This window comes from Caretta caretta, chromosome 1 (assembly GCF_965140235.1).
Source record: "Caretta caretta isolate rCarCar2 chromosome 1, rCarCar1.hap1, whole genome shotgun sequence".
NCBI lineage: Eukaryota > Metazoa > Chordata > Testudines > Cheloniidae > Caretta > Caretta caretta.
The window spans coordinates 125,045,856-125,190,034 of record NC_134206.1 but is presented as its reverse complement, the minus strand read 5'-3'; the positions used below and the strand labels follow the sequence as shown (position 1 = coordinate 125,190,034).

The 144,179-nt window shown below is 42.5% G+C and overlaps 1 protein-coding gene and 1 long non-coding RNA gene across 3 annotated transcripts; one reads left to right on the top strand and one right to left on the bottom strand.

Moving 5' to 3' along the window:
* Positions 1 to 62,030: 62,030 nt before the first annotated feature.
* Positions 62,031 to 75,465, bottom strand: SHOX (SHOX homeobox). 2 transcript variants are annotated; one of them, XM_048859578.2, is made up of 5 exons: positions 74,990 to 75,465; positions 71,420 to 71,628; positions 67,052 to 67,109; positions 66,829 to 66,920; positions 62,031 to 64,229 (listed from the first exon to the last, which is right to left on the bottom strand). In XM_048859578.2, the coding sequence occupies exons 1-5, from the start codon at positions 75,261 to 75,263 to the stop codon at positions 63,984 to 63,986; spliced, it is 879 nt and encodes a 292-aa protein (XP_048715535.1). In that variant the 5' UTR covers positions 75,264 to 75,465; the 3' UTR covers positions 62,031 to 63,983. The 2 variants fall into 2 exon arrangements, with proteins under 2 accessions (XP_048715535.1, XP_048715541.1); XM_048859584.2 differs by having other exon boundaries at positions 66,832 to 66,920.
* Positions 75,466 to 75,531: 66 nt separating this feature from the next.
* LOC125640707 (uncharacterized) lies at positions 75,532 to 137,979 on the top strand. The gene is made up of 4 exons (XR_007357865.2): positions 75,532 to 75,839; positions 128,979 to 129,160; positions 130,780 to 130,875; positions 133,067 to 137,979. It is a non-coding gene; the product is annotated as an uncharacterized LOC125640707 (long non-coding RNA).
* Positions 137,980 to 144,179: the final 6,200 nt, after the last annotated feature.

The following is a 144,179-nucleotide window of genomic DNA, read 5'->3' as shown; positions in this document are numbered from 1 at the left end:
AAGGTGCTTATATTGGTATCTCTTCAGTATATTCACAAAGTCAGGCGATCTGGGTTCTAGTCCAAGCCCTGACACAAATTTGTTGTGTGATGTCGGACAATCTACTTAACAGATCTGTGTCTCAGTTTCCCAGTCTGTACTAAGGGGAGGAGAATATAATATGTACCTAAAAGCAAGGGGTATCAAGGAGCTAAATTAGTTGGTGTCTAGATTGAGACTGATGCAGATTTTGTAAATGAGGTTCCTGTAGTTCTCCAGCACCAAAACGATGTGCAGTTCAGTGTTAAAAGCCTAGGGCCTGATTATTTCTTCACACTGATGTAAATCAGGAGTAGTTCCAGTGAAGCCAATAAAGCTATACCAATGTAAAACAGTGTGAGAAATGAATCAGGCCTCCAGCTTTGTGAACTTTTTGACAATTTGGGATGAAGAGAGAGAGGTTCTTGTGGAATCACAGGTTTGTAAGGCTTCAGGGTACATTTTCTCAGGCAGGCTTTTAGCTGAACTTTTAGACATTCCAGTGAAATGTTTTTTCATAGCTACTTAGCAACAAAGTGGCAAGACTGGGCTGCCCTGTTTTTTATTTAAAATGGGTGGTTTACATTGTGAGAAACAGTTAAATGCCACGTGCCTATTACAGCTAATAAAAAAACTTATATCACAAATATTTTTGACAGGACATGACCTCTTTATTTTTTTTCCCCCAAAATGAACATTTTAATTTCTTTTAAAAAATTTGTTTTTCAACAAAAAAAAAAAAATGAAAAAATGAATACCAATTTTTTTCAGCTGCCAAAAATCAAAATAATTTTGGTTTTTCAGTCATCCCCCCCTTTTTCCTTTTTCTATTTTTAAAAATCAGACATTTTTAATTTAAAAAAATTAAAAGAAATTGTTTTTAAATTACAAGTTTTTAAATTGCCTCATAGAAAATGGGCAGTTTCAACCTGCTTTTGTGTCTATTTAGAAATAACTTAATCAGCGTTCCCTTAGGGCTCAGTCCTGCAAGTTACTAAGCATGCTCTCTTAGGTCCTCAGTACCCTCAACTCCCAATGAAGAGTCTTTCAGACCAACTCTCACGATTTTGTCATGAGTCTCATGATAAATATTGTTTTCCTTAAAGCCCAAGCTCTGGAATCAAGTGGATTTGTGATGATTTCAGCCTTCATTCTTAAAGAAAAAGTACATTTCTACCCCTCATGGCTGTGGAGAAAGCTTCAAAATGTGACCCCAGTGCACCCTATAGGCTCAAAAAGCAGATGACAAGTAAAAACAAGTCCATTATTTTTACATAATCTCATGATTTTAAAGCCAATATCAGGATTTTTGGTGAGCCTGGCTCATGATTTTTGAACATTTGGGATTGGCAATACTGGTGTCTGCTCAGCTAACAAACATATTCCACCTATGAAAGTTATAGGTGAATCCCCAGCCCCACCCAACTGTCTCTTAAATTGGGCTATACCTCTGGTTCTACACTGAAAAATTCCTGGAGATGATGCTTTTCTTCTGTGAGCAGTATAACAATGTGTTATGATTTTATTAATGATACGTGTCCTTACTCCTTGTTGCTATGTATACTGGAGTTCATTATAAATGTTTTGGATTCAGTGCTGTATGTCATTGCATGTAAGAACTTGTTCTGGGAATTATACATCCATGATGTGCAAAATATTTAGAGATAATTCAACTTTTCTGAAGTCCATATTTCATGAGGTGTTCGAAGGAAAAGCATTCCTTCTTCCACAGCTAACCCATCGAACACAAAGAGAAGGACAGACTGGGAAAGCAAGCGAGCCTCAACTACGTCAGACGGCAGCATGCTCAGCCAGTGGACACAACACAAAGAAGTGTTGGGAGTGAGCACTTACTCAGCTGAGCAATAAAGTGAGGCGCTAGCAGAGATGTGACATTTTGGGGTTCACGCAGGCCAGTAAGGGGGTTGGTCACAGTCTGCTTTGTAACCCTGGGTGTCCTGTGGCTGTGCAGCCTGAGTCCAGACCTCTGACCCCACTGACCTACCAGCCACCCATGAGCCTTATCTTGGCTTTGCCCAACATGGTTACTGCTTGCAGGCTGAGCTTAGTACCCTTCCAGCCGCACATTCACCCCCAAAGCATCCTGCTGCAGAGACCAGTCCCTCTCACTGAACCCTCACCGAGAAAATGTTAGGTTAGCTGCCTTTACTGAGACAGTAAAACACTCTGACCTGTCAGCCTTCTAGAAGCACACACTTGACTGAACTTAGGCAGCACTTACAATGAGAGAAAACAGGTTTATTAACAAAAGAACATGGATTAAGTGATGCCAGTAGAAGGGATAAAGATAGAAATTGTTACAAGCAAAGAAATGTGAAAACACAAACCTAAAAGACTAAAACTTAAGCTAGTTTCTCTCACCCACACTCTCCTTTCCAGCTCTTTACTGGCCAGCCGGGAGATCAAACCACTTGGTTCCTTTGTCCCCTAAGGTGAAGGATCAAGACAGAGTCTCTCTCCGTTCCTTATATCCCTTTGGATGTCTTCGTCTTACAAGTCAGGGAGGCCTCCTGGGCATTCAGTCTCCTGTGTCTCTCTTGGTGAAGGAGCCATGTTAATTCTCTATCTCGAGTTCAGGCTCATGCTAACCTCCACCAAGGATACCCCCCACCAGTTTAGCTCAATGGCTTTTTCACTGCTAATATTAAGTTAAGGTAAGCCCACATTCCTTGTCTAGGGCAGACTGTTTGATCACCTTTACCTAAGCTAGGCTGTCTGGATGTAAATGTGTTCTATTAACTTCATACAAAGGGAATTCATAACTTCACATACACCATTAAAACATGCATTTTACAATTATATTAATAACCAGTGTGTTGTTAGCTTTCATACAATCCCTCACAAAGCATATTTTGTACAAATATTAGTGCAGTAGTGTGTAGGGTGAGAATACAGTGGCTAGGATCACAAGGGGCACTTTGTTTAGACTGTAACATCTTTGGGACAGGAACTGTCTTTTGACTGTATGTTCATACAGCACCTTGTACAATGTGTCCCTGTTGGGAGTCTCTTGGCAGTGCATAACAACAGATAAAGAATGAGAGAGGAGACAGAGGCCAGGAGGCAAAGGAGAGAGAAGGAAAGAGAACTTCCTGGAAGTAATATGACAGTGCAATCACAGTTTAGTAAGTACTAAGGGACAGACTTTCAAAGTGCTGGGCAGGGCATTCACTGTGAAGATCTCATTGATATTCATTAAAGTTTCAGAGCTGAATCTGAAGAAAATGAAGGGATACATTATATCGTAGTAATTCTCTATAAATATCTCTATAAAGGAAGAGCAAGAGCCTGGCAGAAAAAGGACTTTTCGGTCTCCTTTGGTCCCACAGAGGCTATTATATCTGCCTGACCCACTGTGTTAAGCAGCATTATAACATTTTTAACTTAAAAAATAAAATCAGCCAAATGATACTGAGCCAGATCCTCAACTGGGGTAAATCAGTTCTATTGAATTAAGTGGAGCTTCACTGATTTATACCATCTGAGGATCTGGCTCATTGTATGAAAGAAAAACACTTTGAAGTGACCAGAATTACAGCCTAGCAACATCACTGTGGTTGAATATAAATCTCAGGAATACTTACAGGATACTGATCTCCCACATCAGTTGAAAATAGGCCCATCAGAGCAGTGATGTATTATGTCTCACTTTTGTTCTCTTGGGGGAAAAAGTCTGTTTCTCCAAATTGCCAGCACAACATGACTGTAGGTGTCAGGTTACTGCAGGTTCATTCTGTCTCAGCCTGCCCAGATGAAGGTCATGTCTCTATCACTTGGCACTAGCGGGTCATTTATATTTGTTTGCAATTGTTTTTTTAAGTGTGCATGTGTTCTGAGGGGTAGATGGCTTGGGGAACTGCTAATAGGATATCCGAGCTCCCCATTTCTAGGTGGCACACGCGAACCCTGAGCAGCTATGATTGGCCAAAATGTTTTACCTTTCTGATAGCTACACAGTGTCTTAGAGAAAAGGAGTTGGTGATTTCAGTCCAGATCCTACCGGATGGGGTCTATCCCACAAAACTACTCTGCTGCTACAACTGTCAGTAAAAGGGCACCCTGGCTGGTATTGTCAGCAGAAAGGTCAAGGACTTTGTGAGCGTGGAGATTAATCTGCAATCTCACCCCAAACAGGGATCAATCCAGAACAGTTATGTGAGGAGTGTGGGGAAGGTTACAATGATGCTGCCCTTGCTGTCCCTGTTGTGAGGGCTAAAGCATGCTCTCAATATCCAGGGATGTTCATCTGACACCTCTCACAAGCATTAAAAGAGCTTGAATGCAAGCCTTAAGCACTGTACTAAATACACATGCAGAGAAAGCTAGAACAGGCCTCAAAAAGGCACTTGGAAACTCAGTGCCTCCATACACCTAACTTTCACTGACAATACCAGCAGGTGCCTAGCAGCAGAATTACTGATTTTTAAAAAACAAAAAACAAAACATGTAGAACTGTGTACTACTTTTGCTCTTCACAAAATCTCTCTCTCTCAAGTAGTAAATAATAAATGTTTCAGGTCAGTTTATGGCTGATGCTGCTTAGGCACAGTGTAGGGAGCAGGGGACATAAGTAGCTACTCAATCAGCAAGCACTCCCACCCCGGACAAAGCCGTAATTTGGCTGGCTGCACTAAGGGAGGCAGTCTCATGCTGCATGGGACACTAGCAACCAGGACAGTGTTTAGTTGGGATGTTGATGCTAGGGCCCCACCCCCCACCTACCAGACAGCACTAGCAGAAGACTAAGTGCATGATAGAACTTTTCAAAAGTGTAGCAAACGCCACTTTTCACTGTGCTCCTGCCCCATGTCCCAACAGGGATTATGTTTTAATCCCGATCTTCTCCAGTGGCCAGCAGACCGACCACTCCCTATGCAGCTCTGCTTCTTAGAGGCATAATTTAACTGTACAGGAAGGTTTAAACTACAATCCCAGATCTGAAGTCACCTCAAGCTTCAGAGAAATTTGGGCACGGTTCAGAGTTCCAGATCTCAGGACCATATCTAGTAAATACTCATCTCAGAAGATCTCCTGCAACCAAAAATATTATCATTCTCATGTGCAAAACTGACACTCTAAACACAACTGCATCTTGGGTTTCAGAGCAAGTGGAAAGGACTAAAAATGTCTTTCTTGCTTGCTGCCTTTGGATATTTCTCTTTCTTCATTCTTCACAGGTGGTTTTTCCACCTGCACAGGATCAAACACTTTAAACATACTGAAAACACAGAGAGCTGAATATATGTATTTTAGCTGTGCATATGGCACTGTTACTAGCTGATAACTAGCAACTGGAAGGAGCCACTTAATGTCTCACTTTCCTAAGACTGCAACTAAAAACACTTCCCCATTTCCAGAGTATAGGAGAATACAGACTTACAGACAGTAACTAGAATGAACTAAGAATCACTTTTTGGAGCAAATCAGCTATGTCATAATCTGCTAACACCAGTGGGAAAGCCCAGTGCTCTGTATCAGCACCATCAACAATTGTCCAGTTTATTAGATAAGCAACCTCCAGTCAAATAAGAATGTAGGGTGGGTAGGACAAGACACTATTATGTTCAGCTGAATTTCCCAAACCTAACTTTTCTCCATTTACGATACTGGTTCCTTCTTCCCCTGCTTGCTGGTACATATTTAAGATGATAAGGCCTCGGCTGGAGTACTGTGTCCAGTTCTGGGTGCCACATTTCAGGAAAGCTGTTAACAAATTGGAGAAAGTCCAGAGAAGAGCAACGAAGAGCAACAAAAATGATTAAATGACCATGAGGGAAGAATGAAAAAACTGGATTTGTTTTGTTTGGAGGAAAAAAGATTTTGGGGGGACATAATAACAATTTTCAAGTACATAAAAGGTTGTTACAAGGAGGAGGGAGAAAAAATGTTCTCCCTAAACTCTGAGGATAGGACAAGCAATGGGCTTAAATTGCAGCAAGGGCAGCTTAGGTTGGACATTAAGAAAATCTTCCTAACTGTCAGGGTGGTTAAGCACTGGAATAAATTGCCTATGGATGCTGTGGAATCTCTGTCATTTAAGGCTTTTAAGAATGTGTTAGACAAACACCTGTCAGGAATGGTCTAGTTATTATGTAGTCCTGTCTTGAGAGTAGGGGACTGGACTAGATGACTATTGAGGTCCCTTCCAGTCCTACACATCTATGATTCTATGATTTACTATATGGTCACCTTACAGTGGTTACTGTCACCTAACTAAAGGATTATTTTTAATGTGATTTCCTCCACACATTGCATTTCCTGATTGCCAGCTGAACAGCTTCCCAAAAGTTTTTGTGGAAAGATTTATTATTATTTGTATTATAGTAGCACCTAGATGCCCCAATTGTACAAACACATAGTGAGACAAAGTCCCTTCTCCAAAAAGATCACAATCTAAAGAGGCAAGAGGGCCAGAAAGGAAACTGAGGCACAGGGAGGTGAAGTGACATGCCCAAGGTCCTGCAGCTGGTCAGTGGCAGAGCCAGAAATAGCCTCTAGATCTCCTGAGTCCTCAACCAGCTCCCTAATCATTGGACAACGTTGCCTTTCCTACATGTATTAAAGCAACTAGTGAGTCCTATTGTCACTGAACCAAACTATTCAATTTTATTTTATTTCTTTAATCTGCAGCTAATATAATTTTTTTCAGCACCTGTGAACAGGGCTTGACTGAAGTTTCAACAAAGAGAAACTCCCCCTCTGTTCTTCCTACTCGTGTTAAAATAATTGCTTTAGCAAGGAGAACTGCATTTTCCCCTCTAGCCTTGGCTCAGACTCAGTTTGAACTGTGGCCACCAACACTAAAAAGCATTCAGGATTTCACTACCACATAATCTCCTGATTGGAAATATAGCATGCAAATGACCATTTTATCTCCCATTGTCTAAAACCCATTTTGCAATTACCAGCTCTCTCGAGACAGCTGTTATTGACTTGGGGTTGAGGTTTAGAAATGAACATAGTACAGCAATTCTTCTGCAGATTTGCTGGGCAGCACTCCATTCAGAAATCATCTGCTGGGCGACACTCTTGGGTACAGTGTTTTGTAAATCGTATGCAAAGGTGCATTGCTATTTATCTACGATGTGAACATGGGCAACCTCCAGTTAAATACAAGTGCATGTGTCTGTCTGTCATAGGCAATGAGGCTGCTTTTGTACCTGTCTATCTTGCGAGACATGAAACCCTTGGTGCCTGCATGCACACTAAACCCTTGAGCTTGTGAGCACATACTTGCTTCATTAGGGAGCAAGAAACATCAACTGGAAACAATGACATGCCTGTTAGTCAGTAATTGGTAAGTTAGAAACCTGTGCAGCAAAACCCTCTCCTCTCTAATTCAGACTGACAGTTGTATAGTTTTTCCTCCATTGTCTACTACACAACCTATCAAAAGGGAGAGTGTGACAAATGTTTAAAGTAGCTGAATGGTGGATTGATCATGTTTGACTGCTGGTTCTGTAACCAGACATTTGGTTTATGGTTTAAAAGAGTAGACATGGGTTAAGGCACTGGCCTTTCACCTCTGGAGATGTGAGCTGAACTTTTGCTTTGCTTGCCAAGTGAAAATGAGCTTGGTGGTCTCTCCCCTTGGAGATGCTTCCCAATATTCCCCAAACCCAGCACAAGCTGGGAGATTGCTATGCCACTTTAAAAAACAATCAGAAAGGAATGAGACAAAGTATCTCAGGTCAGGACTGCAGTGTGAAAAGGAAGCTAACAAAACACCTGCATGCAATCTGCCTGGTAGGAGCTCCTGCTACAGTACAAATCATTGCCTGTCAGAAGTATCTGGGGCCAGATATCCAAATTAGTTGGGTACCCACAATTGGGTCCAGATTTTCAAGAGGATATAGCTCCACTTGGGCACCAAACTAAGCGGTCAGATTTTCAAAGAACTCACCATATTGGACGCTGAGCTTGTTTGCACTGAAATATAGAAACAGTTACTGTGCTGGCTGGATTTGTGTGTGTGGCACATCCACAGACAGCCGCTAACAGCTTCTCCCAGGGAGGAGGGACCCTGCCTCAGGAAGCAACTCTGGGAGGATGCGGAGGGGTGTGTGCTTTCTGCCTTGGGGAGAGAGGGAAATAGTCTGTGCCAGCAGCAGGAGGAGAGCTGGGTCTGTACCATCTTACAGTAATAAGTACATGTTGTTCTGTCGTTAAACTGAGATCATGACAGTGTCATTATTCCAGGGACTCTGCACGGCTGTGCTAACCCACCGAGATCATGTAACAGTGTATTGCAGAAGACAGACACAGTGTGAAAGTGTAAAGTGGCCTTGGATGAGTTAAGCTACTTCCGTTATATTTAGTTGGAAACTAATAGACTGCTGAACAGGCATATCGGCATCTTCGCCTCTCCTAGCTGCAGCATTTTAAAAACGTATTTACTGGTATTAGTCACCATATTCTGCAAAACTGCTCATTGATACATGCCACGTTGCTGCCCCACCATAATCCTTGAGTGGAGCAGCTGTAGTACCCTCTTTCTGGGTACGTCAGCCCATCCATCCATTTGCTTAGCCCAGTGCCTCCATATACTGCTGCCGTATTCACTGACTCTTATCCAGGGAAAATTGCCCTCCGAGTACCAAATCAAAGCTGAATGATGAGTGAGAGCAGGAGAGTAGCATTTACGGGAATGTCACAATAGAGAACACCAGCACTCATTTTGGTATGGTTGAAATAACAATGGAGGTTAAATGAGCGATTTAAACATGGCAACCTCAGACTATGGCTAGTGAACTGACCCTTTCTGCCTTGCTGTGTTTGAAAGGGTACATAATAGAAATGAATTTATAAATTGACTGAGCTGTAGATAATATATATCTCTCTTTGTATTTCCGCATCAGCTTGTTAACTATTACATTAAAATTATACACTGTTTTTAATGAATGAAACCTTTCCCCCATGCCTACAGTCACTAGCCCTGTTATTCAGTGTATTATCATCACTGCAGCTGTTTTTGTTGATATCCTGATGATAGTTTAACAAAAGGTAGTATGAAGAATTAAATCCTAGGGGTTTTTATCTGTCCACTTTTATATTGTGGGAAATCCCTAGAAACTAATCACTGATTGGTATCACTGAGAATACACTATACTACGTTAGAGCAGAATTAGGGAAACAATTAACATCAATAATATAATACTATGGGCCTTTGTACAGGGTCTCAAACTTTTGTAAAAAGAGATTAGCTAATACAAATGTTCATAATATATTAACAAATTCAATAGAGACACAGTTCCTTTCCTTTAATGGACTGAGAGCCCCTAACAGGGCTAATAGAACCGGTTCAGATAAAAGAAGAACTAACCCAAACTTTCTTCCAAATATTTGGTAAACTTTTCCTTTACAAAATAATCATTGAGCCTTTGCACTTTCTTAATCTAGCCTGGACCAGTAGAGGCAATGAAATACCTACTGCCAGACTTCTGCAGGACTTATAACTTGGCCAAAACCAGAAAAGGACAGCTATTTTAGGCCAATTTCTAGGCCAGATGGTTTTAGGTAAGCTTCAGATCTATGGTGAAATCATTGAATGTTCATCCAAAGCAAACCAAACTGAATCTGCAAACTGATGAGAACCACTTATCAATCATACCCAAAACTATTTTTCCCACACAATGATACACTGCACTTTTCAATGGGGTTAACAGCAGGAAACAAAAATATAATGTGGCCTATGAGTCCAATTAAAACTAAGTAACCAAATTTGAAAGTTGAAGACAAATCTGGGAAACAGTTCATTTTCCGTGTCAGCCCCAAGCAAATCCATAGAGAAATGCTTGTGGCAATTAATGTTGACCACGTCTGTATTGTGCAGCTTCCCACTCCTTGCCTTCAAATCCACACAGAGGTTTGAAGTAGGTAAAGAGAAGAATAGACGGCTCCTCAAAGAGCCATACAGGTGGTCTGGGGAATGTACAGAGTGTGTGACCCTCCACATGAACTCCCTGGCCATCTACAGCTGTCCAAAGATCCAGAGATTTTTGTCATGGAACTCAGAATAGCTGTAAGGTTGGAAAATCACACACACTGCCACTTCCATGGGCTTCTATACCTGTCTCAGTGTGGGGGCTGCAAAAGAAGCCTCAAAGCCATGGAGTTTTCTTTAAAAAGAAAAGGAGTACTTGTGGCACCTTAGAGACTAACCAATTTATTTGAGCATGAGCTTTCGTGAGCTACAGCTCACTTCATCGGATGCATACCGTGGAAACTGCAGCAGACTTTATATATACACAGAGAATATGAAACAATACCTCCTCCTTTGGCTCTCCTGCTGCTTTTGTCATGAAAGGGCATGATATAGCCCAGTGTTATCAAAACTATGTTCCCTGTGAAAACATACAATGGAAAAATCAGTGACACCTTCCTTGCACAAAGAAGAAGCCTTTCATCTGTGACTACAGGTCTGACTACAGTGCAATGTAAGCCCAGGCTCAGACTCAGGCTCAAGCCTAACCTATCACCCTTCCGTCTACAAATCATGCTAACCCAGCATCCCAGGACCCTGAGGACCTGCAGGGTCTATGCCGTGACCCAGAGTTAGAGCCCCATTGCTTTGTAGTGTAGATGCAGGCCCCACAAAAGCAGGTCCTGGGAGTCCTCCAAAAGTATCCCACAATCCCATGGGCCAACTTCCTTTGTCCTCTCTATCCCAAGAATCTCCAATTGACTCAGTTGAAAATGGAAGCCATGCTCCTGGGCATACAGCAGCAGCTCAATAAAGCAGCATTAACCCTTCCATTGTCTTCTGATCACTGAGCTGCAGACACACCATCTGTGTTTGCCATGGTGACCAACCAGAAGAAGCCTTTTTGCAAAGAACGCTGCCTCATGGTCATGGGAGCATAGCCAGTTTTTGGTAAACAAAACTGTGGACTTCAGTGAGAGTAGCAAGAATGACCACACATACCAGTAAATAGCGAAGAAGCTGGCAGCTTTGCAAATACACCGGACCAGTGACCAGTGCAGTGAGTGGATTAAGCAGTTCAAGAGTAAGTACTGGAAAACCAGGGACCTGCACTGGGGGCAACTCACCGACATCATGTCCATTCTATGAGAAGTTTGACCCATGCTTTGCACAGAGCCCAGCATGAAGCCAACGGTGATGCATGATGACCGGCTCAGCCCGGATGGTGCCCTGCTGGCCCCTGAACCCAGCATGGGGACACATGGGAGCCAGCAGTAAGGACCATGTTGTTGAAATCACTCCCAAAGCAGCCTTTGGAACAGGAGCAGCAGCACATTCTGGGTCCATGCTCAGAGGAACTGATTGATGCCCCCCATGGAACAACCCACTGCAGAGCCTACAGAAGGGACAGAAGCCTCTCCTGGGCCCAGTAAGTTTCTGGCTCCATTTTAATATGTATTAATACAGTAATGGGAACTCTATGAACCAGTGCAAAAGTTCTGGACCCACTGCTGGTCATCCCAGGTCTGCATGATGATGTGATCCCTCCATTCTGTGCTTGTGGTCCTGCGCCAGATGCGTCAGTCTACATGGGGGCTTCAGTGGCTATACCAAATGTAATGAGCAACATCTGACAGTTTGAGTGTGCCAGGCCTGGTACTCTGCCTCCTCCTCCTCTATTCTAAGCTCTGTCAGGTGCCTTAGGTGGGTCAGAAAATGCCACCAAAATGTCCATTGCTTATGGAACCTCTGCCTATTTCCTGACACAGGAGCAAAAGAGCAAGCAAGAGAAGGTCTTGAAAAGGGGTCTCCTCCATGTTGCTGGCTCTGTTAACTGGGAGCGCACAGACCAAAATGACTCCTCTGCAGGCTATGTTGGCGGGCTGTTCAAACTTCCTGTAATGAGCATGGTGGGCAGTCAGGTTTTCCCACAGTGCAATATGGTCAAAGGTCTAGAGCAGTCACATTTCAGGAGGGTGCTAGGGATTCTGGGATATGGTTGGTTTGACTTGGGCCTGCGTGCTGCACTGTAGACACCAGTGCCCCAGGTTTGAGCCCAGGTTAGAAAATTCTTAATGTAGGGTTAACAATCAGTGTAGACACTCAGGCCCTGGGTTCTGTAACCCGGGTTCAGCTGACTCGAGTCCCCTAACCCTGGGCTTGCATTGCAGTGTAGATATACCCTAAGAGGCTTGCATGAAATGGCATTTTCCACAACTGAAACAAAAAAGAATTGGCTCTGCATCTGGCAGCATTAACATCAAAACAAGAAAACCTGTTTGAACATGGGTCCGTACACTTTATTACCAATATTATTATTTGCATCACATACGAGTATAGACGACTTAGTCAGAAATCAGGCCCCACATTGTGCTAGGTCCTGTATAAACATGTAGTAAAAAACAGTTCCTGCCTCTCCTATGGCTTTAAACGAATTATGTGAAAAGCCAAATTAACTTTTCAATTTTAAAACCCATACTATAATGTTTCACTATAATACTCTAAAAAAACTGTAGTAAAACTATTGTAAAGTGTTGAGATGGCAACCTTTACTGGAAAATACTGTAGCTATAAGGGAATCACAATCAGATGTACAGCATTGTGGAAGTCCATCAGTTCCCCGTTCTCCAAATTCAGCTGGTGATGCCTACAATATTTGTTTTGTCCTCGGGTGAGTTATGATTCCATTAGCAGCTTGAACTTGGAACTCTGCTCAGAGTGCAGCAATAACAAGACAGATAGGCCTTTATGAAATCTACGCTATTAACTCTATTTGTTTTGCCATGAGTTGACAACTTTAGTAAATTGTTCATAATTGGCTATCAAGGAAAAAGCACAGGCCTGCTTGCCATTATTGTGGTATTGATTCTCAATAATTTCTTTGTGTGTGTGTGTGCATGCGGGCGCGTGCATTGCTTTTGTGTTGCTGGCATGACAGCCTACAAAGAAACCAGCTGAGTGGGGTCTGCTGTACATCTGGGAGCTCCATATGGAAAGAAACACATAAAATGCACACCAGGAAGAGCTGAAGTACAGGGTTGTGTGGGGTTTTTTTGGTGTTTTTTGGATTAAAAGAAGAGAATGGAATTAGCGTGTAGCTAAACACAATGGTAGCCCTGTAGGATATTCATGTTAGTCAAAGGCTGAAATACATTAACATTAAAAAACTCCATAGGGTTATTTTAAATATTCATTAGGAAATTTACAAGCTTTGGTGTAATGGCAGAGGACTCCAGTGTTTTTATAATTGGGAGCCAGACCAGTGGAAACTTTCTCAGCCATGGGAAAACACTGTGGCCCAGTTTCTGTTCGTCTATTAGAGACTCTTGATTATAATCTCTAAATATTAATCCCCCTGCTTTCACGCAGGCACACACGCAAACACACACCTGATACAGTATTGTTCTGTAGCATCTTTCGTTATCTGCTGTTCTGCCTGATATTTTTTAACATATGCAGTCATGCCCCTGGTCCAGAATACAGCATTCTCCTGTTCTTTGTTCAGATGAAAGGGACAACATTACTGGGAAGAAAGTAAAGAGTGTCTAGTGTCTCTCAACAGGTAGACAATTCAGATAATTTGCTGACAAGCATTGCACTTACATATACCCAGAGAGACTGTCAGGGAGCCTATTTACTGATGACTCACTCAAAATTCAATTAACACATGATTACAAACTGATCAGGGGAAAGAAACGGTATCGCTGGCCTTTTCTTTTTTCTTTCTCTCTCCCTCTCTCGCTCGCTCTCTCTTTTAAAGCTATAAAACTCACCAAAAGTCAGCATTTGGTTGGTTTCCTGACCCACCATTTCTCAGGACACAGGAGAACTGTTTGAATTCTCTCCTCATCACTTTCTTGCTCTATAGATGTCAAATGATTGCCATGAAACACTAGAAAAGTAGAGTTCTGAAGATTTACCCCTCCCAGGAGATCTTTGCCCAGATTTTCTATAAAACTCAGTGCAATCTTTGATCTTCCAGCAACTTGTACTCTTCTCTGTTACTTGAAACCCAGCGTTATTATTAAGCTTAAGTAGATTGCTTTAAACTTCTACAATATTTACTCTCCTGCCTCCCAACGGGATGTTAACAATAAAAATAGCAAAGGCTTCTACATTTGTTTTTACTTTACATAAATGAATTAAGCAGTTTCTATTATACTCATTTATACTCTCAATAATGTAAACTAAGCAACATAAAAGAGTTTCCACACCCATATTTACAGAATAAAAATCACGAGACTTTGGAGAGAGAGAGGTACCTAACTCATTGTACCTTCTTAAGTGTGAGCAAATCTACAGGCCTCTCAGCTCATAAAAGAAACGTGTGACACTAACAGCTGAATTGTTTGCTTTAGTATTTAAAAAAAAAACAAGTTCAAAGGGACTCACTTGATTGTATGCCTTCCCAACCCCCAGCCTCATCCTTCATAACCATTGTTTAATGAATTTTTATTAGAAAAGCATGGCTGCACTTATGAAAAAAAAATCTGTCTTTGAAACCAGGAGGAGAGTGTGTTTTCCCTGGCATTAGCCTGTTAGTTTTTAATATCAGGTTTGCACTGGGGTTGACTCCTGGTGCATTTTGGAATCATAAACCAACAAAGTGAAGCCAATGGGAAAGGAAATAATGCAGGAGAAAAGAGCCCCTTTTGAAGAGGGGGGCAGGAAATCTGTGCAACTTTCCTCCTCCTCCTTCTCTTTCCCCCACCATGCCTTCCAACCCTCACAAAGCAAAGTGTGTTTCTTGCTGATTTTTGCTTACAGGACAGAATCAAGTAAGAACATAAATTTAATCTCCATTTCTCCATTTGCAAAACCTCTGGAAAAAAGATACCCACTGATATAAAAAAGAGCAAATAAAAAATAATAATAGATGAATATGCTGTGGATGAAATCCTGTCTCCATTGCCGTCAATGGCAAAACTCCCACTGACTTCAGTAAAGTCGGGATTTCACCCTGTATATCTGGGTGTAATTAAGAATGTTTCCTTATATCAAGTTATCCGAAATAGTCCTCATACAGTACTCCTCTGAGAACGAGAAATGTCTATTGTACCTTCTAGCTCAACAGATTATATTGCTGCAGGTTGTATTGGTACCCAAAGAGGAACACATGGCAGTAAGCTTAAAATTACAATGAGAAAAATTCCAGAAAAGATTCACTGCCAGCTACTTTTGTGACACCCTGGTGACACAAAGCAGCCGGAAGGTACTCGTGGATCTTGCCCTACATTTTATTCATTACCTTATTCTCTTAGGGTCACTATCACAAGATTTTATTTGCTTTGTACAACCTTTTAAGTGTGCCAGAATTTCATTGGCTGGCCCCTTTTTCCTTGAGGAAAAGGATAGGAAGGATGTGGTTAACACACTAGCCTGTGACATGGGTTCAACTCCTTGCTCTGCAACAGGCTTCCTGTGTGACCTTGGGCAAATCACTTAGTCTCTCTGTGGCTCAGTTCCCCATCTATAAAATGGGGGAAATAGTGTCTCACAAGGGTATTGTGAAGATAAATACATTGACAATTGTGAGGTGATGATATACGGGGGATATAAGTACCATAGATAAATAGGTTTCAGAGTAGCAGCCGTGTTGGTCTGTATTCGCAAAAAGAAAAGGAGGACTTGTGGCACCTTAGAGACTAACCAATTTATTTGAGCATAAGCTTTCGTGAGCTACACCTCACTTCACTGGATGCATTCAGTGGAAAATACAGTGGGGAGATTTATATACATAGAGAACATGAAACAATGGGTGTTACCATACACACTGTAACCAGAGTGATCAGGTAAGGTGAGCTATTACCAGCAGGAGAGCGGGGGGGGGAAGGGGGGAAACGTTTTGTAGTGATAATCAAGGTGGGCCATTTCCAGCAGTTGTCAAGAACGTCTGAGGAACAATGGGGGTGGGGAGGGAATAAATATGGGGAAATAGTTTTACTTTGTGTAATGACCCATCCACTCCCAGTCTTTATTCAAGCCTAAGTTAACTGTATTCAGTTTGCAAATTAACTCCAATTCAGCAGTCTCTCGTTGGAGTCTGGTTTTGAAGTTTTTTTGTTGAAGAATTGCAACTTTTAGGTCTGTAACTGAGTGACCAAAGAGATTGAAGTGTTCTCCGACTGGTTTTTGAATGTTATAATTCTTGACGTCTGATTTGTGTCCATTTATTCTTTTATTTAGAGACTGTCCAGTTTGACCAATGTACATGGCAGAGGGGCATTGCTGGCACATGATGACATATATCACATTGGTAGATGCGCAGGTGAATTAGCTTCTGATAGCGTGGCCGATGTGATTAGGTCCTATGATGGTGTCCCCTGAATAGATATGTGGACACAGTTGGCAACGGGCTTTGTTGCAAGGATAGGTTCCTGGGTTAGTGGTTCTGTTGTGTGGTGTATGGTTGCTGGTGAGTATTTGCTTCAGGTTGGGGGGCTGTCTGTAAGCAAGGACTGACCTGTCTCCCAAGATCTGTGAGAGTGATGGGTCATCCTTCAGGATAGGTTGTAGATCCTTGATGATGCGTTGGAGAGGTTTTAGTTGGGGGCTGAAGGTGATGGCTAGTGGCGTTCTGTTATTTTCTTTGTTGGGCCTGTCCTGTAGTAGGTGACTTCTGGGTACTCTTCTGGCTCTGTCAATCTGTTTCTTCATTTCAGCAGGTGGGTATTGTAGTTGTAAGAATGCTTGATAGAGATCTTGTAGGTGTGTGTCTCTGTCTGAGGGGTTGGAGCAAATGCGGTTGTATCGTAGAGCTTGGCTGTAGACAATGGATTGTGTGGCGTGGTCTGGATGAAAGCTGGAGGCATGTAGGTAGGAATAGCGGTCAGTAGGTTTCCAGTAAATAGATATTTTAAAGGGGGTGTAATAGAAAGCCAATAAAATAAAGCAAGCCAAAAAAATTACAGATTATAAAGGCCAACTATCGGAAGCACTGAAATTCTGTTGTCTCCTTTCCTTGATCATTCAGAGACTTTAATGATGGAAAATGTCATTACAAGAACCATTGAAATAGCTGACAGGGAAATGGTATAAATGTGACCTCTCTGGGTGGTGTGATCTTCCTCAAATGTTTCTGGGTAAAGAACAGGATGGGCATCCTTTAAGTTAATCATTCTCTGTCCCTAAAGCATGGGCTGGCGATGCACAGAATGCTTGTGGCTCATAGGCTGCTGATTCCCCCCCACACACCCCGCTTTCTTAAAGCTGCTTCTCGCAGGCATCCAGGCTCTTTGCTGTAATCAGCCTATCTGAATCCAATGGGAACAGAAGCAATAGGTTAAACTCCTTAGAATGTCACAGCTCCTGTTTCTCCCAGAACTGATTCCTCCTTAGAAGTAAGAACGTGGCCTGGTGTATTAAGCTACGTAAATGTGCTTCTCTTCTACAATGGGCAGTAGGAGCCCAATCAACCCAACAGTGTGGACAATTCCCATTGCAGTCCCCAGTCCTATTTCTCGTTCACTGTGTTTGCTGATCTACAACACAGGTCAATAGAATGAAGCTTAATTAATAGAGAAATGCACTTGTTGAAATGTCCCTCAGGTCCATGCCAGAGGCCTGACAGGTTATAACCAGGATCTAACTGTGCTCTTCCCAATGAAGGCTGGTCATGTCCATACATGCTGCAATTAGTATATGTCAGTGACCATGGTGAATGGTGATGGATCACAGAAAACTGAAGACCAATTGTGACGGGGTCCCTGGGGTGCAACCTGGAGTGTGGGACCACCGAGCCCTCTCCCACCAACCTGGAGTATCCTTCTCACACTGTGATGCTGTGAAAAGCTACAAACCTCTGGCAGGTTCTGCACTTACACGGCTATCCACAGGCAGGGACAACCCCAACTGAGTTACAGGAATGATCTCCCAGCCACTCATGAACCAACAATAGAGAGGCTCTGGCCAGTTCCCCCCAGCTCCCAGCCTTACACCTCTGGAATACACCATCCTGCACTGGTCAGAAGCCTGACCAGTGTAAGTTTATTACCTAGTCTGCCCCTCCCTGTAACCTGAGCTGAGATTCCCCAAGCACTTCAACCAAAACACACTGTTTTAGGTAAAATATAAACAGATTTATTAACTACAGAAAGAGAGATTTTAAGTGATTATAAGTCACAAGCACAGAGATCAAAGTTCTTATCTAAGAAATAAAATAAATTCACAATCTGAGTTCTATAAACTAAACAGGATTTGAATCAAGCCGTGTCTCACTCTGAGAGATGATACAAACAGGTTACAGATCTTCAGTACACAGGCTGGGACTCTCTTCCAGTCCAGGGACACCCAGTTCAAAATCTTTGTCCTCCAGACATGTTTCCAGGTGTTGAGTTGTGGGGGGAGTGAGGCCAGCCCATAATGTCACTTCCTCTCTTTTATAGTTTCTTCCAGCTTGCTGAAAGATCTATGCTTGTGATGTGCGGCTCCACCCCCATTGGGCAATCAGTCTCCATTGTCTGCATGTTCTCTCTGAGAAGTCTTCTGGGGTGGCCCTTTGGAGAGTGGATTCCCTTTAATAGGCCATCAACACATCTGGCTCCTCCATTGTTGCTCCTGAAAGGCTGGTTGTGGGTGTTTCCAACCTCACAACATATTTCAGTAACACACACATAGCAAAACTTCATTACTTCCCATACAATGATAGGACATAAAATCCAACAGGTTATTAATGTTCAACAGATCAAGACTTTCAAAATGATACCTCACAAGGCATACTTTGTACAAAACATATCATAATTACATGACAGTGGTGAATATGGGGCCTCCAGAGTGTTGCTTTGAGGTACAGAGTGCCAAACCAATACATTCAAAAATACCCTTAGTGTGTAGCCCATGAAATGTGGTATACTTCCCACTGCTTCACAACAACATAGCACCATGGGACTGTGTAGCATCCACATTCCTGGCCAAAGCCATGACATGGAATCTGTTATGGGGACCTGACCATCACCTTCTTAATTAAGGCTGCACATGGACATCCGCACCAGAATTACTAACTTGCTGGTGACAATGACTGTCTTGGAAGGTCATAGCTGACAGAAAACTGGAGAGCAATTGTCATAAATATAAAGGGAAGGGTAAACCCCTTTGAAATCCCTCCTGACCAGGGGAAAGCTCCTCTCACCTGTAAAGGGTTAAGAAGCTAAAGGTAACCTCGCTGGCACCTGACCAAAATGACCAATGAGGAGACAAGATACTTTCAAAAGCTGGGAGGAGGGAGAGAAACAAAGGGTCTGTGTGTCTGTCTATATGCTGGTTTCTGCCAGGGATAGACCAGGAATGGAGTCTTAGAACTTTTAGTAAGTAATCTAGCTAGGTATGTGTTAGATTATGATTTCTTTAAATGGCTGAGAAAAGAATTGTGCTGAATAGAATAACTATTTCTGTCTGTGTATCTTTTTTGTAACTTAAGGTTTTGCCTAGAGGGGTTCTCTATGTTTTTGAATCTAATTACCCTGTAAGATATCTACCATCCTGATTTTACAGGGGGGATTTCTTTATTTCTATTTACTGCTATTTTTATTAAAAGTCTTCTTGTAAGAAAACTGAATGCTTTTTCATTGTTCTCAGATCCAAGGGTTTGGGTCTGTGGTCACCTATGCAAATTGGTGAGGCTTTTTATCCAACATTTCCCAGGAAAGGGGGGGTGCAAGTGTTGGGAGGATTGTTCATTGTTCTTAAGATCCAAGGGTCTGGGTCTGTAGTCACCTAGGCAAATTGGTGAGACTTTTTACCAAACCTTGTCCAGGAAGTGGGGTGCAAGGTTTTGGGAAGTATTTTGGGGGGAAAGACGCATCCAAACAGCTCTTCCCCAGTAACCAGTATTAGTTTGGTGGTGGTAGCGGCCAATCCAAGGACAACGGGTGGAATATTTTGTACCTTGGGGAAGTTTTGACCTAAGCTGGTAAAGATAAGCTTAGGAGGTTTTTCATGCAGGTCCCCACATCTGTACCCTAGAGTTCAGAGTGGGGGAGGAACCTTGACAGCAATAAATCCAATGAATATACACTTACAAGTTATGTGAAATGTTGTGTGTATAGGACTGGAAACAGGACTTTAAAACAATGCAACAATAAGGAGACTGTGTTTCCAAAGCCCCATGCCACAGTCCTGGCACTAAGACAATTCTACCAAGCTGGACTAGGGTATCTGACTGCAACCTTCATTGCTAGGGAGGTAAGACCATACAAAACCCCTAGATAGAGCTCTAGCAAAGAGCAGATTGACTGAGTTGGATAGACATCTGGCTGTCCCCATTATGGTTGATACTATACATGCATAGAACACACACATTTCTCTGAATGTGGTGAGAGAAAATGAATTATAAAAGTGATCTCAAAAGATAATATATACTATATATCCGAATTTTTCCATCACTGATACCTCAGCTGAGTCAAAGCCTGACTCAAGTGAACTGGAAAGGAAAAAGTTTCAAGTATCTTAAATATTCCCAAATCCTACCAACCTAGCAAACTCCACAAACTGCTCCTAACTTCTCCCTGGGAGAACCAAAGGCCTGGGTCATACTCTTTGGAAATTGCATTGTCACTTATGCCGCAAGTGCAATCTCAGATGGTCTCCTGACTGCTCCAAATCAAGGTATCATCTAAGTCAACAATTATTTTTTACTCCTCTACTACCTCTAAGGAGTGGAACTCCAAAAAAATTTGAAGCTCTTCTTCTAGAGCCAGGGAGATGTCTCTATCCTCATGTATTTGTGAAGGGACAAGCCCTTGCCTTGGATTGAAGGTGATTGTACAGTATTAGCACCTCTGTTGCAGATGCACAGTGAAGGGTTTGACTTTTCGCAGGTTTGCGCACCCACTAGTGACCAGTTTGGCCGGGGCAGACCCAGCAGTTCTGCTAGTGTCTACACAGAAGCTGCTTTAAAAGGGCTGAGAGGCTTTCAGTCTTTTAGGGCACTGTTGTGAGTAGGCTTAGGCTGGGGTGTGGAGGCGGGGCTGTGGGGTATATTTAAGGAGCTGGGACACCTATTGCTCCAAAAAGGGTAGGGAAGAGGAGAAGCCATGATTGCAAAGGATGATACAGTCTGCACAGTCTCCCTGTGCACTGGGAAACTCGGGAAATCACTGTACCCGTTCCTCCCCAAGCTCTCCCTGGGATGGGGCAAGTCTCCACGGCCCGAAGTGTGGGACTGTGCCTTAAGAGCACAATCTGGCCCATAGCTGTAAAGCAACCTGCCTTCTCTGCCACCACTAGGCAGCAGGGGAGATGCAGTGTCTCATGACACAGGAGGACTGATGGTATTGAACAGCCTCTAGGGTGCTAGGAACTGCAGCCTTTGGTCTCTTTTGGGGGTTATTTGAAGATGACCATCCCTGCCATTCACTTGCTGAGGTCGTGCCTCAGTGTAGCATTGTAGCATCGTGCCTCAGTGTAGCAACCAGGGGGGCTGAGTTTGAGAAGTTAGAAAAAGCAAACGTTTTATGCAGCACTTTGTCCACACTAGCTGGCCATACCACATGGCTGGCCCAGTGATGTAACAGTGATCAGTACAGCCAAGAACACTAGCATCTTTGCACACTCACAGCTTGATCTAAACAATGCCCATTGAAGACACTGAAAAAACTCCAATTGGCTAAAAAGGGCTTTGGATCAGGCCTTTAGCAAAGGAAAGAACTCTGCCCCTGATTTGGGCTTCTGTCAAACACTCCTACTTGCCTGTTTTCTGGTCTAGAGACAGACAGTCCAGCATTCTGATCAGAGACAAAGACAGAATGTGCCAGCTATTCTGCAGGTGCACAGCACAGGCACTGAAGACAACTTCCTTCAAAAGAGTAACCAACCCACTCCAGACTCTTGGCTGAAAGCTTGGACCACATGTCTGACCCACGCTCTGGAGTGTAGGCTGTATTCACACCCACTTTTTAAGGGTCTGTGTGGAGGTTAACTTTTAGGGTAGAGGCCCTAAGCAAAAGGAGTTCAACCCTGTGTGGGTATGATGGCATAACAGATCTGGAGAACTGAACAAGGAATAATGCATTGACATCCCAGGAGGCAGAGTCCTTGGGTCTGGAGACCTCTGTACCTTGCACTAGAAAGTCTTCTTGCAAAGAGGATGTGTAGTCAGAAGTGCCCACAGTGCCCTTGCATAGAATTAGGAGTTTAAATTCATGATGACTGGGAGGACAAATGGATCCAGCATAGTGGGTGCGATCTCAGCTTCCGGGAGGGTCTGGGAAGTCATCCATTGCCAAACTACACTAGAACTCAGGGGATCTGAGTTAAGTTCCTGGCCCTGCTGCAGACATCCAGAGTTCCTGAGCAACCTTACCTTACCTCACTTAACCTCTCTGTGCTTCAGCTCCCCTTCTGCGGGCAATAATCCTGTCCTACCTCACAGGGATGCTGTAGGGGGCCATCAATTAATGTTTGTGAGGAACCCAGATGCTATCGTGTTGGGGGCCATACACTGGCGGATTAAAGATTTTGCCACCCTGAGGCCCTGAAATAATTGCCGTCCTCCCGCCCCAGCTCACCTCTGCTCCACCTCCGCCTCCTCCCCTGAGCACGCCACCGGGTCCTGCTTCTCCCCACTCCCTGCCAGTGCTTGTGCGTGAAACAGCGTCGCGAAGGAGGGAGAAGAGGGGGGAACGCAGCGCGCTCAGGAGAGGAGGTGGGGATTTGGGGAAGGGGACCAATGGGGCAGGGAGGAGGTGGGGAAGGGGTGGAGTTGGGGTGGGGCCGGGGGTGGAGGACACGAACCGGCGCCAGCGGAAGCAGCCTCTGGCTGCTATTATAAATTTGTCGCCCCTGCAAATTTGCCGCTCTAGGCCTAGGCCTTGTCGGCCTAGGCGTTAATACGCTGCTGGGGCCCTATAAGTTCCTAGACAGATAGTGTTGTTTGAGAGATGGAAGTGAGGTTAAGTATTAAGTAGTCTGGGAAGGAAGGCTGCTCCTCCATCTGCTTCAGAAGGTCAGCCATACAGGTGGAACCAGTAGGGGACATCAAACTAGAAGCCATTCCTGAATGGTGAGCAACATAGCCATCTTGGCTGGCATCAGGAGAAAACAATGGTTACTGAGGTGAGGCAAACCCCATTCATAGGGTGAGGGGCGCACTCCAAGTTTTTTGCCACACAATGGCCTGCAAAAGCCCTCATCAGATGTCATTTAAAAGGTTCCGAACATAAAGCAAAATGTGAAAAATAATGTGGCTTTATTCCCCAAGGAATGGAAGCTAATACAAATACTTTGGAGAAGAACAAAACAAAACATCTAAATATATGAAAGTTCATGAAAAACTAGATGATGTGAAAAACACTTTAAATCAAAGCAGCAGGTAAAGCTGGAAATAAGGTTATCTTCAGTAAGGATTTCTCTGTACCACATTGACGTTAATGCTTCATTTCCTGTAGACTATAAGTAAATCAAAGCCTAGCTTGTGTTTCCATATCTGTCTAAGATCTCATCTCCAAGAATTTATTATTTTGGCATTTCCCACATTGGAATTACTTCTGGCCCAAATTTGGGTAATAGAGTATGATAACATATTAACAAGTAATAAGCATGAATTTTTTATCCATTTTAAAATATATTCCTGAGGAAGAAAACAAACACATAAAAAAGTGAAGGTTTCAAAAGTAATAGGCAATAGAATGGAGAAAACAAGACTTAGGTCAAAAGTGGAAAATGAAAAGGGAGGAAAGTTTAGTTAATTGGTGGCACTTTTGCAGAGAAAGAATGTAAGAAAAACTGCAAACCTATTCAGGAAAAGTAAAACAGATGTGTGAAGTGTCTGACTGAGCTATTGTTTTAGCTGTGTAATCTAAAATAGCTGACTAGATTTCGTTTTAACAAGGGATTAGTTTAGCAGACAGTTTGGATTAACAGCAACATATATAAATAAACATGCTACTCCTAAAACTTTAATGCCGAGCTTACAAGACGCAGGACAACAAGAACTAGAAGAATGCTGGTCTTGGACTTTTAAATTATAGAGCCAGAGCATGTGCCCATTCCACAGAGACAAGGCATTAGCAAGAGCATTCAAATTCAACAATGTAATACAAGAAATATTCACAATTATGATTTCATTGTGAAGTAATTCAAGCACTACTTAATGGCAGATGACCACAAAGCACTTTAAACATAAGCTCTTTTAAGTAAAAGTAGGCTAAAATAATACTTGTATAAATAGACAGCACACTTCATGTGCAAAGGATCCCAAGACGCTTTAGAAATAATGGGCCAAATATGCTGTAAGCAAAGTTCCACACTGCTACTGCCAACAGCAGAGAGAAAAGCCTACCTATAGCCAGCATTATGGCTCTCACACAGTATGCTAACCTCACTAAACCCAAAATCTCTATTAGCAGTTCTGATTGTGGGAAGACTGTGGACTGGCTGTGGGTTAGGTCGGTGTAACTATATTGCTCAGGGGTGTGGATTTTTCACACCCCTGAGCAATGTAGTTATACAGATATAATAAGTTTGTAGTTTAGACCTGGCCTTAGACAGAGAGGCTTGTATCTCTGAGAGCTCTGGGAGCTTTCTCTAGAAAGTTGTAAGAGAAAAATAGTAAGTATATTAGTATGAAAGGATAATGTTCAATTACTAAAACACAGGGTACAATAACTAGGCAAAGCCAACCAGACTCATGAAATGAGGATGGAATTTAATAAAACTTCTAGGTTCTCAGCATGCCTATGATCTAACCGTGTAGACTTGTATTGGCCACCTGTGTATCTACTCCACATGTACTGGAAGAATGCAGACAACTGGCTCAACGTCAAGACCTTGTTGGGTGCTCACTCCTCAGCCAGACCTAAATTACACCCTCAGAGATTTAAACCATCAGTTTCTATTTCCACACAAAAATTTAGATAACTCAGCTACTGAAGTGCAGCCCCTATTGACTCAGTCACTAAAAATTAAGGGAATCATTAACTAAGCCACCATTAACATCCCACCCAACCTGAGCGCACATGCCTTAGCATCAAAATATCACATCACCCAAACACACTCACAGACTCTTCACCTCTACAACCAGCTCCCTTTCCATGCCAGCATAAAACTACCCATACTACACAAAGCCAGTTCTTCCAAATCACACACAACCTTTACCCTGACCTCAGTAAGATGAAGATACATTGGCACGCAGGGGCGACCTAGGGACTCACTTCTTTTTCCTTCTGGAGCCTCAACTCCCTCTATCTCTTTCTCACCAGACACATAAGGGCTAGTAGCCTCATGCACTCTCTCTCTTGCCTCACCTCACATGGAGGCTAAATGAGGCCCTTAATTCTCCCTTTTTCCTCCCTCAGTGGAGTGGCTAGCTGGGGACCTCCACATCTTGTTTTCCCCCCACACCCAAAAGAGCTTATTGGGACCTTCCAGTGGTCCCCTCTCTCCACCCGCAGTATAAGGAAACTTACTAGGGGAGTGTCCATTCCTTTGTCCACTTACCATGCCTATCGGAGCTTGCTAGGGACTTTCATCCCCCTTCTTTCCCCCCATGAGGGCTTGCAGGGACCTCCATCACTCTCTGCTCCTCCTTTCCCACACACATATAGGGCTTCCTAGAAATTGAAAAACCTCCATCTTCCAAACGCACACAGAATGGGGTCTCCTCAGGGCCCCCTATATCCAGTTTTCTTAGAGCATTCATTCCCCTCTTTCTTCTTCCCACATATGAGGACTTTCTGGGAGCCAGCTCATCTCACTCTGCTGAAAGCAGGGCCAGGAGCTCCATTCCTCCCCTGGTGACAGACCCTTTAGCTGCTTCCGCCTCTTGAACGAACCTCTCCTCCAAAAAGGGGAGAGTGTCTGTTTTGTTGTTCTAACTGCTGAAAGCGGAAGACCTGCTAGCAAAAGAGAGAGATCTGTTGCCAGCATCATCATGGGTCCTCCCAGCCATTTAACAGCATCCCCTATGGGGAGAGAGGAGATTAGTAAGGCGCAAACTACAGCCAAAGAAGGAGGAGGCTGACACTGAGGCAGGCAGGGAGGCACCTCAGAGATGAAAGGACTGGAGCGTATCCTGAGAGCACTAACTCTGTGCTTAAATTAACAGCAGAGTGGCAGAGCCAGCATTCGCTGACTAGGTCACCCTTTACAGCAGCGGTTCTCAAACTTTTGTACTGGTGACCCCGTTCACATAGCTAGTCTATGAGTGTGACCCCCCCTTATAAATTAAAAACACTTTTTCATATATTTAATACCATTATAAATGCTGGAGGCAAAGCGGGGTTTGGGGTGGAGGCTGACAGCTTGTGACCCCCCATGTAATAACCTCAAGACCCCCTGAAGGGTCGCGACCCCTAGTTTGAGAACCCCTGCTTTACAGACTCCCCTGGCCTGTACTCAGGCCAAAATCCCATTAAGTAGGAGTTTATCTGGATGTGGCTGCTTTTCTGTTTTCTCCATCTTTGTGTTTTCTCTCAATAAGGCCCAGGTTTTTAGATGATTTCTCAGGCCTGCCTTGCCCTCTGGGGCTGCAGCCTTAGATGGCACAACTTTGAAAGTGCCGTTGAAGAGAACAGCAGGGGAATAAGACAGTCTGTGTATTTTGCTGCCTATCTATTAACTGTAAGCCCACAGTCTTGCCATCATTCCTAAAAGTAGAAGTCAAGGACAGATGACTTCACTGGGACTTTTGCCTGAGGCCTGGTCTGCACTTAAAAGTTAAGTCAACCTAGCTACATTGCTCAGGGCTGTGAAGAATTTAATGCCATAAGTGACATAGTTGTTTGACCTAGCCCCCACTGTAGATGCAGCTAGAGCAATGGACACATTCTTCCATCAACCTAATCACCAACTCTAAAAGGGGTGGGTTCACTGCTGCAATGGAAAACCCCTTCCATTGAAGCGTCTAAACAATAGCAGCATAGCTACAGTACTGCAGCTGTAGCGTGAATAGTGTAGACATATCCCGAGTAAAGACTATGACGTGTCTTAACAGTATTTTGGTTAAAACACAATACCAATATGAGTGGAATCTGCCACCTTCTAAACTCAGCAACTTTATATAGCAGGCTACACGGCGTCTTTGGTAGAGATAAAAAATTAATGTATTAAATAATTTAGGCATCCGAGAGAGTCCCGTGACCATAATATAAACATATTGATGTTGGCAAGGAAAGTTAATTATTAATTTTACTTGAGAGCTACAAAGTTCCAGGTGCATTCCCTTAATTTAGAGGCATTTCATGAAAATTAGAACTAATTTGCCCTTTTTTCTACTTTGATCAAAAGAATAGCGATGTGGAAGGAGGACACGAATTTTCCAACAATTTGGCTATTTATTTGTTCAGAACAAGCACGCTTATCACAATTAAGTGTCTACAAAAACACAAAAATCATAGGCTTTCAGTGTTTGGAATTGTCATGACAATGCACTAGATTTCTATCAAGTACTGTCCTGAATAAATAATGATTATAATGCTCTTTTTCCTCATTTGGCTTCCTTAGCTAGAATTAATGACCATGTCCATAGAATATATGGATTGAAAGAGAGAAAGAAAGAGAGAAACTAAAGTTAGACAAGTTAATATTCTATCAAGTATTAATTGCTGGAGTTAGAAGCAGATGCTGAAATTATGCACTAGGCAAATTTTCAAAATGCTAAACTGGTTTCAAGGGTTTTGTGCATTCAGACAGATCCAGATTCGCAGGATGAATAAAAGAGTGTCAAACTAACAACTTGCAAGAAACACTGTAGTTTATTTTTTCTTTTTGTTAACCTATCACCTGGCAAAGGGTCAAACATGAGTTTTATTCATTGTAATATGTAACTTCAAGGGGATGTTGATTTTCTTGTACGGCACCTTTAAATGCAGAACACTTTCCTTGCCTGCTCCACTTAAATTCAAATACAAAATATGACAGTGGTCACTCTGTTCTCTCTCATGAAGATTTAGGCCCAAATTTTGAGACTTAGGCCTGGCCTACGCTATGGATTAGGTCGAATTTAGCCGCGTTCGGTCGATTTAAAAAGGACTGCGTCCACACAACCAACCCCATTCCGCCGACTTAAAGGGCTCTTAAAATCAACTTCTGTACTCCTCCCCGGCAAGGGGAGTAGTGCTAAAATCGACCTTGCTGGGTCAAATTTGGGGTAGTGCGGATACAAATGAACAGTATTGGCCTTCAGGAGCTATCCCAGAGTGCTCCATTCTGACTGCTCTGGACAGCGCTTTGAACTCTGATGCACTAACCAGGTACACAGGAAAAGCCCCGGGAACTTTTGAATTTCATTTTCTGTTTGGTCAGCATGGTGAGCTCAGCAGCACAGATGACCATGCCGTCCGCCCAGAATCGCAAACGAGCTCCAGCTTGGACCGAAAGGGAGACACTGGAGCTGATTGCTGTATGGGGAGAAGCATCTGTGCAGGCAGCACTCCGATCAAAAAGAAGAAATTCAAATATATTTGCCAAATTCTCACAGGGCATGTTGGAGAGAGGCTACAACAGGGACACACAGCAGTGCCACGTGAAAGTTAAGGAGCTAAGGCAAGTCTGCCAAAAGACAAAGGAGGCAAACGGTTGCTTTGGGTCAGAGCCCCATACATGCCGATTCTATGATCAGCTGCATGGCATTCTAGGAGGGGAACCTACCACTAGCTCACCACTGTCCGTGGACACCTGCAAGGGGTGAGTCTCACGCAACAGGGAGGAGGATTTTGTGGATGAGGAAGAGGAGAAAGAGGAGGAGAATGCGCAGCAGGCAAGCAGTGAATCCATTCTCCCCGGCAGCCAGGACCTTTTCATCACCCTGGAGCCAAAACCCTCCCAAGGCGGGACCCCCAACCCTGAAGGCAGAGAAGGCACCTCTGGTGAGTTCACATTTGTAACTACAGTGCAGGGTTTAAAAGCAAGAGTGTTTAATGTTTGATTTGCCCTGAAGAATTGGGATACATTTGCGGCCCGTACAGCTGCTGGAAAAGTCTGTTCACATGTCTGGGGATGGAGCAGGAATCCTCCAGGGACATCTCCATGAAGCTCTCCTAGAGGTACTCTGAAAGTATTCTGGAATCATTGCAGCACAAAGCATGGCAGTGATTGGTCCCGGGTTTTGGTCGCATTCAAGCAACATTCGGTCTATATCTTTCTGTGTTAGTCTCAGGAGAGTGATATCATTCATGGTCACCTGGTTGAAATAGGGGAATTTTTGTAAGGGAACAGTAAAAGGACCCTGTTCATGCTGAGTTGTTTGCGGAGAATAGCCACGCGGTGGGGTGGGAGGAGGTGTGTGCTGCACATCCACCCGAAAACTGCAGCCCCTCCTTTTAAATGTGAAACCCAACCCATTGCTTGCTGTGGGAAAGGATGGCGCTGCAGTTTGAAACCATTCCCACATGTTATGCATAAGAAGCCAATCCCGCATACCCTTTGCCTTACTATGGCTGCATGGAAACCAAATTCTGTTGCCCAGCCGTGTCTGATGTGTCACCATACCAGCAGGCACTCAATATAAAAGGCAAAATGTGACCTTGTACCTAAAGCACATGCGCTGTCTGCTGTGAATTGCTTGAATGACTGTGAAAGAGTCTCCCTTTTGTTCTCAGAAATGTATCATCTTAAATTTTACTCTCCCTTTTTATCTCCCACCAGGTGCAAATGTTTCTAGGCTCCCCCATCATCTCCATCCCTGAGGTTATCGCAGATTAGAAGACGAAAAAAATGCACTCACGATGACATGTTTTCCAAGCTTATGCAGTCCTCCCGCACTGATAGGGCACAGCTTAATGCATGGAGGCATTCAGTGTTAGAGGCTAGGAAAGCATTAAGTGAGCATGAAGGGCAGAAGCAGGAGCGCGAAGAGCAGACACAGGAGTGCGAAGAGCGGAGGCAGGAGGCAATGCTAAGGCTAATGGGGGAAGCAAACAGACACGATGAAGCGTCTGGTGCACCTGCAGGAAAGCCAACAAGAGCACAGACCCCCGCTGCATCCAGTGTGCAACCAGCTGCCCTCCTCCCCAAGTTCCATATCCTCCTCACCCAGCCACCTAAGAACGTCGGGGGGGGTGGGGGGACAGGCTCTGGGCACCCAGCCACTCCACTCCAGAGGATGGCCCAACCAACAGAAGGCTGTCATTCAAACAGTTTGATTTGTAGTGTGGCTACAATAAGCAATGTGGCCTTGTCCTTCCCTCCTCCCCCACCCCACCCTACCCGGGCTACCTTGTCAGTTATCTCCCTTTTTTTTTAATTAATAAAGAAAGAATGCATGGTTTCAAAACAAGAGGTACTTTATTTCGAAGGGGGGAGGGTGGTTGGCTTACAGGGAATTAAAATCAACAAAGGGGGCGGGTTTGCATCAAGGAGAAATACACACAATTGTCACACCGAAGCCTGACCAGTCATGGAGCCAGTTTTCAAAGTCTCTCTGATGCGCAGCGCACATTGCTGTGCTCTTCTAATTGCCCTGGTGTCTGGCTGCTCAAAATTGGACACCAGGTGATTTGCATTAACCTCCCACCCCGCCATAAAAATCTCCCCCTTACTCTCACAGATATTGTGGAGCACACAGCAAGCAGCAATAACAATGGGAATGTTGGTTGCGCTGAGGTCTAACCTAGTCAGCAAACGGCGCCAGCAAGCTTTTAAACATCCAAAGGCACATTCTACCACCATTCTGCACTTGCTCAGCCTATAGTTGAACTGCTCCTTACTACTGTCCAGGCTGCCTGTGTACAGCTTCATGAGCCATGGGAGCAAGGGGTAGGCTGGGTCCCCTAGGATAACTATTGGCATTTCAACATCCCCAACGGTAATTTTCTGGTCTGGGAAGTAAGTCCCTTCTTGCAGCTGCTCGAACAGCCCAGAGTTCCTAAAGATGCGAGCGTCATGCACCTTTCCTGGCCATCCCACGTTGATGTCAGTGAAATGTCTCTTGTGATTGACCAGTGCTTGCAGCACCTTTGAGAAGTACCCCTTGCAGTTTTTGTACTTGTTGGCAAGGTGGTCCAGTGCAAAGATAGGGATATGCGTTCTGTCTATTGCCCCAGCATAGTTAGGCCATTGCAGCAAAGCAATCCCCTATGACCTGCACATTTCCCTTAGTCACTACCCTTGATAATAGAACGTCAATGATTGCATTGGCTACTTGGATCACAACAGCCCCCACAGTAGATTTGCCCACTCCAAATTGATTCCCGACTGACCGGTAGCAGTCAGGTGTAGCAAGTTTCCACAGGGCTATCGCCACTCACTTCTCAAATGTCAGGGAAGCTCTCATCTTGGTATTCCTGTGCTTCAGGACAGGGGAAAGCAACTCACAGAGTTCCAGGAAAGTGTCCTTACGCATGTGAAAGTTTCGCAGCCCCTGTGAATCATCCCATTCCTGCAACACTATGTGGTCCCACCATTCTGTGCTTGTTTGCCGGGCCCAAAATCGGTGTTCCACTATATCAACCAGCCCCACTGCCACCATGATGTCCCAATTGCCACAGCCCGTGCTTTCAGGAATATCTGTGTCCATGTCCTCATCAAAATCGTCCTCGTGCTGGCGTCTCTTAGCCTGGTTCTGCACATACTCCAGGATAATGCGCGAGATGTTTACAATGCTCACAACAGCAGCAGTGAGCTGAGCAGGCTCCTTCTTGCCGTGGTATGGCATCTGCAGGAGAGCAGGAGAGCAGAGTTGCAGCGAAGCAGTGGATGATGACGGTTAGCAGTCATACTGCACCGTCTGCTGACAGCAGCACCAAGGACACAACAGTAGCGGTGACGGTGAGCTGAGCTGAGCGGGCTCCAGGCTTGCCGTGGTATGGCGTCTGCACGGAAAAAAGGCACAAAACAATTGTCTGACGTTGCTTTCATGGAGGGAGGGGCGACTGATGACATGTACCCAAAACCACCCACAGCAATGTTTTTGCCCCATCAGGCATTGGGAGCTTAACCCGGAATTCCAATGAGTGGCGGAGTATAAAGAGGCTAGCCGGGGCTTGACCCTCTCCGGGCAGCGGGGAGCCACACCGGCTCACTACACACAGCTGAGGATTGGGGAATTAGGTCGGCCGCGGAAGTCTTCCCTGGCGGCTCTTGTGGAGGCAGAAAATAAGTACAGTTATGCTGGGGCCCTAGGTCAGGGTGGGGTGACAATGGCTCGGGCTCTCAGGCAGGGGCTGCGCAATAATACTATCACAGTCGCAATATAAACAGTAGTAAGCCCCAGCCCTATGTCAGGGCGGGGCAACACTGAGTCAGGAGCTCAGGCCCTCAGGCAGGGCTGAGCAGTGACAGTAGGGCCAAGCCTCCAAACGGCCTGGGAGAGGGGGAGACTGCCACCCACAAGTTGGGTGGCAGGGGGGACGCAGGCCCTCCCCTTCCCCTGCGTCCCAGCCCGGGGCCCTAGCAGCAGTAGAAGACCCGCTGCTGGGTCAGTGGGGATCCTGACCGCAACACACTGACATGGGCTCTGGCAGAGTTACAGCCAGACTAGGGTCAGCTGTCCCCGAGCTACTTCCTAACTCCCCCTCTTGTGGAACCTGAGTCACAGTGGTGTCCTCCAAGGGGTCCAGCACCATGGGTTCCTCAGGGTAGCGGGCAAGCAGCAGGCCCAGCAACTGCTCTGGGCACATCCAGCAACTCCTCCAGGTAGTGGGCACAGGGCACGTCTGGCAACTCCTCCGGGTAGCGGGCACAGGGCAGGTCTGGCCAGTTCTGGCATGCACCTTGGGCCCCAGGGGCTTCCCAGTCACAGGTTAGGCTGGAGGCATCTGGCCTCCCCAGCGGCTGGCCCTTCAGTGAGCTCTGAGGGCCTGCCTTTATACTTCTGGGTCGGCGCCTGACCCTCTGAGGAGCAGGCTCAGAGCTCCCTAGCTTCACCCACCCCGGCCTCTGGATGGGCTCATCCCTCTCCGGGGTGCCGGGGAGCCACACTGCCTCACTACACGGAGATTGTGGGAACTGTGGGATAGCTACCCACAGTGCACCGCTCCGTAAGTCAATGCTAGCCATGGTAGCGAGGACACACTCCGCCGACTTAATGCGCTTAGTGTGGACATACGCAATCGACTGTAAAAAATCGATTTCTAAAAATCAACTTCTATAAAATTGACCTAATTTCATAGTGTAGACATACCCTTAGAGACCTAAATTTAGGTTCCCACCTCTCGATGTAGTCACCTAAGTAAAGACTTAGGTATCTAACCTCAGGTCCCTACATTTGAAAATTTGGGCCTTTTTATTTGCTCTTTCTTCATTCAGAGTTTTTCTTATTCAAGTAAGTTAAACTGGGAACACTGTGCAGCTCCTATCCCCCATCCTGGCAGCTTTGAAGTGTTCAGGCAAAGCAAAGTAATTGGAAAGCTGTCCTGATGCAGCAACTGGGATGTCCCTTTACGTAAGGGAATACTTAAGTGGTGTAAAGCCTATGTAGCCAGCTCCAGCATTCGGGGAGGCAGAGCCATGGCTGGAGCTCCTTAAACTCCAATGGTCCTTACAGGACTGTTACTGACAACCTAAGTAAGAGCACATCATAGCCATAGACTGCTGTAATTTACACAGGGGGCTGGGTTGGCTCCTGGCTGGTTCCAGAACCAGAGGAGCAAGAAAGCTGACTGAGCGCCACTTCCCCATTCCACACAAATCCTGCAGCAAGCACAGCTCAGCCAGACCCAGAAATCATGTCCTACATGTTTTGCAATACGTGTGCATGAAAAATACAGAGGTGCTGGAACCACTGGTTCAGGGGGTGCTGCAGTACCCCCTTTCTTGAAGTGATTTCCATTATATACAGGATAAAATATATCAGTAGCGTTTTTATATCATGAAACATGGCATGAAAAGAGAAAAGAGAAAAGAAATGCAAACAACATGAGCAGAGGAGATAGCACCATCACGGAGTAATTCAGAGTGAAATCAAAACAATTTTTTTTGGTCACTAATGTAATTAAAGACTTCCTCAACACGGATACAAAGGGAGCATTTAATGTGAACTTTTGAAAAAGATTTAAAGGTTTAATATACCTCCAGAAGAAAAGAAAGGCATTTAAAAGGTGGCTTTTTTTTCTTTTTTCTGGAAAGAAATAAAAGTCCAGAAATGGTTGGTGAAACTCCATAAAGCAGCTGGAACTTGTTAATAGACACACTCTACTGTGACCCGAGATGCAGGAATCTAACTGTGGATTTTTTACAGACATACTTTAAAACAAGTGCTGGCTGATACCACCCTGCTCTGCACAATTGAAATTTTGTGAAGACACTGTGGCACCAAGAGGAAATCAATTTTCCTTACTTTTAGGTATCAGGAAGAGCCCTTTTTATTAATCTTAAGCGGCAGCAGTGACTCAAGTCTTAAACTCCAGACAGTATTCTTTTCCCTGGTTCTAATGGTCCTAATGGTTCTCAGAGAGGCAAAAGTTAATAAATAATAATAGTAATTTCTTCCCCAACTATTGCTGACTTTAATACCATGTGAAAAAGATTAGACTAGAGAGAGCTGTTGTCTATTCAGATGAGCCCAAACAAATATACTGGAGCTGAACAGCCGTTTCAGACTCTGAGACATTGGAAATCCAGTCCTAGATCTAAATGTTGCAGGCTAAGCCCACCTTTAGTTTTAAACAATCAGGACTGGCTCTAGGCACTAGCAAAGCAAGCACGTGCTTGGGGCCACACAATCCCAGGGGCGGCATTCCGGCCATCCTTTTTTTTTTTTTTGCTTGGGGCGGCAAAAAACCTAGAGCCGGCCCTGTAAACAATTGAATGTGACATGAAGTAAGCCTGGAGTATTTACAGACTCAGAATTAGTTTGCTACCCGTGCTACTATCTATTTGCTGGGGGTGAGTTCCTATTTCTTGCCATTCAGCCTATCGCTACAAGTGTGGCAGAGTGGTCCAGTCGATGGAGCCTTAGCTGTGGATTCAGGAGACCAGCATTCTAGTACCAGCTCTTGCCACTGACTTGCTATGAGATCTTGGGCATTTTGTCTCTGTTTCCCCACCACACTTTCTCTGCCTTGTTTCTTTAGATTGTAAGTCCTTCAAAGTAGAGGCTATTTTATGATGGGTACAGGGCCTAGCACGTTGGACCCTCTAGGTGCTACTGCAATACAAATCAATAATAATACAACTCTAGGAAAGGTGGGTACTTCCATAGCTGCAGGGGTTGAAACACTCACGTGAAGACTTCATTCCCATTAACGCTGCTTGCCACGGGTGTTACTGTTGTTGTTTCCCCCCGCCCCTCTCCTGCTGGTAATAGCTCACCTTACCTGATCACTCTCGTTACAGTGTGTATGGTAACACCCATTGTTTCATGTTCTCTGTGTATATAAAATCTCCCCACTGTATTTTCTACTGCATGCATCCGATGAAGTGAGCTGTAGCTCACGAAAGCTCAAGCTCAAATAAATTTGTTAGTCTCTACGGTGCCACAAGTCCTCCTTTTCTTTTTGCGGATACAGACTAACACGGCTGCTACTCTGAAAGCTGTTAACAATGTTATTGCAGCACCCGGGATAGGCTTATGTGAAGCAAGCCTGTTGTCTTGTCAACTTCTTATTTGGACGAGTATCAGCATCACAGAAGCCACCACCACAACTGGCAGCCTTGCAGTCAGTTTCAGCAGAGAGGCAAAGAACTGAAAACCCAGCTATTGTCTGACCTCTAAGAAAGGTCATTCAAGGTTGGGGTTAAGGCACAAATCAGGGAGGTAATATGGGGAAGCTTGCACTGCAGGGGCTTTTCCTATACCTGTTCTACACAGAAGACTTCAGTCTCCAGGGCTGTCAGTTTCCTTCACAAGCACTAAATTCAGACAAACGGTTAAGAAAAAAATGTTAAACTACCAAACCATAAATAGAAAAAGGTGTTAAATTACTTGTGGCCTCATTCCTTTTCTCTCCCTGACAAGCAGAAATGTAGCAGGAGTTACAAACTAAGACATTGTTAAACTTTTCTTGAATCCATTTTTTTTTTATTTAGGTTACTTATAAAAGATTTGATGAACTGGTTAGGAATACATAATTAACTGTATGAACCACCAGGACGGGAGAGAATAATGATTCTCTCTCTCTCGCTCCCTCCACACACACATGCCCATTTAAATGAATGAGCCTATTCATATGAATGGAAGTTTTATGGGTTTATTAGGTTTGGACCCTAGTCAGAGTTAAGCTGTACATAGCAGACAAATGTCTCACCTGCAGTACCTGTCAGCCTATTCGCCTGGTCCTGAGCACCCAAAATTCCTGTTATCAATGGGCCAGATCCTGAAGTCCTTACCCAGTCCTAAAATGGGCAACATTATTTTTGCCTTAAATAAAAGGTGCTGGTGCTCAGCACCTCTTTAGGGGCCAGGTTGTGCCTTCCCACAGAAATGGACAGGGAGAGAGGGGGCGAGGAATTCCATCAGGTTCCCCCTTCATAGGTTCCTCATAATTTTTCTCTCAGGATGGGTTGGCACCCCTTCTTCCAGAAGAAGCAGAGGGTCTGGCCCCTAGCCCAAGCCCTTGCCAGCCCTAAGCAGATCCATGGGAGGCCCAGGGCCATCTGTCCCCATTCTGCCCTCTGGCCCACTGCAGCTTATACTTTAAAGGAGTGTTCCAAGGCCCAGAGGTTGCTTTGCAGCCTCAGGGAATTATACAGCCTGAAGCCATATTTCTTGAAGAAATGTCTCACTCAGATACTACAAGATACTAGTCTTGTTTTCTGTCCCAACCTCATAGAATAGGCTTCCTCAATAGGGAAGTAGCAGCTTCTTTCTCTGTGCCAGCAGATGGGTTCTCCTAAGGTAGAAGAAGCTTCTCTTCCTCTTTCTGGCTGGCCCCTAGCTCCCCAACAGGGCCACACGAAGGTGTATCACTGTTACTGAAAAATTACCTATTTTTATTTCTTGGTCTTTTTTCTGATGGTAAGGGTTTGTTTGTGCCAGACCCCATGAGGATGTACAAGGGGATGGAATGGATTCATGTTGCTCTTTAGCATGACAGGTTATTGCTAATACCAAATGCTGTCCGTATTCTTGCTGGTGTTCTTGCAAAAAGAAAGAAAGAAAGAAAGAAAGAAAGAAAGAAAGAAAGAAAGAAAGAAAGAAAGAAAGAAAGAAAGAAAAAGCAAGAGATGCTTTCCCTCCATAACTTCCACTCAAGAAAGGATTTACAGGATTGAGAGAGTTTCTAAGAATTTGTAATTAAATACAATAGATTAGGGGCCTGTGGCATTACAGCTTAATTTGGCCATCGATCAACATTTCATAACCCTTAAGCACATTATCTTGACCAGCGATGCGAAATGTGAATGAACTGGAACTCTGACAAGGTTGAGCCCCCGAGAGAGAGACAGAGAGAGAGAGAGCAAGCAAAAGAAAGAGAAGGGTGGAAAGAAAACTTGCCGAAAAGGGATCTGAAAGAAGAAATAGAATTACTCTATCTAATGTTGGTAAATAAGATAAATGGACATTGGCATTGCACGTTTTATTATCGTTAGGGTTGTAGAAACAGATTTTCTTTGAGAGGGAGAAAAAAAGCTCTATCATTGAACAGTAGCGTAGATTCAGGTCAGGGTGTGATCTGAAGGAAATCTCAGCTGAAATTTGAATGTATGACATAACAAAAAAAGGTGATAGGCCTACAGGCTGAAACACCTATTAAAAAAGGAAAGACTTGGGGCTTTATTCTGCCCTCAGGGTACTTTTTCTTGCTAGCATCATCCTCTGGGCTGCCAGCTACATGAAGGAGAGAAAAGATGGTGAGACTGAGGTTGAGGCCATAGCCTACCCTATCTCTGCACATACCGATAGGAGAGAACTGAGCAGAGCTGAGATCCTCAGGAGACATTCTACTTGAGTCAGACAGATTTTCTTCCAGAGGGGCTTTTGCTGCAGCACAATCACAACCGCATCCCCTTCACCAGGGACCAGAGCCACAATCTAGCTGTAAAGCAGATTTCAGGGCTTTGTTAGTAAACTCTTCGCCTGACCATCTGCCCTGAGAAGGGCTTCAACACCTGGAAGACTGGATCTCCATTCCCATCCAGAAATGGTCTAAGCATTTCCAATGCTGAGCCCTTGTTTTATGACATATTGAAAAACTAACGTCAGGGAAAATATGTTTAAAAGAAAAGCTATGTTGGAGTACTTGTGACAATATCAGCTGTATCACATACGTAGTAAGGAGAGATTCTTTTTTTTTAGCCTGGAGGGGTTTCTTAGACCATGATTTTGTTGCTTTAGAGCTTTTGAACTTGTGTTTTCTTTATTTTTATATTAAGTTCATTCCTACACATTTAATGACATATTTTCACCGTGGAATTTGCTTTTAAATACCAGTATTCTATCATATTTCTATTCAGGAATGCACAGGTTGCATCACTGCTAGTCTCACTGGGTAGAGGAAGGAAGGATTTCCACCTTCAGGGTATCTTATTTCTTGGTGCGAAAAGGTTTTTTTAAGTTTGTAAGTGTCTATGAAACAGACACAGGTATAGCATGGTATTTCTGCTATTTCCAGGAATAGAAATGACATTTCATTGATGGAAATGCTGATTTGTTGATCTTGAGACACTATTTCTAAAACCCCTGTCTCCTGTATGCAAAATCTTCAGACCTGAATTGTCCATACATAAGGATGGCATGTATAGATTGACACTGTCAACCACTATTTTATTAGTGGCATGTTTCAGGAATATCCATTTGTAGAGTATGGAATGACCTTGCAGTTAAGTTTCCAGCTACATCAAAGTTCATTATAACTTTTCTGTAAAAATTACTTCTGTTAGCCCCAGATTTTGAAAACCTTAAAAATGACACAATAAAAGCTATAACTTGCCCCACAAACCCCATGAACTGGGAAATGTGAGAGAGTTTAGGTTAGTGGCCTGAACACAGAACTGGGACAAGGAATACCTGTGTCCTAATCTTGGCTTTCACACAGCCTCCTTTGGAAAGCTCGCATAACCTCTGTGCCTCGGTTTCCCCATCTGTAGTAAGATAATGGATACTACAGAAAGATGTTATAATGATTAATTATGAAATGTTTGTAAAGCACTTTGAAGGTGAAAAGTTCTGAATAATGCTATTACTCTCTGTGGATGAAATTCACTCCTGTGCACAAGAACTATGTACACTTCAGCCCCGTTGTAGGAATTACACTACTAGAAAGCTCTTGTTTCAGTCCCCCAGTAGAGCTAGGTGCATACTACAAGAAAACCTTCATGAACATTGGTTCAAATGACAGCTGTGAATTCATGCTGATGATCTGTGCAAATGCTTTCATTCATTTTCTACAAACAATCAGACTAGTGATTTTTTTCACAAATATTTGCAAGAACACAACGTGTTGTGAATGCTCATGTGTGTATGAATTAGCATCCATAGTCACAGTGCAAGTGTTTGGCAGTCTTAATTAAAAGTGTCTGTGGGTTTGGAAGTCATCCACTCAGAAAGCAGAAACAGTACCACGTGACCACGTTCTATGTGAACAATAGCACATACTCTAAGGATTAGTCATAGCAAATAGCAGTGGTTTGTGATCCATAAGCTGAAATATGTTATTGTTCACATAAACCAAAGGTTCTCATACTGTGGTCCATGAAACCTTTCATGGTGGTCCAAAGAATTAAATATTTTGAGAACTAAGTAGTTGGGGTATTGGATTGTGGGAGGGAAGCAGATCCGCAGTAAGATCTGCCTCCAGTGAAGTGATCTGCAAAATGAAGAGGATGGAAAACCACTAGCATAAGCATGTTAACAATAGCTGTGAGAGGTGTGACCTGCCAGGTGTTACTAGGACTGACCCAAAAACAAGAATTTGATTACACACAAAAAATCTGAGGTTTTGGCATTTGCTTTGTTCCACATAGGAACAAGTGTTCCATTTGTGTGACTGGAGAAGAGTGCCATGAGCCTTTGGAAAGCAGATATTCCTTGGAAGTTGGACTAAGAACTTCCCCCGCCCACACACCACCACCCTTATCTCTCAGAAGGGGCAAGGTGCTCCTGCTGCTGCTTAGAAAAGTCCTAGGAGAGAAGTTGTCCATGCCACTCCTCCTGTCTCAGGGGATCCGGCCACCACTATTCCAAGAGAAGGGTAGGGGTATTGGAGTGGAGCAATGGGGGACTACAAGGATATTGAGGGAAGAACTTATTTTCAGGTGACACTGCCTCCTAGTTCTTGGTGTCAATATGTATTTGTATTATATCGACAGAGCTAATTCCGCACCCTCTACAGGCCCAGTTTGTAATACGGGAATGATTTAGGTGCCCATGGATCATTCTTTTACCATCAGTCAGTCACCTGAAGGTGGGCTAAATCAGATTTCTTGGCTGGACTGAATCACAACTCCCTCCTATAGGGAGCTCCCAGCACATGTCATGTTTCCCCTTCCTCAGGCCAGAAAGTAGCAAAAGAGAAGTAGATCTTCAGGTCCGAGACTTAGAATGACCCGCACTTTGCCAGCAATGTGTACAAACAGGGAAGTATGAGGTAATTGGCAGAGGGAAGAGATGGGTGGAAAGCATCTTTCTATCTTTGCACTCATTGGAGGTGAAGAGCCATTTTGTTCAGGAGAGTAGGAGAAACTGGGAGGGAGGGAAAGGGGGAAGAGCAGGTAAAGAAACAGAGCTCTTGCTGCAGGGAGGGAGAGGGGGATATGGATTCATGTTCCTCAGATTAGAACTTTTAGGTTCTAAAAGCTAAATAGCATGAAAATATTAAAGCAAAATTCTGACACTGATGAAAGCAATAAAAATGTAACCCTTTGCCAGTTGGTGTCAGCAGCAACAAGGGACAGGTTCAATAATCAGGGTCTTGTCTTCTCATTACAAACTGGCTTGAGCCCCCACTTAGAAATCTGAGAAAACTAAAACACCATCCCTGGATGCCTCTAAGAAGCAATACTTCCCCTTCTCTCAAGAACTGAGTCTGTGTATAACAAAATAAAGGTTGATTAATAGAAAAGGGAACACAGCATTAATTTGGTGGAAAAGTATACAAACAATAAGTATACACCTGCCTCACAGTATTCTGAGCAGTGTCCTTTGCCTCCGTTTCCCACCTTGCGATGTGAAAGTCCAAGGGGCAAATGTCCATTTGCTGCTCATCTTTTCCCTCCACTGCATCCCTCACTCACAGTTTGTTGTCCAAGCACAGGGAAGTCCCAGAATCCAGGGATGCATTCACCTCCCACCCTAGGGGGATGGTGGTCAAATGATGCTTCTGTTGCTGTCGCCTCTGCTCACCACTGCCTTTAGTTCTGAGGTTCCATTGCTGAGCCCAGTTCTTAGTGATTTCACGGGGTGGTGGGGAACCTCACTGCTACTACCTCCTTTGTGTTGTTTTCCATCATGACACTGTCCCCCTACAAGGTCTAAGGCTTAGCCCTTTAGACCAGCTTTATCAGCTCTAGTAATCACTGAGGAGAAACAAGGACTCTCCATTGAGTCTCAACAGCTCTGTCATTAAACACTAGAGGGAGAGAGTCAAATAGCATCTAAGGCCTTTTGAACAAAAGCAACAAAAATGATTAAAGGGCTAGAAACCATGACCTATGAGGGAAGATTGAAAAAATTGGGTTTGTTTAGTCTGGAGAAGAGAAGACTGAGAGGGGACATGATAACAGTTTTCAAATACATAAAAGGTTGTTACAAGGAGGAGGGAGAAAAATTGTTCTTCTTAACCTCTGAGGATAGGACAAGAAACAATGGGCTTAAATTGCAGCAAGGGCAGTTTAGGTTGGACATTAGGAAAAGCTTCTAAACTGTCAGAGTGGTTAAGCACTGGAATAAATTGCCCAGGGGGGTTGGGGAATCGCCATCATTGGGGATTTTTAAGAGCAGGTTGGACAAACACCTGTCAGGAATAGTCTAGATAATACTTAGTCCTGCCACAAGTGTAGAGGACTGGACTAGATGACCTCTCAAGGTCCCTTCCAGTACTATGATTCCATAAAAGTCCCCACCCTCTCTATCCCTCACTTGGGTTTGGCATCACTACCCCAAGCTTAGCAAGTGAGGTTCAGTTAGGGTGACCCCTTCAAATAGGGCATAATAAGTACAGTTCTGCTACCCTTTACATACAATAAAGATAACATTCCATTACCCGTGTATCCAAGACTTAAGTGAATTTTACAGCCAAAATTGATTACTTTGGTAAAATAGGTCTGATTGCTGATCACCTAGGCAAAGTAGGTGTGTCTATGCAAATACAGTCTACTCCTGAGGTCTTTTCCCACAGTTCATTAATAGATGGCAGGAGAAAGCTTATTCAGACCACTGGTTTATACAATTTTTATGGCCCATTGTAATCTATTCCTTATTCATTAAACCAGAGTCCTCTAAGGAATGTTGCAAATGCTGTATTTTGCATTTGGGTCTCTGAGATTGCTAAAGTATGTGGAAAATCACACACGGTCAGACAATTCCCAATTGACTATGCAGCTGAGGAGGCTCATGAATGCTAGTTACTCCAGGAAGTGATACAGAACAAAGAGCGCTCACTGAATTTGCCTGTCTGAGATGACATAACATGAATAATTAGGGTATTATGAAAAACCTCACACTTTTGTTACAACCATTTGGGGAGAGGGGATTACTAGCATAGATCGATTAGACCCACATATTTACCAGCCTAATACATTTCTTTGTAGGATAGCAGAAATCTCAAAAGAGCAACAATGTTGCATGTAAGCTGCTGATAGCTCCTCAGATGCATAGATTATTCAATTTTTTGATGATATGCATATGTCAGTCTTAAAGCAAAATTGAGCCCTTAGGGCAAAATTCTCCTCTCAGATCCACACATCAATGGGAGTTCCACTCATGTAGGGAGAACAGACTATTGGAGTTGAGAGCTGCTGTGTGGATCGGAATGGAGAATTTTGTACGTAATGTTTATTTTTTAAATGTTACATTTAAAATATAAATATAATTTGTTCTAGAAATAAGGATTTTAATGATATCTGGAGGTGATCTTCCAGCATCTCAGCAAAAATACCCATGCAGACAAACATAAACCAATGTTCACTTGCATTATATCTGCAAAATGTACCCTAGCAAAAGCTAAAGACCTTGAATTTCAGCCTCCCTCTGAAATGGTGGACATCTTCAGTGGGAATCTCAGTAATGAAAAGCACTTTAGGTTAACAACCCCAGTGGTGACGAGTTGTTTAAAGGATCAACTCTGAGAAATCCTTGAAAAACGACAAGTCATCACCAACAAGAACATATCCAAATTAGAACTCTTAATAATAGTAAATAGTATTAATACTTAGCTCTAATGTAGTTCCTTTCATCCATTGATCTCAAAGCACTTTACAAAAGAAGCTAAGTTTATATTTCCAACCATTTAAAATCTTTCACTTGGGAATATTCTGGTGATTTTAGGAGGGAGAATAGTTATCACGTCTATTCTAGTTTAGTCTCTATAGGTTCTTATGCCATTGTATAGCATTACTGTAGTATCTGAGCACCCTCCAATAGCACATTAAGGGACAATCTGTCACCTTTTGTTTGTTATCTCATCCTTTTACCAGAGGGAGCAGCATGTGCAGTGGAGTGTTTTGTTTTTTGGTAGCGTTTTGATTTGATTTTGTGTTTATTTATTTATTTTTTTAATTTTTATTAATATACCTGTTGCTATGTGTTTATATTACAGGTGAGGAGAAAGAAATGTGCTGTACACTTGGAGAGAAGGTGCTGAAGTTTGTGATGGTCCTTAGTTCCTGGGGAGTGCAGTCTACAGTCTCAGTCCACCCCCTGGGGAAGGTTCTCTCTCCCGAACAGAAGAGTTTTACCCTTATTGTAGAGAGTTCTATTGTGCTGGAAGGGCATATTTGTCTACTACAATCTTCACGTCAGAGCTATCAATTGTCTCTTAGGTATCTTGGGCTCAGGCTATAGGGTGCTTTGAAGATAAGGACCAAGACCTTGAACTTGATTCTAAATGCTATAGGAAGCCAGAGTGGAGAGTAGAGAACAGGTCTGAAATGAAGAGAAACCACTGCCATGAAACCAGGACAAAATTATTGTAAACCCCACTTGGACTTTGCCAACTCCTGGGACTCCAGACTGAGCCTCCAGAGGTTCAGTCCCACCCTAGGGACTACCACAACAATGGTTACCAGAACCCTGTAACACTATTACCCAGCACACTTGGAGTCAGGGTTGGGCACAGGATGGACTAGAAACTCCTGTGGAGGCCAATAGGGAGGCTTCTGCACAGGTGACCTGGACTAGCAGTTTGCTGAGACAATGATGAGATAGGGCTGCTCAGCCCTTCTGTGGGAGGGAACAGCCTGACTCAGAGACGAAGACACTAGTTTGAAGTGTTGAGTTTGGGAGCTGAAAGAGAAGCAAAATGGTTCAGGGAGTCTCTGATTAATCCCATTCTCCACACAAGGAGTCTTCAAACTGCTGTCAGATCTAGTGCATGGATCAGACAACTCCAGTCCTGCAGAGACCAGCATCCAGAGTGACAGGTATATGACCTGGTGTCGGCTACCGAGATCCAGCTGAGACCTCTACAGGAGACCAGACCAGGGAGCTGAAACCCTGGTAATAGCTAGGAGAAGACCCGGTCCCACCCATGGCTGAAGACATAGAAAGGGGACCCTTCTTGTTTAAGCCAGTCAATGTTCACAGCGCTGCAGCATTCATTTCTGGACTCATCCACAGGATACCATCTGCCTGGGAAAAGGCCATGGAGGGAGTTAGGAGCTGGTATGAGTTGTGAGGGTTGGCAGTGGTGGAGACAGATTTTGCAACAGGAGGTGGGGGGTCATATGGGTCATTAGTGGTGCCACCTTCTTCAATTATACCTATTGACTTTGCTTTTTTAAAAAAAAAACACATCCTTCCTCTTCAGAAGAATCTCCCGAGACCCCAGTACAGAAATTAATTAACCATTTTGTTTCATTTTCCAAACCAACAAGAGTTGCATAGGTTCTTCTTCTTCTATCCTCGGTCCCCTCTATACAGGGTTGGCTTTTTGAGTCCCTCTTCTCCATTCCAGTCTGCCCTGAAGATTTCCTTGGAAACTCCACAGCTAATCAAATCCTTTTGTCTGACATCCATCTAGTCTTCCAACCCTTCTCTTACCCTCCGCTTTTGAGTTTAACATACTATTTCTTATATATTGTTCTGATCTTCTTTTCAGAACCAGCTAATTCCCTCAGCTTTTCTATAATTGGTGCCACCTTCACACTTCCCCTAATGCATTCATTCTGAACATGGTCCATCCTTGTAACTCCAAGCATCCATCTTAACATTCCCCTGTATTCAAGATCTGCACCTGGTTCTTCCTCAGTGCCCAGCATTCAGAGCCATACAAAAGTGCAGGCCTACTTACCATCTTGTGGATCTTACTTTTCAATTTGATAGGTATTATTCTATGGTAGATCATTCCTCTCCCTTCTCTCCATTTAGTCCATGTCTTGCCTATGCTGCTTATAAGTTCGTAGCTGAGTTCACTGTTATCCTGTATTATTGTACTTGAATTTCTGTCTCTTTGGTAATGGGTGGCTCCCCAGAGTTACAGTTTCTTTGTCTTCCTGCAGAGTATCATTAAATCTAGAGATCATATACTCTGTTTTATTTCCACTGATTTTCATGCCCTTTCTTTCAAGTACACAACCCCATCTCTCTAAATCTTCTATGATATCCTCTTTGTTCTCCCCCACAAGAACCACTTTGCCTGCAAAAAGCATGCACCAGGTTGTCACTCTCTGGATGCTGCATTGCCACTATCCAGTTTTGCTTTCTCAGCGGTGACAGCCTAAGACTACAACTCTCACAGAAAGGGCAAATGTAGCTAGCTATTTACAAGTAAAGTGAACAGACTTGTATGCATGCAGTTAAAGTTTTAAACATGGTGTAATCAAGTGGATTCAATGGCAGATGTAGCCTCCCTATTCAATGGGTGGACTCGTCTGCCGCCATCACCTTCTCCTCTTCCTCCTCACCCTGATGAGGGGGCATCAACCACTCGCAGCAGAACCTTCCACCCCAGCACTGCAGCCCTAATCCCAGCCTGGTGCAGAGATGAGGCTGGGCGGAAGCAAGCTTGGGTCACATCTGAGTTAATGGCATTGCAACATGGCACAGTGGGTTGCAGCACCACTGGACCCTGTGTACCATGTTGCAACACCCAGATCAGGGAGCCAGGACTAGCCCTCCAGGACAGGAGCCTCCATTGCCGGGTGAGTGCAGGGTGAGCTGATTCTCCATCCTGTGGGAAAATCTGTGTCATACAGTTCCTTTTGCCAATTACATAATACTCTTCAAAAGGTGACACAGAGACCTAAAAGGCACCATTAGCTCTGCCACTGAGCATTGGCAGGTTGGGGGATAAGTTGATTTGTTAATGTTTAGCACTTATTAGTTAACCCTAAACTTTTACTTCCCCACATCCTCTTTTCCTGCTCCCAATAAAGTCTACCTTTGTTCAATTGTTATTTTTGGCATGTGTCATTTCTTTGCTTTGTTGCTGTATTTTATTGTTTCATTGTGTACTGGGCCTTATTCTCCTTACCGATCTGTAGCATTATTCATTCTCTCAAGGGACAGCACCCCTTGCGTACCAGGCACAGTGAGGAGTCACTTTGGTTGGAGGCACCAGGGGTCAGAGAAAAGAACCCAGGACCCAACCCAAGCAAGGAGAGGGGGAAAGCCACTCCGATTAGCAGGCGCCATAGAGGAGGCTTGAGCCAGGCCTCAGGGGATGGGCTATACTGTAAAAAAAGAATATCCTCTCGGTAACAAGATTCTTGCCATATAGGTAATTCCTTTGTTCAAAGTCAAGAGAAATTCTTGAAAAGAAGTTTGACACACTTCTTGTATACAGCTGTTTTTTTCTCAACCTCACCATAGTGTTTCAGATTACTAAAATAATCACCTTGAATTAATACACTCAGGACTATGTCCTACAAGGGGTTGAGCACCTCACAAGATCAAGCCCTAAGACTCACTACTAAAGTAACTATCAGCTTTCCTGAACATTTATGACTTGATCCAAAGCCTGCTGAAGTTTATAAGAGGACTTTTATTGACCTTAATGGGCTCTAGATCAGGCCCTCACAGACAGCATGGACAGCAACACAGAACTAGCTAAACTCCTCAAGGTCTATCCCACCATGCAGTGGGCCCAAAGTATAAGATAGAATTAAGTTTTCAGGGTGGGGGACAAGGCAATTACATCTGTTGTTCCAATGTTCTGGTAAAGACCCTCAGTGGAATCTTTGTAGGCCATTACCCTCTCCTCCTGTACCTGAATTTGGGTTTAATGTCCAGAAATTTGGATTTCCAAAGAAAGCAGTTGGGCAAAGCCTTAGTTTTGTTATGGTATTTAAAGTACGCACCTGAGACAGATCCATGCTCATTTTATCCCTATGGAGTAGGGCATAGCTGAGCCTCATGTCCACGTAAGACCTCAGAATAATACTTATTAGGATTTTAGTGGCACATAGGCCTTGTACTGACTCTCTGGATGGGTGTGATTTTCACCCTAAAAGCCAATACAGTAATGATGGTTCCATCTTTTTATGCTTGTAGCTTCACTTACTGTTGAAAGACTCTCTCACACTCGTGCTATTTGGTCTCTTTCAACACCTTCTTGCTTGAGAACTTCTATATTCATTTGTCACTATCAAGATCATTAGCACTCAGCCTGGATTCTCTGTAACTGCTCCATAAAGTGCCTTCTCACATTTCTTACTGCAATTTTGGAAGCACTGATACTGCAGGCGGGTGGGGAGAAAAGAGCTTCAGACACATACAGTATGAGTGTAGCAGCAGTCAGGGAAAATGCAAGGCTATAAAAAAAAAAAGCAGAAATATTTTAAATTATTAAAAGCAAAGAGCTAAAATAAGCAACACCATTAACAAGCAACCTGTAAGTACCATGCACTCCTAATACAAAGGTTTATGAATTTTTACTAAACATTTAGGTACTATTTAAATAAATATTCAGCTATATCCCTGTGAAGAGGTGATTGCCCTACACTTGCCCAGAAAGGGTTAAATCAGAGTGACCAGGTGGCTAATTAACCTAATGGGTCACAGCTGAGGGGAATCAGGTGGCCAGATAATCCCCTGAGTGAGTGAGGGAGACCAGCTGAGGAGGAATGAGCTGGGCTGGACATATAAAGATAGGAAATTTGAAGCGGAGGGGGCTGCCAGGAAAGTCTGCAGTCACTCCCTGGGAGAAGGGAGGTGCATTTGGGCTGGCAAGCCCAGAGAAGGGGGAAGATAGGATGGGGCTCAGGGAAAGGCAGTAAGGTCTAGAAGGGAACAGACCTTGACTGCAGGCTAGAGGGTCCCTGAGCCAGAACGCCCAGCAGAGGGTGGACGGGCCTGGGTTCCCCTACAAGGCAGTGAATAGGAAGACTGTCTAGGACTGCTGGCAAGGAAAGACTTTGATACCCCAGAAAGGGAAACATGCATATGATTACCTGACTGGAGGGCCAAGTCCCAAAGAGGCAGCAGCCTCTTGTGGAGAAAGAGATGGGCTGCAGACCCAGAGAGGAAGGCGGAGGACAGCATGCAACCATGGGAAGGGGTCCTGATCTCAAAAGCTATTCTCCAGAGTGACCAGGAGGTGGTGCTAGCCTAGCAGTGAGTGATCACCCCCATCACAGTTTGGTGGGGAATGCTGGCAATGATGGTTGCCCTGGATACAAGGGGAGTTTGAAAGACTGTGTGGGTGATTCCCCCAATACAAGGGGGAGTGTGAGAAATTGAGAGACTATTTAAGACAGCTGCCCCTGATATAAGGAGGATGGGAAAGGTGGTAGAAGACACTTGGGTAAAGAGAAAATGGAGCCATCATGTGCAAAGGCCTTCTTTGCAGAATGCAGGTGTACCCTCCCAAGCTCCACCACAGACTTTCTGCTCCCAGTGAAGGGGGCTGATTAACAAAGGGGGATACAACACAGGCCCTGATGAGAAAAGATTCTAGATAACCAGTGGAGACACTGGGAGGTGCAGAGATACCTCCTACTACAGTTGGTTGAAGAACTGCTATATTTGTTCGAGATCCTCCAGAAGGTGAGCAAGGGCTAGAGAGCCTGGGGCAAGAAAAAAGGCCCCAGGGTCAGGAGGCCAGAAGCCAAAGCAAGGCTTTGTTATGCCTGTGGGTGGAGGGGATGCTTTACGAGAGAGTGCCCCTATTGGGAAGATACAAACCCTAGCCTTAAGGGAAATAAGGCAGAAAAGCCCCAACATTTGACCTGTAAAGAAACCAGGAAGGGGGAATACTTGTTTCACTTGTGGGGAACCAGGACATGTGAGGAGGCAGTGTCCTCACAGACAGAACAATAGTTCAGGGAAGGGCAGAGTCCCATTGAGGGAAGTTAAAAATAGACAAGCCAAAATAAGTGTAAAGGGTCCAGAAAGAACCAAGAGGAAGTGTCAGATACCCAGAGGGGGGTGCGTTAATGTGGTGGAGAAGACTAAAGGGGCTGACAAGGAGAAGAGAAATGAAAAATTAGAGAGACAAAAGTGTCCCTCAGAGGCCAGGCTGAAGGATATGGCGACTCATACAGAGACTAACCAGGACGAGATAGGGATTCAGACCCTGGGAGAAGGGGTGCTGAGAGAGCCTACAGCACAAGGACCCAGGGTAACAGGTGAAATGCAAAGCCACTTGATGGCTTTCAAAGTGTCACCAGAAGTCAACAGACAGCAGAGTTCCAGAGTGGGAAATTCAGGCTGATGAGAATGGCAAGTTGCTCCTCATGGCTGGAGACCTAGAGCACAAGCAGGATGTCCAGTGTGCCCAGCTGTGACAGCTCCAGGGGAGAACCCAAATGTTGCAGTCTTGAGAGGGAGGATATGTGATGGGGGTGTTTACCCCACACTTTCCCAGAAAGGGTTAATGCAGAGTGACTAGGGGACTAATTAATCCAAAGACCAGAGCTGAGGGGAATCAGGTGGCCAAGTAATCCCCTGACTGAGTGAGGGAGCCCAGATGAGGAGGAATGAGCCGGGCTGGACTTATGGTGACCTGCCCGAAGAGCCAAGTCACAAAGAGGCAGCAGCTCGTGAAGCAAGAGAGGGAACGCAGATCCAGAGAGAAAGGCAGATGACAGCATACAACCATTAGAAGGGTGTTAACCTCACAAGCTATTCCCCAGAGTGACCAAGAGGTGGCATCAGCCTAGCAGTGAGTGGACCACCCCGTCACAATCCTATTTCCCCTCTGGACATTTAGTTGGAAATTTCTAGAATTTTGCTAGACTAGACTTGAAAAAGTAACACCCTATTTCCTCTTGAGAGACTTGAAACTTTGGTTTTGTTAAACTGGTCTCTGTGAGATGTGTTTTTTTGAGACATTGCTCTTTAATGATGTTTTAACAGGCTTTTTCCATAATACTATTTAATAGGAATAAAATGTTCTTTGAGTATCAGTATTAAATGTATCCCCATTGATTGGAATGACTTTACTTTTTAATTTGCTTTGCAAAATTTGAGGTATGCATAAATCAATAATTGCAGTAAGTTGTTATGAGCAGTTGCCAAGTTAGAAAATGTTTCCCATTTGAAATACAATGATTGTGTTGCCATAGTTACACTGAGTTTCTGAAATAAACTTATTTCATCATTCTTATATCCATATGTAAACAGCTGAACTCTGTCTGCTTCTTCAGTTCCGAGCACCATAGGTACAGCAAGTCAGTTTAGCTAGTTAAAACAAAATTACTGTATTTTCACAAAATGCAGATATTTAAAAGTGCAAACACTAGGATGGATAATAATCCTCTGACAATGCCAGTGATAAGTGCTAACACAATATTCCATGTATAGATAAAACTTTCATAGCAAAAAGGACCATTTGGAGCATTCCCATAAACAATCTTGGAAAATATGGTGATGATGATGATTTTAAGTTAGCAAGAAATGTTTTTTTAAAGCAGATTCTTTAAAGTTTGCTAGTTTTTCAAACCGAAAACCTCTTGTGAGCTAGCCAAGTGGGTAAGTGGTGTTTCAGAAGTCAGAACAAACAGCTGAGAAGGGAGTACATGCAATGCTACAGAGGAACATACAGTTCCTGGAACTCAGTAAGGCTCTAGTCGAGATGACAGAGGTATGATAGTCTCACTCTCCAGACTGGAAGAAAGTGCATTTTGGATATGACTCATCTTAACCTAATGGATGTAGCCAGGAACTTAAACTTCAGAGGATTCTTCCTTTTGCTGATTGTATTTTGGGCAAAATGTGAACTGCTACTCTGGGACTGATGATTATAAGCGGGATGAAAATGGCATCCCAGAGTAGAGATGGATAGAAATACACTTGAGGCCAGATCATTCCTCAGAAGCCTTGGTAAATAGATGTGTCTTGCATCATTCCTTCAGAGACAACAGACTAGAGCTATTGTGGACCAATGCAGGAAGTAAGTTCCAAACTTGAGGAAATTCCCTGCCAGTAGCTCACCTCTCTTATATACCAAGTAGAGTCCAGCTCAAGCACCAGGGTCATCTCTGAGGTAGGTAGATCCCAAGCCATTAAGGACTTTATAAGTAGAAACCAACACCTTAAACTGCACCTGGAAAAAACCAGGCAGCCAATGCAGATATCACAGAGCAGCGGGGCTATGTGCTGCCAGCAAGATATATCAGCTTCCATTTCTGAGCTGATTTAAGGTGTAGCCTCATGCAGAGCACATTGTAATACTAGCAGGCAATGCTTCATCTTCTTATGAGTGGAGGACCATTCAGCTCAAGATGGAGTCTCACATGCTGAGACCTGTAATCTCCATAGGTCATAACTCCGTGTAAAATAATAAGGAAAATAATGCCTGCACTATAACGTGATGCCCAGCTGTGGAGTTAGGTGAGTGATAGTAGCATGTGTACGGCCCTTTTAAAATAAGGCATTGGAAAGAGCAGACATTGAGAGGTGAAGCAATCTGGGTGGAGTCTGGGGTTAGTAGAATAAAAGGTTTATTGAGTAATTGACAAGGAAGAAAAGTTAAAATAATTAGATTAGGATCAAATGCCAGAGTTTGGGGGCTTGATCGTCTCTGCCCTGAAGGTACAAGTAACTTCAGTGGAATTTACTCATATCTGGCAAGGGGAGAATCAGAGCCCACACATTTAAAGATAAGAGAAACTCTGGTTTGAAGAGCTAGCCAGGACATTATCCTCCCCTGCTATCACCTTCCTCTAGTTGCTGGTTCTCATCGGCTATGTCCTCCTATCGACTAATGCAGTGGTTTTAACCCTTTTTTCATTTGCGGATCCATCAACATTTCGAATGGAGGTGCGGACCCCTTTGGAAATCTTAGACATAGTCTCCGGACCCCCATGGGTCCAAGGACCACAGGTTAAAAACCTTTGTTCTATGGTAACAACAACCTTTTGTGGACCCTTTAGACATAGTCTGCAGATCCCCAGGGGTCTGTGGACCACAGATTGAAAACCGTTGTACTAATGCAATTAACTTTGTATCTCAATTGGTGACCATTGTATTACGGTGCTAAAGGTTCAGGGATCAAATGATAGTGATATGTGATGGGGAGGAGGTTTTGCAGGTGTATGGGATAGAACTTTGTTTTGCGTTTTTCTTTTATTTGTATATATACACACACACAACTAGGAAATTACACTCACCCCAAAAAAAAACCAAAACCCTTTTGTGTTTATAGAATGCTATTATGGCTGCAAAAGCAAGCACTCAAAAGTTAAGAAATGCCAATATTAAGGTTGACTGTGCAATCTTATTTCTGCCCCTTCTCCTTATAAATTATGATACAGTCTTTAATTACATGAGTCACATACCATTTTGTCCACAGGACCACTGCCTTTTTCAGTGCTCAGTGAATAAGACAGCTGTTCTATATTTGTTTTTAGCCTCATGCTTTATTTACTGCACATCATCCAATCATTGCATTGAAGACAGAGCTATTAGTTACCTGGTGGGTTTTGATATGGTGCTCGGCAATGTAGTATCTGAGTGTATTACACACATTAATTTATGTATTGTCACAGCCACCCTGCAAAATAGGAGAGTATTGTTATACCCATTTGATAGATTGGAAAACTGAGACAAGAAGACAAAGTGACTTACTTAAGTCAAGATAGTAAATCCATCACAGAGCCAAGATAGTAAATCCATCACAGAGCCAAGATTAGACCTCAGGACTGCCTGAATCTCTGTGTTCAGACCTCCAAATCACACTGCCTTACTACTAAATGTATTGAACACCCACAACTTTGGTTGATTTCCATTTCAGTGGTGAATGCTCTGCACTTCTGAACATCAGGCCCCAGGTGTCTCAAGTCAGGCACCCAGATAATGAAGAACACATGTTTAGTGACCACATGCAAAAATTTTGGTGCCAACAGCTTGTCCAGAAGCACTTAGGAAATCTGCAGCAGAGCCCAGGATAGAACCGCCTCCTTCTGAGGGGGGAAAGAGGGGTTCTTAACTGTCTTAAGCACAAGACCAGCCTTTATTTTTTGCATTAATTTGCTACCTGCTTTATTCTCTACACATGCCTACCTTTCATTTTACAGTGAATGAGGAAGGGGTCCTTCAGAACACAGCACAAAACCTGAACACAGTCCATTCTGTGCACTGAATGAGGCAGAGGTCCTATGGAAAAAATAGTGTGTAATCAGGTAATTAAAGACTGTCATAATGCATGGGCAACCTTAATTCTATACTTAATTTCCAAACTTTTAAGTCAGGGGAGGGGTGTTGTATGTAAAAGGTACATATAGTCCCCAATCACAGCTTTCTATAACCAAAAAAGAACAGAAGATTGCATCAAGTGTCTTAGAAACCTAGCTATGCAAGTCTAATTTACCTAGAAAATGCTTATATGCTGCAGTAGTGGGTGCAATAGAAACCCAATAGATAGGTCAACAGATCTTCCTTCCATGTACCTGCATAGGAAACAGCCGTAATTTAGGTTTCAGAGTAGCAGCGGTGTTAGTCTGTATTTGCAAAAAGAAAAAGAGTACTTGTGGCACCTTAGAGACTAACAAATTTATTTGAGCATAAGCTTTCATGAGCTACAGAAAGGCCTCGACCACCGACACTAGGGTGGATCAAGAAACCGTGACCCCTTTTTTGCCATCTAAAAAACAAAAAATGACTAAAAGAGCCAAATGGCTCAGTGTGTGATCTTTTTCACGTTCTAATTTTCTTTTTAAACTGTAATGTTTTGCTTTAAATAAAACATTTCTGAATCGGTCATTGTGTTTTGTTTATTTTTTAAAAACCCCGCCAAACATCAAATTTAGTTGACTACGCTCCCAGAAGATACACTGTGGAGAACAGCCAGAGCTCAAAATGTCACTCTCAGCCCAGGAGAGTAGCCTCCGCATCAACTCCATCACTAATTTGTGTCTGCGGACCCATGCTGGAGACAACACAGTCTGTTTGCAGACGGGTGTAGTAAATTCTGCTGCTGGATATCTCATTGCCCCCTGGGTGTATGGAGGCATTATGCCTACTCCTAGCCTACACAGCCATAGTGCCTCCAGCTAACCCTACTGGAGATGTGTATCTCCTCCTTCCTCCCTAATACAACTCTGTAGTGGTCCCTGGCTCTTAAGTCGGGAGGGAGGCCACTGTGCCTCACTGAGTCAGGCAGCAGCACTCGGGTTCGAGTCCTGCTGGTGGGGCCAAGCAGTAAGCAGTCTATAATTCGTAGCCTTCTAGCAGAAGCAAACAATCATTAACTGCCTGGAGCTCTACTCCCCTCAGGTGGGGCAGAGCAGTAAGCAGTCTTTAGCCTAGAGTCTCCCAGCTACAGCTGCCACCAATCAGGAGTCTAGGGCTCTGGCCCGCTAGGCAGGGCAAAGCGTAAGCAGTCATTAGACCACAGCCTCCTGGCTGGGGCAGACAGCAATTAACAGTCTATAAGGGGAGCTCTGGCACTTTGGGTAGGGCAGAGCAGAGGGCAGGCTATTGCCTACATCTCCTGGCTAAGGCAGCCAGCAAACATATAGTCCGGGCCCACAGTCTCCTGGCTGGGGCAAGATATGAGTAAAGCATAGGCCTTCTGGCCTAGGGGTGAATAGGCCACCACCCAAGGGGTGAGGTTGGGGGCAGGGGATAGGGGGACCCAGGCCCACTCTGTTCCACAAGGTCCCATCCTAGGGCCCTAAAAGCAGCAAATGGTTCCTCCACTGGGTCAGCGGGGAGCCTACCAAAACACACTGACCCATGGTCCTGCAACAAAACCTGACTAAAGTCTGGTTTCCTAGGGCTACTTCCTACCACAGTCTGGGCAGGGGCAGGGGGATCCATAGTCCAAGAGTCCTGTCTCCTCAGCAGTACTGGCAACCCCTCTGCAGGGTCGGTTTCCTCTGGCAGGGCGCTGCACAGCGACAGCATTTGCCAGCAGGCTGGAGAAGTCTGTCTCCTTCCTGACTCCACTCAACTGAGCTGTAGGGCCCTCCCTTTATACTTCCTGTCCTGCCCTGGTACTTCTGACAAGGAGTGCAAGATGGGTATGGCTCCGCTCACCAAGGGGAATGTAGTGGTCTCTCGCTCTCAAGTCTGGAGGGAGGCCACTTCACCTCACTATAAATTCTCACCCTTAGCACACAATCCATCTAGCACTGAAATCAATAGGTTCCTTCTGTTGACCTAATGGAAGTTGGATCGGCCTTTGAAGACTATATTTTTTACAGCCAGTCAGTAAAGTTTGTAAAGCAGTTTGAGAGCTAGTTTAATGAAAGATATTATGTCAGAGCAGGATTATTCTCCTAAATGATATGGTAATGAAGTCTGGGTATTTGGTTTGGAGAATGGAAATAAGGCACATTCTTCTTTGTTTTGGTACTCACTCTATACTCTTTTGTATGTGGTACTTGAGCTTAGATGATCGATCTTTTCTAGGCTGATCCTGCATACCTTAAATACCCAGATCTCCCATTGACCTCAGTGGGAGTTTTCAATGTGCAAGGAATGCAGGATTGGGCCATATATGTGTGAGATTTTCCATGTTTCAGATGTACTATGGCCAACAGCTACCCCATCCTGTTTCTTCTCTCCTCATACGTTCATTACTATATTTTTGTACCTCAGGAAAAAAGGCTGAGAGAGAAGCTCCTCAGGAAAGAAATAAATACATTTTTACTGACAACTTTTAAGGACTTTATTTTGTTACTGTGTTTATTCTTATCCAATTCAAATTCTACAAAGAGAACTAGAGACAGTATCCAAAAATGCTAATGGCAATAGGTCAAACTATAACTTTTTGGAACTGAAAATAAATTCTCACTTAAAGCAGAAGAAAAATAAATACAAAGTCGGGCAGGAAATAACCCTCAAAATTGCCAATGATTTCAGAAAACAATCAGACAAGTAATATTTGAAGGAACGTACTTATTCTTCTCAACAAAAATGGAGAGGAAAAGGATGAAGCAGTTGAAAATAAATCACTTCCTACAGACCAAAGCTCCAAAAAAAGTGTAATTGTATTTTGACATTACTAAATTTCCTATAACCATTATTTTCTTTAGTTCTCTTTTAAATATTTTAGTTGAATATGAATAGACAGAAAAAGAGAATTAAAAACACTTATTTATAAATTGCTATGAAATTATCTTGTGCAGGAGCTGCTCTTTTAGCACAAAGTTATGTAGTTTATATTTTGCCTGATAGATCCTATAGTACACATTACTGATCACCATCCATTGTTTGAGTGCTTTCAAGGAATAGAAAGTAAAGATTTTTTTTCATGATATCCCATCTCTTCCATAGTTACTGACTTCATAATATTTTTTAGGAAAAGCGGGATATCAATGAGTAGTGTTGGCTGGGTGTGAAACAGTAATTGAGATATGTACTGACGGCATTCTAACTACATAACAAAGAGCAAATGTAGGAGCTTCAAACAGATCCAGGCACTCATAGAAAGAGCAGGATTACAAAAGCCAAATTCTTGTTCTGACTTCAATTTACATAAACTGATACAGAAAAGAAATAAAATAAATATGGCTCTAATAAAAAGGCACGCTGGCAGAAATTTGGGAGTTCCCATTATAAGGAACAACCACTCTTGTAAGGCTTATTAAGCTCAAATACAACAAGGATATCACGCACTGTGGTTCCAGAGAGATTAGAAGTATGGTTTAACTCTTGAATGATCTCTGAATTTAGGGCCAGATCAAAAGTGCATTGAAGTTAATGGAAAGACTCCCATTGACTCCAGTAGGTTTTAGACCAGGCTGATAATGAAGTTATGCAATAAGCAGTGACAAGAAGGTAAATTGGATATCCCTTTCCACATCAGGGTGCTGGCTTTACTGCAAGCAGGGGTTAAGTTATGAGAGAAAATTGCATCCAGTATACAGACAGTGAGGGACATGACCATTTTCCTTGCCCCTGGCCAAATGAGCATGACTTCAATGGGCTTTGGATCAGATCCACATAGTCCCCAAATGGCCACGCATGCATAGTCATTTGTTTAAAGGAATGATGCTAGACGAAAAATTAGCAGCCCTCAAAAAAAAGTCATAGATATAAAAGTAAAAGCCTAAAATTGTGGCATCTGTTCATCATCGCTGAGCCATATCCTGCTAACAATTTCTTTGAAAAACTTCCATTGACTTCAATGGACACAGTCTGATGGCAGGGTATAGCATATTGTATTCATTCTCTGAAAACCCTAAAGAATGAAAAATGGTAAATAAATGAAAAGCTCTGTCTATGTATGTTTAATGAAATAAATGGTCCACTATTAAATAATCACTTTGGCATCAGTTATTTTGAGTATTCTTTAACACATGATTACAAATGTTTATAAGTTTATTCATATCTCACTTTTACAAGATGTACATTCATATCATGTGATTCAACATAATACACTCCGGAACTGGAACTCTACATGTCTGGTGAATTCATGTAGGAGCATGCTGACATAACCAAAACCTAAAAAAGGTTTCTTCCACAATAACAGAAGGGTACAAACTTTAAGACCAGTTGGTTTTGGAGAGTTCTTCATTTTAGCAATCCCTGAAATGTCTGTAAACTCAGACATACTATGTATACATAACCAAAACAATACAATGGTACTGTAAACCATACTGGCTGCTCATAATTTTGCAAAAGCAACAGGTTTAAAAAATATAAAAATAAATGCAAAGCATTGTCAAATTTGCACTCAACATAATTAAAATATTACAGATTTAGAAATTTTCAAACAAAATAATAAATAAAACATCCACATACATCAATACAAAGAAACAGAGATATTTACCTGTCTTTGATGTAATTAATACATATCATAGGCCTAGATTCATGAAAGTATTGCCTTTCAATAAATATCTTCAGCTTCAAAATTTGATATTTTCTACATTCTTCAACTGATTTTAATTAAATATCAAATTTCAATAAAATGTGTATGAACTGCATCAAGTTTTAATCTTTATTGAAAATCAGCAAATTCTTAGGCTGACTTTTAATAAATTAGGCACCGGCTGATAATGCAAACCTTGTCCCATACAGACACCCAATATTCAAGGGACATTAGACATTGTACCTCTTTTGAAGAATGCCTCAAACACAGAAGTCCATGGCCTACCATTGACCTTGCTAGAGAGGCTAACTGGCAAGAAATAACTGGTATAATATAACCAGCTGGATTGTGTCCATGTGACCTGGGTCACAGCTTTGAAGGAGGGAGTAACTCAAAAGGACGCACCATTTTACCAACAGGGTAAGTCACAAAGTGAAAGATTATATTTTCTTCTTGGTACATATAACTCCCATTAACACTGACCAGTGATTCAACTGAGAGGGTATGTATTAGTACAGCATATAGGGCTTTTTTTTATGGTCTCCAAAGACTATCAGGCCCTAGTTGATTCCACCACATCCTGCTGCAACCACTGTATGTTTTTCAAGGTACTGAATCAGAGGTTCTACCAAATCTCTATATTACCACTGCCACTTGGAGTTGTGATTGCAGTGGGAATTACATGCACACTGAGGGAAGAATGCAACATAAAGGATTTACTAAGCTACTTACAGAAGAGGAGTGAGCATGTCACTGTCTGCTTTAACTGTCAACAAGGAAGATCTCCAGCCACATGGATTGTGTCACTTTACAGAGCTGAAGATCATTAGTGATTCAAGGATAGTAGATGTTATAAAAATAAGTATGTTTCTTCAGAAATGTGTGTCATTTATTTTTTCTACATTTTTGTAAAATTTCCTCAGAAAGAAAGGGGAAAGAAGGATCCTGTCACTGCCATAGTAATAATGTCTCCATAAGTTGTAACTATCTATAAAAAGAAATGAAACAATCCTTTTGCCTACCATAATTAAAAGAGTAGAATGCACATGTAATTTCTCCCACCCTCCAAAAAATCCATGTTTATCCTTATTATTGTCTCAGATTTCCACAGGACTGTGTGTACTAAAGTGTTTGAATCAATGGCCCCAATGTGTCAACTCAAAATTATGTAGCTAGGGCATTTTTTCTATTATTTCATGGGCAAATGTAGAAACAAAAAAAGGCAGAACAAGCATGCAAAAGAGTGACATCAGGGTGTTTAGTCTGTGTGAGAAATTGTTAGTAGCTGAGACTGGTAGTCAAGGTATTCTAGTGAATTGTGCATGTGATTAGGCGCTAGGAAATTCTGAGTTCTAATCACATTTCCGCCACAAACTAGAGACCTGGGATGAAATCCTGGCTCCACTGAAGTCAAAGGAAAAACTCCATTGACTGAAAGGGGCTTTAGATTGGGTGGTAGCTGGATGGTGTTAGGGAAGCAAATTAAGGCTTCATTGTCACCCATAATCATGCTGAATATTACCTTTGGAGTAAGGTAGTAGACTGTAAGCTCTCTGGTACAGGAACTCTTTTTGTTATATGATCGTATGGTGCTTAGCACAATGGAGTCCCATTCCTGATTGTGGCTTGTAGATGCTACCACAATACAAATAATAGTATTCAATATGATTATGGATGGTAGAATCTGGTCCTTAATTTCTATGCCTTAATTTCTTCCTCTGTAAAATTGGGATGATGATAATTCTTACCTACTTCATATAAAAGGCATTATATAAGTGTTAAGGATTATGATTAATAAACCAAAATATTGCCACATCTATGGCCCTATTAAGCCAAAAAATCTGATCTCATTGGTTTCTTTCTTGACTTTCCCAAGTCAATAAAAACTGAGTTATGGAGTTAGCTTCTTATTCAAGTTGATACAAATTCTTACGCATATTTTGATAGTTCAAAATAAATTTGTAGCTGAGTTTCATCTTTTGATTACAAAGGGCTGTGTGTGATTAATTGGGCCCTGTTTTGAATTTTTATATACTTGTTTCTAGGCAAAATTATTTATTTTGAGGTGGTTCAAGTTATTTTCAAAATAACATTCCAACTTTTGAGGAAGACCTTTGCTGGAAGCCAGTTCACACTAAATGAAGACCCACGCCAAGAGAATTCCATCCAATGCACATTGTTCTGATGATCAGTGGAAAGCTCTCATTTCTCAGAATGGGAGATTATGCAAAGACTAACGTGGCCACTGATGTCCAATAAATGAGGCTCATGCTATTAATTCAGTAAAGGTAATCTTTTAACTTTACTAAATATCTCAGAACCTTAATTGTCTTATCTTCAACCACTTACCTGTTGAAGAAGTTCACGATAAAAAGAAAGAGGAACAGAGCACAGTGGTTGAGACAGAAAAGAGACTGAGGTCCATATGCTCACTATGTGCAGATCAGAGCAGTCCCATTGAGGGAAAAGCTACACTGATTTACACCCACTGATGATTTGGCCCTTAAAAGTGCCAGCTGAAGCAGAAGTTCTCACAAGGCCAGGAAGAAAGAAGAGAAGGCCAAATGCATGCTCCATCCAAAGCTGGGCCCAGTGAGCCTTTTGGACCAGTTGTCACTGCGATTATCCTGCTCTTGAAATAAGAAAAGCAGAAGCAGTTTTGACAGCAGCACCTTCATTCCCATGTCAGGATTGCATCTGTCATGTGTGCTACACTGAATGAAAGGCAGGAGCAGCATGTAGATACAGTGAGGCACCCTGCCCTCTTCCCAGGATGACCTATTGTTTCTACTTCAAACCCTGCTAAACTAGTAGCTGCTGCCACTTGCCTCCGGTTCTCCAGTGCAGTTTAGATATCTCTGAGCCATCCACTGATATGATTTACCAGTCTTAAGAAACTGGTAGAGTCTTCAGTGCAAAAAAGAGTAACACCGACCCAGACAAATTTAGAGAAATCTGACTGGCATATGAAAGTTCTTATTGTGCTGGTATTCATTATAACACCAAAGGTCAACTTGTTAGTAAGCAACTGTTATCAAAATGTAACCAGATATATTTTATAAATGTAATACACTTCAGGAAGTGCAGTTAAGCAGATAACTTCATTTGTAAGATGGTTGAAGGCTCTCAGGGCCCAATTCTGCAGCCTCCCCTCACTTGAGAAGTTTCACTGAAGTCACTGGAACTATTTGAGGGTGAAATTCACTCCTGTGTAGAAGCCCAGAGCATGGCTGATGACCACTCAAAATAGGGCTTAAATGGGATGTGAGCCATGCATAAGCTGTGCTGGCCCTCTGCACAAAGATGAGTTTCTATCCAAGTGAATAAAGGCTGCAGGATTGAGCCTTTAGCCATCAATATCATACATCACAGTACCCCAAAGTATTGCGGGTAGCCAGTATAACTGCTCATCTGTTAGAGTCTAGTGCCTCCTTATGGTGAAATTCCCCATTTGTATGTTAAAAATATGGACTTGAAAATGCTGGTGGTGTTGTGGGTAAAAGTATTTATTATTTTCATTGTAAAATGTGATATAATTAACAATACTGGAACTAAGACCAAACTTTATCTAGAAGAATAAACTTTATACTATATCATTACTATAAACAACATTTATACCTTCTAGATAAAGTTTGGTCTTAGTTCCAATCTTGTTAATTGTCTGGGTTTATTCCCCATGTCCCTCTACAATGGTTAATGTTATATTAGCATTATGGCCTTGGTTTAAAGAGATATTAGGCTGTCACAAAGAGGTAGCAAAGACAGGTAACATTTATAAACTCTAACATGTCCAAAATATAACCACTTTTCACATAATAAATAGGTGGAAAATGGCAGCACTTTGACATTTCAGAAAATTTGCTTGTCATAAAATATCAAAATTGGAAAAAAATGCAAACGTCTAAGACTGAAAAGATCTAATGCATTACTTTTTGCCCTATGGAAATATTTGGATTTGATAAATATCAGCAAAAGCCAAAATTAGTAATGGATTACTAGATGATAAATACACTTGAGAAAGAAAAAACAGGCTTACTGGCAGTACTATTGAGAGGATAAGCTTCCATGAATGTAGGCCTTGATAACAAAGGCAAAAAATTGAGCTATCTTGTTAGAAGTAGACAAGAGCAGTATTTGTTCTCACAAACAAACCCACAACATAATAAATTGATTAGAAGAGAATTACATAACAAATAAAAACCTGGGGGGGGGGGGGGGTGAGTAAACCCAGACACTTTGGTAATATAATTTCAAGGGAGTTTCCCCAATTTAGACTAGCTATGCTGCTTAGACAAGTTTGTATTTGGTGTCTACATAACTGGAAAAAAGAAAAATTGGCAAACACTGAACTTGTCCACCCCTACAAAACATTTACTTTTTTTGTTTCGTTTTGTTTTGTTTAAAACGATTGCAAAAATGTCATACAGGCTGTTCATCTTACTTCCCAGAATATGGCACATTAACTTGACTAGAAATCATAGTATCTATCTTTTTCCATATGTGATACATATATTTTTATCCATTCCTAGAAGACCCGGACTGTCATTTTGGCACTAAACTGCAATGTACCCAGTCTGAGCATAAAGGACTTAAGTTATGGTTCTTGAGGAACTGGTTATTAACAGAATAAGAATGTACGGCTATTTTTTAATCTATAATATTTACAGTATTGCACTTTACTGCACTTAATTGCATTTCACTAAAAGTAATGCTGCATCAGTATTATGCCTTAAAACCATATGTCCATCTTTGTTGTGTGAGTCATTCTTTCTATATCCTGTAAAAGAGCAAGATTTCAATTCAAAGATCCAGACATTAGGGAGAAAAAAATCAGAAAATCGACCTGCTCCTTTATGGCACAATGCATCTCAGCTAATTCAGGTGATTCTGGGTAAAGCAGGTGCATTCATATTGTTCCCATCACTCAAGTCACCACTGATGGTTAGTAAATTCTAGTCTGTCTTTTTTTTCCCCTTCTTTCCAAAAGACTTTTAGCCATTTGAGACACACTTTTTTTTTTGTTATTGCTGCTTTTTTTTTTTTTGAAGAAAAAAAAAACTGCCTCGCCTCAAATCTGAAATTCCACATTTAAATTTAAACCAGTTCTGCAGCAGCAGCTCCTCAGCGATGGAAGATATTCATGGCAGTGAAATAATACTGTTGGCAACAAAGAAATGTCATCTTTAATGGAGACCAGCCCCAAGGATCTTTTTTTTTATTATTATTTTTGCTTGTTTGTTTTGTTTTAATAGATGTTACGATCTTCAAAATGTGTTGAGTTAGACACATGCACATGGGCGCAGAACTGACGGCAGCCGATGACCTCACGTTGACGTGATCACTTTTGCTAGCGTCAAAATCCAAATGTCCCACTGTTCACAGAAGAGCATAATTTAAAGATTTTGTTCCCCACCTACTTTATCCTCCGCAAAGTCTTTGCTTGTGTGTGTGTATATGTGTTTAATCTGATGGCGGTCCGGGATGGTCTCACCCTAGCATTGCATCTGGGGGAGCAGTTTTAACCGTGGAGCGCTAGGTGCCTGAAAAATAAAAAAGAAGGGCAGGCGACTGGGCCCCCGCAGTCCTCAGACGAGCCGGGGGGGACGCGAAGGCTTTGATCGCGAAGGGGGAAGAGAGGAGGAACTGGGGACGTGTGGCGATGGTCTTTAAAAGTACTTGCGGGCCTTCCACAAGCCAGCGAGCCGTGTCCCCCCGCAGGCCTGGGGCGCGCCGAGAGAGAGTCCCGCCGGGGCGGGGCGGAGGGCAAGAGGGAGCGGCGCGGGAGGCCTGGCCCCGCACACACACACACACACACACACACACGCACGCACACGGGCGCGGCACGGCGGAAAGTGTCAGAGCCCCAGCGCCTCGGCATGTTTCCTGGCCTTGAGTCGCAGGTCGGCGATGCTGGAGTTTTTGCTGTTGCTCTTGGCGGCGGCGGCCACCACCGCAGCGGCGGAGGCGGACTCGGCCAGAGAGGCGATGGGGAGTCCGAAGGGCGGCGGGGGGAACATCAGGTAGGGCGCGTGGGCCGCCAGGTGCGGGTGGAGGTGGGGGTGGGCGTGGGCCACGCCTTCCAGCTGCAGCTGCGCTTGGACCTGGGAAAGCAGAGCCAGGGGAGCCGGGTGAGAAGGGGCCGGGCGGTGCGGGCTTTCCACCCGCCGCGGGTCACGAGCTGCCCTCTCCCTCCTCACCCACACCTGGCAGGGGACTAGCCACCTCCCCGGGCAGCGGCCCCGCCCGGCCGCCCCGTCGCAGGCCGCATGCGCCGAGGCGGGGACACGGACTCGGTTGACGAAGCCGAGCCACGTGGCGCCCCGTCACCTCTCCCTCCCCACCGCCCCTGAGCAGAGGTTTCAGTTGGGAGCCATTTATTGGCACTTTACTCGACTGCCTGCCCGCCGATCCGGCCTAGTTTTAGTGCGGTTCCAACTTCGGCTGTCTCCGCAAGGGGGACTGCGCGTTGGCGTCGGAGCCGCTCGCGTGGTTTGGCAGCACAGGATGCGAGCTTGTGGCGAGAAAGCGCAGCAGGGCCCGGCGGGCCGAGGAATTCGAATCGGCGCAGTTCAAGAGGAATACGAGCTCCGCCGCCCTCTGAACAAACTAACGCGTTGGCCTCTTCCCCCCCTGAGCAGCAGCAATTGTGCAGGTTGCTGCGTTCTCAAGGAAAGGACTAGAGCTGCAAGTGGGAAAGAGGGGCTCGGGATTGGAGTCACCGCTTTAACCGCTTGCACGCAGCAGGCGCAGGGAGCATGAATAAAGGAGACAGCTAGGCACTGGTTTGATTTAAACAGGTACTGCAAAGCTGGAGGAGGACTGACTGGTTGATAGTAAACACTCCGCTCAGCACTTATACAGAGAGAATAGAGGCATATTTAGGCCTTCTAATATTTACAAAAATGAGCTGGCCATCGCGTGGGCGCCAACAAGTGCTAAATAGCATTTTTTTTCTAGGGATGTTTATTTATATCTTTCTAAAAACTCTTTAACCTTGTAAAAGGGACCAGTGGCCAGTGTTTACTTTGGCGCTTTTTAGACCTGCACAAACACACTGGATTGACAGAGAGATCTCTGCATCGGGTGTGGGTTTTCTCCCCCAAGATATGTGTTTTTCAAAAATCAATAGCATTAATCTGCCTTTTACCTAGTTTGCTTTTGGGAAACCGATTCCTCAATCGGTTATGTAAAGGCACAAAAAGGAAATGCCACAAGCTGTAGCTTGCACTGTTAAGTGGCATCTGGGCTGGCTTGCCTCTCTTCTCCCTTGTTTCCTGAGTAGTGCCAGCCTAACTCCACTGACTTCAAAGGGGATTGCTCCTGATTTAGGCACATGGAGCAGACTTAGGCCCAATATATATAGAATCATAGAATATCAGGGTTGGAAGGGACCTCAGGAGGTCATATAGTGTAACCCCCTGCTCAAACTGGGACCAATACCCAATTTTTGCCCCAGATCCTTAAATGGCCCCCTCAAGGATTGAACTCACAACCCTGGGTTTAGCAGGCCAATACTCAAACTGCTGAGCTATACCTATCCCATGTAAAGGTGCTGGAACTAGAGGTGTTGAAGTGGTTTCCATTATAGCCAGGGTTTACAGTTTGGTTCAATGGCTCTCAGCACCCACACCATGTAAATTATTCCAGCACCCTGCCCCATGCCTCATCTAAAATATTGCCCCTCCCCCATTGTGAAGAGTCTGGGTGAGAATACACACTGTGTCTTGCACACCACAGTCAGCCATTTATAAAGGAGGTCGATGCTACTCGGCATCTACACTCTGGGGGGGGGGAGGGGCTGCAAATATGTGTCTAAAAGTCTCAGTAACTGACAGGCTCTAGTGAAGCGAAGCTCCCCCTGGCGGTGCGGACAACTTGCCTTCACCTGGAAGCGTGCACATGAGCGCCCAGCCCTTGAACTGGGAGCAAAAGCCAGCGCGTGATCGTCCCCCGTGCCCAGGGAAATGGACGCAGGGAGCGCCAGGAGCATTTTTGTTTCTTGGACTCCCCGTGCTGGAGATTTTTGCAGGGCCGAGGCCAGCTCCGGGCGAGTCACCTTCCCTGGGTTTGGGCTTGGAGAAGGGACAGCTCCTAAGGGGGAGGCTTGTCTTTGCCACGTCCCGGCCCAGCGAGCCGGCTGCTGCACAAGGCACCGGTTTCATCCTTCCGAGGGCGGCCTGCGCCAGTAGCACAGTCCCCGTCTCGCAAAGGAAGAGGCTCCCCACCTTCCCTTCCTGTTGCCCTGGGCTCTGTCCGCATCAGGGGACTGCGAGGGAGGATGCTGGGCAGGGCTGGCCAACCCTTCCCTCTCCTAATGCAAGGGCCGGATCCTGCAACCAAACTCCCCTTGGACTGAGCGCAGGAGACTTGAGCCTCCTGGGAGGGAGGGGGTTGGCTGGGCTGCTGACTCCTTCATTTGCGCATCTGGGCGCCCACAGGGCCAGAGCACACCGGGAAAGGAGGGGCAGACCTACAGCCGCCTGCCTCTGCCTGAGCAGGGGAGGCGAGAGGAGGGGGGTGTTTGGAAAGAGGCCCCTTCTGAAGTTTTACAGCGTGCTTTTAATACGTGCCAACTTCGCTATAAATGGCACTTGTAAACGTGTCCCACTTCCTCCTTTGGCGGTGAAAGGGCAGCAGAGGAAGAGGGCAGGCAGGAGCCTCAGGCATTGGGGCAGGCGTTTAACGGGAAGCAAAACGAACTACCTGTTGGAAAGGCATCCTCAGGGCTCCCATATTCACATAAGGGGCCACTCGGCAGGCGTCTAAATGGCTGGCAGTTCCCAGGATCACACCTGCAAGGAGAGACATGGCACGGTCAGCCCCGTGGGTGGCATTTTCCCTTCTTGCCATTCCCGGCCTTCTTCTCCAGCACTCAGTGACCATCCCACCCATCCACTCCCTGAATCCGGGCTCTCAGACCCACCTTTATGCATCTGATTCTCCTGCTTTCGGCACTTCGCTCTCCTGTTCTGGAACCAGACCTGCAAAAATAAAAACAAAAAGGGGAAGGTAGACAGACAGCTGCTGAGAAGCGGGACTAGCAAGCGGAGGCCAAGCAGTTCGTATAATTTTAATGATGTGTATAAAATAAACACACACACACACACACACAAGGCTACTGAGTGGCCACTGCGCGTTGTGTGAGTGATTATGACTCTCACAGTCCTGTTAGAATGGCTTAGAGAACGTGGGACCGACACCAAACAAACAACCAACATTCGTTCTCCTCCTCTTTTGATTGCCAGTATATCGAGCCTGGCCAGCACATCAAAAGTTACCGTAAAGCCTCTACAATCCTAAAAACAAACATTTCGGAACCGTGGCCCTCTTTCTAAACCCACGCCCCCAGTATTCCCCAGGCTTGCAGGATTCCAGGCTTTCACTCCCTTGTGCCACCCATAGAGGGTGAGCAGTCGCGATTGATAAAGCAAATACCAAAATTGTGTCCCTCACAGATCTCCCTTCATGATGGAGCTATCATCTTTTTCTCCTCATATTTAAGCCAAATCGGTAACATTTTGTCAAACTTCAGTGCTCGATTTCTAGCCCATAAAATCTGTTACCAATCCAAAACTTCAGTTTTATGGGTTTTGAGAGATTTTAAGGTTTCACATAAAATAATAAATCCAGACTTGGGCAAATGGACTGAATTATTCTCCATTACATTAACTTTTTATTTTTGAAAAAATGTTCCTGCTGACGTTTTAATGTTCTTACTTGCAGGCAATAACGGACTCTTTCAGATTTGGGTTTAAGGAATTATTTATACTACCAGCAGGAAAATATCTATAATCCAATAATCCTCATCTAATTCCAGTCATTCTAACTGTTAAACAAATGCAAAAATCCGGTTGTCATTGTTTCTCTTTTACTTCTATTCGAGAGTGTTTCAGACGTTTGAGTTTATTGTTTCCTCTCCTTTCTCAAATGGCTAGTTTAATGAAGTGAGTTGAGTTGATTGTCAGACGCTCAGATTCAAATGTTTTTGCCCAGTTTTATTCTTACACAAAACCTACCAAATGTGCACAAACATTGACTTGTGGTGCTGATAAAATCTTGAAGCTAAGAAGCACCTTCAACCTTTGATGTTCTTACACTTGCCAAGTGATCATACGGTTAATTAATACTAACTGCACTTCCTACATCAAGTTTTCCCTTCAAGCTTTCTTCAGTTGCCTTAATGATGGTCATTTACAACGGAGTAATTAGTGCAAAGAAAGGCTTCCAACGGCATTAATTACCCAGGGTACCTCAGTGATTTTCTTAAGTAGGAATTGGCCTTCTCTACTCTGGAGCGCAATTCTTTCTGCTCAGGGTCGCCAGATGATCGCGTGAATAATAGCGAACCCTCTTCAGCTGAGCAAACCCTGAGCTATGGGTCTAACTGAAAACTGTAACCTGGATTTTTCAAGAGCACGACCTTTCCGTGTACTAATAAAGTATCTGCCTTTCAAACTCACGCCAGCTTGGCTTCGTGTTATTGTCACTCTGCTTTCTTGAACTAATGACTACTGAAAAATTGTATTTTTCAAACCAAAAATATATACCCCAATAATAAACATTTAAAACTTTGTACCAAGCTACTGTCATTTCGGGTGAGGACCTTTGTTGCAGCGACCACAATGCATTTGGTATGGCGGTGATCGTTGCATAAAATCTTGCATAATGACAGGTTTCAGAGTAGCAGCCGTGTTAGTCTGTATCCGCAAAAAGAAAAGGACTTGTGGCACCTTAGAGACTAACAAATTTATTTGAGCATAAGCTTTCCTGAGCTACAGCTCACTTCATCGGATGCATAGAATTCTATGCATCCGATGAAGTGAGCTTTAGCTGACAAAAGCTTATGCTCTAATAAATTTGTTAGTCTCTAAGGTGCCACAAGTCCTCCTTTTCTTTTTGCATAAAATCTGTCTTTTTTTTTTTTTTTTTTTTTTTTGGCGAAGGAGTTTAAATCGTCATGAGGAATTTAAGCAGCGTGTAAACAACTTCCCCTGCAAATCAGAATATCCTTCAAACATAAAAATATATTTAAATCTGCAAAACGAAGTGCCCTTTCCCTTTAGCTATGAAAAATAAGGTTAAGAGGAATAAAAGTGATGAATTAGCCACTGCGTTAAGCGATAATAAATCAGGCTTGGTGTGATTCACGATCAGTTCCAATTAGTCATGAATATGCTAAGTAAAGCACAGTACACTGTTTTAGACAGTTATTTCTTCATTAAGGATCACTCAGTGATTTCTTTCACAAATGCTCTAATCTGATTTCCTTTTGATTTCCATTAGAGACAGTGAATAATGACATTTAATTTAGCCCTGCACCATAAACCCAAAGATATTTGTTGTAATTGAATTACTGCCTGCTCCTCACTATGGTCTCATAACTTTCAATTATAACCCTGACAGCTGGGTGATATGAGTTTCCAGTACAACACTAAAAATAAAAGGTTAATAAGGACTAGCTACCATAGGAGCTTCAATTTATTTACAGCAAATTTCCACACTAAATTGAAACTATATCCTTTAACAACAAGGGACAGGCGGTGCAGAGAGGGATTAGAGAACAGTTCTGAAAGTATTAAAATATCCGTCCTTTTCCTCCTTTCTTTTTTCCTACTCTCTCTTTTTAACTATAGTGAGTCCTGTTTTTTCCTAATTAATTATCTTATTTTCCTTTTTTTACATTACTATTATCAGCCTTCTTCATTCAGTCCTCTTTTTAAAAAATAGAGAAATGAAATTTTGTCTTGCTTATAATTCCCACTTGAATCAATATCACCATTTTTAATTTTTTTATATTTTATTTTTGGTGTGGTATTTCAAGTTCTGCCAGCTCTTGAAGCACCAATTTTGCTGTAACTATGAACATCCTGTTAAGGTGCTGCTACTCAGTAATAAACTACTTGAAAGAAAGAGTGCAGAATTCAATTACAAGTAATTTATTTTTATAGAAACAGTACATCAAGGCCCTGGAAAGATATTACAGAGCCAAAGCAAGAAGATCTGGGAAGATGACATAAGATTTGATGTCCCCTTCAGCAAAAGTTTAATCTTTTCATTAATTTATATGGTGCGGTTAGATCAATCTTCCAGGAGAATGTAGGCCACCAGCCCTTTCAACCCCTGCAATATTCCCCTAGATTAGAAGTCTCCCTTTTTAAGGCATATGATCCACAGGACAAGGTCCCTTCTCCAGCTTGTTTTATACAGAAAGACTCCACAGCTGAGAAAAACTAGCTACACTATTTATTTCGGGAAATGCCTCAAGGAGGCACTTATTTAAAGCTAGATAGACATTTACTGGGATAAGTACTGGAAGGATTTGGAAGGCACAGATTCTTCCTCTTTGCTTTCCAAAGACTAGACGTTTATAATATTTAAGGGGGGGAAACAAAGAGAATCACCCTGCCATCCGAAGCCTAGTGTGTATATTTATTTACATATATAAGCATATATACATGTTATTTTTCTTCAGAGAAATTGATGTGATTAAAAAGTAAAAGGATTTATTTCCTCTGTTAGCCATGTAGAGAATAACAACCTGATAAGAGTTTTTCTTTAAATTTCTTCGCCCTGTGCTCCTGCTCAGGGATCCACAGGTTGATCTTATTAATTCTTTTTTACATGACATCTGCTTTTGGAATGGATTCCCTGTTTATTTCTCTTTTTTTTTTCCTCCCCTTGGCTATCAAGGAGAAAGTTAAAATATTTTTTAATCGATTCGAAGACACAATGAGCAATTCTGCGAGGTTTTGATTGCCACATTTTTGTGGCTATGTCTAAGGATTATGAGACCTTAAAAAAAGGCAGAGAGGGAAAATATACCAGATGGGGTGCAATGAATTCATATGCTTGCTATGCGAATCAGATGGGAGCACCTTTCCCCCGGCTCTAGATAATCCAGTCCCAGAGCACCCAAACCGTCTAGCCTTATCCATGACAATTGTTTTCTGATTTTTTTAAAAAATATCCCCATAAAAGGAGAGCAGGGCGAAAGAAAAAGATGGGGATTAAGGGAGAGGTTATTTAGTGATCAGATGAGTTTGCAAAAGCAATTCATTACGTTATTACTTAGATAATTTCTAAAAACTAAAGGCAACAATGGAGGAGTTTAAGAAATATATTTAGCAGAACAAGTTCACCGGATATACAAACAGCTTCCCACCAGACGTGTCGTTTCTGCTTTCAGCTCTCCTGCTTTGAATGAAACAGGGCACTGTGCTAGAATCCACTGGCAGTCAGGAACTGAGGTGAGGACATTTCCAGGAACATAATGCAAGAGTCTTTCTCTTACCTGAACTCTAGCTTCAGAGAGTCCCAGCCTCTGGCTTAGTTCCTCCCTCATGAAGGCATCTGGATAGTGAGTCTCATCAAAAAGTCTTTCCAGCTCATTCAGCTGCTCTAGTGTGAAATTGGTTCTGCTTCTCCTCTGTTTGAGCTTGGTCTGTCCATCTTCATCTTCTGACTTCACGTCTTCCCTCTTCTCTTTGCACTCGTAGATCCCTGCCGGGGGGTGGGGAGGGAGCGGGGGACACAGAGCTTCGCTTTAGTATCTCACAAAAGTTTCTTTTGCACAGGAGGCTAGTTTTTCTTTTCCTCTCCTCTTCCCCAACCTGATTCTAAACTAGAGGAAAGTGCCATTAAACAGAATCACTCTCATGTTGTCACGCACAGAATTTTTGCTTCGGGGGAAAGGGGCGGTGAAGGGAGGGCAGTTTTTTGTGTCTTTATAGAGAAATATTATTTATTATGTATCCCCATCCCATGGCAACGTACCTCTTCTAGCACTAGCTTCTGTCACCCAACAAGAGCAACAGTGTAGGGAAAGCGTAAGCAATCGATTGGAGCAGAAAATAACACACCATCACAGAGCCATGACAGGGATGTTACCCCAGTGGACTACCGTGGAAGTTATGCCTGAGTGAAGACTGCAGCATCGGGCCCCAAAATTGTGCTGCACTCTAGGGGAATGCTGGGAAATATTTAATCACTGTGTCCGACCATCACTCCTTTTACATATCAGGAGGGTCTGAGCCACTGTTTCACGAACAGCAACGGTATCCGTGCGAGGAAAAAGAAGGGGCTTGGGGGTTTTTTGGTTCGCTGGTGAATTTCGCCATGTGAGGACCATTTAAAAACAAGTCACTAACCAGCACCTATGATGCGTTGGTAACTGCAGTTGAAGAAGGGTCGCAGACGAATGCTGGGAAATCGTTCTGCTAACCCTATGTGGAGCCAGTGGAAAGGGGCGTGGGGAGGGGCAGCTCTGGGTTGCTGTTTTCTTTAGAAGTAAATGCGGTTATGCAGGGCATTGCCTACCGCTGTTGGGGTGAAGGCAAAACATTCGCGTGGTAAGAGAATTTTGTCCATTGTTTAGTTACACGGGCGTGAGCCACTTCGCCAAAAATACCTGGGGAAACTCCAAGCTGTTGGCAGGGGTCGGTCATCTTTCTGTGTCGCTGGAAGAATCCGGCCTTGTTACATCGGGGGGGAGCTCACACACATACACACACACACCCCTCCCATCAAGGAATAACGTGCTTCCTCTCTACCTCCTCACTCCCATCTTGGCCGCCTTTGGGGAAATCGCTAGAAAAGAAGGTGCCAGGGGCGGGGGAGCGTTTCTAACCTGAGACTGATGTCTCCTGTGGAACATCCGTCCACATGGAAACTGGGGCATGTGGAGATTTACACTGAGGAGGGGAAAACATTACAACGAGGCCAAAAACAAACCCCGGCGGTTTTCTCTCTGGCTTGTTTTGGAAAAGGGACCTAGGGCGCAAATCCTCTTTTAATCGTAATAACGAAAATGGCCAAAACCATTTGATCAGCAGAGGGTGTCTATTTTAATCACGCTTGTGCCAGCCAGCTGCATGCCCTCGACCAAATCTGATTGTATAGCCGCGAAAAGGTTACCCAAATTGTTCCACCGCCGCGCGATTTAAGGAGTCCCAGCAAGGTCTTTATTTCCTCCCCCCCCCCCTCCAGTTGTTTCTTTTGTTCTGATCCGCCTCACAGCCAGTGTGGGGCTGGGGGTGAGAATAAATGTACAGAGATAATGTTGAATTCCCCCCCCCGCCCTCCCCCAAAAATCTGGTGACTACTAAATGAAAATATTTGAATGAAGCGGGGTCTGTGCCAGTGGAAATCCAAGGAGAAAAGGCCACCAGAACCCAAATCTTTGTTTTCACTTCTTAACTTAAACTACAACAGTTCACATCACTTCACGGCCCCCTCCTTATAGACTGCTGTTCGATTTCTTAACACTTTCACGTTTGCCTGTCCTTTGCCTAAAACAAGCGTTTGGCCCGCATTCCTCACTGTAATGTATGCGGTTTTCATGAAGCCGTATTTAAACAAGATATTTCTAACTAAATGAATAAACAATGATGAGCCGTGTAGAAAGATAAACTGAGTCTTGTGGTAGATGCATTCTCCGCAGAGAATTAAGCATGCCCACAGTGTATACAAAATATTGGATAGTCATATCGGTGGGATTGGAATAGCATATTGAAATCAGTGAAATTAGATTGAACCTTTACCTGCACTGACGTTGTCACAAACGCCTCATCTTGCACAACTCCGCCCTCTCACCTCCACCCCACCCCTCTATACATAGACGGATTAGATTAGATTAGATAAACACACAGTCTAACATTTATATGCTTAGAATAAAAAAAAAGGGGGGGGAGTTTTGAACAATATCCATGTTTCGTTTTAATAAGGCTTCCTTTTTGAATAATTTCTATAAATGGTGTCCATGCTTTGTAATCTTGATCATTAAAAATAAAAATAACGAAGTGCTAAGTGAGATATACTTCTTCAGAAATACAGGCCTCAAGTACATTATAAGACTTAAAAAAGAATTATTCTCAAAATTATTATATATGGTTTTTTTACTGTGAATTCAAGTGTCTTTCAGTCAGCGTTTCATTAAAGGGTTTTTCAAAAAAGTTGAAAGGTTGGTTGTTGTTCACAAACCAATTAGACGATTTTTATTATAGCCAGGTGTAGCCTAGTTAGTAGCTCCCAGGACAGGTCGACCTGACCAACTTGCCCGGAGACACTTTCTCAGCTTTTTGTTCCCCCCATGATTTGATTCTCTCTTTCTCTGTGTGTGTGTGAATGAAAAAGTACTCATGTTTTAAAATTCGATAGCATCTAGGGACGTAGAGGTGAAACTAGTTTGACAAAGGTGAGATTGCCAGACAGGACTGAATGTCCTGAACCTGATGACAGCATATGTATCCAAGGCTTGGAATGTTTCGCTGTCTCCATGATTATCTGCCCCTTAGAGTACACGCACAGCTATGCTGCTTTATGACTTCTCACTACCCACTTATATACGAAAACAATCTACTGACTGATCTGTGTTCTGCAAGACAAAATTGTCCAAAGGCAGCGCCTTAAGGTCCAGCTTTCTCCCAGAAGAAGCAGCATCCTGATGGCCCGGAAACAGGAAGAACATGTCTTCTGATGCATTAGAACTCCCTGGACAAGATTTCCTCATTTGCCTACCCATGGAACTTCTAACCCCGTACAGAGCATTGTTAAGGCACCTACAATCTGTCCGATTTCCGATTTAAAGGGGGGACTCTAGCTAAAGTAAAGTGGCTACTTCCCCTTTCACTGTTAAACCAAACCTCTCTCTCTACACACACACGCACACGCGCGCACACACAAAGGCATGAAACTGATGAGCGTGTGCTCTCATCGGGACGCATCGGTTTCAATTAACTGAGTTTCACCCCTCATTTCAGGCGAGCGGCAAAGCTGAAGGGCCGCAGTGTGGAAAGAAGGGAGAGGAAGGCTCCCGGCGTGGAGCCGGCTTTGCAGAGGGGGCTCCCGCCTGCACAGTGCTTACCTTCCGAAGTCCTGCCCGTGCTGAACTCTTTCAGTTTGTCCTTGTCACTCTCTACATGGTCTTTGAAAAGATGCACCGGGCAATGGTTGCTGCTCTCAGTAATGTCCTGCAGGTTAGTGTCAGAGTTTCCAAGCTCCCTAGATCGAGCCAACCCACTCTCCAAAACTTCCCTGTACGTGATAGTCTCCTTCTTGCTGCTGCTGCTGCTGCTGCTGCTGCTCTCTTTGCTTTTCTGGTCAAAAGATTTGGATACAAAAGCTGTAAGTTCTTCCATGGCTGCCCGGCGATTTTATCCACAGAGATCCACTTGTTTTCAGCAGGAGATCTGGCCGTCTTCTGCACGCTTTTTTTGCACGTAGAAGATGGGCTGTATAGGGTTAGATCACTCCTGCTGTTATTTATGCCTTTCAATTTGAGATCACACTATTTATACATGGCTACCTCAGCCCAACCCCCAGCTTTCCCTGTCTCCAGCAATTACTGACTGCTCCATAGTCGCAGGCGGACTCCTAGCAGCTATCTCCCCCACCTCAGTCCAGCAATTGGCTTTCTTTTCATTTCATCACTGTTTGGCATCTTTGCACCTTGATTTAGGGAGGCAAAGAGCACAAGCAACTAGAGAGAGAGAGAGAGAAATAAAAGGGGGGAAAGAGAAAACACAAAAACAGGTATCTGCATTCTGTAAATGGGTTGCAGAAATGAAAGTCAAGGAAGACTTTATTGATTGTAAGGACATCCTAAGCTTACCAACACTGTGAGTAAAAACGGACCTAGCTAATCAAATAAATCTGTTCTTGCAATTAAATGCATAGATATCAATGGGAAAAGAAAATGACCGTGCAATAAAAAGGTAATTAATACAAGCTGGATATGTGCATTTGCTGTAATATTTATGCTTCTACATGATGGCGATTTTCTGTTTTAATTAAAAATTGTCAAATTATTCAGTGAACAAAAATGTTGTTTTAAAGTGTTGTCTATTACGGAGAAAAACATTTATTGCAGTGAAGCCGGTTGTTGTAAATCTCTGAGGTCCTTATCAGTTTTTGCCTATAGGTACAGGCACGTCCAGTGTGTAAACATTACAGGATCTGTTTTCTGGCTAATGCTATTATGTTGCCCGAAGATGTTGTCCGGGAATTTAAGATCTAAAAATGTCTAATTTTTGTATAATGCAAACCTGTCCTGGTGAGTGGTACTGAAGGATGATTTGTTAGCAGGAGTGGTCCTGTTCGTACACATCAAATAGAATATTAGATTGGTCTACATTTTTAAAGCTAAACGACTATTGTCATATTTAAGATGGAGCTGTCACTAATTTTTCCATCTTATTCATGGTGGGCGGTTATTTTTGTTGTGCACCATGTCATAATTACCACCCTGTAAGTTGGAATGACTGCCTGAATGTAATGTCCAGATAATAGCAGTGACATTTCTAACTCCTCTCTGCACAATTCAATCGGAATATAAAGCTGACCTTTCCCCCTCCCTCACCCCCCCTTTGGACTTAACACAAAGGATTTGGCATTTGTGGGAATTTCTGGTTACCACTGGCGTTCATTTTGCATTTTCTTGTGTCAGGTCCTCATCGCGAGCATTAGTTAATCAACCCACATCATCATGCCCACTCTCTGCTCTGAATTTTATCCAAATGAGATCTCCTTGTGTGAGTCAGGGTCCATTGTTTGCATTCCAGGAAAGTGTGTGATTGCTCTGAAAATTAACAGAGCATTAAAACAATAGAAATGTATTTAATTAATCCAGGGGTGCACGCCTCCCCCTCCCCCCCGACACCGGAGTTAACACCTCCGCAGGAGGAGAAAAGAACATCGAGGAAACAATTAATAAAGCACTTTAAAAAAAATCGATTCCCCCTGTGTGATTTTAAAATGATTATCAAGGGGACAAGGATTGATCGTTTGATCTTGGCACTACCGATATCCCTGACATTGATTTTATTGTTGCTTCTCAGCAGCCTCCTACCTATAGAGTTCATTTAACCAGCGAGGGAGCCAACAGAAGCCTTAGAATTTAACAAACAGATCTTGTCTTCGCACGAGCCAATCAGATCCAAGTTCCTAATATATATTACACGCAACCCTATCAATAATAAATGGAAATTACCTATTTATGGATAAAAAGATATAGTCAAAATATGTTGATTAGATAATATAATATTATCATATATTATAGATAATATACGTGTGTGTGTCATATATACATATATGTTGCTAACATATATAGACCCACATTTCTTTTAGATTAGGTTTGTAGTAAAACACACACAAGCACCTATTCGATTAGATTTTTCAAAGTTAAACTCTTCTTTATAGAAAAGGAAGGATTTGGCAAGGATGATCTTAGAATCCAGTTTCCACGTGTCTTACTCACTCCCTAGGTCGTGAGCCATATGAACTTTCCTGAGCTGCAATTTTGTACATCAATGAAACTCTCCAAACCCCTCGACTCCTTCATTATGGATTCCCCTCCGCATTAACAGACAATTTGTCTCTCACTGTCTCTCAAATTAAGGGTAAATAGTTGGGGTAAATATTTGTTTCCACACTCTCCTTCCAGTTTGAACGTCGGTGTTTCATAGCCCTCTTCTCCCATACTTCTAGCTTAGTTACATGATCTCGGATAGTTTGCAATAATCCCCCCTCTAGCCCTATTTTGACCCTCGTGTTCTGTTTTCTTCCCCTGGCTCTGAAGGGAAGCACGACTTCCCAAGATAGTAACCCCCCACCAGTTCTCCCAACCCGCCAGGTCCTTAGTTTGCCCCGTCCTTTACTGGGCAAGTGGCCCGGAGTTTGCTTCGGGCACCTTCACAGAAATGCGGATCTGGATGTGGAGTCAGTCCTACCACAGCCAGATCCTCAGTCCCAAGAACTCGGCAGTTTTCTATCAGAGCCCTTCTGACATACACCGGAGGGAGACAGTCCATATTGGTCCCAGTGACACGTTTTATGAGCTTCCCATGGAACACATAGTTCCGCCTATTTGCCCCACAGATTTTGACTTTGTACAGTATGTGATACATTAGGTAATTAAAAATCTGCATGCGATAAACATGCGCCATTATTTCACTGGGCTACTTAAAGTTAGTTTAACTGTTTGACCCAGTATTGGCCGAGAGGAACTTTCATCATACAGCTTGGGAGTTTGCTAGTCTTTCTGAACGTGTGGACTTTCTCAGAGTTAGGGAAGTCGACGCGTTTGACTTTTAATGGGGAAGCGCCAAATATTCTGTGCATTGCTCCCACACAACATCCTAGTCCCCCAGACAGCGGCTTTGGAGAAACATTGGCATATAGGCCTGTTGCGAAAGAGCTAATCTCCTATCCGAGACATGTTTTGCTGTGTAACCCTCTACGCTCGCCAGGGGTACCTAAACACACTCGGTAGGTGCTCGCCCGCACGATCCTGTTCTGACAGACTGCACATTATCTTGAGAGCATAATACCCTCTCAAATTGTTAACTGCTCGTCAAATTCAAATCTTAATGCTGATTTACCAATAAAAAGTGGGGGACATTCTTTCGCCAAAAAATTAATCACTTCCAATGGAGTTCAGAATAACAAAAGAGGCGAAACTTTGACTCCGTCACAAACTTTTAAATCGCTGCAAATTCAGAAAGAGAGAGATTTTACTGCCACACAAACCCTTTTGCCTTCTCAGGCACTAAACTCCCTAGAACGGCCTCGAAACAAAAGGATCTAAATACCGTTTTAACTTTAAATCAGCGTTTTGAAACTGACCTGAAAACTCTGCCTACAAAGTTGTGATTTCTGGATGTCTTGGTGCCTTGGTGACTGGAATCCCAGGACTTCCGTCTCACAAAGCACAAAGGAGGGCAAATCTAAAGCACCAATGCGTTGCACCCCCTGATTTAAGCTTTGACCGAAAGACCAGCAGAAACAGGGAATTGTCAGGTGATAAACTGGACATTTAGAAAAAAAATCTTTGTTCAACACGGCTTTTTCAGTCACTTCGGAGCATTGCCCCAAATCACCTGCACAGAGCAGTCCCTTTAACCACACCCCCCACCTCAACCTCTGGGTTAAAGGAGTGAGTCATCTATCTCCTCTGAGCCAGGGTGGGATAACTATGAAATGAGACGGCTAGCCATGCTCTGATTCCTGTGTAAACGGGACCTCACTTCATGGGGATCTCGCTTTCCTCTCCCTCCCCCTCTCCATTAGACATCTCTCTCTCTCTCTCTCTCTCTCTCTCTCTCTCCAGAAGTGGTTAAATAAATACTAAACTATTCTCTCTTGCATTCGCACACGTTCACGCTTAATAACTTTTTTTTTAATTCTTCCCCCCCACCCCCACTTACTCGGCCTTTCAGCCTCACCTCAAGAGGCCAGCGCGAGCGAACGCAACTCCTTTAGGTTTGGGACTTGGTCCTGTACCCAGGAGATCTCACCTCCTTCAAAACAACCCGACCCCCCCCCCCCCCCACGCCTACCCTATTCAGAGGCATCAAACAATTAAGGAAGAACGTTAGCTCAGGACAATGACAGTCGTTGGGGTTTCTTTGGATCAGGGCAGCTCGGTCAGAGGAGTACATCCCTTGGCGAACAACAACGTCGAAGGGGACAACTAGGAGGACAAATGTCTCATGATTATTGACACAGGCTCCTCAGTGATTGCAGGCGGTCACTATTTTTTTTAATAAAAAGGCATTGTACTAGAAAAGTGCCTGTCCTCATCACTGTACTGATCCTGAACACTGAAAGTAATGCTTGTCTATTGTGAACAAGAGCAAGAGAGAGAGAGAGAGAGCATATGTTAATTACACAGGCATACATACGTGAAAATATATACATATACATATACATATCTAAGTTGTATTTTATGTGTGTGTACATATATATTGCTGTTAGTTACATGACACACACTGGAATATACTGGATAGGAATACATATAAACAACGTAGTTTGTGCATAAAATGCAGCATTGTTAGACAACAGCTTCTGACGAGGTATCACAGACGAGCATTTATTTAGCATAATATCTCTCTCTCTATATGTTATTTTTTCTCTGCTTGCAGAGGGACCTCACGATCATCCAGCAGTTTCCTTTAAGTAAATCAGGAAAATAATCATGAACGAATAGTTCATAGGTTTAAGTATTTCCAAGGCAAAGTGTGTCTGCTATTGAATTTAATATTTACAAGGGACATTACCATTTTCAGTACCCTTTTTATGACTTTTAGTGAAACTGTTTTCAGGTCCCTTCCAGTCCCATAATTCTATGATTTCTGGTCAAAAGGAAGTAAATAGCCAAAAACTATTTTATCTGTTTAATCAACACTTTAATTAGCCCTTAAATGAAGCTCAAGATTTTGCACAGCAGCTCCTGAGTTCTCTGTATGCTCATCTCTCTCTCTCTCGATTAATTCAGAGACTGTAATCATAGGCATTATACATCAAACCTTTCTCCTCATTCTACAGATTCCTGTAGATTTTTATTGGTTTACATGAAAGCAAGTAAACATATTTCAGAGGATGCCCTTCAATCTGGCTCCCTTTTCACAGCACATAATTCCAAGGACAATTTGTTTTGATAATAAGAATGGATGCAGTGTTAATGGTTTTCAATTTGTGTTTTTTTAAAAAAGCATTAAATATTTATAAGTATCGATCGAGGGTTTCAGGATTTTACAGACTTCTTTAACACATTTCATAGATGGGATTTTTTTTTTTAATTTAGAAACCTGCGTCGTATTCTCTTTTATGCTTTTTATTGATTTAAGCAACATCCGTGTCTCCAATGAGGGGCTAATAGATTTTCATTAAAATAGGCTCTCTTAATTCTGATTGTGAATGGATATGATTGATCCACCCAGCACACTACACATCTATTATATTAATAAAGGACATTATTATGGCAGGCTTGCATTTCCTTCATTAAGGCACTTTTTCCCCCCCTCCGCAACCTTAAAGATTTATTTGGGGAGCATAAAATGGCCCACAGGAGGGAAATGCATTGGGATGAATACATTTTTATATTAGAACATTTTTGGTTGATAGCTTCAGTGAAAATACTTTAAAAAAAACCCTGCAATCCACTGTGGCTACATATGGTGAAAATTAAACTGTTTCCTAGCAAATCTAATCTTAAAACATTTATGTTGAGCTTTATTTTTAGAAAAACATTTTTAAAGAGAGAGCAAAACATTTTAGATGAAAAGCAAAATAAATAATATTTTAAAGGCTACCGTTTAAACTAATAGGTTACTTTTCAGAATGAGCCTGCTTGTATGAACTCTCCTACTTGATGAATATATTAAGAAGCTCTGCAGACAGCAGTTTAGACAGTAATTAATAGAGAGTGACATTAACGTTTAGGGCTTAATTTTGTCTTTATTCCGATTTCTAAAATGGTAGCAAAAGAAAGAAGAATTAATCCAACACAAAAAATAACAGCGAGAATCACACAATCTCCCTCCTCTGTTATGGGCTCATTTTCTGGATATGTTCATTATTCATATCGTCTTTAAAAGGAAGCGAGGTATGTTCAAATCCATCCTTTTTGATAGCTCTGCAAAATAAAATACAGTCACCAATGTGTGTAATTCATTGTAGTAGACTAGACCAAATCCTGCTCGCCTAGCTAAAGAGTCTAAACTGCAGCGGGACTAACTCGAACAGGATTTGGCACAAGGACTGGCATAAAAACAATATCAAAAAGTTCTGGGCTGCAAAGTTTGTACTGATTTAGCAACACACCACACAGAGAGAGATTTGTTTGACTTCTCCAGTAATATGCTGTAATGTTGAACTCTGTAATAATGATTAATAAGTCAAAAGGGCATATATCTCTTGTATGGTATGCAGCTCTCAAGGGAATATTATGTGTATGTCTTTAAAACGCAGTAGAAATATTTACAGACGTGTGGAGTTAGCAACAGCACACAAAAAGAAAAATCACGAATATTTCAGTGACCTATTACATTTTTTTCAATTATTTCCCAATGAGTATTTCAATGAACTGTTACATTTTCCCAATTCACAGGGAAGATTTATGGGATTATTAAGGTTTCTAGTGGAAATATTATACAGTGGAAGTTTATCGTCTCTCAGGGATTGTACACCATTTGATATCAATTTCCAGATGTTATGATCTTTTTTTAAAAAAAATAATTGAGTATATTAACTTCTTTCCTATACAAGAAAAGGTATGTAGTTATTTTTCTGTCAAGGACACAACTATCTTTCTTCTTCGTCTTCTTCCTCTTCTTCTTCTTCCTCCTCCTTTCTTTGGTGGAGTGAAATTATTGAAACATTAGAGAAAAGTTAAATCAGATAATGATTTAATACCCAAGGGAAGGAATAATTCATTTATGGATTAATTACAAACATAAGCCTATGGATTTATCTGTATTTTTCTATACTATCACATTTGGAAGATACAGTATAAGATTACATGTCTGTAGATTTCCTTATCGAGAGGTGTGTGTATATATAAATATGTGCATACAGAGAGATGGACAAAGGTGTACTCAGCTTTGCTAATTAATTACACTTTAACTTTCCGCTTTAGCGGCGTGCCAGCAAAAAGTATCACTGGGTGGGTGGAGGGCAATTTTTTCCACCCGATTTTGAATCTAAATGCTACCATCGCCTGAACTAGGTCCCTGTTCCACCCAGAATAAGGAGGCCAAAGAGTTCGCACCGAGCAGAGGCAAACAGGGCTGCAACGAGGGCTGCCTGCCCCACTCATTAGAATACTGGGGTCCATCTGCAGGTAGGGGGCTCCTGGTATTGGAGAGGCTGGCCGGGGAGGGCTGTCTGCTCTTCCTGGCCACTCACACCCGCTGCAAAGCCTCCTGGCCTGAGGCGAAGCTCAGGGCTAAAAGAACAGCTCGAAGCGGCTGGACACCGGCCAGCCGTCCGCTGTGGTGCACAGGGCTGCCCTTAAAGCACAGTTTGCCAGCCAAAGCGGCGGGGGGAGGGGGCGGAGCAGTCTGTCAACGAGAGATTGGTATAGGTGCTGTCGAGCGAAGGCACGGGGTGGATGCTTCCCAGCATTGAGGACAGCAGGGGGGATGGGGCTGTTTCCCAGCTGGTTTCCTGGTGCTAAAATGGGCAATCATTCCCAACCTGTTAAAGGGGCAGGGCTTTGAGAGGCGGAAGGTGGTAGCGATTGCGACAGCTCTCGGTTACCTAAACCCAAAGCTCTCGCCTCCGAGAGAAGTAGGAAAGTTTCATCTTCCCTTCAGGCTGCAGCCCCTGTGTTCAGTACACTCCCCGGTGTATGCCCCTAGGTCTAATCCCAGGAGAGTTCACAGGGAAAGGGCCGGATCCTACCTGTCCAGGCACCCCAAACGCCCAGCGACCGGCCTTTGGGGCGTGCACGGGAAGGTCGGGATCGGGCCCAGTCCGCCCAGCCCCAAATGAAGTCTTGATCGCACCCAACCTTCACCTACAATCGACATTTTTGCCACCTTGCTTCTCAAAGCCAAAAGCCCCGCGTTCTGTTCGCCACAGCAAAGGAAATCAAAGTCCCCTGCTCGGCTTGCGAGCAAAAGTGCCCTTCCTCTTTGGCCAGGGCAAGGCCCGCTCTCCTCAGCAGGGTGCACCCAGACCGGTGGTCTGATGGAAGGGCTCCACAGCCTGCTCCAAAAGCCACCTCCCCAGCCCGAGGGCTCCAGGGGAGGCACTGAGCAAACGGGCGCTTTGCTGGGGAGACCGGGAAACAAAATGCCACCCGGTAACCTGCCATTAGAAGAGCCCCGTCGCCTTCCGACCTTCCCAGCCCCTTTCAAAAGAAAGCCACACAGGGAACAAGGTGGTGTAAAAACGTCACAAAGTTGTTTAGACTCTGCCATCCTCTCGGTATCAGCCTAGGCCTGGCCACGTTCTCTTAAGAGGCATGGAGCCGAGTCAGTAGGTCTGCAGAAGATCTTAACTGCAGGACAAAGAGGCGGGAGTCAATTCTGTAAATAGCTATACTCCACAGGTTGGTGCCCTGGGCTTCGATATCATTGCAGGCAGAATGGGTTCATTTTAGTGGAAGTGGGGAAAGAGAGAAGCCCATTTTCCACAGGTGACCTCGCTTTGGATTTATCAAGCCAGCTGAGAAGAAAATCAACTTTAAGAGTCCCATGGTTTAAATAACAGCCTTTGTTGTTTTGATAGTAAAATGACAAACATTTAGCAAAAGAAAAGTTTGAAAGTCGGAGGCTGGCCGCGCCCCTAAATTATATTGTCTTCCCTGTTGCTTCAAATTGGATCCAGGACCAAGTAACATTTGCCTGGGGCTTTAGCTGCTGCCTTGCTGATTGCAAAAACATAATTGTATCATTTTACACCAGTCAACTAAGCAAGTGCCAGTGGAACAAAATCCACAAAGTACACACATACCAGCTCTCTGGCTAAAGAAGTCTGTTCCTTACAAGCTGTAAAGGCCTGCAAATTAAATACCAGTTACTGGAGCAATAAAATGCTTTTTTATTGCATGAAGTCTCCTTAAAACAGAATAGAATAGCCCTTTTATTTTCAGGGGGGGAAAGAAGGGTGGGTCACGAAGACATATATTGGCAAAGAAAGAATACATACAGTGCCTGAATAGAGCCATAGTGAAGAAATTCTATCGCCTTCGGGAGACAGGTTTTTCTGGTGTTATACAGAGGCGCTGCTATGCAGAGGTGGTTATGATGGGGATTATTACAAGTGCGATTCTGAAGGGTGGAGACCCAAACAACAGTAGTTCTGTGGGGGAGAGAATGAGTGGTATAACTGCAGAAACTCTTCTGACGAGACTGTGTTTTAACCCCCCTTCACAAATATGACTCCAACGGTTTCGTGGTCACTATAAATCGTGAGGATGATGCTATACATTGATTACTTCCACCTGCCAAAGTATATCTTTGGAATCTTAGAGAGGATCTGGCAACAGGCTTTCAATCTTTTGAACACTAAAATAAAAAAAAACGGTTAATTTTTCATTCAATTTTTCAACCCACGGACACCCCTGGGAGTTTTTTGGAGGCGCAGAAGGAACACAGGATCGGGAGTAAAATCAACAGCGATCAAATCGGCACTATCCTCTGATCAGTGATGTCAATATCAAAAGCTTGAAAATGGCTACTAGAAGGCTAGATTTAATGTGCAGAGGTGCTTAACTTTAAGAAAGCAAATAAAAGTGGCAACTCAATCGAGAAAGGGCAAGTTTACCTAGATGAAATATAAGGCTTTGATTTTGTTCCTTTATTATTGTTTATAAGAAAGGAAGAAAGATAGAAGACAGGCAGGCCTGGGCTAGGTGATATGAGGAACTTTGTTTTATACTTATTTTCTTATCTAAATGTCTCTCTCAGATTTTACCAGATTTATCATTTTTGCTAGTCGTTCACTCCTTTATTTTATTAGCCTGGAACATCCCATCGTTGTGGTTTCCCTCTCTATATGTTTCACCCACTTCAACGTTTCAAATAATTCTCTCGCACAATCATTTTGTGGGCCATACTCTCCGGCATTAGTGCATTATAAGTAGTAGTGGCCTCTTGTGATGTTATACAAATGTACGGGAGCTAGTGTCTGTCACGTGTAAGCATTTTTTGAAAGGGCGTGTTTTATTTTTTCCAATGATAGTAGCATCTGAGAACTTCAAACTTGTTTTTTTTAACATGACCTCTGATTAATTTCACTAAATTTTCGTACTGACTAGGATGTATTATACAGATCCAGACTGCTGCAACAAAGAACTCTTCCGAGCTGATTATCTGCAAGAGGAGAGGCTTTCTGTAGATGAATTAGGCTTAGAAATGCTTGAAGATTAGATTTTGGAAACAGGCAAAACTGAATCTATGCCAGGTGTCCTACAGTTATTTCAAAGGTTTCTCTCTCTTGCCACACCAACTCGAAACTTCCAAAACAATCATTTGAAGGAGGGTCCATTTTTGTTTACATATGAAATTCTGTTATTAACAGAACGCCACAGGCTGGGCACTTTGGTTAGAGATGATGCACTCCATGAATCACAAACATTAGGCAAAGTTGCCTCGTTAAAATGAATAATTGCTCTAATATGTGCTTCATTTTTATGGAGCCATTTGGCAGGCATTCTCATGTGCCAGTGCGATTCCAAAAAGCATCAACATGACAGTTTGGGATGACGAAAATGATGGCTCCAAAATACTGTTGATGGAAACCACAAGTTGTGAGTAACTGCTGAGTAAATGCGATGCGAATATGTAGCCTTTCGGAACCAGGGGTGACCAGACCTTTACGCTCTGGAACTGGTACAAGAAGTTTCAACAAGAAATGACTTTTAATGAAATTTACAGTGGGCAACCTGTGCTCAGAGCTCCTTATTGTAAGTAGGAGCTAATATGGAGAGAGTAGGGAAGGGGGGCGGAGGTTAAGAGGAAGATCCTAATAACATTTATGATGAGGAGTGAGTTATCCGGTATCTCATCATAGTGAACCTGATGGGAGAACTAAATGCATGTTGAAGCGGGGTGGGTTTGCCTCTTTTGTGTGCGTGCGCGGAATGATTCCTATTCTGTTGAGGGATTTTCTTAGGTGCCGTGCAAGACAAGACAAGAACAACTCATTGACCTGTTTGGGAGAGACGGGGGCTGGGCTATTTAAGGACCCGATCCTGCCCCCATTGAAATCACCGGACATTTTGACAACTGACTTAAATTAAGGATCGGTGGCTAAACTATTTTCTCCCTTCTCCTGACCCGTTGTTTTCCCAGATGAAAACTGTTCCCGGTTTTCCCGTCTTCTGCAGGAGTAAATGCCATTGCAGTTGTTCTGTGATTGGTCACGTCTCAATGCTCATGTTGTTGGTTAGGCATGTGTAGACGGCGGATTTCAGTAATAGTTGTGGTCTCCCTTTATCAGCGCCAAGGAAACTGAGGCCGCATCTTGCATTTCCAACTCCCTCATTATAGTTAATCCCGCTTGATGTCATTAATTCTGAACTACAAGGGGGGACGCAGGAAGAAAACCCCGCCGCTCATGACATACCAATGTCAGCGCTGTTGGGTGTTGCACATCAGCTAAGGAGAATTTTTCCAAAAGTTAGATTTGCAATAAATGTTTACAAATAGCTGGCACCGCCTCACTTAAACTGTGCGCAGCCGGTACACACATATTCCGATCGTGCGGTGTAAACAGAACCAATCGCATTTACATTCTTCTGGGTACGTCTACACTCTTTGCCCATTCTGAATGCCGGGGGATTTCTGTGTTTTGTTTAAAATTGGCTGTCTGCAGCCTTTCTTTGGTTCCTCTGCGAGCAGCTGGGGAAAGAGGTAAAGCTAGCCAACAGCCCTTGTAGCCCCTACAGATGTCAATTAGTTTCTCTCGGGTTTCCTTTGGATTCACTGGGGTCTCGAGACCTCCGTGTGCTGACTTATTTGTACAGCGTGCGTTATTCACTGACTCCATGTTATTAATTAGAAGATTATCAGCTCTCCGGGGTTAGCTTGTCTGCCGGAGAGACGCTAGCGCAGAGCTCGGTTAAGGGGCGGGTCAGCCTGTGACTGGTGGGACGGGGCCCCTCGCGAACCACTGGAGGGCTAGGCAAAGGGCTGCAAGCTTTCCAGAGCCGCCGGTCCCGGTTTAGTTGCAGGTGGCTGGTCAAGTCTAGCCAGCTGCTGGTGCAGAGAGCCCAGGGATGGAGGCCAAAGGTCTCGTGCAAAGAGCTAGCGTCAGGGTTGAGGAGAAAAAACAATACCCTGCCTAACCCCCTTTGGCCACTACCAAAAGACAAGAAACCGGGCGCTAAAAGGGCCAGGAGAGAGGGAACCGCTAAGTACATTGCCTCTAGACACCGTTGCTTTTAAAACTTGTTAAACTGACAAGGCCCCTCTGGGGATACGTTTTCAAGGAGGCAAAAATCGAATGCATCTTTAATGTGCCTAATTTCCTTCATCCTCCGCTCTGCTCCTCCCTGTGTTAGCAAACCCTGGCTGCATTCCTGGGAACGCTCGGTAGCATTAGCAACGCTCAGTGCCTTTAGCCAGGCTCTCCCTGGGACGGTGGCTGGCTGTGGATATCAAGGTGGGGAGGCTGCCAAGGGAAAAGAGTCTGATTCAAATCCCCCGGTTTGGTTGTTTCCGACGGCTGAACACATTTCAGCCTCCAGCTCAGTACCAAACCTCGGCTATCGAGCCAGGACCCCTGACCTCCCGTCAGGAAACAAGACATGGAGAAGCCAGCCCCACAGTAATATGAAGGTGCATAGGTGCATAAAAAGTGAGTGTCACCACTACCCAGGAGTGAGAGTTGGGTTCCACACCTGGGTCGACCACAGCTTTCCTGTGTGACCTTTGCCAAGTCATTTTTACTCTCCCCATGACTCAGTTGCCCATCGATATAATGGGAATAATAATACACCTTTTCTCTATTTGTTCCTTCGTCTGTCTTGGTGGTTTTGACTCTAAGCTTTCCAGGGACTATCTCTGAGTAGGTGTTTGTACCGTGTCTATCACAATGGGGTCCCATCTCACTGGTGGTCTCTAGACACGACCACAATACCTACAATACATTTAACAGGTTCTCTCTTTTCTGCTTCTCCAGTCTTACTGCTCATCAGATCTTGTTCTCATGTGCCAAGAAAGGGCATGTACCTTTACATGATCTCTGGCAAGTGAATAAGGTCTTACCAGGTTACAAGTAAATACACAAGCAACTACAGATAAAAATAATCTTTTTATTCTTATTTTTGTCTAGCAAGTTGACCCATCTGAACTGTTCTGATAAGCTACCTTCTCAGGTAATTGACCGGTAATTCCAAAAGGAACTACTTTCCTTAGCTACCCTGTCCAAAGAGTGCAACTTTGAATAAAGGAAGATGTTACCATGATTGATAACAGGTGATTCATAACATGAGATGAGCAGTCTTAGCAGAACAAGAGAGAATGTAAATAGTTGGGAGATGAGGCAGGGGTTTTTTTCTTTCTTTTTTCTTCTTCATATTCAAGAGGAAGCTCTGGTATAGAAGATTTTGAGCTTTCAGCAGGACATAAGAAATATTTTCTACTGGAATGCATGATCTGTTCTGATTTCCCCAATCCTGCACAGGGATATGTCTGCACAGACCCTCGTGCCTATGCAGAGTCCCATCCAAGAAAAAGGGACTTGGAAAAGCAGGCAGGTTCCTGTGCAGGTGCAGAATCTAGGCTGCTATGAAAACGGATCTATCTTTATCAGGTGTCCCTGGGAAGAATGCAGCTCAGGTTTTCAAAAGTGGCCAGTACTTTTGGATTTCTCAGTTTCTGAGTCATGCCCATCTTTAGACACCTGAGCCAAATTTTAAGAGGTGCTGTGTGTGTGACAGATATTGCAACCCCGGGCAGTAGCTTTGGGGACCATTGTATTACATTTTATCAATGGCTTATGTATGATTCTACACCATGGGGGAGAGTTACCAAAGCTCCTTCAGGAACTAAAGACAGTTGGGGGCAGGGGCGCCGGAACAAGGGGAGGGGGTCAGAGGGTTATATACTTGTGTTCTGGAAATAACTTACTTTGGAAAAGATGTGTGGTAGCTTGTAATTGCTGGCATACACTGGTCAGAGGTCTTGTAGACAAAGTAAAGTCCAGGTGTTGGCCTTTAGGCAGACTGGCTTGCTGGGTATCGTAGTGTAAGGCAGGGACCTGTGCAGCCTTAAAACCTCCAGTCAGAAGGGAGTGGGACATGGGTCCCTGCCCAGAGACAGGTGATGGCTAGAGGCCTGACATCTGACTGGGCACTCCTGGAGTAGACCACAGAGGGTGGGATACAGGCTCAGTTGCCCTGAAACTATGACACTGTTCCCATGGACTTCATTCCCATTGACTTCACCTGGAAGTGTAAGTGCCCTGTGCTTCTGAAAGTCAGGCCCACAATGTTTCATGTTGGACCCCAAAAGATGAGGCATCAAAAATTAGTGAACACTATTGGAGAATCTGGGCCTAAATGATTTATGTAAATGCAAATGATATTTGAGATTATAATGACATCAGCCAACCACAGAAACATGATCTTACACCAGCTTTTGGAAAGTTTTGAAAAGAACATTCAACCGCAAGAATGCCATGGCAATGAATTGACATATATGATAATAAGTTGAAATCATTAAAATACTAACCTGTAGAAGAAGGACACCTCAATGTTAGTAGGGTGGGGAAATGGAAATAAGGAAGAGGGGAGAAACCCCTATTGAATATGCCAGAGTCACAATGGTGTCAGTCTAACATATTATAAAAGTTGCATCCAAGCCTGTGGGCAGTGGAAGAGAGAGTGAGCTGTAGCCCTTGGGAGGTGCCAGAATGATGGCCACTGGTGATGTTGAGGAAGGTGATGGTGATGAGGCAGACAAAGACTAACATTTCAGGTTGTCCTTCAAGGGATGGCGTGAGTATATGGATGTTCAAATTTATAGTCTGTAGTCTCTTTATCTACCTTACTGAGTTAGAGTGTTTGTGACTTTGCTAAATGTATTAATGAACCATTTGTAAATATAGAAAAGTTCATATAGTGTGAGTGTTGCAACTGTGAACAACGAGGTTCCCAGTTATATATTAATTTTAATAATACTGGGCCTTATCTTGGGACAGGAACCTGTCAATCCTCAAAGTGATAATTGGGAATTCTTAAGTAATCAATATAATTAATACATAATCTATAGGTCAGGCTACACTAAATAGGAAATTATTAATTGAGATGGATATGTTTAGTGATAAAATATATTTTTGAAGCCTCATAAATATCCCTTGACAAAGGCCAGGAAGAGGTAAAAAACATCTAGTTCTGTATCTTAGGGATTTCTACCTCTGATCCTGCAAAGACTTCTTCACACATTTAACTTTGCAGATTGTGAGTAAATGCCATTGACTTCCATGAGACTATTTGTAGTACATAAAGTTAAACATATTCATAAGTTTTTGCATGACTGGGGCCTTACTGCTGACTATATTTTTTCAATGCCTCTTAAGAATTTCTCTGTTTATTAAATATATAAGGAAAAGGTAATGGAGAGCTCTGGATAATTTTCTTTTATTTAAGTGTTTAGGTATTTGCTCATGGAATTGTTTTTTTCTGAAGAACACAGATTTAATTAATTTAAAAACAGCTTCCTAGCAACAACCATGGAAGATCTCCATGTTGTCTGTTCCTTATTTTCTAAGATTTACTAAACTCTCTCTTTTACTAGTTTCTTCATTTTGTTTTTACAGACATGTATGTTTATCTTTGGCTCAGTGATCACTGGTAAGGTTTGACGATCCAGAGAGTCATTTCTCCTATTTAAAGACAGAGATATAAAAAGATACTGGCCTTCCAAGAACCATAAAGCGTTTGAGAAAAAGGAAGCTTCCTTTAGTAGTCAATTCTTGCATTATCAGGCAATTTTTCTTTGACTCAGGACACTTTGGATTTGAATCCCTGACCTTAATATTTCTGTGATAGGATGGAGTTTGTCTCTCCTAGAATGGATACAGTGTGAAATACAAGTTTTGTAAACTTCAGATTTCTAAAGTTTTTGTTTTGTTTTGTTTGAGGAAACATCCCTGTAAAGTTTCATTGGGGTGGTTTTTTTTGGGGGGGGGGGGGGGGAGTAGAAAGACTTGGTAGTACATCTGCTAAATTTTAACTCCAACTTAACAATGTTTATAGGAATTTCCTTAAGTATTTTTTAAAAATAAATTATTCCTCAATAATAGGGCTCCAACACTCTCCCACTCATGCCAGATCCAATTTCCCCCAAACCTTTAAAACATTTTCTATCCTCAGCTTAGATGTAGGATGTAAAATTTCAGGTGGGTTGGTATGGTTTTCAAGTGAGGGAGGGAAGACAAAAAAATGGTCTAATAGGAAGTCATCTTTAACTTTAAGAATGGATAGACAAGCAACTCTTCAAAATAGTTTTCAAGAATTATGAACTTGGTTGTTTTCCAGGTGAAACTATTGCAAAAACAGTATTAATATTTTCTCAATCTGTAAACATTTTGCATTTAGTAATCTCAAATAACATCCTGTTCTTTTAGTCTGCATAGATGATATTGCCAATATTAAACTAAATGCAGCACAGTAAGTTTCTAGCCCTCAGGGTTACAGAGGAAAGCTTGAAAATGTGACTGCTAAAGGCTCTAAAACCAAAAGGCAAATAAATAGGTCCCCAATTTTATTTATTTAAAAATCTTATAACTTTTAAACCAATCTCATGATTATCTGGGGCCTGACTATGGTTTTTGAATGCTTGGAGTTGGCAATACTGTTATGTGTGGAGGTAACAATAGCACATCTACATGGATGCATAGGATGAACATTACTTTCATATATTGGGTCAAATTCTGGCCCTTTGAAAGTCAATGACAAGAGTTCATAGGGACCAGAATTTGTCCCAGAATCATTTATAGTAAATCACTCTCTCTAGAATGTTCCATTCTCTATTATTCCTAATAAGTTAACTTACTAAAGAGTGGATTGATTTTGAAAACAGGATTTTGATTCACTGTATGTATTTAAATATTTAATCTACTGGCAGCTCTTCTTCTTCTTCTTTTATTATTTGTATTACTGTAGTGCCTAGGAGCTCCAGTCATGGACCAAGACCCCATTGTGCCAGGTGCTGTACGAGCATAGAACAAAAAGACAGTCCCTGCCCCAAGGAGCTTACAATCTAAGCATAAGACAAGGGACAACAGATGGAGACAGACAGATGGGGGAGTAGAAGTAAACAGTGAGACCATATTGGTCAGCATCATAGAATGTGCTCTTCGTACACCAGTAGTTTAACTCTTATAATAAATAAACAGTTGTTTGTTTGCTTCCTTGCTTGCTTGTTTGCCTTTCAAATAAAGGCGTACAGATAAAGAGGTAGGGTGAAATCCTAGCTCCACTGATACCAGTGGCAAAACTCCATTGACTTCAATGGAGCTGGGATTTCACCGTTAGGTCTTTTCCTTATTTGTGAGGAATGAGCCTTTTGAGAAGGGAGAGAGTTAGGAGACCACTGGTGGATTTCGCTTGGTTAACGGTAGACGCGCTTGATTACAACTTTTGATTGAGTCGTTGCAAAATGAGTAGTTGTTTTCACTGCATATGCACATTTAAAAACTGGTGCACTGAACTCACTTTGGCTTCTCAGGAGCTCAGTTACTCATGTGCATGTTCACGTGGAATGGCGCCTGAGGCAGTTAGTGAAAAGGAGATTTTAGGTTTGAAAAAGATTGACAGACCCTGCTAACACAAACCATTTTACTGAAGCAATTTCATGTCCGAGTGGGAAAATCTGAAACCTTAACCAGCAATTAAAGCAATAGTGTGACAAGTACTGGGAACCATAAGTGACTTTGCCCGATAGCCAAGCCAGGTCCAGAAAATTGCCCTCTGCACAAGTGAGCAGACTTTTTCTGCCCAAAACCAAGCACACATAAATTCAGACACACAAATGTTAGCCATACAGATTTGGAAGGTGTTTCCCAAAATTTGGCCCAGGCCAGTGACAAAGACAGGATAAGGCCACAGGTATTGCTGGCTCCCAATCAGTTAACAGTCACAATGAAAATAGTATGACTACACTTCAACATGACCTTCCTTCCTTATCTATTTTCTTCTTGCTTAACTGTAGGGAGATTTGTTTTGACTATTGAAATAAACTCAAGCAAGTGCAGGACTTAATTACAGTGCTTGATTGTGTACTAGGATGCTAACAAAAGGGAAATGATTTGCAAAAAAAAACAAACAAAAAAGGCCTGATAGCAAGTGTTTTTGTGCTAGGGGAAATGTACTTCATAATTTTTTTAATACAAGTTACTAGCAACAGCTTGGAGGTAAACACAATCAACAGCAACCCGAAAGTGAAAGCAACAAGGCCTGAAAGTGAAATAAATGCTTATACGATTAACAATTGCCTGGAATCTTTTTGTGCTTGTATTTCTTGAGTTGGAGTTCATATATATAAAAAAAAGCACACTGGAGAGTTAAAATTCAATCTGAGGGTAATCTGCAGCATGGTTCTAAGCGGTCTGATTGTGCTGAGATAGTCTCAGGTGGTGAAGTAAAGCCTCTTTATCTGACAGAAAGTGGCTGGTAGTGGTTCAAAATACATGACTCACAAACTAGAAAGCAAACATTAAATGTTAAAAAATGACATGTTTACCTGACTAGTTGAGCCTTTACAATGAAACACAACACAAAATGTTTTCAGTGAAGGGATCCCTTCCTCTGGAGCATCCTGCCTCCTTTGGTCTCACATAGACCAGATCAGTGCATGCTGCACACCAGGGCTGGGTGGGAGGGATGGGATAAAGTGAGATGGGAAAGGAGGATTTTTATTGTTGGTGGGGACAGATCTGTTTTGGATATTGATCTATATCTAATTTTGAATCTGTTCTTATAAAGGGTGCAAATAGCCTAAAATTTCAGACAGGCGATTCCAATAATTTAGGAGAAATAAATAAAATACTGAACAGTATCAATGCTGTAAAACTAGCCAATGCCAGTACAGTTAACTTTATATAGGAAGAAAATAACAAATAAACAAGGGTCAGAATCTGCTCTCATTTATATAAGTGAACAGCTAAAGTAATTCCATTGAAATCAATGGACTTATTCCAGATCTACACCATTGTAACCAAAATCACAATCTGGCCTTAAAGTGCATATTGTCACCCAGAAGTGTTAGGGGAAGAGCCCTAGTAGTGTAAATTGTCATAGTTCAGTTGACTTCTGTGGAGTTTTGACAATGTACACAAGATGGGGACCTGCCTTTTAGGTGATAGCTGCCAATGATATCAATGGGAATCTCACACCCATATTCCCACTATGCTAAAACTAGAATACCCTTTTTAATTCAGAAATACTATACGTGCCCTTGAAATACGACAGGAACCTTTGAGTATGGGAAAATAGTGTGTGTTTTTCTCCCCACTTTGTACTGCTGCTCACTACCAGAATCTGATGTGCTTATCCAAATTAAAGCGAGAGAAGCTAAAGGGCTTCTTCCCTTTCCCATTTCATTTCCAAGTACATTATCATGTTAGTTAGTCTCAGTAGATAGGCTCTGTGGGGATAAAAAGGTGCCACCAAAGTGAACAGGAACTGAAAATACTTCTGTGGGGTCAGTTTTTCATGTAAAGTAAACGTAAACGTTTCCCATCAGTGTTCAGAGGAGTGTTGTACTGGGATATGAGAACCAGAACACAGACATCATTAGAAAAAAAAAGTGAAACAGTCTAATCTGTTTCCTTTGTCTAAGCTGAATGAAGTGCACAAAATAAACCAACAACATAGCTGGTGAAAAGTAAAGCAGATTTTTAAATGTATAATCTCTGCATCCGATGAAGTGAGCTGTAGCTCACGAAAGCTTATGCTCAAATAAATTGGTTAGTCTCTAAGGTGCCACAAGTCCTCCTTTTCTTTTTGCGAATACAGACTAACACGGCTGCTACTCTGAAATCTCAGACAGTGGTTCTCAAACTTTAAGATTTTGCGTACTTCACTTAAAACTCAGAAGTAGTTGTCACAACACCTTCTGTGCAGTTATAATGGAATCTTATTCTGATCCTATGCTAGACTCTTTTAAACTATCCCACATACCACCTGATTGTGGCCCATGAACTGCCAGTGGTACACCTGCCACAGTTTGAGAACCACTGTTCTGAGGGATTAAAACAGTGGTGAGCAACCTGCAGCCCGCGGGCAACATGCGGCCCATCAGGCAAGCCACTGGCAGGCCGCCAGAGCGTTTGTCTACATTTGCACAGCCGCCTGCAGTTCCCAATGGCTGCGGTTTGTTGTTCCCGGCCAATGGGAGCTGCGGGTGGCCGTGCAAATGTAAACAAATGTAAACAAACAGTCTGGCGGCCTGCCAGCGGCTTGCCCGGACGGGCCGCAGGTTGCCCACCACTGGATTATAATGATTCTGGTAACTGTAGCACTGCCCTCTACTGGGTGCAATCAGAAATGCACAAGTGTGTATCATAGCAGCAATACTGCTAACTGCTAACATAATATTTTGTATATATGATTTTAACTTAAAAGTGTCCCTTTGAACATGAATATTTTGAAGGCCATTTTCATTTTATTGGTTATTAGCTTTAGAATTTGGGGTTACCTAGGTGGGTAAGTAATTTCCACAGATAAGCAAGTAGCAAACGTTTCACTAACTATACACCTTTACTTAAAATTTTTACTCTAGGGCAGTGTACCCAGGGGTATGTGTACCCCTAGGGGTACACAGAGATCTTCCAGGGGTACATCACCTCACCTACATAGTTGCCTTGTTTTATAACAGGCTACATAAAAAGCACCAGTGAAGTCAGTAAAAACTCAAATTTCTTACAATGACTGGTTTCTACTGCTCCACACACTATGCACTGAAATGTAAGTACAATATTTATATTCCAATTTATTTATTTTTATAATTATATGATCAAAATGAGAAAGTAAGCAATTTTTCAGTAATAGTGTGCTGGGGTTATTTTTATGTCTGATTTTGTAAGCAAGTAGTTTTTAGGTGAGGTGAAATTTGGGCATACACAAGACAAATCAAACTCCTGAAAGGAGTACATAGTCTGGAAAGGTTGAGAACCACTGCACTAGGGTATTATCCAGTGAATATGGACTTCATTCATGCCTTCTTTTTTGAGATGATGATTTATATTAAAGGTAATCTTAAAAAATGTTGCTTATTTTATCTCTGCTTTTGAATTTTTTTACTCAGTTCATCTCAAAGAAAGAACAAATTCATTTAATGCAGAAGGCCTGGTGAAATAAAGCATGTAGTGTAAATTATTCAAAGCAAAGAAACTTAAATCTGTATACTGTAATGTTGAAGCCACAGAAAATTATAGCTAACTTTGTTTTGCAGCTTAGCATAGGGCAATGACCTCCAATAAAAACTCCTCAATACAGTCCTTACCCTTAAGTTGCCAACTTGCCACTAAGGACCTGATTATCTATAAATTTATGGGAACCTGCAATAACTGGTGTTTGTCTCCTGATAATGTTTTCTGACACATATCAGGAGATTCAGCTGATCTGTGTTAGAGATTATTGTACAGAATCTGCAGTTTATACAGGCACTAAGTAGACAGAAGGTCCATTTGAGACCCTTAGTTATAGAGAAGCACATAAGGAAAACGGTTTCCATAGTAACATGCCCCACAGCTGTAGTTAGTATAGGAAAAATAGTTTTATGATTATTTCAATGAAGTTTTACCTTTTGTTTTCAGTACAAGACATTTGCAAAAAGTTGTTTCATAGGACATGCTTAGTGGGATATGGAGGTGAAATGTACCCAAGTGTGGAGGGCCCACATAAGGTCCCAAGTTAAAGTCTCCAGTGAAACTTTAGAGTGCATTAGAGTGTACAGACCATGTGCACAAGAGTGATTTTCACTTGAAATGTGTACAGCTTTTGTGCATACATTAGGAGATGGCAGCTTTTACTTTAATAAATGTACCATCCAGAAATTCTATATTAAAAGTAAATACTGCTTCATAGGGACTTGATAATCCAGCTCCTGGTAAAGCCAATGGAGAGAATCCAGTTGATTTCTGTGGGAGTTGCATTAGGCCCTGGTTGAGCTGGTTGAGAAACAGGGGGTGGATGAGGAGGAATTGCAAATATGTCAGTTTCATTCATATGGAAAATTTCTGACCAGTGAATTGGCAAAGTTGGTGCTTCCACAAATCGGTTGACATGTTCTGATTTTAACTGAGTTCTTGGTTTCACTTCTTCGCAAGATTTCATTGGCATAGGCACTAGGAAGAATCCCTCTTGTGAAGGAAAGAAGACAGAATGCGCACCTAGGTCAGAGTTTTCTCCTCTTTATTTCAAAAGTGTTACAAGGCAGCAAATCTTCCATTCCTGCTTGGCATGAGTATGACATCATTGGCTACCACCAACATATGTGTGAGACTGACAGAATAATGTCATGCCTTGATTTTTTTAAATCAACCTGAAATCAGCCCTTGATTAATCTACTTAATTTGTATAATATGTAGCAGAACCTCACTAACGCACACTAATGCCTGGGCGACCCAATGAAAACTATTGGATTTTGTGAATTAGTAAATGAACAAACACAAAAAGTGAGGATGATGCCGCACAGAATGTACTTAAATCTGTTAGTTTGTCAACTGCAGGGTAGTTTTAAGTATTTCTCATAATAACACTGGTTATTTTGCTGCTTCTGTCACTACCAACAAACCGGTATCAAGTCATGTCCACCCAGGATAACTTCGTTGATGTCAGTGGATTTATAGGCATGTCAAACTGGCTTAAGTTGGATGAGTATCTGGCACAGTGTCTCTAGAAGGCAATGTTTCCAAAACTCACATTTCAACCAATAAGTAAACTCAGGCCCAGATTTTTAAAGGTGGCATTGTCCCACTCATTGCTGCAAGGCCTAAGTAACATAGGCCATGTCTACACTGCCCCGCAGTCCTGACTGCATGGGGATATGAACAGCAGTGCGCTCCAAAGATCTGCCGTGAAATTCCCTTGCGTGGACATTGCGGGTGTGAACTAAAAGATTCCTACTTCACCTTAAGGTAGTCCTCTTCAAACAGGATTACATTATTGCAAACTGGGAACCGTTTAGTTTGTGCCTACAGCATCTACGCAGGGGAGTTAAAGTGCGGCGCTTTGGTGCACGCTGCTATTCACACCCAGTTGTCAGAACTGCGGGGCAGTGTAGACATAGCCTAAGAGAGCTAAGTCCCATTTTCAAAAGTGATGGAGGCACTTAGGAGCCTAATTCCCATTGACTTTCAATGAGACTTAGGCTCCTAAGTGAAATCTCCACCTCACTGCCTATTTTTCAACACAGGCAACAGATGCTGTTAAGTTACGTAAAGAAATTAGAAACATTTGGTTATTAATACATCAGGGGTCTGATTCTCTCTAGTTCACACAAGATGTGAGTGGAAAATCAGGCCCAAGAAATGAGAAATGTGTATATTTTACAACCAAAATGAAAAGAATCCACCAAATATCAGGCCCCAAATGGCTTTGGTATCAATTAGTGGAAAGGCAGGATGGTGGGTAGGATACTTGCTGATTCTACAAAACCACCAACAGTACATTATAGAAAAGGAGCAACATAATTCACCAACTTTTGGGGCATTCCTTCCTCAAAGACAAAACCAGTACAAGCTGGTGTCACTGCAGAAGGTTTAGAGACGGATCAGTATTGTGTGAGTTTCCTAATCCACTGATACAAGGGCAATAAATCCTCCACACGTTTCCAAAGCAGTGAATGAAATCTCTCATTCCAAATCAGAGCTCAACAGTTTTGTTATTTTCTTTTCCTTTTACGGTTTAAAATCTGACTCATTTTGGTTCTTCAATAATTAAAGCAAGACATCTAGAAAATTATTTTGCCAACCACATTTGATTTGTTTGTGGGATTTGTGGGCACACCTCCAGTGCACTATCAAGAAATTGACTGTTCATTGTTTGTGATAGCTATACAGGGGAAAGAATAATGTGTCATACAGAATCTGTCCATAGTGTCACCACCCTTTGAAATGAATTGGCATAATTATTCAGTGGAGATGTAGAGAGGGGGAAGAGCAGTTCAGATTCCACACCCATCTGAGGGATTAGACTCCTGCTCAGTTGTAACGGTTAGTACGTTATTACTTCAGGAGATCTGAGTATCATTGCTTTTCTTGCCTTGCAGTGTGCCAGACTGCATAAAATTGTATGTATTATTTAAAAGCTTTCCCAAGAAGGATCCCCCCAGGCTCCTCTATAGGGACTTTGTCTTTCAACCATAGCACAATTTTTTTTTTATGCTACGAGCCAAATCCTCTTATCCATCTTTCTCGGTGATTATACCAGGCCCATCACCACAGGGCAAGGATTTGTTTGCTTCCCCGCTAAAAGTTTTGAAAAGGTACCACTGAGCTCCAAAAGTAGGATTTGCTTTTGTAGTCTGAGACAGCTGATTAGGAGCTGAGGGGGAAAAAAAGTGAGATGGCTCTTAAGAAAAGCTACAAGGTGACACAAGGAGAACAATAGGCCCTGGAAGTCTGTTCCAGATAGTGAGGGCAGTGTAAGAGAAAGAGTTACCATTCCCTGTAAAGAAGAAAGGATATGGAACAAAAAGAAATGCAATTTTTAAGGAGCACAGAGAGCAAGTGGCTGAATAGGCAGAGAGGATGTCAGAGAAGTAGAGGAAGCAAATTCATGAAGGCCCTTGCACTCCAGAGGTGAAAGCCTTCCCCCACTGAAGTCAATGGCAAAACTCCCTTTGGCTTCAATGCAGCCAGGGTTTCACCCTAAAAAGAAGCAGTGCATAGAAGCCAGTCATGATTTGTGAGGATGAGTGTAATGAATACTCACGTCCAAGTACAAGTGAGATGAACTGCCACGTTTGAGGACAAAATTAAATGTGGTAAGTTGGGACTGGCAGACACAACAAAGAAGGGAACTGCATTGTTGAGGAACAAGCTAGACACCTCGGTTCCTGATAAAATGGTGGAATGAAAAATTTGGCTCAAGGATGGAATGGAAGTGGACTTTGGATTGAGGAAGTCTGGGTAGAAGCAAGACATGAGTCTGAAGGAATTTATAGCTGACCCAGGAGCTAACTGGTAGAAGTTTCAAAAGCACCTGACATAGAAGCCTAAGGCCCATTGATTTTCACTTAGAGGCTTTGGAACATTTTACCCAATATGTACAGCTGAATGGATAGTGAGAAAAATTATTCACAAATAGAGCTGGCTGAAAATTTGCAAATGTTGAACATTGGAACACATTTCTTGCAAAAATGTCACCATTTTCTACCAGCTCTGCTGTACTCACAAACATTTTGATGACCTTTAAACAGAATCAGAAACAGAATCCCTCATTCTCTTCTGATTTATTTTTCATGAACATTCATGTAAGAAAAGCTTTGGTCATGCAAATGTTTGCCAAATGCAAATTTAGGGCTTGTAGTCCAAGCTTTGTTTAACCACAATCTACCTGTGTTTAATGGAATCATAGAATTATAGGACTGGAAGGGACCTTGAGAGGTCATCTAGTCCAGTCCCCTGCATTCAAGACAGGACTAGGTATTATCGAGACTATCCCTGACAGGTGTTTGTCTAACCTGCTCTAAAAATCTCCAATGATGGAGACTCCATAGCCTCCCTACACAATTTATTCCAGTGCTTAACCAACCTGACAGTTAGGAATTTTTTCCTAAAGTCCAACCTAAACCTCCCTTGCTGCAATTTAAGCCCATTGCTTCTTGTCCTATCCTCAGAGCTTAAGGAAAACAAATTTTCTTCCTCTTCCTTGTAACAACCTTTTACATACTTGAAAACTGTTATCATGTCCCTTCTCAGTCTTCTCTTCTCCTGACTAAACAAACCCAATTTTTTCAATCTTCCTGCATAGGTCATGTTTTCTAGACCTTTAATCATTTTTGTTGTTCTTCTCTGGACTCTCTCCAACTTGTCCACATCCTTCCTGAAATGTGGCACTCAGAACTGGACACAATACTCTAGCTGAGGCCTAATCTCAGTGGAGTAGAGCGCAAGGATTACTTCTTGTGTCTTGCTTACAACACTCCTGATAATACATCCCAGAATGATGTTTGCTTTTTTTGCAACAATGTTACACTGTTGACTCATATTTACCTTGTGGCCCACTATGAACCCCAGATCCATTTCCGCTGTTCTCCTTCCTAGGCAGTCATTTCCCATGTTTTTTATGTGTGCAACATGTTCCTTCCTAAGTGGAGTACTTTGCATCATGACGAAATGAAATTCATTTGGAGTGGAAATGAAAGTAGTTAATGAAGATGGTAATAATAATAAATAAAGACATCAAATCAGGGAAGATTGCCCTGTGACACAGGTGACCAGTCATATAGCTTGAATATTGAATCATGGATTTGGAGTACCCAAAGGAACATCACAGTGAAGAATTCACAAGCAATCAGAGTTTGAAATTTGTTGACAAAAAATATTGTTAACAGTGAGCAAACCTGTGAAAGTTATGGTCTGTTTGTGGACAATGCAAACAGAAAAGACAGCTAAATTCACAGAATAAATTGACCATTGAGAACTGTTCTCTGCGTTCTTTCATAAAGAGATTGAGATAGACAAGCTATGCAAAGGGCCATAGCACTGAACGGCATATCAGAAAGGAGCTACATATGCCAGGGTCAGATCTTGAGCTTCTGCTGGCCTAGGAAGGCCTACAGAGGGACGGCCATGTATTACGTTTGTTCAGTCCTAGCACAAGGGGCTGAAACCTACGGGTACTACCACCATATATATGTTAAATAACAACAATAATAATGATTATAATAAATTCACAACTCCCACTCTACAGTCACCCATGCCAAATTATTGGATGTTTCTTTGCGTCTCACTTATTTCTCCCCTAGGTAATTGTCTGTTTTGCCTGAATTACTATTAGATCACAAAGTATTGTCTTTTTTCCCCCTGGAGCTGCTGATCTGTTTTGTTTTCACATGAAAAGTATGGCGGGCGAAGCCATTTTTTTTAACTTCCTTTATGAAGTTAAAAAGAAAAAAAGCTGCTCTAGATGAATATAATGAAAGGGCACTGAATATTTTTAAAGCTGCCAAAACCAGTCCCCCGACTTAGCCAAAGTTAGTACAGACAGAGTCTTTGCAGACAGCAGCAGCAAAGGTGGCTTTACATCAGTCCTTCGCTGGGAAGAATCCTGAATGGACTAGATGACTTAGTCATTCTTTCCTTTCTCCAAGTTCCATGAGTCTGTGATTAAGTCCCGTCCTTGCATCCTACTTCAGTGCTATAGCAATGGCCCATTGTTATGTCATTTTAAAAAATTGTGGTGCTATACATATCCGGTGCGTCACTGGAGAAGATAGAGATCTCACAGAAAAACAAATGGATTTTCTACTGATGAAAATGTACTACCCTTTGGGAAGAAAGGGAAACAATTTTTCCAAAAGAAGGTTCTGTATGTCTGACCATTGGTTTCAGACATAGACATATCCAGTGCGGGGAGGAGACCTAAGTCATCTTGCTTTGCCAGCACAGTCTGAACAAAAGAACACTGAAAACATTTGATACAGACTCTGAGACAGATGCATTTATTATTGTAATCAATGCAAAATTCCCGTCTAATTCAATGGAAGTGGGAGCAGGCACAGGATCCTATACTTCATTGAATTATTAACTTCAAAAGAATATGATTTAGGTTTTAGTTGCCCTAACAACGTGGTATTTCTATTTGTCTTTTTGGCAAAACCCTTCTTAACTTCACCCATGCATAAACAGATTTTGGGTTCAATCTTGTAACCCCCACTCATGCAAATGGTCCTTGTTGAACATTAGAGACTACTCACATGAGTGAGGATCAATCGTATGAACGGTATTGGGCCCAGGATCTTCAGAACTGCAAGACTGTTTCATAAGCTACATTATGAATGATTAAGTATTATTATTACTTATTAATTCTATGACAGTAGCACCTAATGATCCAAATCAGGGATCAGGGCCTCCTTTGTACTGGGCATCATGCAAACAAGGAACACAAATACAGTTCCTGCTCTGGAAAGCTCACCATCTAGGATACAGCTCACATAATAACAACAGCAACATACTGAAGCAGTCTACTCAGATTTGCTTTACTTGAAATGCTCTCACCTGATATTGTGCACAGTCTGGGACTCTTCAAATGGGCCTAGGTCTGCAGTTTCATTGTACACATGACCTTATGAATCCTGTAAAATGGAGAAACTTTTTTGGAACGTTTGCACATTATGCTCTGATGCAGTACTGTCAACGCATGCAGAGTTCTGTACTAGAAAATCCAAATACAGTTTGCAAAACCATTGGAGGTTTTCCACAGAATGCTTGAGAGAGGGGCTCCTAATTGAATTGACCAAAATTCACATGGGTTCAGCTTTAATCCAATCAGTTCTACATCACTTGTCTTTCAACATTTACAAAATACTTTTTTTAATTGCAACTCTCTTATGGAACCAAATGAATCAGAAATAGACTTAAATGAAAACCATTCCAGATTATTCTACACTTTAACCTTACATCTGTGCCTAATTAGGATGCTCAATTTCCCTAAACTCGAGTAATAAAAATGGAAGTAATCTGTGGCCTGTTTGTCAGTCATTATAGGGCAGCAGACTTGCAAATCAACAGGGTCCTGTTCTACGTGGCCATTGAATGAAACATGGGAGATGTTATTGTGCAGCAGGATGGAAACAAATCAGGAGACAAGTTCACAAAGAAAGATGTGTGTGAATGACCTGCATTGCTGGGGATGTGGCTGAATCTTTAAGGAAAGGAGCACCCTAATGTGGAAAACATATGTGGTTATTTAGACTTCTCCATTCTGATCATAAGAGGGGCCCTTATGAGAGATCTCATAATAACTAGTGTTAGACTTTATTCTTTCCTACAGAAAAGGCAGTGAAATCCTTCTTTATAACCAAGTGACTAGGAGGAAGAGTCAGTTCATTCAGCTGAAGTGCAACACAACCTTTAATCAGCTCCTTCCACATAGCCGGCAGAATTAACCGAGAAGCTGATGCAGAAATACATTAGGAAGAACTTGGCACTTGGTATCTACAGCCATTAAAGATACAAAATCTGTGGCTGTCAAATACCACTGGAGGAAAATAAAACCCCCACACTGTGGGCTGGTCATCATTCACTTCAAACACATCAATGTTTTGTACAAGTACGTTGCCTTTTGAAATTCCAAGATCTGCATGTAAAATCCCAGTAGACACGCTGTAAATCCATATCTATGAAAGAAAGTTTTCATTGCATAAGTAGCATATATATATATATCAGTATACATATATAATTTGGTCATGCTGAATGAACGAATAGCCTTGAACTCCTCCTAGACTATTAGGTCATACCACAGGTCAGTGAAAAGGTAATTTTCCCTAGATTTGTAATAAGGTCTGGGATTTGACCTATGACCTTAATGTCACAAGATATTCATTATCTCCATATAGATGATATACAGACAAAGAAATATACATTTTTTATAGATCTGGCAAAAAGCATATTTGATGGATACATTTTATTTGATGGATTTTATTATCTGGTTAAACTGAATTAGCAGACCTCATTAATTTCTGAAACATAATTTATTTACACTGTGCTATAGCTATTCTTCACATGGGTAGCTAGCTCTCTTAGTACTTACTATGTAAAAACATTTGCTAGCTAGAGAGCCTCTCACTTTAGTGACACTTAGTAAACAGAATTAAGTAGGCATAAAGTTGTAATTGGAATACAATTTTGGGTACAAAAGTCCAGTATAAAATTTACAGATTAAATGAATGTTAGGCATCTAGAGAAGAACCATTCTCTAGAAACTACTGTCACTGTTTCAGTATTTTTCTTTGTCCGAGAGGCTGATGCTGCATACGCAGCTCAAAATTGTATGAGCCTTATTGGCCGGAAATTTTGTTAGACAAAATCTTTATTAAAATGAAGTACAGGTTTTTAATCCTTACCAGTCTCTTAAGTGACAGGGGGTGGGAGTGAGGGAAGGGGAGATATTACTAGAAAATAATCAAGTTTAAAAAACATAAGAGAACCAAGTGTTTGAAAGCCAGGAAATTCAAAATTAAGGTTACAATAAAAAATGGAGAGTCTGGAAATGCACAGTTAAAATACTCCAGTTATTTTTAACTCTGTCCTCATCACAAAATCGTGAGACAACAGTACAATGCACAGACCATACAACTTTAGCAACAATACTATAACCTATAGCTATATATACAGGGCAGGTTCTGGCCTCCATTAAGGCTGCTTTGTCCAACTTTAAAGTAGCGTATCCAGCGACATGGGAATTCCCTCAGCGTAGGGGAATCTCCAGGTGGTGACATAAGGCTGGCTTATTGCTCCTGGGCTTGGCATAGGGGATATGTTAAGGATATGTTTGGCTGAGGCTTCTCCGCGCTCCAGCTATCTCCAGCTGCTACGTGCCACTTGCGTGGGCTGCTGCAGCCAGGTTTAGTTTACAGCAGCCCATAGGCTATCTTATCTACTACTGGGGGCTTTACTTGCCCCTGTTTGGGGAGGAAGGCTGACCTAAAGCCTCCTGTGCCGCGCACGACTCCAGCGTTGCTAAGGAGCTAGCTCTCAGAATGCATAGGTGCTGGAACAAGGAGTGCTGGGGGTGCCTCCGCACGCCAGGCTTGAAGTGGTTTCCATCATATACAGGGTTTATAGTTTGGTTCAATGGCTCTCAGCACCCCCACTATACAAATTGCTCCAGCACCCTTGGATTCACCATGAGGTTCGAAGCAGGTCATATTTTGAGACTAAACTACTTGGGTGTCCGTTCAATGAGTTCCAGTTAAAGGATTAAACCTGATAAAAGGATAAATATCTATCACACCGAAAAGCAATTTAGAGTAGAGAAGTGACCTATAAAATGAACACATTCCAGTGTGCTAATCCAAAACATATTTAATAAAACAACTCTGAACTCTGAAACAGGTCTTGTTAAAATAGCTGACCTGTTAAAATTATGGGTTCAGTGCAGCAAGGTTATATATTTTAACAGTTCTTCATGTGTTAGACCTCGGCTTTAGGAAATGTTATAAAACATTTACCTCACTTTTCTTCCCCACCCCACCCCCAACCCACCCACAAAAAAACCAGTCAATGAATTAAAGGTATAAGGCATGTCACTGAAAGAATTAGCGATATACGAGGCTTTCTGCCCCAGAAGCCTCCTTCTGTCCATCATCCTTTCCCCTGTAACTGAAACATTTTATCTGTACTTATCTGCCAAGTTTTTTCTCTCCTCTTCATCTTCAAATTCCTCCTTATCACATACTTCTTCCTTGGACTTTTGATACCAGAGCCCAATTCTCCCACCACAGAACAGATTTCCTCAGGGGTGAGAACTGGGCCCCATGAGTGTGTATTTGCCAATTACGCCATTAAATACAGGATAATCTAAAAGAGACATGTACACAGATGTACAGTATTTAGGGTGAGCCACAACACTCAGAACACAAGTGTCTCTTATTATCATCTAACACGACCACTTTCAGGAGTGACCCAAAGAACTTGAGCTGGGATTCTCCCAAATTTGCACAGGAGAGCTAAGAGGCTGAGAGACAGAAAGGTGAGATTCTAATTGTCATGAAAACCAATTTTAGCTATTTAAGGACCTAAGGCCTAATCCAAAGATCACAAGGTATAGAGTGAGGTCTTCTTATGTGAAAGAGTTCTGCACTCAGCAAATAGGCTTGAATGGAAAATAGATCTCAATGATCATTAGAAAACCCCCTATATGCACATATATTTTCACAAGATTTATGCCAGTGTAATTCGAATACAAGGCCACTGCCTTTAAACCATACCTGTGACAATCAGAATTGGAGTTACAGTAAATCTAATCAATTCTTCTTTTTTCCTCTCCCTCCTCCTAGATACTACAGTTATGAGTGCATAACATCGCTTTTAAAAAAATCATTCACAAAAGTACACAGGCTTAAAATATAAAATGCAAGTGTGTAGTAGATGACTTTTTAATTATTTGCTGTGCAGCCTATTATCAGATACACATAGTTCACTGTGGGCCAGATTCTGCTGAGGCAGTGTTGCCAGCTGTTACAATCTTATCACAAGTTTCAGAGTAACAGCCGTGTTAGTCTGTATTCGCAAAAAGAAAAGGAGTACTTGTGGCACCTTAGAGACTAACCAATTTATTTGAGCATGAGCTTTCGTGAGCTACAGCTCACGTCATCGGATGCATACTGTGGAAACTGCAGAATACATTATATACACAGAGACCATGAAACAATACCTCCTCCCACCCCAATTACAAGTCTCACAAGATATGTTTTTTTTTTCTAAAAGACCCAGCTCCCAAAGTCAGGTGATTACACGAGCCTCTCCATTAAAGAAAAAAAGATTTTAGCCCTGAGAGTTGCTGAGAAAAGCTGAAAATCTGAACCCTGAAAGTTCAAAAGCCAGAAAGCAAATGAAAAGACACCACATTTTATTATTTTTTAAAATCTCATAATTTTTAAGTCAGCCTCATGATTTTGGGGGTCCAACTCATGATTTTTGGACAGTGGGGAAATCAGTGATGTTTGGGGAAATCAGTGATGTTTGGGGAATACATGGCCTCCTGCTCACTGATCCTGAGACTATTGCCCCAGGTCTGGTGGATTGTGCTCCAGGAAAAAGATCAACAATGAGCAGCTCTATAGTTGTCGTTATTATGTGACCTCATGGTCTAGTCATTGGTGGATTTGCGTAAGCAGGTGCTGCAGCAATGACAGAAACACAAGCTCACTAAACAAAAGAACTTTATCTTTGTTCATTACTGCAAGAAAGTGCTCACTCCATCCAACTGTGGGTGCTGTTGCTGAAGGGTTAAAATCCATTGCTGATGTAACAACTTGGTATATGGATTTGTGTTCAGGCCCAAAGTCCAGAGTTTGGTCAAGAGGTCAGAGGCCTAGCAAATAATGATTAGCTAAGAAAAAGCAGAATAACCAAAAGATAACCTTGCTTTTGCTAAGATATGCCTGGTCAGTAAAACGCCAGATGCTGGGGGCAATAATTGTGTCTTATTCAAAGTTGCAAATAGAACAAAGAAGCCCTGTTTCTGTTGTGTAGTTTCTTCTGTAGGGAGATGTTCTTCCCACACATCCAACCTTGAGTTTATGAAAAGGTTGGAACATGTCAGTATAAGATATGGCCTCCTCCCACTTCCCTTTCCCAGGGACCAATGCCTGCCTTAAAACACAAATGAACAACTAGAAAGACAATTTTTATTGCCATATACTTTCACTGTTTCTTTGCTTTTACCCCTAGTTATGTATCTGTTGGACAATCAAAGGAGCTACTTATAGAATCATAGAATCATAGAATATAAGGGTTGGAAGGGACCCCAGAAGGTCATCTAGTCCAACCCCCTGCTCGAAGCAGGACCAATTCCCAGTTAAATCATCCCAGCCAGGGCTTTGTCAAGCCTGACCTTAAAAACCTCTAAGGAAGGAGATTCTACCACCTCCCTAGGTAACGCATTCCAGTGTTTCACCACCCTCTTAGTGAAAAAGTTTTTCCTAATATCCAATCTAAACCTCCCCCACTGCAGCTTGAGACCATTACTCCTCGTTCTGTCATCTGATACCATTGAGAACAGTCTAGAGCCATCCTCTTTGGAACCCCCTTTCAGGTAGTTGAAAGCAGCTATCAAATCCCCCCTCATTCTTCTCTTCTGCAGGCTAAACAATCCCAGCTCCCTCAGCCTCTCCTCATAACTCATGTGTTCCAGACCCCTAATCATTTTTGTTGCCCTTCGCTGGACTCTCTCCAATTTATCCACATCCTTCTTAAAGTGTGGGGCCCAAAACTGGACACAGTACTCCAGATGAGGCCTCACCAATGTCGAATAGAGGGGAACGATCACGTCCCTCGATCTGCTCGCTATGCCCCTACTTATACATCCCAAAATGCCATTGGCCTTCTTGGCAACAAGGGCACACTGCTGACTCATATCCAGCTTCTCGTCCACTGTCACCCCTAGGTCCTTTTCCGCAGAACTGCTGCCTAGCCATTCGGTCCCTAGTCTGTAGCTGTGCATTGGGTTCTTCCGTCCTAAGTGCAGGACCCTGCACTTATCCTTATTGAACCTCATCAGATTTCTTTTGGCCCAATCCTCCAATTTGTCTAGGTCCTTCTGTATCCTATCCCTCCCCTCCAGCGTATCTACCACTCCTCCCAGTTTAGTATCATCCGCAAATTTTCTGAGAGTGCAATCCACACCATCCTCCAGATCATTTATGAAGATATTGAACAAAACTGGCCCCAGGACCGACCCTTGGGGCACTCCACTTGATACCGGCTGCCAACTAGACATGGAGCCATTGATAACTACCCGTTGAGCCCGACAATCTAGCCAGCTTTCTACCCACCTTGTAATGCATTCATCCAGCCCATACTTCCTTAACTTGCTGACAAGAATACTGTGGGAGACCGTGTCAAAAGCTTTGCTAAAGTCAAGAAACAATACATCCACTGCTTTTCCTTCATCCACAGAACCAGTAATCTCATCACAAAAGGCGATTAGATTAGTCAGGCATGACCTTCCCTTGGTGAATCCATGCTGGCTGTTCCTGATCACTTTCCTCTCATGCAAGTGCTTCAGGATTGATTCTTTGAGGACCTGCTCCATGATTTTTCCAGGGACTGAAGTGAGGCTGACTGGCCTGTAGTTCCCAGGATCCTCCTTCTTCCCTTTTTTAAAGATTGGCACTACATTAGCCTTTTTCCAGTCATCCGGGACTTCCCCGGTTCGCCACGAGTTTTCAAAGATAATGGCCAATGGCTCTGCAATCACAGCCGCCAGTTCCTTCAGCACTCTCGGATGCAACTCGTTCGGCCCCATGGACTTGTGCACGTCCAGCTTTTCTAAATAGTCCCTAACCACCTCTATCTCCACAGAGGGCTGTCCATCTCTTCCCCATTTTGTGATGCCCAGCGTAGCAGTCTGGGAGCTGACCTTGTTCATGAAAACAGAGGCAAAAAAAGCATTGAGTACATTAGCTTTTTCCACATCCTCTGTCACTAGGTTGCCTCCCTCATTCAGTAAGGGGCCCACACTTTCCTTGGCTTTCTTCTTGTTGCCAACATACCTGAAGAAACCCTTCTTGTTACTCTTAACATCTCTTGCTAGCTGCAGCTCCAGGTGCGATTTGGCCCTCCTGATATCATTCCTACATGCCCGAGCAATATTTTTATACTCTTCCCCGGTCATATGTCCAACCTTCCACTTCTTGTAAGCTTCTTTTTTATGTTTAAGATCCGCCAGGATTTCACCATTAAGCCAAGCTGGTCGCCTGCCATATTTACTATTCTTTCGACTCATTGGGATGGTTTGTCCCTGTAACCTCAACAGGGATTCCTTGAAATACAGCCAGCTCTCCTGGACTCCTTTCCCCTTCAAGTTAGTCCCCCAGGGGATCCTGGCTATCCGTTCCCTGAGGGAGTCGAAGTCTGCTTTCCTGAAGTCCAGGGTCCGTATCGTGCTGCTTACCTTTCTTCCCTGTGTCAGGATCCTGAACTCAACCAACTCATGGTCACTGCCTCCCAGATTCCCATCCACTTTTGCTTCCCCCACTAATTCTACCCGGTTTGTGAGCAGCAGGTCAAGAAAAGCACCCCCCCCTAGTTGGCTCCTCTAGCACTTTGCGCCAGGAAATTGTCCCCTACGCTTTCCAAAAACTTCCTGGATTGTCTATGCACCACTTCATTCCTATGGACCCCAAATCAGAATTCAAAATATATATTTTATACTAATACATTTATTAAAGTACTAATTAAATGTTAAATGTTAATTTGTCAACTTGAGATCATGGGCGGAGACATTATATAACCTTTGACCATTGGCTACTGTGCTATTATGTCTTGCTGCTAAACCTATCCAGGGTTGTGGGACTGCCTACCCCGTCACTTTCCCCCGCCCATGGAAAATCCATATATTACATTGTAATCAATTGATTGACAGTGTCTCTGAGCCTAATAAGCAAGGTGACACTCCATCAGCGCTGTGTGTGACACACTCCTGTGCTTGACCTCTACACGGTATGGATTTATGTCCTTCAGTTACAAAACGATACCTTCTCTCCCACAGTTAGGAAAAATAGAAGCACCCCTGCATTTCCAGTGGGAGTTACTTCCTGAACCAGGGGTCCATCCCATTTCTCGGGAGCACACCCTTTAGGGACAGTCTGTGGGTGTGCCAAGAAGCACTCACTCATCCAGCCAACCCAGTTACTCTGTTACCACCCTTCCCAGTTGTTGCCACAGGGAAGTTCCGCCAACGGGGAAGGGTATGAGTGGCTGTGAAGCTAGGAGGGTCCATGGAGGGTCCAAATGCTACTCTTTTTTTTTGCTGGATATGGTTCTCAGACTAATTCAAAACAAAGCAGCTCAAATCAGCCAGCAAAGTTCTTATGTCAGATGCACAAGCCTGATTACTGAACCACTGTCTAGTCTACCCTCCAAAGCAAATACTGTGTCTTCTCATTAAAAGAAAAGCTCTGACAAGACTCTACATTTTCAATCCTTTAAATGTGTATTTAATTGTATGACTAAGTAGACTTTAATGTGTTGAAAACATTTTTAAAATGTGGGAATTTCCTGCCAGGACACTGAGCATAGTATCAAAAAGTTTCAACACTTATTGAAAAGAAAATTAATGCCTGTTTGCTGATATATGTGACATAAACCAAATATGCTCTGCTGTGATGTGGTGTGAAATGGTTATGGGCACTTGGTTGGGATGACATACATAACTCAATCACGGCTCTATCATTCAAGAGTAAAGAGGTCATCCTAACTTTGTGCAAATCCAAACTTTACATCACACCATCAGGAATTCCACATCTCTCCCTCTGAGGACAAATTACTTCTCCATCAAACATCAAATCATGTAACACAAAATCTGAATACTTTAACTCAGATTCTCTCCTGGGTTGGGGGAGAGCTTGCGGCTGCTCTAATTTATGCCAACTGGCTGTGGTCGACATGAAACCACATGGCAGTTGAGAACTGGCTGAACATAGGTGAACTCCAGCTCACCCAATATCCCTTCTCCCACTCTGCATGCCAAGGCTGGGGTGAGTTGCTGTAGGAGCTGACTATGCTGCTTTCTGACAGCTAAGAAGTTCTGTATGCCAAGGCTACTCTCAGCTGAGTATTGAGGGCCAGATTCTGTTAATTTTGCACAACATGAAAGGCACAGAGAATAAGGGGGAGAGACTTCTGGCCCTTTATCTTTAAAATGGGTTAGAAGAAGAAGAATGACAAACTTTTAAAACTAAAGACATGAAAATGTTTAGGAGTGCCTATGAAAATGAAGAAATGTATCCCAAAGAATCTAAAGAAAATGACCTCTTTGAGTCAAACATTAATAAAAGTTTGCAGAGATATACAGATGATCTCATTCCCGTGGTTATTTCCCCTTTGCAATGCTTTTTCTGTATGCATTTTTACTTCCAGATGTGGTACAATTAATTATACAACATTTGTGTATTACAACATTGAATAAAATATACTGGAGGCACATAAGTCATTGGAGTGCAACCAGGCCAAAGGCAAAAGCATCCATTTGGACTCATAAGATAAAGGGAGTTCCTATACACTACCACAACGCAACTGTTGGCTCTGAGGGCCAGATGGTGTCCTTTGAAAGAGAAAAGGTCTCAAGTTGAAATGACTTTGAGTCTCCCCTGTGCACTAAAATGAGCTGTAAGAGCATCACGTCCTCTACTAGATTTTACTCTTCAGATTCGTGGTTTTCCAGTTGTGGCTGTCTGGCGGGAGGTTTTACATAGTCCCACTTCGTCAGCCATCGTCACTGGGCTCGTCCCATTATCTATGGCTCGCTGTAAGCTTATGGAGCCACATTTTTAATAAGTGGAGGCCCACTTTACCCGCTAAAAAATGTGTAGCCAGGCACACACCCACACTGGCACATGCGAGATCCATGCGTGCCTGCACGCTGGATAATTATGCATTCAGATTGGTGCCGATTTCTATATTCAGTTCCCCGGTTTGCACATGGAGCTGTGAGATTTGCACATGTAAATACAAGTTAATTTCTGGAAGTGAAAGTAGGCCTCCACTTTTTAAAGTTTGACCCTTTATATTTATTTCAAGAGACTCGGATCTGGTTTCAAAGTATTTTTAACTAAGCTCATTCATAAGCTTTTGTCTGTGTGAAATTGTTCTGATCCTTTCCGTTACTACCAAGAATATTGCTGAGGACTGACACCAATGAGGCGAGACACCAATTTATTTAATTTAAAGAGAGCACAACTTTTAGTCAAATGAAATAGGCCTGACTGGTGCGTGGCAAGCATTATAAAGTTGGAGTTGCAGAGTTTTGATACACCAGTTTTTCAGTTGTGACTTGTGACCTAGGCTATTTCATGTCCTTGCATGGGCCTCAAGTCCAAAGGCTTTGGGTATCATCTTGCTCATAAGGAGATCTATTCTCTTGCTGGAGCACTTGGGCACACCCCTTACTGCTAATGGACCTTACGTGTGTCCTCCAATGAGAGGGCAGACTTCATTTAAGACAAATTCTGCAGACTGATAACATGACTCTGACAGAGCATCTGGTTCTCAGTGACAGCAAGGAAATTAGAATGTATTTTGTCAAATAAGCACCTGTGAGAGTCAAAAGATTTCTACAAAATAAAAATTCATAGATTCATAGACTCAGAAGAGCAGACTATTGTTCCTCATGTCACTTCATTCATTAACAACATTTTCCCTGACTTTCTGCTCCTGTAATGAAAGTCAAAAGTGAACTTTAATACTTCTGAAAGCTTACGGGTCATCACTGCTGCCTGGTGAAATACAATGGCAGTTTGCTAGTCTATGACTATTTAAAGTTAGCACTTTGACTAATCCATAAAGGTTTGGGAGTTTTGTTTTGTAAAATATAGATTTTTAAAGACTTTAAGTTAGATTCATCAGGTGATAACACCATTTTATTACGATTATTTCTGCGAATTCTGGGGAAAACATCCATCTCGAATGGTTTCCAGCTAATACAATCTTAAAATAAGGAGCTATATCCAGTGCTTGTACCTCTTGTTATTGCTGTTTCCTAATTGAACTAAATCCTGAGGAAAGAGGAAGTAATATTTTTTAACTTCTGAAACTATTTAGAGTGCCACCAATTTCCACAGTTTTATCCTGAGTCTTAACCTGTCTGGTATTTTAAAGCCCCAACTCCTGGAATACTGTGATTACATGAGCATCTCAACTTTCACTTAAATAAACTCCTACCAGAATCAGGGCCCCATTGTCCTACTAACTCTACAAATAAAACACAAGGAAGCGTCCATTTTAACCTAGTTTTCTTCACCCAACCGTAGATCATTTTAATTCCTATATTTCACTGGGAAATTTGAAATATATTATCATTTTATAAGGTTCTTATACAAATTACAAAATGTAAGCAAGCAAAGATCACTGTACTTGATGTGCTTAGATACTGTGGTGATAAGTACTTTAAAAATATAGACAGACAGAAAAACTTTATATGACAGTATTCAATGTAGCTTCAGATGAATATGATTTAGTAGATAGAGAAGAGAATAGTATATGTCTACACTGCATTTAAAAACCCATGGCTGGCCTGTGCCAGCTGACTCAGGCTCATGTGATTCAGGCTAAGGGGCTGTTTAATTGCAGTGTAGACGTTTGGGCTCAGGCTGGAGCCTGGGCTCTAGGACCCTGCGAAGTACACTGCAAATAAACATTCCCTTAGCCCAAGCCTCAGGAGCCCAAATCAGCTGGCACAGGCCATCCACAGTGTCTAATTGAAATGTAGACCTATCCTATGAGGTGGGAATCCTGAGTTCTGTTCTAGGCTCTGACACTGATTCACTCTTGGGCAAGCCTCTGTGCCTTGTTTTCCTTATATGTAAAATGGGTACATTAATATGTTCCTGATAGAGGTGTTGAAAGGCTTCAGTCAATAAAGTCTGTACAGCCTTAGAGACTGATGACAGACTGCTTTCCCCAGTGAGCCCACCCCACTGCATGGGCCAGTGGGCCTGAGGGGACAGGTCATAATCCTGCCTCTTCTGTAACCTCCCTGCCCCCCTTTAAGGCAGGGTGCATCACCAGGGGGCTCATGGATCGCAGAGACTATTTAGCTGAGGTTGTCCTTTGTGTAGGGTACACGGGGTGGGGGTGAGGGGGAGAGTGGGTGCTCCTTGCACCCTCCCACACAATGGCCAGTCACAATCTAAGTCCTAATGGTTTTGTTTTTCTCATATTTCTTCCCTCTGCATTGTTGCTGTGCTCCATATCTTCCCATTATACCTTTTTCTTTCACTGGTCATCGTTGGTTTTCCTGTAAAGCAGACTTGAATCCTATATTTTTTTAACCTCCCCTGTTTGTTGGGATTGTTTGTTTGTTTGTTTCATACATTGATTATATCAGAGGAGTGCAGGAGAGGAGTAGAGGAAGAGACAGTGTGGTAAGGCAGGCATCGGAAGGGAAGTCAGCACATATTTTTGCTGTCAGTTGTTAGGCATCATTTGTTGAATCTCTATATTTTATATGGTCCAGAAATAGTTTCTGCATATTTTGTGAATTTTTTCTGTTTTATCCTGCAATCTGAATATTAATGTTTCATGTTATTTCCATTAGTGTTATGATCTGGTTTTGATTGTTGGTATCCCTAGAGCTTTTCATTGTTTGGGAATTTTAGGGGTCTGTTAAGAGGCTAATTCTTTCTACCAAGAGACTCGATTTACGTTTTGTGGTATGGTGATTACATTGTTATTTCAGATTTCCAGTTTTGTTTAGTAATTTCTTTCCAGAAACCATGTAGTCTATGACAGCTCTAGAACAGAGACAGTTTGAGTCTTCAATCCTTACTTCAATCCTCAATTACTCACATGAGTAATCACACCATTCATGAGAAAATACTGCTCAACACAAACAGCAGGAGAAATAGACCACGGAAGGCAAAACAGTGAAACCGATCAGCCACAAAGTGCTGTCAAATGCACAAAGCAAAAAAAGATTTTTTCACTTGTAGTCTCTTTCAGTTTTAGCAGTCTTAAGTGTTACTTGCTTAAAAAAATATAGCAGACAGAAATGTGCCTTTTTTAGTTGATTATCTCCCTTTAATATGATCTGCTGATCACTTTTAGCACAGGATAATGTTCTTGGTGGAGTCATAGTTCATAGCGAACCAAACTCTGAATCGGAGTGCAAGGCTGTGCTCCATATACAGAGGAAGCTTAGCATCACTGAGGAATGAATCCTGAGTCCCAGCCTGAATTAGCTCCTGGACAACAGAGTCACCCCCACTACTATAGAGAATGGGGAGGATTATATTTATATTAGGGCTGTCAAGCGATTAAAAAAATTAATCGTGATTAATCGTGCGATTAATCGCACTGTTAAACAATAATAGAATACCATTTATTTAAATATTTTTGGATGTTTTCTACATTTTCAAATATATTGATTTCAGTTACAACACAGAATACAAAGTGTACAGTGCTCACTTTATATTTATTTTTGATTACAAATATTTGCACTGTAAAAAACAAAAGAAATAGTACTTTTCAATTCACCTATTACAAGTACTGTAGTGCAATCTCTTTATCATAAAAGTTGAATTTAAAAATGTAGAATTATATACAAAAAATTACTGCACTCAAAAACAAAACAATGTACAACTTTAGAGCTTTCAAGTCCACTCAGTCCTATTTCTTGTTCAGCCAATCGCAAAGACAAACAAGTTTGTTACATTTGCAGGAGATAATGCTGCCCGCTTCTTGTTCACAATGTCACCTGAAAGTGAGAACAGGCGTTCTCATGGCACTGATGTAGCCAGCATCCAAGATATTTACATGTCAGGTACACTAAACATTCACATGTCCCTTCATGCTTCAACCACCGTTCCAGAGGGCATGTGTCCATGCTGATGACGGGTTCTGCTCAATAACAATCCAAAGCAGTGCGGACCGATGCATGTTCATTTCCATCATCTGAGTCAGATGCCACCAGCAGAAGGTTGATTTTCTTTTTTGGTGGTTCAGATTTGGTAGTTTCAGCATTGAAGGGTTGCTCTTTTAAGACTGCTGAAAGCATGCTCATCCCTCTCATATTTTGGAAGGCACTTCAGATTCTTAAACCTTGGGTTGAGTGCTGTAGCTATCTTTAGAAATCTCACATTGGTACTTTCTTTGCATTTTGTCAAATCTGCAGTGAAAGTGTTCTTAAAACGAACAACATGTGCTGAGTCATCATCCAAGACTGCTATAATATGAAATATATGGCAGAATGGGAGTAAAACAGAGACAGAGACATACAATTCTCCCCTGAGGAGTTCAGTCACAAATTTAATTAACACATTTTTTTAATAAAAAGAAAAGGAGTACTTGTGGCACCTTAGCCCTGGTCTACACTAGGACTTTAGGTTGAATTTAGCAGCGTTAAATCGATGTAAACCTGCATGATGTAAACCTGTAAACCACATGATGAAGCCCTTCATTTTGACTTAAAGGGCTCTTAAAATCGATTTCCTTACTCCACCCCTGACAAGTGGATTAGCGCTTAAATCGGCCTTGCCGGGTCGAATTTGGGGTACTGTGGACACAATTCGACGGCATTGGGCTTCGGGAGCTATCCCAGAGTGCTCCATTGTGACCGCTCTGGACAGCACTCTCAACTCAGATGCACTGGCCAGGTAGACAGGAAAAGAACCGCGAACTTTTGAATCTCATTTCCTGTTTGGCCAGCGTGGCAAGCTGCAGGTGACCATGCAGAGCTCATCAGCAGAGGTGACCATGATGGAGTCCCAGAATCGCAAAAGAGCTCCAGCATGGACTGAACGGGAGGTACGGGATCTGATCGCTGTATGGGGAGAGGAATCCGTGCTATCAGAACTCCGTTCCAGTTTTCAGAACACCAAAACCTTTGTCAAAATCTCCCAGGGCATGAAGGACAGAGGCCATAACAGGGACCTGAAGCAGTGCCGCATGAAACTTAAGGAGCTGAGGCAAGCCTACCAGAAAACCAGAGAGGCGAACGGCCGCTCCGGGTCAGAGCCCCAAACATGCCGCTTCTATGATGAGCTGCATGCCATTTTAGGGGGTTCAACCACCACTACCCCAGCCGTGTTGTTTGACTCCTTCAATGGAGATGGAGGCAACACGGAAGCAGGTTTTGGGGACAAAGAAGATGATGATGATGAGGTTGTAGATAGCTCACAGCAAGCAAGCGGAGAAACTGGTTTTCCCGACAGCCAGGAACTATTTCTCACCCTGGACCTGGAGCCAGTACCCCCTGAACCCACCCAAGACTGCCTCCTGGACCCGGCAGGCGGAGAAGGGACCTCCGGTGAGTGTACCTTTTAAAATACTATACATGGTTTAAAAGCAATCATGTGAAAGGATTAATTTGCCCTGGCATTCGCGGCTCTCCTGGATGTACTCCCAAAGCTTTTGCAAAAGGTTTCTGGGGAGGGCAGCCTTATTGCGTCTTCCATGGTAGGACACTTTACCACTCCAGGCCAGTAACACGTACTCGGGAATCATCGTACAACAAAGCATTGCAGTGTATGTTTGCTGGCGTTCAAACAACATCCATTCTTTAACTCTCTGTGTTATCCTCAGGAGAGTGAGATATCATTCATGGTCACCTGGTTGAAATAGGGTGCTTTTCTTCAGGGGACACTCAGAGGTGCCCGTTCCTGCTGAGCTGTTTGTCTGTGGCTGAACAGAAATGTCCCCCGCTGTTAGCCACAGGGAGGGGGGAGGGTTGAGGGTGTAGCCACGCGGTGGGGGGGAGGCAAAATGCGACCTTGTAATGAAAGCACATGTGCTATGTATGTAATGTTAACAGCAAGGTTTACCCTGAAAGAGTGTAGCCACTGTTTTATAAAATGTGTCTTTTTAAATACCGCTGTCCCTTTTTTTTTCTCCACCAGCTGCATGTGTTTCAATGATCACAGGATCTTCTCCTTCCCAGAGGCTAGTGAAGATTAGAAAGAAAAAAAAACGCACTCGTGATGAAATGTTCTCTGAGCTCATGCTGTCTTCCCATGCTGACAGAGCACAGACGAATGTGTGGAGGCAAATAATATCAGAGTGCAGGAAAGCACAAAAGACCAGGAGGAGAGGTGGCAGGCTGAAGAGAGTAAGTGGCGGGCTGAAGAGAGTAAGTGGCGGGCTGAAGACAGGGCTGAAGCTCAAATGTGGTGGCAGTGTGATGAGAGGAGGCAGGATTCAATGCTGAGGCTCCTGGAGGATCAAACCAGTATGCTCCAGTGTATGGTTGAGCTGCAGCAAAGGCAGCTGGAGCACAGACTGCCACTACAGCCCCTGTGTAACCAACCGCCCTCCTCCTCAAGATCCATAGCCTCCACACCCAGACGCCCAAGAACGCGGTGGGGGGGCCTCCCGCCAACCAGCCACTCCACCACAGAGGATTGCCCAAAAAACAGAAGGCCGGCATACAATAAATTTTAAAGTTGTAAACTTTTAAAGTGCTGTGTGGCATTTTCCTTCCCTCCTCCACCACCCCTCCTGGGCTACCTTGGTAGTCATCCCCCTATTTGTGTGATGAATGAATAAAGAATGCATGAATGTGAAGCAACAATGACTTTATTGCCTCTGCAAGCGGTGATCGAAGGGAGGAGGGGAGGGTGGTTAGCTTACAGGGAAGTAGAGTGAACCAATGGGCGGGGGATTTCATCAAGGAGAAACAAACAGAACTTTCACACCGTAGCCTGTCCAGTCATGAAACTGGTTTTCAAAGCTCCTCTGATGCATACCGCGCCCTCCTGTGCTCTTCTAACCACCCTGGTGTCTGGCTGCGCGTAACCAGCAGCCAGGCAATTTGCCTCAACCTCCCACCCCGCCATAAACATCTTCCCCCTTACTCTCACAGATATTGTGGAGCGCACAGCAAGCAGTAATAACAGTGGGAATATTGGTTTCGCTGAGGTCTAAGCGAGTCAGTAAACTGCGCCAGCACGCCTTTAAACGTCCAAATGCACATTCTACCACCATTCTGCACTTGCTCAGCCTGTAGTTGAACAGCTCCTGACTACTGTCCAGGCTGCCTGTGTACGGCTTCATGAGCCATGGCATTAAGGGGTAGGCTGGGTCCCCAAGGATATCCATAGGCATTTCAACATCCCCAATAGATATTTTCTGGTCTGGGAATAAAGTCCCTTCCTGCAGCTTTTGAAACAGACCAGAGTTCCTGAAGATGCGAGCGTCATGTACCTTTCCCGGCCATCCCACGTTGATGTTGGTGAAACGTCCCTTGTGATCCACCAGAGCTTGCAGCACTATTGAAAAGTACCCCTTGCGGTTTATGTACTCGCCGGCTTGGTGCTACAGTGCCAAGATAGGGATATGGGTTCCGTCTATGGCCCCACCAGTGTTAGAGAATCCCATTGCAGCAAAGCCATCCACTATGACCTGCACATTTCCCAGGGTCACTACCCTTGATATCAGCAGATCTTTGATTGCGTGGGCTACTTGCATCACAGCAGCCCCCACAGTAGATTTGCCCAATCCAAATTGATTCCCAACTGACCAGTAGCTGTCTGGCGTTGCAAGCTTCCACAGGGATATCGCCACTCGCTTCTCAACTGTGAGGGCTGCTCTCATCTTGGTATTCATGTGCTTCAGGGCAGGGGAAAGCAAGTCACGAAGTTCCATGAAAGTGCCCTTACGCATGCGAAAGTTTTGCAGCCACTGGGAATCGTCCCAGACCTGCAACACTATGCGGTCCCACCAGTCTGTGCTTGTTTCCCGAGCCCAGAATCGGCGTTCCACAGCATGAACCTGCCCCATTAGCACCATGATGCATGCAATGGCAGGGCCCATGCTTTCAGAGAAATCTGTGTCCATGTCCTGATCACTCATGTGACCGCACTGACGTCGCCTCCTCTCCTGGTATCGCTCTGCCAGGTTCTGGTGCTGCATATACTGCTGGATAATGCGTGTGGTGTTTAATGTGCTCCTATTTGCCAAAGTGAGCTGAGCGGCCTCCATGCTTGCCTTGGTATGGCGTCTGCACAGAAAAAAGGCGCGGAACGATTGTCTGACATTGCTCTGACTGAGGGAGGGGTGACTGATGACACGGCTTACAGGGTTGGCTTACAGGGAATTAAAATCAACAAAGGGGATGGCTTTACATCAATGAGTATTTCAGGCAGGACTTCACAGAGGGTTCCAATAAGAAATGGTGCACCTAAGTAGTTGTTCTTATTGGAACGAGCAGGTTGGTCTGGCCTCTGATTGATACATGGCTAGATTTACCTCGCTGCACCTTCTCTGTGAGTGACTGCAGTGTGACCTAGAGGAATGAGTCCCCTAGACTGGGGAGAGGGGGAAGCAAATGAGTACAAAACAAATCTGGTCTATTTCTTGTTTTGATCCACTCCATCAATCTTCCACATCTTTGGTTGGCAGCAGACGATGCAGAAGGACTGCAAGCCATCCACATCTCATGGATGCTCGGCAGAAGATGGTACAATAGGACTGCTAGCAATCCGTATCGCCTGCCTGCTCACCATAAGATGGTTCAATAGGACTGACTGCAGGACTAAAGAGAATGACCTGGTCAAGTCACTTCTAATGTAGTCCCTGCACCCATGTCTGCCCAGGCGCTCCTGGCCGACATGACCAGGAGCACCTCGGACATGACGATGACGGCTACCAGTCCTATTGCACCGTCTGCTTCCACAAGGCAATGGGTTGCTGCTACTGTGTAACAATGCAGTACCACGTCTGCCAGCACCCAGGAGACATACGGTGACGGTTACCTGAGCGGGCTCCATGCTTGCCGTGGTATGGCGTCTGCACAGGTAACTCAAGAAAAAAGGCGCGAAATGATTGTCTGCTGTTGCTTTCATGGAGGGAGGGAGGGAACGGGGGCCTGACGATATGTACCCAGAACCACCCGCGACAATGTTTTAGGCCCATCAGGCATTGGGATCTGAACCCAGAATTCCAATGGGCAGCGGAGACTGCGGGAACTGTGGGATAGCTACCCACAGTGCAACGCTCTGGAAGTCGACTCTAGCCTCCGAACTGTGGAAGCACTCCGCTGAGTTAATGCACTTAATGCACTTAGAGCATTTTCTGTGGGGGAACACACACTCGAATATATAAAACCGATTTCTAAAAAAACGACTTCTATAAATTCGACCTAATTTCGTAGTGTAGACATACCCTAATTAGAGACTAACAAATTTATTTGAGCATAAGCTTTCGGTAGCTCCAGCTCACTTCATCGGATGCATTCAGTGGAAAATACGTAGGGGAGATTTATATACATAGAGAACATGAAACAATGGGTGTTACCATACACACTGTAAGGAGAGTGATCACTTAAGGTGAGCTATTACCAGCAGGAGAGCAGGGGGGGAAAAAACTTTCTGTAGTGATAATCAAGGTGGGCCATTTCCAGCAGTTGAAAGAACATCTGAGGAACAGTGGGGGATGGGGGGTGGAATAAACATGGGGAAATAGTTTTACTTTGTGTAATGACCCATCCACTCCCAGTCTTTATTCAAGCCTAAATTAATTGTACCCAGTTTGCAAATTAATTCCAATTCATCACTCTCTCACTGGAGTCTGTTTTTGAAGTTTTTTTGTTGAAGAATTGCAACTTTTAGGTCTGTAATCGAGTGACCAAAGAGATTGAAGTGTTCTCCGACTGGTTTTTGAATGCTATAATTCTTGACGTCTGATTTGTGTCCATTTATTCTTTTACGTAGAGACTGTCCAGTTTGACCAATGTACATGGCAGAGGGGCATTGCTGGCACATATCACATTGGTAGATGTGCAGGTGACCGAGCCTCTGATAGTGTGGCTAATGTGATTAGGCCACACTATCAGAGGGTCGTTCACCTGCACATCCACCAATGTGATATATGCCATCATGTGCCAGCAATGCCCCTCTGCTGTGTACTTTGGTCAAACTGGACAGTCTCTAAATAAAAGAATAAATGGACACAAGAATTATAACAAGAATTATAACATTCAAAAACCAGTCAGAGAACACTTCAATCTCTTTGGTCACTCGATTACAGACCTAAAAGTTGCAATTCTTCAACAAAAAAACTTCAGAAACAGACTCCAATGAGAGAGTGATGAATTGGAATTAATTTGCAAACTGGATACAATTAACTTAGGCTTGAATAAAGACTGGGAGTGGATGGGTCATTACACAAAGTAAAACTATTCCCCCATGTTTATTCCCGCCTCTCCGGCCCCCCACTGTTCCTCAGATGTTCTTGTCAACTGCTGGAAATGGCCCACCTTGATTATCACTACAAAAAGTTTTTTCCCCCCCCTGCTCTCCTGCTGGTAATAGCTCACCTTAAGTGATCACTCTCCTTACAGTGTGTATGGTAACACACATTGTTTCATGTTCTCTATGCATATAAATCTCCCCACTGTATTTTCCACTGAATGCATCCGATGAAGTGAGCTGGAGCTCACGAAAGCTTATGCTCAAATAAATTTGTTAGTCTCTAAGGTGCCACAAGTACTCTTTTTCTTTTTGCGAATACAGACTAACATGGCTACTACTCTGAAACCTGTCATTATTTTTTTAATGAGCGTCATCAGTATGGAAGCATGTCCTCTGCAATGGTCGGCAAAGCATGATGGGGCTTATGAATGTTTAATATATCTTATGACTTGTATTTGTGGATAATCTATGCACTATACCCAGATGTACAGACACTCTTTTCTTAACCTGTGTACTATATAATTGTTTAACATTAGCTTTAATAACATTTTTATAGCTGGCACGTAAATACCTTGCAACACTGACTACAAAAGTTCCATGTGAATGCCTGTTCTCACTTTCTGGTGACATGGTAAATAAGAAGTAGGCAGCATTATCTCCCATAAATGTAAACAAACAAGTTTGTCTGAGTGATTGGCTGAACAAGAAGTAGGACTGAGTGAACTTACAGCAGTGGTGGGCAACCTGCAGTCCATCAGGGTAATCCGCTGGCGGGCCGCCAGACAGTTTGTTTCCATTTGCACGGCCGCTCGCAGCTCCCAGGGGCCTCAGTTTGCCATTCCCGGCCAATAGGAGCTGCAGGAAGCGGTGAGAGCCTCAGGGATGTGCTGGCCACTACTTCCCACAGCTCCCATTGGCCGGGAATGGTGAACCACAGTCACTGGGAGCTGTGGGCAGCCGTGCAAATGTAAACAAACTGTCTGGCAGCCTGCCAGCAGATTACTCTAACGGGCTGCGTGCAGCCCACGGACCGCAGGTTGCCCACGACTGACGTATAGGCTCTAAAGTTTTACATTGTTTTGTTTTTGAGAGCAGTATGTAACAAAAAAAATCTACATTTGTAAATTGCACTTTCACGATAAAGGGATTGCACTACAGTACTTGTACGAGGTGAATTGAAAAATACTATTTCTTTTATTTATCATTTTAAAGTGTATATAAAATAATGAAATAAAAAATAACAATATAAAGTGAGCAGTGTACACTTGTATTCTGTGTTGTAACTGAAATCAATATGTTTGAAAATGTAGAAAAACATCCAAAGTATTTAATAAATGTCAATTGGTATTCTATTGTTTAACAGTGCAATTAAAACTGCAATTAATCATGATTAATTTTTTAATTGCAATTCATTTTTTTTGTTAATCGCGTGATTTAACAGCGGTTAGTTGACAGCCCTAATTTATATTTTATAAACACTGAAATCGTCCACAGGTTCTGTAGGATATTTGAAAATGCTCTCTGCTATCTGAAGCTTGCATGTGTGCAGGGTTCCATTTTAAAAGGGGGCAGTCTTTACGATAATATTTCTGTGCTTGCAGATGGAAATGTCCCTTACTTCCTAGAATGAGCATCTTAAACCATTCACATTATAGAAATGTGCTCCACCATCTGCTATTCATTCAGATACCTGAAAAATAAATGGAAGCGGGAGGTTAGGTTGATCACTTGCCTTTGAGAGTAATTGGAAAGCACTTTGCACACTCTTTAAAAATGACAACAAAACCCACTGACAAGCTAGAACATGGCATGAGGCATGCACAGTCACGTTGCAATCTGCCATTATGCAATACAGTGTAATTAATCTCCCTGCCTGTCTCCCCCAAAAGTAAATCTGACTGGTTCATTCAAATCATTTTGTTGCTGTGGCCGGTTTGCTTTGTTTTGGCGTGACTGCAAGACTCACCTTTACCCAAAAAGAGAGGATTGTTTGAAGCCAGCTTGCTACAAGCCAAACTACTGAAGGGTAACGCATCTCTCAAAATTACCTTAAAAGAAGGAAATCCCCAGAAGTAGCTTCTCCTCAAATTGCATAGGGCAGTGATGCTGATACAAAGAACAAACCTAAGCAGGCATAGTTTAAGGTGAGAATTTGTAAATCAAGATACACGGGTGGGGGGGGCGGAGCTAAGGGGAAAAAACCTGCTCCCTGACAAAAAGGGTGAGTTTGAGAAGTCTCTAAGAATGAGAAGTTTGAGAAGTCTCTAAGAATGTTATGATGTTAATTTAAAATGATATTCCAAGAACAGAAGATTTTCATCAATAAGGTATTGCTGTGCGGACTCCCTGTACTGACTCCTTTATATTTGGAAAGGATGTGTAGAACTCAGCAGGCAACAGGAGCCATGTGGATGGTAAGGTTTTTCAAGGTTTTTAAGGTTTTTCAAGCCTGTGGATTTTGAAAAGATATCATTGAGTATACACAGACTAAAGCAGGAAGAAGGAATGAGGTGTGTAGTGTGTGTTCCTGAAAAGGACAATCAAGAACGAGAACAGATATTGGCTATGGAAATGGAAGCTTCTTGCTTTCCCTATTGTCACCTCCCATGTCTTCTTGTGAAATACACCAGTGGGTGCTATTATAGTTATGTTACCAAAAAGAGAATTCAGAGAGCATGTTGATGGGCATGGTACATGAACCTGAATAGTACAGACTAGAAACACTGTTCCTCAGATGTTCTTGTCAACTGCTGGAAATGGCCCACCTTGATTATCACTACAAAAGGTTCCCTCCTCCCCCACTCTCCTGCTGGTAATAGCTCACCTTAAGTGATCACTCTCCTTACAGTGTGTATGGTAACACCCATTGTTTCATGTTCTCTATGCATATAAATCTCCCCATTGTATTTTCCACTGAATGCATCCGATGAAGTGAGCTGGAGCTCACGAAAGCTTATGCTCAAATAAATTTGTTAGTCTCTAAGGTGCTACAAGTACTCCTGTTCTTTTTGCGAATACAGACTAACACGGCTGCTACTCTGAAACAACTTCAGGTGTAGTTTAGTGGTTAGAGAATGGGATTAAGAGTCAAGATTCCTGGGTCCTATTCCTGATCCTCCTTTTGACTCATTGGCTGACCTTGTGCAAATCACTTAGGGCCTGATCCTACAAGTCCACCAGAATTTTGCACATGGAGCAATTGCACATTCCACCAAACTACCTGTCTGTGCCTCAATATATCTTTATATAACAGATCTAATAAAGGGTTGTTTTGCCAATTATTTCAATAGGCCTAATATAAGTGCTGTGAATTTCATTCAGTGTTTATAAAGTGCTTTATGATTACAATAGAAGTCTAGACAATCAACATACTTTTGATGCTTAGTTTCAGAGAAAATATCCCTGAATTTTCAAAGCCGCTGTTCTAAAATAGCTTAATCTTGTTCTTTTTTTGTTGTTGTTCCACTTATTCTTAACCTCAAGTTTTGTTTTTAATAATCCTTTGCAGTAAATAAGCAAGATGCATATTATCAACCAAGAGGAAAAACAAGGTAGAGGAAAGAAAATACATTCTTTACATGCACAATTAAAATGAAGACCACATGGAAATGGTCATCCATTAAAATCCACAGTTTGTAAATATTTTTAAGGAATAAATTATCAGTAAAAAGAGGAAGGAGGAAAGGAATAATTACCATTATATGTCTCAGAGAGTGTTTTTCCATTAGCCATAATTAATACAGTAATGATAAATTAAAATTATGACTCATTTCACATGTATTGGAAAGAAACATTAAATAAAAGACAAGAAAAAGAGAAGAGGAAGAAAAGGATAACTAAGCATAATAATTAATATATTCCTGATTCAGTGTCATCTCTGAACTGCCCAGGCCTCATGGTTTTTGTTTTTATTTAATTAATTTATAACAATTTAGCCAACGCGTTCAGGAAAAGAGGCTGGTAACAATATTGACCTTCAGGTCACGTACACAGCCTCGTTCTGCATTACTAATAGCCCTTATACCTCAGTGCTAGAAGGCTTGTTCTTGAATACTAGGGGAATTTCATGACTGTTTTCAGTGAGCTCAGAATTTGGCCCTTTTTAGTCCACGGGAGTTTTGGGACCATAAGGAAGGCGGGATTTTGCAAAAGGAGTAACTGGGTTCTGTGAGGTTATCAAATGCCTGTATACACTGAAAGTGTACAGGCACTTTTCTTTTTTGTGTTTTATTAAATATTTAGTATTGTTTATTATCTTATCAGTCATAAGTTTTTACCAAGTCAATAATAAAATGCCCCATAAATCCAATATATCCTTTTCTGAGCCTTATAACAGATCACAATTTCTCCCCGCATACACTTAATTCCAAGTATATGCTAATGTAAAAAACACGACTTTTGAAATGACCACTTGCCTCTTAAATGCATTTCTTTTGCAATAGGAAGCAACTTCATTAGAAACAAACACCTTCACCAGACCTCCTGCATACCTCTCCCAATGCAGAAGCCAAAAAAAAAGGTGTGGTCAAGCCAATTGCAAAATAATAATAATATTTGATGGACAAATATATCAGCTGTCAGGGAGGGGGACAGATGAGTCTGCTTACTGACTGCTATTGACTTCATGGGGCTAATAAAGCGAGATGCAAATAAAAATTAAGGGGAACAGAGTCTCGCCCTGAGATTGCATGACGTAGCCCTTTTCTGTTTATATAACATTGTGATTAAATATGGTGGGTCCCTCAGGGAGGGAATTTTTGATGTGAAGGTTAAGCCAATATTAGCAAAAAAAAAAGTGAATCAAATGGCCCAGAGCATCACAGCCACAGTCGATTCCAAGAATGTTTGGTTACAAAATGAGCAACTGACTAATTGTGTAAATGCTGTTAATTAGCTGTGCAGAGCCCCTAACTGGGCTTTTCCCTGTAACTAATAAGAAATCAATTAGCTAATGAAGTGGCCATTAAATGCTATGCTAATCTTATCGGGGGTATTTTTAATGTTTCTTCTTTTTTTTTCCCTTTATGATCCTTCCTAATTGCCACTGCCATACGGAGCTCACAGCTTTCAGCATGTCTAATGAAACATCATTATATCATAACTGGCATTCTTGGAAGAGTTAGTGGCAAACCTGCTTCCCAATTATTTTTAATTGCCAGACATACTCATAACTGGGCCTTTTACCAAGTAGTTCACAGCCCTGCACTGTCATGTAATATATACAAAGATTGTGTTTTCTTTACTTTGCATATGAAGGTTGGATGCAGCATTGGCCACGATGAAGAATGCACGTTGCAACCTAAACAAGAAACCAGAAAGCAATTGCCTTTTCTTTGCCTTTGCCTGGAGCGTGTGGAGTCTCAACATTGCCTTCTCACTGAGCCGTTAAAACTAGACAAGTCTCAAGGAGGTTTTACTTCTGTTTGAAAACTTCAGTGGTATGCACACTTTATTTTAAAGTACCATTTAAATTTTGGGTGTTTAGGAAGAAATGCCATAGGATTAGCAACTGTATAGTGTAAATGTCTTCAGTAATTCTCACAAGTTTGGTTACTTCCTAAAATAATTGATTAGCAACATTGCCATAAATTCCACTTCAGAGAAAGCATAAAATGTATCTTTTTTTGCAAAACGTGCGTGTTTCCATGATCACTATTGTCACGTTAATATAGCTCTTTATAAGGAGGTTGAGGTGAGATGCAATCCTGTAGTAATTCTATCTTGTACACTGCCCCCATGGCTAATATTTCTCATTTACCAACCCAACATCTCATAAGAGAATCATATTGAAACCCTGAATCTAAATGAACTTCTCTAAATCTACTTGTGCTGAAGTAGGTTATGTGTCAGGATTAGACTAGCTTGCTTTCTCTCTGCTCCCCTTTCCTCGCCCCCCCCACCCCTTTTCACAGTACAATAGTATCCAGGACATCTGTGCACAAAAACAGTGGCCTTTTTTTTTTAAAAGAATGTTTTCAAAAGAGATTCTTGTCTTCCATTTCCCCCACCCACCTCAATCCTTTTTTTTTTTTTTTTTTTTTTTGATAACATGCAAATTGAATTGGTTAATTCTGCACCTCAGGTTTCAGGAAATCTGCCACCAGCAGCTGCCACTGTTTCAGATGTCAGGCGGATGCAGACGCACTGTGACATTTTGTTCATTAAATAAACAAACCAGGTTCACGCTAACAACATTAGGTAGAAAGCCCCATCAATTCTTGTACATTTAGTTCACATAATAGGAAGTGACAATTGTTCCTTAGCTTCATAAGCACTATATTGAAGAACAAAAGGGAGGTAAGAAAACCCACACATAATGTGGCAACAGCAACAACAGTTTGCCATAAAATCCTGGAAGGTTGATTTAGATTAATGAGACGCATAACTTTTTGCCCAAGGCTACTTTAAATAAATATGGCTACGAACATGGCTACTAAGGGGAAGAAAAAATTGTCATAATTCTCTTTTCTTACGTAAGGCCTTGGTCTTGTTTATTTGAGTTGACTGTCAAATCAGAAATATTCAACAACAGTAGCCCTTATATAGATGAATGAAATAGGTCTGCCCAGTGCTGTAGAGAGAAAAGAAAAGGAAAAGCCTTTCCATACTTCATAATGGAATAATATTTTACGATAAAATGTGACTCAGTATGTTTACATTAAGTGAAACAGATATAAATTTTAAAAACCTAAATCAAAAAGTCACAGGCCAACCTGAATGCCTTTAAAAGTCCAGGATATCCAGCTATTCAGAATGGCTACATTTCTGACTTTTCCATCAATTTGGAACCTAGAAAATAAAAAAGTTAAAAATCCCAAGACATGAAGTCTAGTTTTGTAATTAAGCATCTTATAATACAACAGCCACGAAAACTGGAAATTCCGTAGTAATGCATGTAAAAAGAGAGAGGCCTGTCTTAAAATCAGACCATCCTAAGGCTTGGAAATCATAGATTAGGCTGTCAGTCAGACTTAGTCTGAAAGGTATAGACAATAGGAAAAAAATCCTTGCACATTAATATGTATAGAACCATGATGTAGCTTTTTATATTCCAAAGGGGCTTCAATAACTCCATGGGGGGAAAGACAGCCAAACCTGGGACTGGATCCTGGAAATCCTTACTCACATCTGGATTCTGAATGATATTACTTGGGTGAGTAAAGGTTGCAATGTGTGCACCATCAAGAGTTTTACACCTTCTCTTCCCCAAGTAGCTGTCTGGCTTAGGTTTTCTATAGCATCTGTCAATTTGAGGAATTCTACTACAGAGCGTAGGCCACATTCTCACCTGATGTAAAGCAGCACTGAAGTCAGTGGAAATGCACTAATCCAAACTACCCCAGGAGGCTTATAGATTCATAGATATTAAGGTCAGAGGGACCATTATGATCATCTCGTCTGACCTCCTGCACAACGCAGGCCACAGAATCTCACCCTCCCACTCCTGCGAAAAACCTCTCACCTATGTCTGAGCTATTGAAGTCCTCAAATCGTGGTTTAAGAAGCAGAGAATCCTCCAGCAAGTGACTTAGTGTGCTTCATGTTGTAAATGGATTGTACACGGGCATAAGATATATTATGAAACATATATACAGTCTTGTTAATATGCAAGTTGTCTACCTGACTCCAAATGCTACTTTTCATCTATAATTTTTATATATGCCCCCATAAAACCACAAATATTCTGTACTTAACAAGGCTGGTATACTATTACTGTTCTGATGGACTTAGTTATAATCTAGTGTATCTTTTGTTAGAGTCAGTAGATTCCTTATGTTATATTATTGTAATATTTATAGTATATGTTATTTACTTATGACAGATTAATAGTAATCCTCAATGTATATGTGAATATCATTTCTTCACTGGATTTGTGTTGTAGTCATATTCTTCTAGCAGTGGGCCCCATTCTCTTATATGAATAAATAATCCACCTGGGGAGGAAAAATTCCACTACTTTCAATTTGGTGAATTGAAGAGAATTTCTCCAACCAAAGAGAGTGGGAATCCCCTACAGAAGAAGCCAGGAGTGCTAATCCCAAAACCCACAATTCCATTATGATCTTCTTCGACCCTGTAGATGACCCTGGCCATTACACTGCTATCTTGCCCAACCAGCTTCTACTGGACCTGGAGAAAGAATGGTTCTCATAGGAGCCATGCTGCCAGGGGCTTTCACCTTACAGCTGTTTCGTGAAGCCCCCTAAATGAAGGGTCTGCAATGCAGAGGGGGAAGCCACATAAGTTGGTACAATGTTAGGCTGTACCAACTTGCACCAGCTTCTGCTGTGAGTTTGGAGGGGATAGGAGAATCCAGGAATGCCCAGGGCTCTCTCTCCTGATCCCACCCACCCTGATACGCCCCTCTTCATCTGTGGAGTTCTGCAGTGCCCCCATGGAGAGGCTTCTGTTAGGTCAGAGGAAGGGCAACATGCTACCTAGGAGAAATCCCCACCTACCACATGCACAGGCTGCCTCCATCCACGGGCATGAGGGAAGCATTGGGGCTTTCAATACCATTAGAATCGCAGACTCATACATGATTCTAAATGCCAGAAATAATATTCCTCTCCTGCATTGTAAGTATATGATTGGCATAGTGAACAGTAATGTAGAATTGTCCAGTTGGTTTGGTTGAAGGCCCCATACTATAAGCTAAGGAAATATTGTATGTCCTTCTAGATGGAGGCCCAAGTGGAAGAATGGTTTTGCAAAACCTTTAGGCAGAGCCACAAACTTATACCATGCTCTACACCTTCCTACTACTGCATCTTGCTCTACATATATCATTCTGCCAATCAGAAGCACATAGTTATTTTTCAGAAAATAGTTTATCTAATACATGGAGCTAGATATATGTATCTGATTCTGACCACAACACACCTAATATGATTCCTATTAATTTTCTTACCTGGAAGTACACTGGTCAGTTTCCCAGCAGACATTGTCATTATCCAAAGCATATTTAAGCCTCTGCTTAAAAATAAAACAGTCCCACAGAATAATTTTATTTCACTGGCATGTGTGAAACATGGCACAAAATAATAGCATGCCAACTCACATTTCACATAGGCAGCTTCCATTACAGAGTATTCACTTACACATTTAAAAAAAACAACCCATTTTATTCACCCCAGTGGTTCCAAATGAATTGTCTTGTACATTTCTCAGTTTATTCATTTAGTTAGGGATGTTTCTTTTCTTTTAAAAGGTAGAGTGCTGGTTTGAGAAAATAAGTGCTGCTTTTCTTTACATAACATAAAGAACAACAGAGAAGGCTTATATCTGTCATAGTTGAAAACACTATATTTATGTCTCCATTTAATCCACTCATTGCTTTACAGACCCAAAGTCCTCTGGGGAGTGTCACAAATCTATAAAATGTTCCTGAGTGCTACATTTTGCATTTCGATCTCTGAATTGGTTGACAGATGAGAAAATACACATTCACCCAGCCAGCTCCCTAATGACTACAGATGTGTGGATGCTGAAGTGTGCAAGTCATTCCAGTTCAGGTTGGCAGTAACTTTAATTCAATTTTGTTTTACCTCTGATCTGCATTTTTCTGATGGTGTAATCTGCCTTAGCTTTGTATTTTTATTATTTCACCCACTTTTCGGTCAGACCACAGCACATTTTGGGGGTACTCCCAACACAAAGACTCATGGCATATAAATTTGGAGATCCATCCTTTTTGAGAATGGCAGCATGTGGTACAAGTGGAGCTGAAATTTTGTCATAAACTGATACATATAATGATGCCACGTTTCAGAGAGCCACAGTGCATCTCTGATGACATTATATTGGCTTAACTGTATACTGCATTTATGTGTGCTATCAGGGCCTGATCCAAAGGCCACCGAAGTCAATAGAAGTATTTTCATTGACCTCAAAGAAGTCTGGATCAGGCCCTAGGAGCATGTGCTCTTCAGTGTTCTCAAATACTGCATATTACGGGGATCTATGATCCTTTCTAATTCTTCAAGTGGAAGAGAACTGGATGGGGTGGTCCAGAGATGCAGAATGCCACATCCATGGCATTCTTATATTTCCCTCACAATTGCGCAAAAGCCCCTCTACCGAGTTCTCGGTTGACATGGGAATAAATTATAATCTACAAAGGGGAGAATTTGCCCTGTAAATTCTTAAATCATTAGAATTAAATTGTGGAATGAGGTGACATTTATAGTCAAACTAAATGAAATCAGACTTCTTCCTCAAACTGCACCTAATTCATTCCATCCACGAGAAGGGGAACACACGAAACCTGAAAGGGTGGAGAAAGCAGAAGATCTGGCACAAGCGGTTGTATTTATATGTAATGAAATCTTGGAAAAATAAAAAGTGGGAGTAAGAACTACCCCTAAGCAGCTTTAATTTGCATGACCAGCATTTACTGTGCACCTCATTCTAGAATATACTAACCTTGGCAGACTTTTAAAGGTCATGTTTATAAAAGATGAACTGATTTGAAGAAATTCTCTGTGTAGGCACTAGATGATTTGTCTTCAAGAGAAAACACATATGTCCTTGTCTTTCCAACTATTTTCTTTTCAGAATTATTCAAAAAGGACAGAAGATGGCCTCAAACAATCATTTACTATTTTTCCCCTCAGTCCTCAAACCATGCAGCACACCTTGGGCCCCTTCATGGCATGGAAGGATTGGGATTTGCATCCATTAGAACTAGACCATGAACTTCACTCACGCACAGTAGCAGTAACTGATAACACACAGTCTGGGTGAATACCATCTGTACAATGCAATAACATGGTGGTAACACAGAATTGTTTTGATTTTACTGATATGCACTACTTTGTTAAAGGAGGAAGGATCTCCCATGATAAATAATGATTTACAAAATGAAGTGAATTCAAAGCGCACAAAGCACACAAAGAAGGGTAAACACCATGGTGTAAAATGGGGCACACTTTTGGGGCATTCCCAGTAGAAAAGTAACCATTATTCTGAGTGACATTCCCAACAAACAGTCAAAGGAAAAATAAGCCTTTTGAACAGGGTACATGAAAGCCATGAATCACTAGTGTCTCAATGACAAGCAGATGGCCTTCCATCCATCCTCCCATCATCAGATCTCTGTATGACTGAAATCACGTGAGCAAGGGCCATGCCAAAACTTGTCACATTTACTCTTAACAAAACATAAGCATTTACAACTCTTCATAAACATTTTTGATGGAAGTACATATTCTTCAAAAGGCAGTACTATAAAATTCCCTTCATGAACCAACTCCCAGAATTCTAAGGACACTGAACAGTCTTTAAAACCCACTCCTTCCTGGGAGCCATCTATTAAGGGATGAAGAATAAAGAGGTGAAGAATACCAACAATGATTTTCATCATGGAATTTATGTTGTTTAGAGTATGTGAGTAAATGAGTTAGTCACTGTGGCTGAAGGGCTGCACAAGGCCTTATGCCCTCAAAATAGGGTTTCTATTGATGTATCATAAATTAGTAAGATATTTAAGTTAAGTTTAAATCAGTTAAAGTGCATATACTTTATGGATTTTCACTAGTCTAACTAGATTTAATTAAAATTAGTTTAGTACCACCATGCAATTTTTCTAATGTAGATCAGTTCTAAATATTTATAATTTAAAATCTAAATCTAAATAAATCTATATATTGTAAATATTTAAATCTGATCTACTTTAGAAAAGTTGCACCAGTGGTAATGAACTAATCTGAGAGCATATCAATGCAGGCTAACTATTTACTTTATAAATATTCTCTATAACTATATTTAACAGTTCATTAGGCTAAAGGAAATAAAAGATGAATGTATTTATATATATTAGGAACAACTGCAAGTAAGCAAGGAGAATTATTTTAAAACTCAGAAACACCATTTTCAGACCAAAATAAGGAACAACATACACACAGTAAACATGGCCCCATCAGCCTTCTATACCAGCGGGCACAGTGGTGGGGGAAGTTGAATCTCCTGAAGGAGTGCAGCAAAGGGCAAGCTCCCCCTGATTTCTGGGGCACTCAGGATAGAATTCTGCCCCAGCCTTGGGCTGGACTTTGTGGTAGTGCTGAGCCCTTGGTGAGCACACTACTTAGCACTTACCAGCGTGAGTAAGGTTTGCACAATCAGGTGCTCAGTGATTTATAGGTCCCAATACCCAGTCCCACCATAATTCCTTTAGCAGTAGGCTAAAGCAAACCTCCCACAAGCTGTGTCTCCAATCTTTTAGCCAGTTGAGCCCGCACAAGAACTGCATGTGGTGGTTTGCCTCAACAATCCTATAAAGTCATCTTTTAGAATCCCCCAGGTCTGCAGAGCTGAATTCTGTTATATACAGGTAAGAATGTCTTGAGGAATGTACAGAGACCACTGAAAATGACACACGTGAGGTAAATGGTGAGCACTAGAGCTGCTCAGGAAATTATCTTAATTTCCCCAAACTATTTTTGACCAAAACATTTTTTTTTATTTTTGTTGAATTGTTTGCAAATTGTTGGGGGTTGTCCAAAAACCAACAATTTTCCAGTTGAAAAATGAGAAAAACATGTTTCATTTTTTTTTGACAAAAACACAAACATTTTCTATTCATGAAAATTTCCATTTAATCAAAAAGCCATTTTTTTGTCTAAAAAAAAGTTTGACTAAAAATGTTATGACCAGTTCTAGGGTGTGCATGTTATTGCTAAAACTCTGATTCAACCAAGATTGTTAAGCACACAAGTAGTCCCATTGACTTCAGTGTGACTCCAGCCATTCTTAAAGCAAAGCACATGCTTAAGTGCTTTGCTGAGTCGGGGCCTGTGTTAGCTCTAATTTGTACTAGGAATAATAGTGATTGCACACTTGGTGGAACGCATAACATGGTTCACAGTATTTACATATGAACTGCACTTCTTTTTCTGATTAATTCTGGAGACACACCCTAGCAAAGCATGGGAAACAATATGTAATTGATCTGCTAGACAGAGTACTCTGAGCACATGCTTTTTTGGGGGTGAAACACAGACTGAGCCCTGAGAACAGATAATATGCATACTTTTCCTGAGCTACACAGAGCTCCTCTCATTGCACAATTTAGCCTATGAATAGGGAGCAAATTCCAGGACATTTTTCAATTCAGTGTTTATGTTGCCTCTTTAGCAAATGAGACTCAGATTTTTTAGAAAAAAAATTCTAAATGTTTATACAAAAACTGTAGGAGCCACTGGATTAAGTGATGGGCTCCCCCTGGGGAAAGCCCTGGGTGTATTAATTGTTGACATTATTTTCAACGATTGTACTTTGTGTTAAACAAAAGTGTCTGAAGTTCTTGAATTTCCTCATGGCCATCTTTACGTTTGCTTTCCACTATTCTAAATTTTAATTGTTATTAACCTTCCCTTTTGAGATTATACATTTTGTTCCCTATTTTATGAGCTGTAGTAGTCTGAGATCACAAAAGTAAGAAGTTATAAATTATTGAACTGTATATATGTGTATATCATTATTTATCATATCGCTATTATCAAATATATAACCCAAGAAAATATGAACTATCAGTTTGTCTGACCCTGCTTGAACTGAATTAAGGGAGTCAGAAAGTCAGATTTGAAATTTAAGAAGTGATCAGGGATACATTTAAAAAAAAAATCTGTTTTACATATAACAAACTGCTGTGAACTCATCTCAGATTGTGGATAAACAATTTCAATTGTACTGTGTTTTGCAAAGATCATTATGATATTTTAACAGAAATGAAATATCTATTTTTGCTCATCCCATAACTCTGATAAGTAAATGCAAAATTATTTTAATTATTGCAAAGATCATTATGATATTTTAACAGAAATGAAATATCTGTTTTTGCTCATCCCATAAATCTGATAAGTTAATGCAAATTATTTTAATTATATGTATTGAAACTCCATGTACACCTATGTCAGTATGTATATTATAAATAATAAATAATTGTTACCAGAGCTGGATGAATTATTTATTGAGGATCAATTATCTGGCAAATATAGCACTTTTCTCTGTTTGTGACTTGTTGAAGAGCAATCTTGTCTTCTCTGAACATATTCATTCTTGCAAATATGTATTGGATAATGAATAACTTTTACCCTAGGACTGTGAACTTCTCACATAGACTACTCGCTATTAGTTATTAGTGGTGTATGACCAGCCATCTGGTATTGTTTTTGCTCCCTGTTTGGATGACTGAAACTTTGTAAACAGGAGAATGACAAATGCTGAAAGTTGAACATTGAATAAAAAATCATTACTACTTCAGCTTGTACACAAATGCCTTTGTTGTGGCTATGAATACTGTTGTTTGTATTAAGAACAGCCACTGTGTGGGGGTGAAAGTGTGTGTGCAAATGTTTACAAACCATATATAGAAAGGGGCATAAACATAATAAAGTGAACATTCCCTTGGAATCGGAATGACTGTTCATGAACATAGTCGTTTTCTGCATTCAAGCAACTCTAATAATTATTATATATTTCTGATTAACCAGGCTGAGGTATACTTATTTTCTGGAAGTTCAGGGTACTGATATAAAGAAAACAAATACCAATCCTTGCTAAGTAGCACAGAGCAGTATTATATGTGTCACAAGCCAGCAAAAACATTTTATAATTTAGGGAACCCAAATCCTCCAGGGAGCGTCTTAAAGCCACATCATATGTCCTATTGCTAATGTTTACCAGCACCCTTAAATTATCAGAAATGGACCAAACTCTGCCTCTGACATACATGTGTGTCTCCCACTAATTTCAAGTGAAGCTGCATACACACACCCAAGAGCCAAATTTGGCCCAGTTAGGTCTATTTGTTCCTTATGCAGTGGACCAGATTAATTGCTTTATACTTCAACTCCAGAATGTCACAGGGACTAGAGAAAGGAAATACAATCCAGGTAGAGCTGCCAGTTCCCAGCATGTCAGGTAACCAAAACCATGAAAGCCACATTTTGCTGATGTTCTCTTTCATTGAAGATTAAGCCTTCATTTGTTTTCAAGCATTTGATGTTTCATTTCTAATGATCTCTAGACTCAGTACCAAAGTTGTCTTCCTGACAGCGAATGCCAAGTGTGATTACCTGCCATGCTGGAGATCCTCACCTCAATCCAGATTTATTCATGGAATCCAATCATTGCAGAGATAGACAAGCTAGACTCCCAACAGTCAAGGGCATTACAGCCAACCCTCTCTCTCCTCCTGGTTCTCTTCTGGTTTAAAATAAAGGCACAAAGGTAACACTAAATAAGGAAAATATGGTTTTCAGTAACAGAAACTGACAAAAAACAAAGATGACATGTTTATATAATTAGTTACACATCTAACTTTCTTTAGCTCATCTTCTTTTCATTATCCCATGATGACTTCACAGCACAAACAATATGTAACTGAAATATAGGTGAAGCAATTAGATCAATATTTTTTTCTAAAAAAACCCACTCTAGACCTTAGGTAACTCCTGCATCTTGGAGTCCCTCTGTGACTGCTTTCTGCTGTGAGAGCAATTCATTAAAAGTTAATTAAAAGGTGAAGTTCAATATGCAGTTTCCTTTAGCTAATCCTCCTAAGGCAGCTTTGGATGGCACTAATGTATCCATTTTTGTTGATGCTAGAAAACAAAAAGGCAAGATAGTCTAATTAAGAGGTTGGTGTTTACAAGAGAGAGGTTTTCTGATTGGCAAGGCTGAATCCAAATGAATCATAATGCTGTAGTTTTCCCTCAACCAAATTGCTCTCACTCGATCTTGACGCATTCCAAAATAAGAGCTTTCAGAATACAAAACTCGCTTCCTCTTTCTGTGTTGATACTTTACAGCCAGATCTCTGACAACCCTTACAAAAGGCCATGTCTACGCTACAGCAGCTCAGTTACAGCACGGCAGCTGTGGCGCTCTAGGGCCTTAGTGTAGATACAGTGGAATGGGGTTCTCTGACTGTCAGGTGACCGAAACAAGGGTGGTTTCATCTAGTGGTTGGAGCAGGCATCAGACCTAGTGGTGGGACCAAGCATCAAGAACTAAAGATTATGGTCAGAGCTGGAGTCAGTAGTCAGAAGCCGAAGCCAAGGTTTAAGCTGGAGGTCGGGAACTAGATACCAGAGCTGAGGCTCAGACTCAGAGTCAGAAGCCTGAGCCACAGGCCAAGCTGGAGGTCAGGTACTGGAGCAAGCGGGGTATCAGGCAAGGAGGGGTTCAAGGCAGGGGCAGGACAGAGGCAAGGTTGGGTGAAAGGCAGGAGCAGCAGGAACAAGGTAACGCAGGAGTAGGCACAGTGGTGGGCATGAGTGTTGAGCAGCCAGTGAGCTACTGCACCTTGTGGCTTAAGAGCCGGCCTACTCCAGCCAATCAGGTGAGGTAGCCAATCAGGCAGCCTGTCCTGATGAGCCTGCCTAGAAACTAACTCTGCTGCAAGCCCGGACTCCTGATACCATCACTGAGGTAATCCACATCTCCGAGAGGTGGTAACTAGGTCAATGGAAGAAATCTTCTGTGCTTGTCAGTAATAACTGAAGTTTAAAAAAAACCCACCGCTAGCCAAGACAGCTGTTTCCCTTTATACCTTTTCTTCCTTTCTCTGCTTCCTTCTTCCTTGTTTCAACTCGAATTATTGGCCAATGGTACCCAAAGAAAGAGGGGAGGGGAGATTTAGGACCCACTTCTGTGCAAGACCATGGAAGCCCCAAAAAGTCAGTTTGCACGATTGAGAATCTGCATTCATAGTATGCTGAATCAAGAGCAGTGTGGCTGGAAACAATTTACTGCCTGCTAAAAAAAGCTCTGGGTATGGAGTCAAGTATGGAGGCTAAAAGTAGGACAAGCCTTCCACAATTCTGGCTTGCAAAACACACCGAAAAAAACTCAGTTCACACAGAGGAACACCCAAGCCTTCCGGTTTGTTCCCAAAACTCAGACACTAGAACTACTACAATATAGCTGTGAGCTGGACTAGCATTCTGGGAATACTGATGTTAAGAGGGTCAGATGTGCTTGTGGGCGTGCTAAGTTCTTTTCTATTTTCTTTCCGAGCCAGATTGTGAAAGATTTTCCCTGTTGTGGCCTCCATATCTTAACTGAGAATGGATGCCACAAATCACGGGAATAATTAGTGACACTCTTAAGCGTCTAGTGTTGCACCCATTCATTTTCTTGGCACAAAATGTATTAGTTCTGCACTATTCATTTAGTTTGCATTTACCAAGAGATAAATTTCAGTTTGAAGCTGTACTGAAAGACAATATATACTGTATGTTTGAGAAAACCTATTTGCTTTTTCAAAAATTCATGAAATAATAAATGTGGAGTTAATTTATATGAAAAGCTAACTTTGGCTACTTAGTTACCGTTAAAATCTATTAACTAAATGGCCTGTGGTGTCCTTTATGGGAATATCATCCTCACAGTTAAATTCTCGCAGAAAACACAGATCTAACATTACCTGTCTGGTCACATAATTTAGAGTATAGCTCTGTCCCTTACCATAAATGAGTAGCAAGAAAAAGCTCAAATGTTCCTATTTTTCCAACAGTTAAATGAGGTTTTTCAACTACGCCACAGGCTAGAAGATCTTAAGATTCTCTAGATTTCAGTTTTCCAGGCTTGGCAGCTCTTGCTATGCCTTCCCCGGTCCATCCCTATTCTGAAAAACTCCCTGCAATCCACCCCACCCCTGGGTTGGCCCCTTGGGAGCTTTCAGTCTGTGCATGTTCAGCTGCATCACTTTTAGCTTTCATATTTCAACAGAAGAGAAAAACAGTATCAGAAAAACCATCTGATGTATTTTAAATAGAGAATACAAGTAAAGGGTTATTTAGTAAGGGTACAGAGCCTTTCACATCTAGGACACTAGTTAAGTGCCAGCCCAGATCAGAAGCAACTGAAAGTTGCTACCATCTGATGGCTGTAAAGATTTTGTAAATTGAGTAGCCGTCTAAGCACAGTTCCCACATCACACAAAGCACCCCAACAAGTGACTCTGTATGTAGCTTCCTTGTTGCCAGCTTTTCAGCAAAGAGGACAGGCAGACATGTGCAGCGAGGAAAAGCAAGTAGGAGAAAAAAATTAATACAATTCTTTTCTCCTTTGCAGTAATTTGTTTTTGTCAGAAAGGTAAAAGGAAGGCAAGACCTGTGGAGAGAAAGGATGGTCCTATAGGAGCCTGGGATGTCGGAGATTGGGGTTGAATTGCCAACTGTGTCACCAAGAGTGGACCAAGCTATTTTGCTGATCAGGGTAGAAAACATTTGCAGTGCACCCACTTCACACACATACCCTGAGCAGCCAAGCAAATAAAAAAAGGCCAGCCAATCAGCAGAGCAAAAACAGCCAGTCAACCAGAGCAGAGGGGGAAAAAAGCCAAGCTATGTATAGTGCTCCCTGGAAGTTGGCACCCAGCGTAACCGCCCTGGTCACCTGTCACTAGAATCAGCCCTGTCTGTCAAAGGCTTCCTGTGTAACCTGGGGCAAATCACGTTTTTTGTGTGCCTCAGTTTTCTGTCTGTAAGTTAGGGATAATAGCACCTCATAGGGGTAGTGGCACTCACAGGGGTATTGTGAGTAGAGCTGTGCAAATAACAGGAGGGGTTGTTGTTGTGGGGGTTTTTTTGGTTTGCTGGCTGAACTGAAATTATTTTTAAAAAATTATTTCAGGTTGCCCCAAAACTATTTTTTAAAAGTTTTTTGGTGAACCCAAAGTTAAAAAGAAAGCATTTTGTGTCAAACAACATGTTTAATTCAACCCAAAATGTTTGTTTCATTTCTGAGTTTTTAAACCTTTATGTTAAATAAATTCAAAACAAAAAGTCATTCTGAATAAAAAAAATCAAGCAGTTCATTTAGAAAATGATAAAACAAAATGTTTCCGTTTTTTCAGAATTGTTTTGTTTTGTCTTCAACTGAAACAATTTATTGAATTTGATTTGAATTCACAAACTCCTTTCAGTCAGCCCAAACCAGCATTTTTTGGCCAAAAAAAGGTTTGTCTGAGGCCAGGTGTACACTAGCACTTATATTGGCAAAACTTCTTTTGTTCAGGGGTGTGAAAGAAACAAACAGCCGAGCGACATACGTTTTGCTGGCATAAGCGCTTGTGTGCACAGCACTGTGTCAGCAGGAGACGCTCTGCCGCTGATATAGCGACTGCCGCTCATTGAGCTGGTGTTATTATATCGATGGGAGAGCGCTCTCCCCTCGGCATAACACGGCTACACGAGGGCTCTTACCGCAGCATTGGTACAGCTGTGCCGCTGTAAGCTTGTAAGTGTAGACACGGCCTGAAAAATTTCACCCAGCTCTACTTGTGAAAATAAATAAAGAAATAAATCCATTAGTGGCTGTGAGATGCCCAGACACTATGCGAATAGAGGGGGGAGAGGTAGATACGCTGGAGGGTAGAGATAGAGTCCAGAGTGACCTAGACAAATTGGAAGATTGGGCCAAAAGAAATCTGATGAGGTTCAACAAGGACAAGTGCAGAGTCCTGCACTTAGGAAGGAAGAATCCCATGCACCGCTACAGACTAGGGACCGAATGGCTCGGCAGCAGTTCTACAGAAAAGGACCTGGGGGTTACAGTGGACGAGAAGCTGGATATGAGTCAAGAGTGCGCCCTTGTTGCCAATGTCATATTGTCATGTTGCCAATGAAGCCAATGTCATATTGGGCTGCATTAGTAAGAGCATTGCCAGCAGATTGGAGGAAGTGATTATTCCCCTCTATTCGGCACTGGTGAGGCCACACCTGGAGTGTTGCATCCAGTTTTGTCCCCCCACTACAGAAGGGATGTGGACAAATTGGAGAGAGTCCAGTGGAGGGCAATGAAAATGATTAGGGGGCTAGGGCACATGACTTACAAGTAGAGGCTGAGGGAACTGGGGTTATTTAGTTTGCAGAAGAGAAAAATGAGGGGGGGTTGATAGCAGCCTTCAACTACCTGAAGGGGGGTTCCAAAGAGGATGGAGCTATGCTGTTCTCAGTGGTGGCAGATGACAGAACAAGGAGCAATGGTCTCAAGTTGCAGTGGGGGAGGTCTAGCTTGAATATTAGGAAACACTATTTCACTAATAGTGAAAGCACTGGAATGGGTTACCTAGGGAGGTGGTGGAATCTGCATCCTTAGAGATTTTTAAGGCCCAGCTTGACAAAGCCCTGGCTGGGATGATTTAGTTGGGGATCGGTCCTGCCTTGAGCAGGGGGTTGGACTAGATGACCTCCTGAGGTCCCTTCCAACCCTGATATTCTATGATTCTATGAAGTGTAAGTGTCTAAGTTAGACATAAATACTGTCAGACAAACAGAGCCCTGCTTGAACTCACTGCTGGATTTACACCAGGGATGAATTTTCACTGTATGTTTCTGGGCCATTACCTCTGCAAAACTTTACTTCTGGGAGCTAGGGTAAGATCAGATCCATTAAAGTTCCAAACTTGTATGTTTTCTCGTTTGCTTATAAGGCTTGCATACATGC

Excerpts from the sequence above, each read along its gene's own strand:
- SHOX (XM_048859578.2), bottom strand. The coding sequence starts at position 75,263 with ATGGAAGAACTTACAGCTTTTGTATCCAAATCTTTTGACCAGAAAAGC. Across the intron at positions 66,921-67,051 it reads GGAGAATCAGATGCATAAAG|GTGTGATCCTGGGAACTGCC; the intron begins GTGGGTCTGAGA and ends CTCTCCTTGCAG. Across the intron at positions 64,230-66,828 it reads GGATGCCTTTCCAACAGGTA|GTCCAAGCGCAGCTGCAGCT; the intron begins GTTCGTTTTGCT and ends CTGCTTTCCCAG.